Genomic DNA, 142,874 nt, shown 5'->3' with positions numbered 1-142,874 from the left:
TCAGACATGGCAGTTATTCGTTAAATGCTTAAAATCCTATTTCATGATCTTTAATTACACTGAATACTGCCTTGACCTATCTGAATGATTTTCATAGCATTATCTGTGAGTTATGTATTAGTGGACTGTTAGAATGGGTGTTTCAGAATATGAAAAATAAAGACAAAGTTGCTACACGCACCAGGACAGAGTCTGGCCATAATGAACAGCAGATGAAATGCAGAAAACCTAACACGTCTTGTCTGAGACATTCTGAAAGGTGTCCAGCCCACCTGGTTCCTCTGATGGATTCAACTGCCAGTATTTCCCTCTGTTTTTAGATTCACACAAATTTAACTTAAAAAAAAAAAAAATCAAAGAATTCCAGAGCCAAACCCTTCTGTGACAGTTTGCTGTGACAACGCAGAACACCCCTTCTACTCCTGCAAGCCATCCTGAGCACAGATGTTGAAGGCAAGCTGGCTCTAGTGACTGCAGAAGAGCTGGAGAGCATCCCAGCATCTCTCCTCCTAGGCATGTCCCTATGCTGAGAATGACATGTGCCTGTAATTCCCACGTGAGGCTCACTCTGATACAACACAGCCTTTGAATAATCCTCATCAGCAGTCCCTGCCTTGTCCTGTGCTAGCTGCAGCTCATTCAGGTCCTGCCTCTGGAGCTACAAATGTCAGCAGGCAGCTACCATAGCCTTTGCGTAGCAGTCGTCTCTGCACAGCAAGCTAGCGCTCCTCACTCTTGAGAGTGTGAGCAAACCAGCCCCGATTTCATGTTAAGGGAAGCTGCACAACTCTAAGGGTGAGCAGCCTATTATCTTTGTTTTAAAGCAATTGTGGCCATACAAAAAGTCTGTATCACCATTGCTGCCAATTTGAAATACAATTAAGACACATTGGACAGAGAAAATGACAAGGAAAGAAAAGTCCAACCAAAGAAATGTCAGGAAGCAAATAACTAAGCTAGCTTACAAATTTGTAACACACAGTCAGCTGAGCTTCAAATTACAAGAGTGGATGCAGACGAAAATTGCATTCGTTACTAAGGTTTTCTCTTAGCTTGTTCCCAGAAGGATATGACTCTGTCACATACTGGCAAAGTCAAAATTATTTTGGTATTTCTGTTGCCTCCTGGTTCTTTAACTCTGACCGCTAAGGAGTTTCTACACCAGATACTTTTATCCCCTAATATTTTTTCTCTAATCCCTACCATTTATGTTGAGAATAACTATGTATGAACCAATAAAGACAAGTCTGCCCAAGTTATTTTCTAACCCTGAAAATTGCAAATGAAATGGTGGTTAAAATAAGATACACTCCTACCCTTCAGATAGTCAACATTCCCAGCATTTCTATCCTAAGCAGAGCAAAAGCCATGATAGCATATCTCAGCAGCTTTAGGAAAATAAGTCATATAGACTGGGCCCAAACCTTAACATTCCTTGAGCTGGAGTTTTTACATTGTGCTGTCCTTTGTGTGGTCATCTGCAGTTCTTCCAGATAGTGCTAAATGGATGTATAGGAATTCACATCAGAAGAATCTAGCCCTGCATTATTATATTGTATACACCTTTACCTGCAAGAGGATTTACCTGCAAGATTTTAAAGCTGAGAATGAAGTGTATCTCTGTATTCCCTCCTATCTGATTAGATGCATCTTCCTCATTTCTCCAGGGACAGAGCTTGTATTACTAAGTTGCAGGGGTGCCTATCCTGGCATTTAAAAAGGAACCTTAAAGCACTAGGGTTCTCTTTAATAGGCACAGTATAGACTGCAAACTGCCTATAGACTTCAAATAGTTGTAAGATTTAGTGTCTTTTACAACACCTGTTATTTCTTCCTCCTGCTCTGTCTTAGGGGAAAGCATGTTCAGGCCAGCCAGCCTCGACTGTGTCCTTTCTCTGGTCTTATTGCCCTCATTCTTCCTGAGTTAAATTTTGTGTTCTCCTTTGATTCCAATTTGACCACAAGATTCATCCAGACAGATGCAAGAAAGACAAAAACAGATCATTTTGCATACCAGATGAACTCTCTGGCATGCTATCTAGTCAGTCCAAACATTACTCCCCACTCAAAACTGTTCAAAGTATTGGACAGATATAACAGGTCTGTATGATGTACAATGCTTTCCTATAGTCCAATGGAAAAACTAAACTCCCATTTACATGGTTTATTAGGAAAAGAGGATAAAAAAGGATTATTATCAAATTTCTGCTAACACAACTATATTAACAAATTAACAAATTAACAAATAAATCTTAACTCATAAATCTTGCCCAAGGGTGGGCCAAAGTAAAGAGACACTTGTTTCATGGGATAGGCCACGTGTTGCTGTTTGCTTTTCGGCCTGGAAGTCTCCACAGTGCCTTGTACACACACAACTTCACCGAATCATCATGCTGAGGAACTGAGATTTTGGCCTTACACTGGCTTGATGCACAAGAAGTCGCTGAGGTGAAAAACTGTTGCACGTATGGGGTTGTCTCTACGGCATTATAGTAGAGAAGATTCAAGTTCAACTCAGTGCCAGCTACTTGTTTCCCTTATCAAAAAATAAGACGACACAGACCTTAGGCATCTTCTCTTGCTGCTTCCTCAGCCTTTCAAAAATCACCTCTCTCTCTTTCAGCTGACAGCCTAAGTCATGCTTTAGTATTTATCAAACCTTAAGTAAAATATTCATTTGCTATAGCAGAGGCAATGGAGTTACATGCTCCAGCCTTCATAATTTTTAAGCCATTGGTAAAACTCCTATTGAAATACAGGTTCTAGATCAGGTCTATAGAAAGAAGTCACAAGCAGGCTGAATGATGGCCCTTCCCCAGTCCACGTCTCTTCTGTGTCTTTATCCTTTCCTTAAGGAACAAATCAGCACTTGCATAGCCTTCCCCAAAAATCAGTCACAGCTTTTAAAGCCAGGAGGAATATTTAAAAAATCTGACCTAAAGCCCAGTATAAACCACAAATGTTTATTCAGGTTCTTCAGTCAGAAGCCCTGTTTGTGCTATAGCATGCCACTGGAACAATTTCCATCTTGAGCACAACGGTACATAGGCACTGTGGCACTCTGGGCTGCAACAACCACGGCCTCCTGCTGGTGGAGCAGGAGCCATGAAGCTCCAGACAGTCATTTAATAAATGCACAGGGAGAGGGCTTCTGGATGGCTCTTTTAGGCACAACCTGAGGATATCCAAGGATGCAGAAAAACTAAATGTGTTAGAATTGTCCCTTGCAGGTCACCCAGTAAAAATGGGCTATAGGCCCTTCCATTAGTGACAAAATCCAATGGTTCATTACTCATATTGTTAAAAAGTGTATCTTACTTCCAACCTGAATTTGCCTGCCTTTCAGCTCCTGGACTACATGAAAATTTCTGTGCCCTATTTTTTTTTTTAACTCTTAGCAATACCTTCTCCATTAAAGAAAAAGTTATGAAGTCATCAAATAGACTCTCAATTTTCTTTTAAGTGAACTAACTAAATAAAGTTTTCATCACTTACTAGACCACCTTTTCCAGTGTTCTAATTGCTCACCTAGCTTTTTCCTGAGTCTATTCTAAATTTTCAGCACCCTTTTTGAGGTGTAGAATCCCTTTATTCCCCATAACAATTCCCTATTGTCTCAAACAAGGATAGTATCACTTCTTTAGTCCCACTTTCTATCCGTGAGCAGACCAGCTCTGTTACCTACAACACCTCTTTGGGAATTTCAAACATGAAGTAAAATCAAAATGGCTTGTAGAAAGTGAATTAAAAAATGTCTGCCTGGAGTGCCCAAAGACCGTTTCTGCTCATTTTAAAGAAAGTCCAATATTTGAAATGGCTTAGATGACTTAAGATAAAAACAATTTCCCAAACAGTAACTTTTTGTTATAATCTCATGAAAATCAATGCAATCACGAAGAATTAATTTTAGTGCTGGGTGTCCCTGCCCCACTGTGATAGGTAACCTTCTCGCCACAGCCTGGAATCACAAGTCCAATTTTTGTTTTGCATTAGACTGTTGGTTCATATTTGGAGACAGCTTTTCTTGCCAGATATGGTTACAAGTGCAGTCCTCCAGCTTTCTGAGCACAAAGTGTACTGTTAGAAAAATGGCTCCAGTTTGTTTTTGTTTTGTTTTTTCAAGTTAAAAATGATTCATAGCAGAAGCATGATGTTACACTCCAGAAGAGTGCATGTAAGCTGCTGGCAGGTCATACTCAGCTCCCAGTTCCCTACTCAGTTCTGCCCAGCCTGAAAAACAGCTGCTCACAAGAGCTCTGATAGGACCGTGCATCTCCCTTCCCTTCCCTTCCCACCAAGATTAAAAAAATACTGTAAATAAATCCCTTTTTGTTTCAAGTTCCCTGCACTCCACCTCCTTTTCCCACATGTTTCTAAGCCTATTTTAAGAAGGCTTCCTGCAAATTGGGCTCAAAAAGTAACTTCGATCATCTTCAAGCCAGTATTTCTACTGGCATCCTTCAGCAATCTGTCTCTGACCTGTTAATACCATTCAGTAGCTCTATTGATGCTCTGGAAAAAAATACAAAATTTGTATTTGCTCCACATGTTTTCAGAGCCCCCAGATAAAGTGGAAAGAGCAGAGTCAAACACAAACCTTCACAACTTAGGCCAGTCAGGGCATCTCCCTGAGCTGCAGATATCCCCATTTGTAATATTAGTATAGATAATGCTGCCTCCTTGAAAATCTGGGATGGATGTGCAATAAAATAGCATGTAATCAGTTATGATAAATCCAACTTCTAGATTCCTCTGTGCTAGAAAAGACCAAGGCAATACAGCTCAGAAGACCATCCTGAAGAGAGCCACTCCCCTTCATCTGGCCTCTTAGAGAGGAGGTTTTGTGCCTAGGCCCCTGCATCTTTTCAGAAGAGTGTATAGTCAAATTGTGATATGTTCTTCCTTGCATGTAATTCACAAGTGTGCACATACTATATAGCCTTTGAAATAAGTAACTTACAGTAGGAGATAAAAGGGAAATCAGTCCATTGTGGCATAGTCTCATGGCATAAAATACAGGCACTACTGGCTACAGTATTTCAGAGATCAAACATGTTTGATACCCAAAATGTCCCAAGTGCACACTCAAAAGTATCTAGAGGTTTTATAGAGGAAGCCAAGAAATTCCAGAGGAATGCGACTTTTGAAGGGCAAGCTGCTAAGAGCTAATGGATTGAAATACTAGGTAACAACAGGGAATTTGCAGAGATAAGGTGACATGTTGTAATGCAGCTGAGAAGCTGCTCCAGCTACGAAGGACAGATTGGTAAAACTGCTGGGATGATGAGTTCCTAAATTAGGTGGTGAGATAAACTGAACTCACATGAGTGGATTGACTTGTTTAAATTATACACTTTGCTCTCCAGATTCTACAGCAATACCTTTCTGAAGTGGGGAGGAAAGCACTCATGCTGACACTATGCTTTCCACCTTCAAAGGGCTCCAGCAATTTTATCTAATTAAATCGTAGAGCCCTGGGGATGCAGTTAGCCTTGAACTAACCCAGAAGATTGTTCACACCCTGATATTCCCCCGGAGGGCCCATATAGCTTAAAACAGGTATTTTGTGGTTGTGTATCATATTAAAGCATCAGTTCAAATGGTTTATAGTAAATACCTAGTTGCATATAGTGTACAATTTGAGTATATGCATATGTATTTGTGCTACTTACCATATGTATGTAGTTGATACAAGCATGTCTTAGATGAGTAATTGATGGTCACACACCCCAGTAATATGCAGGCCCACTGAAATGACAATTAACAGTATTTTAAACTTCTACAAACTGTTTAGTGGCTATATAAATAAAATCTTCAAATGAGGTATAGCCCATTTCAGTCTTGTCATGACTGATTACTCCTTTTATAAGATTTAGTTCTAGCAATGACAGTAGCAAAAAGATACTTGTAAGCTGGCACTAATATTAATGGTACCTAGAGTGTCTGCAAAAAATATCTCCATTTAAATCATGCCACCTTTCACTGCAAGTTACTCTGTTATGGCACAGTGGGGATTTCACTAGTTGGTTTTTTTTTTTTTTTTTTAACTGGAAGAACCTTTTGCTTTCCTTGCTATGCTACGTGTATACAGGAGAAGCATGAGTAAATCCTTCCAGGATGAGACAGCTCAGGATCTGAAACAGAATATACACCTGTTTCTGATGGGAACTTCACTTATTTGGTAATTGCTGGAGTACTGCCCTTTCCCACTCAGAGTCAGTGACCAGCCCCAAGCACCCAGTAATCACAAGCTGAGCTTCAAAATTTTGGGAGCAATAAATCCTGCCCACCACCCCCAAAAGTGAGTTTCCTGCCTCCATATTTCAGCCTTTTATGTTTACACCCAAGATCCTCTGCAGGGCTGTGATGGTTAGAAATCTGTTTAAAATGAGAGCCCTGGTTCCTCATAAATCACTTGACTATGGATATGGAGGCATTAAGACAGTGTTGTTCGGAGAGACATGAGTTTTGCCATTAGTGAGCAATACTGCTCTCCCATATTCCTCCGAGTGTGTCTACAGATAGGGAGCAGTATCTCAAGACTCCTTTTGACAGATTCCAGTACCTGCCATCCTCCAGCTTTGATCTTGTCTCCTCTCCCCTTTCATTAAGGAATCTTCACATGCCTTAAGGAAACTGGATGGAGTTAACCTACTGAAAACACACTGCCTTCCCTGCCCTTCCCACTGCCAGCTGTTAAAAGTATAGTTTTGTTTTGCTGCATTTGTCTTACTCAAACCTCTGGTGCTTCTAGCCCTAGAAACAGCCTGTTGGCCTCCAGCAATCCTGAAAGGAGATACTGGCCCTTAAACACAATTCTTGAACTAACTGAGCAATCAACAAAACAGGCCAGAAAACGTGAGATTGCTGATTGTTTTGAACCTGCTGGCAAACCTGCATTAGTGCTTAGAGATTTGCTCAGCATCAGAAAAAACATAAAAGCCTCCCTAATTTGCACAGTGACCAAGAGATGCACTGTAAGCAACCAGGGTTTTTTTGTGGAGTTTAATGGACTGTTTCCATCTGGCTATTTCCCAGCATATTGCTCTGAGCTTCATACTTACTCGCAGATGCACGGCAGTATTTAGAACCATTTTCTGCATCAGTGAGTCATTGTCAGACTACTATCCATTAAAACCTCCACTGAGATACAAACAGCAGCCAAATGTCTGCACTGTAACTGAAGGTGTGACTACAGCACATGTGAGTACAATCAAGCTACTGCTAGCTACCTAGCTTGTGTGCCAGCAGCAGTAAAGCTCTGGACTTCAGCACGGGCTATACTAAACCCCAAGGAGCTCGGGAACTGATATGGTAGCCAAAGTGCATGCAGATACATTACTGGTATCAGTGAGGTTAAAGCCAGAATGGGAGAATCTCTACACATTATGGTTTGGGGGATATGCAGCCTCTGTGCATATTAGAAGTGTGTAAATTAGCAGCATTTCACCTCACATTAAGGCACGAGGCTGAATCATATGAAAAATATGAGGCTTTCTCACATGAAGGCCTAGATTCAAAAGGATTCAAAACTTTGTTTTAGCTAAATGTGGATAGCCAAAAATGAAGTATTTATGTGAACCACACAGAACATATCAGCCTTGAGGGAAACAACAGCAAAGAAGAGACTGTGACCTTTTTTTGGTGTACTCCCTGATGCTTGCTTCTTGGGACTGGGTCAGCAACGTCCCAAGAACTGGAACTCGCTGTATTCTAGTGCATCTGGTTCTTGTCCCAGCAAGTCTGGAGAGGCGCAAAAAGGAAAAATGGCTGGTCTGAAAGTGTTAACAGAGCTCCTCTGAAAATCAAGGAAGTTCAGTTCAAGTTTCAACCAGCAGCTTGTGGTTTGGCACAAAACAGACTTTCCTAGTTCAGTGGGATGTAAACACTCTGCATGATCATTGCTCTTCTTTAGGAGACGTTTGGCCACCTGCTTGAGCATTCATCCTTGCTCCTAACTTATTAAAAGTGCAATGGGATTTGGTAAGGAGTGGCAGTAAACAGCATTTTGTTCTGTTTTAGACAGCTTTGAAATCTTTTCTCTGTATCCCAGGAGAAAGGGGAAAGGCGAACAGCAGGTTTTCACACATGTTGTTGATGCTCTGCCCGTGAGCCTCACCCCATTTTACCTCAGGGTATCCCTGCCTGCTCCGCCCCGAGCCGACCTCCCACCCCACCCACAGCACATCCAGCAGGACCCGAGACCCCTCCCCTCACGGCCTCCCAGACCGATCCCCTCACGGCCTTCCAGAACATTCCCCCACCTCCCAGACTGAGCCCCTCACGGCCTTCCAGAACAATTCCCTGCCTTCCAGAATGATCCCCTCACAGCCTTCCAGAAAAATCCCCCGCCTTCCAGACTGAGCCCCTCACAGCCTTCCACAACGATCCCCTCACAGCCTTCCAGAATGATCCCCTGCCTTCCACAACGATCCCCTCACGGCCTCCCGCACCGACCCCCTCTCGGCCCCTGAAGCAGCCGCCGCCCCGCCCCGCGCTCCCCCCGCTGCCCGGGGCCGCACCCAGAGGCGGCCGGGGGGGGGGGGGGGGCTGCTGCGCGGCGGCGCCCCGGCACCTCCACGCGGGGCCGCTTCCTCCCTCGAGGGCGCGGCGGGAAGGACGGCGCGGGGAGGGGAGGAGAGGAGAGGAGAGGTGAGGGCAGCGGGCTGGCACGTTGCCCCAGCGCGGCCCCGCGGCGCGGCGCCCGTATCGCCGCAGGAGGCGCTGCGGAGCGGGCGGCGGTGCGGGCGCGGCCCTGGCGCGCGGCAGCTCCCGCCTCCGCGCCGTCGTGCCGCTGAGGCGCCGGGACGGGCGCGCTGCTGCCGCGCGTTGCCCCCCTTCCTTTCGCGTTACGTGCTCTCCGTCATGGCCTCCCGCGTCCTTCGAGCTGGTGAGGGCTGTCCGCCCCCGCCCGAGCCCGCGGGCAAGATGCGGTGTTTGGCGCCTTCTTGCGTTTGGGTGGTTCCCGCTGTATTTCGGGGTATACCGGCCTCGGGGGCTGCTGTTCCCGCAGGGAAGGCGCTCCCTACTGCCCTCCCTTTTTGCGGTTTTCTCCTCATTAGCGTTAACACATGTATACAGTTATATTAGCATTTGAAGCCTCCTTGTATCACAAATCAATGACAGGTGCTTATGACTAAATCCCTTAAAACACTCAGCGTGAGACCGCAGCTACCTTCCGGGCCCTGCCTCGCCGTCTGCACACGCGCTGACTTAACGCGGGAGTTCCGTGGTGGTGGTCAGCACCGCAGGCCCGTTTGGAGCTCCCGGGCTAGCGAATACGCTGGGAAGCAGCATCTGCTGGAGCTGTGCAGGTGACGCTTGCACGGTCTGTGTCTTTGGATATAAGTGAGTCCGAAACCATGGTGGAATATGGATTGGCAATAGTTTTATAGTAAAGAAACCAATTTCTTTTAAATAGTTCCTTTGCCATAAAAATTGAAGATCTTACTGCATTGTACTGAAGTATTTATAAAGCTAACACATTTGTATAGATATACTTAAAATATACCTACAGGAAAGTAAATTGAGAAATGCAGTTTTTCAGCTTAAAAAACCTGAAGGGACTTCATTTTTCTGAAGTTTTGATACATTTGTAAATGTCCTTTGACTTAAATGGTTCCCCACAGTAGAAAGACAGGGACAATCTGATGTGAATATACTTGGCTTTAGGCTTCAAACTCCAGTCTGTGCTCCCTCATGCCAGGTTTAATTTCTTTTCCTCCTTCCTTCAGACGGTTGAGACTTACAAAGACTGGACACATACAGAACTGCCTGGAAATTAGTACTTTCTCCAAGGAGCATGTTAAAAAGGTAAGGATGAGCTTTTGCTGGATCAAGACTAATTCCTCGGAGTGGCCCAGACTTCCTTTCCTCTTAAACGCAGGCCTTCTCAAAGCAGCAAATGCCTGAGTTTAGAAACTAATCCACTTTCCAAATGACATACACTTGATAATCTGCGAGTTTCCTTAGGATAAGATTGGAGTAAGTAGTATCCTGATCTCAGTAACCCAGTGCTGGCTGACTGGTAGGTCATGTCCTTTTACTTAGAGGAGAAGTAGAGAAATACTGCCTCTGCAAGCCTCAGATATAGGCTAGGGATTTAAAAATATATATAAACCCTTCATAAACAGTCGTTTTTTGGTGAATACTGATTTTGTAGTGCTGGAAAATAGTGAATTATTAATGGCATGTAAAATAATAAAATGGTGTTGAGAACAGACCAAACGTAACATAGAATCCAAGTGACTTTAATATGTAATGTAGAATATGGTAACTAAAATATAATACATAAAGCATATATACATCAGATATGACTTATATGAAAAATAGTTAACAAAATATGTTAAACATAGCATATAAATGCATGTATCTTAATTACATAAATCATATGTATTGAAAATTTTGTTAATCTGCTACTCAGATTTTTAAACAGTACATGCTTCAGATTTCCTCCCCATTCTTGAACTCAGTAAGTTTGCAAGAGCCCTCTTTTTAGGGGCATATACATGCACACTGTGCATGTAGATGCTCCCCTCCAAAAGTACCACTGGTCTGTATCTCTTTTATTAAGTGGAAATTGGAATATGTAACATTTTTCTCTTTCAAATATCCTTCAGTTTAACTGCAGCTTTACTGTGCTTCCTGTGCATTTGCTGCAAAGCATGGACATTTACAATATCTTGCCACCAAACACTCTGACCTACTCAGAACAATGAAGCACTGTATGTGAAGCAAGATATTACTCTGGTACTTTTTGCTAAGTTCATATCATTCATATTTGAGTGGAATGCCCAAAGCCCATTTTAATACTCTGCTCTTAGAAGGAACACTTACCTGACAGTGTATATATGTCTGATATTTCTGCCTACATTTTTTCCTGCCATTTTTATTAGTATTGGATTAATTACTCTCCAGTTATGTAAGGTGGTGAGTGTTCTCTCCATTTGCAGCAGCCAGCAGAGTTTTATTAAGTGTACTCAGGTACCTGATGCTTCATACTTGAAGTTTCAATCTATACGCTGGGAGTTCCCAAAACACCTCCGAGATTCCAGTGAATTCTACGTTAAAATAAGGAATGTGAGGGCATGATGTCTTTAGCAGACAATAGCTTTTTAAAAATAATCCTTTTTTGAACATTTTTGTGTTCACATTGTAGTGAACCATGAGAGGGGAAAATTTGTTTTTCGAGGTTGTCCTTAGCACATAAGGTGTTGTTCTTTAATTATTATTCTGATCTTATATGTGCACACAGCTTGTCACTGCTTCCATTCTTGTAAAAGCAGGACAAGAAATATATGATCCGTTTCATAGAAACTGATCTGAAATATCATAGCCACAAAAATCTGTGCAGAGGTTTTCATCATTTATCTTAATTTTCTGTATACATATTATCCATTTAAAAATTTAAAAGCTATCTAACACCAAAGGGAAGTGATAATATGTTAGGCTGAAAGCAAGCCATAGGAACTTGTTCTCACAGCTACACACCACATATGAAATGAGCTTTCACTTTAGATGGGTTAATTTCGCCAGCCCAGCTTCCTTTCCTAACTGAGGAAATACTGCTTGTGAAATATAATAAGTTTAAAGATCCTCCCCTGAACCAGTTTGCAGCCAGGCCTGGTAAGCACCTGGTTCATTTTGGTTTTGAGAAGGTAGGTTTTCCTTTAGTTGTTCAAATGAAGAATGATTCAGCCCTGAAGATTTTTGAGCTTCCCCCAACATTGCACTGGCATTCATGTAACTCCACAGGGAGAACTAGAATAGACTACCCACAGGCATTTTTTTCGTGGTGTGTAATACAGATCCCCAGTTGTTCCTTTGGCAGCATGGGTTGAACCCAGGACCTCTGAATCTCAGAGCACACTTACTGCTAGAACTAAATGCGACCACAAGCTCAAACGCTGCAGGTGGCTCATAAATCTGTCTCTTCCCCCAGACAGCAGAGTGTGCATGTGAAACTGTGCAATATGTATGTCAATGCAGGTCCTACATAAGAGGAGTAAAAGTTCAATTTCCCTGTCTGCCCTGGTTCCCTGTGACTTGTATCACAAGGGCACCGCTGGCCCAGCAGGGACAGTGCTGCTGAGCACAGCTTTAAGGTCGGTGAGGAGAGCAGGAGAAAAAGCCCTGCAGAGGGGAAGCTATTTGCACTGGGCATGAAGGGCAGAGAAAGATCTGGGTACTTTTAATGTAAGCAGTGGCAGGAACTGGGTAGATCTGACAGACAAATAGGACTTACAGGGAGAAGAGCAACAGAAAGGGAAAGAAGACACCAATTAAAAAGATAAGTAATGTTAGACAAATCATTTGTTGCTCTGTGCCTCTATGAGACAGCAAAAGCAACACTGTCTGCTTTGTAAAGCAGCTTGAGAGTTGTAGGGGAACTGTACAATGTAGGAGCAAAGTGACTTTTCTCCTTCTGTTGCCTTCCTTCTTCTCCATGCTGTTGATTTCTCAGTCTGAAATCCAGAGAAGAGATGAGCAGTGTGCTACTGGGCCAAGAAATTCTGCCTCTGTGCTCTCTTGAGGCTCTGTGCCTCAGCTGCTGTTACTACAAAGAGAGCTGGTGAGGGAAGATGGCGAAGAGGCTAAGTGTAGTAATTCCAAAGGGAAGGGGATCACTCGTGTGAGGAACAACTTGTTTTTATACAGCCCCTTTTTGTTACTGGAATGTAAAGCCCTATATTTAGTATTATTTTATTAGCCCAAATATGACGTGACTCTTAGCGTTTTAGGAAAGCATGCCTGTATGATGAACTGTTTGGAATTTCAAGCTTTCATATTCTGAATGGCAATTCTGAGCAGTCTTCAGAGGCTTATTTTTGTGCCATGGAAGAAGGCCCTGGGCATCCCTAATCTGTAGTCTAGGGAGATACTTACTTACTCTGGTAAATTGAATATATTCTGAAAGATGCCTTGTTTTGGCAGTCTTGGAGCATTGGAGAGAGAACGTCTCTTATGGGTAATTGTAGAGTAATACTGAGAAAGTGCATACAATATCTAGTGCGTGTGATTTCATTTTACAGCATCCCAGTCTTGACGCATTATGCTTTCTTTCAATAACTCCAGATTCTGCAAAATGTAGACATCAGTCAAATAGTCTGGTTATATATTCTTACCGTTCTGAATTATTTAAGGTAGAAATCATCTAAGTTTAGACATCAAAAAGTTAGGCATCTAATGTAAGGTTTTTGTCTAGGAGCCTTCCATTGTCAATAGAGAGAGTGGAGTATTTTCATGAGGTGATTCATCACCTTCTGCAGTTATTTGTCTTCTTCTATTGACTATGGGCAAGGTGTGGACAGTTACCTAGATGGCTAAAGCCAAATAAGATTAATTCCTCGCCCCTACCCCAGTGAATTTTAGGCATAAGTGGGAACTAAGGGTGCCCTCTTCTGTATCTAGGTGTGTACTCCCTGTGGAGTCAGGAAGGAATTATTTTTCCTTGCTTCATTCCCCAGCCTTGTAGGTCCTTCTTCCACTTTGCCCTGAGACAGCATGTGTTAAATACTGTCTGAGGCAGGATACAAGATCAGGAGATTGTTATGATCTCTTCAAACCTACTAAGGCCAGATGGGACCATGTGATGATTTGGTTCCACCTGCAGAGTACAGGATTTTGATTTACCTCCAGAGTTTTAAACAGTCAAATTGTGTATGAAAATAATGACTGTTCTGTTAAACTGACTCTAAGCGCTCCTTTATAAAAAATGAAAATTGGATTAACAGTGTATTCTACCGGGCATTTTGAGACTGGTTTCTAAATTAGAAAATAAGATCTATATAAGATTAAGTACAGCCACTGTCTGGGATAAAAGCAACATGTTTTCTCTCCTTTAAAACAGAATCAAATAACTTATCTTTTTGAAAGTAATTTTCAAGCACACCTCTTTGTCCTATTCACCATTTCTGCTACATGATAAATACATGTCTTTGGACAATATAGGGCATATTATATTATGCTTCCTCATATTTTTATTTGCATATTTACAAAATTCTTTTCCCCAGGCAGTAAATCTTGCCATACTAATGCAATCTGTACTCTAGAATCTTGTTGCTTTAAGATGATTAAACAGTTGCAATAAAATATATAAAGCATTTCTGTAAAATCCAAGAAAAATTAATACAATTGAAAAGAATTTTACCTCCTCATAATGACTGTCCAAGTGAGTGCTCATTCTGCACATACCTGTGTTTTAAAAATACAGTAGCATTTTCAGCTGTCAGGTGGCACAATATGACAGAAATATGCTATCTCTTTTTGTTAAAACTTCTTGTCATGGCACAACTTTCTTCAAAATCTTATTGAAGTTAAAAAAAAATAAATAAAAGAATGTTAGTTACGGCCAATCTGCAAACAGGGTTTCAAGAGTGTGAAGTTGTCATGAACTCTTAACTCTATTAGTCAGTTAGACAGACTAGCATGATTTTTCACTGTGGCAGGGTCTCTAGAGGGAAATCCTTGAGTCTGGCATCGATGTGACATCATGACGGGATGTCATGCTGTATAACATATGAGGTGGCAGCATCCATATCTACAAGTGGATTCTTCAGTGTTGCACCTGCAATATAAGCAGAAACATCCTAAGTGTTCACACATCTATTTCCATTTTTTATTCAACAATATATTGTTGAAAGAATGAGTGAAGGAAAATAGCTAATGACAGGAATAAAAACAGGCTACTTCCAGAGAGCAGCTGGGGCCAAATTAGCGATGTCATAAGAGTTTCCGATTTTGTTGATTCAAAATGCCAATAGTGTTTCAGTCACAGAATACTGTAGTGCTCAGCCCTTTCTGTGACTCTAGTAAACCTGTAACACTAAAATTGAGCAAATAGGTACAGGTGGATCCACCTGTTTCTCTCTACAATTATTCATGTGTCACCTTGCAGGAGGCCAGGGCAGGCCTGGCAGAGTCCTTTGCCAGGGCTCTCCGAAGTGGCTTGCTTTGTGGGTTGGAAACCACTGATTTATAGAAGCTCAGGATTAGATTTTGAATCAGGTGATAGAAGAAAGAATATGCCCACTCTTCATACAGACATCTCTCGTGAAGGAACAGCCGTAGGTATTCCTGAAAAATAATACCAAATTAGCCAGCCTGGACCTCTCTGGTGTATTGAGACTTAACAGCTTGTTTGAGTGTGAGCTCTTGTAGCTGTCATTCAGAGTATGGCTATTTCTGCACTCTGATTCCTTCCTGCCAGCTGCTAATATCTCCCTGTTGCAAGAAGGGGGCAACAGAAAGGTGAGTGGGCAGGCAGAGGAGTGCAGTCTGCCTGATGAACGGAGGGGTGCAGTGTAGGGAGTTGCTGCGAGGGGACTCGTTCACCAGAGTCACCGCTATACCAGCAGGATCTCGTTCTTAGCATGTTCTCAGTGCAAGCTCTTAAGTAAAAACTACCTTTATTTATATTTCAGCTCATATAAACAGAAGACACTTCCTTACTCCCTCAAGGCTGAAGTGGTTATTCTTACTCAGCGACTCGTGCTTACGGTCCACTGTACACAACCAGCCTGCCTTATTTCTCAGGCAGCAGCATAAGCGGCTAAGGTGTGCCCCTGTTCAGAGTGGCCAGGAATAGCTACGTTCCTGACTGCTCTCCTGACCCAGGCATGCTTCCCAAGCAGGGAGGAGGCCTTAATCCTTCGAGAAGCCCTAACACAAATACCACTGCAGCATTTGAGCAGCCAGCACAGGAATTTGTGATTTTCATAAGCTTACTGCGGTTTATTATTCTTAATCTGGAGACTGTTTTTCCATGCACTCGAAGTGAGCAATGAACCAATTTGCCCCATGTAGCACTGTGCAGTACAGCCTGGAAACTGTCAGGGTGTTGCCAGTTCATTAATGTGTGACACAGGATTCCCTCACGGGAGGCAAATCAGCAGGACTGCCAGGGGAGCTCTGACACCTAGTGGCTGATCTTTCATTTTTCAAACCCTAAATACGAAATCTTGCTGTGTCTCTGGAACAGTAGCCTCAGGCAGCAAGTCCTTGCTCCAATATTTTTGCATGATAGATGTGTTTCCGTGGCTGGGCTTTGTATTTCAAGATTGATGAAGGCAGGTCGACTGCAGTGAGGAGTTTATCAGGTAGACTCACAACTTCAGGCATTCCTACGGTTGTTGCTCACAAGTACAGTTTCTTTGCCATGCCCCAGCCATCCAGGATGCTTGCTAATGATGAGAGCTTTGGAACATGAAAATCCCCACATTACCTGAATGCTGGCAGTGCCCCAAAAACTGAAGAGGTTAGCATGTGCCTGGAAAACTGATCTGAAAAGCTGCTAAGTGTGAGGGCATTCCAGCTGTTTGGATTGCTGTGTTTTTTTCTATTGTGTCCTGTCTTCAGAGGCGCATGTCTGTCATCCTGTAAAGTAGAGTGGTTTGCAGATCTCTGAAGCCTCATCTGCTGTGAAAAATCTCACCAAAGTCCTGTTGCCTCTGTGAGATAAGTGTCATTTCTGTTTTACAGTGAGGTAAACAACAGACTCAGGGTGGTGAAGTACTTATTCAAAGTATTAACAGGTCCATGTCGGAGTTAGTAACAGGATGCAGTTCTCGATGTGTGTTCCCTGCTCTGAGCCCTAGGGCATGCGTCTTTCTCCTTGACAGCCCAGAAGACAAGGACAGGAGAAGATATAAAGCCTCTGGTAGCAATTGTGAGAAATGTCCACCGTGCAGATCTCACTTGGTGATCCGCATTGTTATGAACTCAAAATGCAGCTTGTGATCACTGAAAAATCCTAAAACACTTGTGAGCATCTTGGCCTTGAAAAGACTACAGAAAGGATTTTGATAGTTAGGCACACCCAGTGTTCGTGTCCTGTTTGCAGTGTATCACCTGGCGTAGGCTGGCTTGTTCGCTATTAGGGACTCAGAAAGTTTAAGCCAGAAGGACGTTAATGATTACGTTACTTAAGCAGTTAACTCATTTCGTGAAGCAGTGTGTGGTCAGCTGGTGAGCACCAGGTGGCACAGCAGAGCAGGAATACCAGGCGGGTGAATGGAGCGGGTTGCAGCAGGGCAGGAGATCTGGTGCTGGCCTTTCAGGTCCAAACAGCGTGCCTGGCGGTGCAGGAGAGGTGTCCAGTCTGTAATTTCTGAGGTCACTCATCATCATCGTTACAGATTGGTTCAGTTCCCTGGCAGAGTGTTTTACTTTTTAATATTTCCTAGGCAGCTTATTTCATTTGCAGATTCCCTAGAATTTGCGAGTGAGTGTCATCTCAGCCTTTACTGACATTAATTAGTTCCTTCTATTAATTCTCCCTTTGTGATTCAGTTTTGGTGATATCTCAGCTTTACCTGACAACTAAAACTGTGAGATAGTCTCAGTGATGTCCAAACTCTCAGTTCCTTTCTTGTACAAGCACATTTGAAGATCTGTTGTTTGTGATGTGACTTTTTCTTCTATCAGTTGAATTTCTAAGCCTCTCTGTACATGCTTTGAATTTTGTGATAATTTTTCTTTTTGAACCTTATTCTTTTTGAATCTTACCTTACGTTTTCTACATGTTATCTAAGAAATATAACATTTGTGATCGTTTGTTCACTGCAGCAGAATACTGGCCCTTTAAGGCCCAAAGGGATGCTGTGCAAGATCGGTTCCTCATGTGCCTAAGGCAATTTGTTTAAAAATATTTGATGTAGCCTTTGCTAGGGAGAAGAGTGTCTTGGGAGCTGTTAATGTCAGGGACAAGCTAAAACGTAGAAAACTCAGGCCACTGATCCTTTAAGGGCCTGGGATGAAGAATCCTGTAGCAAGGCAATATAAGGTCTCTCCTTATCTTGTCCGGGACAAAGGTATGTCTGTGTTACAGCCTCGAATTCAGGGTCATTACATGAGTGAACCGTGTATCCTGACAAAGATTGGGCTAATGTGCACTCCCAAGCTAGCCGAAGAGGCTGCTGATTGCAGTTGAAGGGGAACAGGAGAGGGAGATTTAAATCGTGGAAGCCAGGACTGGAAAACTAATGACAGCACCAGTAAAGAGATTAATAACGACCTTAACCCCATCCCCCTAAAAAAGCTGATGAACTTAATTTAAATAGACGTTGGGAAAGGGAAATTGAGGCAGGCTTTTTGCAGGAGTTGTTTCTACCGTGACAGAGTGCCTCGAAGCCTTCTTTGTCTACCCTGGTCATTTGAATTGCTATAACCTTGATGCCAAGGTTGTTTAATAGCTCTGCTTTAGCATTATCAGGCAGAGCTAATTGCACCAGCTGGTTATGTAGATTAGAAGTTAGCTGGGAATTTCTTGCCAGAATTATTTTCAGATAGGGAATACACTGCTTTTCAGAAGTTTAGATTTTCTTTGGGAAAATTCAGTTCTACTGGAAAAAAAATCCTTCCAGGAAAACAGGAAAAATGACTCCCTGCATAGAGGCCTTGCCAGTTAAGAGTGCAGAACTGGTTGTAACGAGCAGGCACAAAAGAAATGGACAGTCTATCTCAATGATCTGCAGTGGACTTATTCAGAAGCTCTCTTTCTGTGAAAAATAATGTATTAAAAAATTGTAATCACAAATTAGCAGATTTAAAAAATATATATACTTTGCAGGAAGGGTTTTCATTTCCCACTGAGCCACCTCAGTTTCTCAGGGCATGTATCATTTCTGTATAGTGCTATGAGCAACTGTGCACACTAACAAAAAAGTACTATGATTTCTATTCAGAAGCACATTTTGTACAAAACTTTTAGTATTACTGGCAATACTAGGTTGGATTTCAGTCCTGCTAAAGACTGACCACTCACAAGGAAAGGGTTTGCAGCTATGTCAGTGCCCCATGAGTTAAGAGGAACTCTGCATAAGGCCTTAGGGATCTTCATCGTGTAAATCAGTCCTTCATGTAATATTTTCACTCTGAACACTATATATTTTTGCTTGCTTGCAGACCTCAAATTTTCAACCTGAGTCGGAATCAGCTTTGGACAGAAAAGAAGTACAGTCCAGGCACTACTTCCTGTCCTTCTCCAGCATTTATATGCCACTCCAGAGGTACTCAGAAACCAAAGCACTGTTTTATAGGTAGAACAGAAGTTCCCTCATTGCTCAAGGACCAGGACTGTACTACATATTTTGCCACCGTGCAGTTATGCACAGATCAGCATGCTGAGGTTTGACCTGACAAACAGCAATGTTGCCGGAAGCCACCTGTATAAAAACGCATACTTTTCATTCCCAGGGAAACAAGAAGCTATACTCTAAAAACTGTTTTTGCTGCTATAAGCTACATCTGCGCTGGAAATGCTGTGCCAGTGTAATAGTATAATACATAGTATCTATGCTGACAAAGCACTCCCAGGGTGGACCTACCCTAACCTACTAACCCCTTCTTTCCCCAAGCTACACAGGAAAAAAAACCACAGAAATTAAAAACAGACAGAGCCTCTTCAACTATTTCTTGTAGGAGTGACGTAGTCATGTAGTAGTAATGTAGGCTGGTTGCTCTGCTGGGGATCAGCTCAGTGTGTGTCCGTCTCCATGATTCAGTGACAAACTGCAAATGTTAGGCAGCTGCTTTTCCCTGCCTTCTTTAGCTGCATCACATGTACTTCACCTGAGACCAGTATTTTTCACTACCTTCATGACTATATTCCTTCTCTGAGTTTTTTTCAGCAGATCCATCCTAACAAATTTCACCATGGAAGATGAGTTAGTGAAAGTATTTCATGAGCATGTGTACAAATGGGATTACAATATCATAATATAGCTGATATACTGTATAGACATTTTTCGTCTTTTTTCTTTCTTTTTAATCATAAATGACTTAAATGGCATCCTTTCAAAACTTACCCCTGGGAGAGATAGTGTCTGAGCCTGTGATTTTCTATTGTACTTTCATAGGTAGCCAACTGTCCCCATAAGTCAAAATATCTTATCACCACATGCTTAGTGCATGTGATTACATGGGCAGGGTCAGGCTGTCTGTATTTGTGCCTGTAATCTCTGGTTCCAAACAAAGTTTGCAGATCTGCTGCCAGGTTTGCAGCTCATTTCCATCCTCATTGTCTGCTTCACAGCTCACGTTCAACCTCTCAGTCAAGGTCACAGTCTAGAAATCAATTTTCAGTGCTTCCATCACGCTTTCCTCAACCTGATTTCTTTCCTTATCTCTCTTTATGAAAGAGCTGCTTGCACAGACCTGTCTGATGCATGAGACAAATTCTCATGTGCAAAATCTTTGCCAAATAGGAGGCCTAGAATAAAATGGTCTGTAAATAATCTCTTCCCCTAGCTATTATAAGCCTTTCAGCTTATTTATACTGGATACTTGCTTGAATCTTGTCAATGCTGCATTTTGCTGCTGTTGGTAATAAAGGCAGTAGTCTCCCAAATTCTCCTGTTTTTCAAGAAGATATCTTCTACAGGCAGCTAGCGCGGTTAGAGTTGCATCTGGCTCATTGATTGCTAAGTGCAAGCTGGCTGTGTCTGCAGGGCACAGTCAGCTTGGATCACACTGAATCTTGCATCATCTTTGTGTTGCACTCTGTGATGTTTACTGACTTGCTAACAAGACCCTAGCAATCATTTGTAGGTGCCAAACTGGTTTAAGTCTGTTTGCAGTTAACTTTCCTGAGCCAGCTCCTTTCCTTCTGCTGGGTATAGCCCGCTATCCTGCCAGTCATTGCAGTGCTATCTTCAATTCAAATTCTCTCTCTGGCCTCACATCCAGGCTGTATCTACGTTGGATCTATTTTGTGGATAAAATCCTTTTATTCATATGACTAAACTTTTATTTCGTGCTCTGTACATTATACTTCCCATGTACCAAAATTTTCCTTTCTTCTGGCCTTCATAAGCACAGTCTTGCCTGTTCATATCCACTCAGGATGTTGTCACAAAGATGGGATTCTTCTATTTGGCTATGCTCACCTGGATGTCCGGCACTTTGCATACTTTCTCTGTCTTCTCTTACTCTGTAACATCCAACATTAGCTTTGTTCTTCCTTCCAAGGCTTGTCAGAGCCAATCGCTGTCCTGTCAATCCTAGACTGCCTAGGTGTTGATTCCTGTTTATGAATAGCCAGCAATGCCGGTCCACGTCGCCTCATTGTTACGTTTCCCAAGTAGTAATTTAATGTTTTCTTCTATGTGGCTTGCTGTGTTTGGAAGTCCTTCCTTAAAAGTATGGCAGCACTTGATGCTTCAGTTTCTAATGGACTGACAGGTGTTATCTCATTGTTTCCTTGTACTCTATCATCTGTCTGTACCGTCTGTGGGTGTTTGGTTTATATTATCATTTCTAGATTGTAAGCTCTTTGAGGCACACACCCAAAAGTTGATCTTCATTTATATCGCACTTAACATCAGGGCAGAGGGGGAATAAAGGGCAAAAAATTGGACATCTGGGTCTGGAGTATGCAGGCATGGCTGTAATACATATGTGGTCTTTACTCTTTGAATTTGCAAAACTAAACTTGAAATTGAATCTTTTCCTATCCAGCTTTGCAGGCTAATTTGTTTTGTTGGCAAGGGAAATATTTTCTTCAGTTGACCTTCCCATGCCTTGTAACTGTGTTTTTAACCACAGTTCACACATTTGACCTCATAACAGACAGCCTAAGCATTAAAAATGTATGAGGCACTAGTATGAGGGGCAAGTGAATGGCTGCATTAGCACTAAAGCTGTGGTGGGCTTGAATTATTGATAGAAAGGGTGATTTTTACTTTCCTTTTAGCTATTGAATAATAAATTAAAAGCTGCACTGTAAGATTATTTTCATTACTCACAGAAATGACTTGTTCAGTTAAAGAGAGTGAGGAGAACAAATGAAAACTGCCCTGGGGTGGCAAATAAATTAGACTTAAAAATTTTAGGCTCTAGAGTATTTACTCATTTTGGACATATCTTCCAATAAATGTTTAGATTTAACATAAGTAATATGGAGTGGTTTGTATAATTTAGGAGATATGAATATACTTTGTTTTCTCTGAATTTAACTGTGATGCTGTCAATGCATTTTAGCAATGGAGAACAACTGGTGTGTGTTTGGTTAGCTGGTGCCCATGCTAACCTAAATAACACGTTATTTAATGAAAATTACCAGACTGACTAATTCCTGCATATCCAGTCTTTTTAACTGTAATGTTATTGAATCTTTCAGTCTTCTCATGTGTGGTGTGCCACACTGAGATGTCGCCATCTGTGTAGCCCTAAAGAAGTATAAAGTTTGTTTGGTTTTGCTTTTCCTATTTAGTTTGATTGCAGTAAAAATAACCTCTATGTAAATGTTTCCAGGGATTAATAATCTGCTTTGCTTTCCACACTGCCTTTGGCCATCAGATCTCCTGGCTGGTTATTAGTGCACCCAGCAAGGATCCTGTAGCAGCGTGCTGTTGATCATCAGTAGCATTCTTACTGAAGGTATTAGATGGTCACAGTTGCCCTAAATTTTGAATAGATTGAGTTACTTTTGCATTTTCGCTTGTGCTGCTGTCCTGCAGGGCTGGATGATGTTGACTTTGAACTGCACAGCTCCCTTTCAGTCAGCTTTGAACTTTTTTCAGCACAGACTTAGCAAGTATCTGTAGGCTGACTAGGCAGCTTTCTACTTATATCCCTTTAGCAACAATTTGGAAAAGAGAAAGACAGTGAGCTTCCTTCAACTGCAATTATTCCATATGCGCGTTACAGCCACTATGGAAAGGTGGGACTTCCAAAATAGTACATTTCTTCCATTCTTCTGTTGGTATTTTCTTAGTAAAAGAACCCAAAGTAACACAGTTGTCAGTATTGCTTCATCTAAGCATCTCAAACTTATGTTTTAATCACATTAGCTATTGATCTAGAACCCACTCAAATCCCTAGAAATATCTCCGTGGATTCGCATCAGTCTTTATAATGTCTGTTGGTGGGAGACTTTCCATTTAATACAGCAAATCAGGATGGGATTTATGCAGAATGTTACCCCTTAGCAACCACACAGAGTGAGCAATACCAGTGCACTTCTCAACACAGCCTTCCTGTGTGACTCAGCCTTCAGCTATCCAGCTTCTATCGCTGTGCATGTTCAGGTCAAGAGTTCTCACAGAGATGGCAGGATTTGGTAAATTTTGTGATGCTGACATCTGTCTCTGCTGATAAGAGGAAAAAACAGCTAGTGTGAGTTCGCTTTGAGTAGGTTGCTGAGTGACTATGCAAGGGTAAAATAGAAATATGTACCACTGACCTACTTAGTGCTGAAGTCTCCATGTTCCATTATTGATGAGTTGATCTACTTAATGTCATCCTTGTTGTATGCAGTTAGTTCAGTGGCAGGGTGATTTCAGCTATTCTTTCACTTGCAGACTAATGTAGTTAGAATATCCCTGTTTTACAGTCTGATATTCCCACCCAGTGGACTACATGCAGCTGAAATATATATGCTAGGTCAAAATTTTGGATATGATTTTAAGATCTGAATTTAGGCACACAAGATTATAAATTTTAGCCTGAATGATTTATTTAGGACTATAAGGAAAAGCTCTGGTGATGCTGGAGTCTTGTGCTTTGAGCTCCCAGTTTAGAACTGGTCAAGATGGGGAATTGTTTGTTTTTTTTAAGACAGTCTCTGCAGAATTCTGAAGTATTGGCATTATCTTTTTGGGTTTTTTATGTTATTAGACCAGCACTAGCAATGGACCATGCTTTTCTGTGTTAAAGAAACTCAATTACCTCTGACCAGCTAAAAAAGCAGGCTGTGATCCCAATAGAATTAAGATTAAAATTTCATTTTTGTGTGTGTGTTTTAAACAGATCTGTTTTCAAAACTTACTTTTGGATTCAGTACATGTCACGCTGATAATGAGAGATGTGAATATAGAGTTATATCTTGCCTAGTATAAATGACTCAGTTCACGTTGCTGAAGGAGATGATTTTAATTTTGGAAGCAAACTTTTTTTTAACTGTCAGGACTGGGAGTGTGATAAATGGAATTGTCGGCTATGCTTTGTGCGAATGGAGGGTGGAGGGGGAGGAGGGGAAGAGGAAGACTTCCTGTGCTATGTTTAACAGTTTATGATGTAAAAACAGCAATTGGTCTTGACTCTAATTTAAAGTTCTTTAAGTATGATGACCTTGTTATTTAGAAATTGACTGTATGGCTCTATGAGTTTAGATTAATAGTCCCTCTTAGAAAAACAGGAAGACAAAACAGTGACTTGGGTTAGGACACCTCTTGGTAAACACTTCAGGGTAGGCAAAGGGCAAATGCCTGAATTATTTTCTTTGGGTTTCTTACCTTCTAGGTTCCTGCCAAGCTGACTAGCTTGCATTGCCATTTATGGGAAACAAGAGGTCACAAGGGCTATGAACTATGATTTTATGTTGAGAGATGAGGAAATTCTGCTGAAGGGAAGTGAGTGTCCCATACAAACTCCTTTAGAGTGCTAAAGGAGTTGCGCCATCCTTGGCATCTCTTACAGATGAACACCTCCCCATTAAGTTAGATATACTGCAGACTTTTCCTATTTTAACTTACTTCTTTTCAGACATTATGCTTCTTTCCTAATGCTAGATATTAAACACACCAGCTGCCTGTGAAGACTGACTTTCTGTTAACAGCTATTCCCAAAAGCCTGGAAGGGTGAGCCACAGATGTTGAATCCAGGCAGATCTGCTTGGATAACCGTGGTGAGCACACATGATCCTACCAGTATTGCTGGGCCTGCTCTAGAAGGAGGCTCAACCCAGAGGCAAATGAAAAGATAAAAGCACAAGTGCGGCTAAGTTTTCTGCAGTAACATGCAAGCTGTGCCCAGCACTGCACTGCATGGAGAAGAGAGCAGTTCCGTGTGATCTCTCCATTCCTCCATTTGAGTCACTGACGCAGGCTGCTCTCTTATTTCCAGTCCTATAGAATTGTTCTGCCAACCGGGGATGGACCAATATGAATGTGTGACTCCGAAATGTTGCCAAATTTTGATAATGTCATGAATGCTGCTCACTTTTAGCTCAGACAGCTCGATACCACTGATTGCAAGAGAGTGAAAGGTACAAGAGTATTTGGATTGTTCTTCACTTGTCCTGTTTTTATTTTCTTCCATAAGCATTCTCTCCTGGTCACTACTGGGAAGAAGATAAATGGGGCTTTCATCTGATCCAATGTGGGTGTTCTGCGTAGTCACATAAATACAAGTTTTGAATGTCTAATATATTATAAAAGTATTCATCCTAAAAATCTGTCTGTCTAACATAACTGTCTGTCTATCATAACTGTCTCTCTCTCTCTTCCTGACTCACTCAGGAGAATAGACTTCCTCAGGAAGACTCTTGAATTACAGAAGGTGTGAGTTGAGCTTTGTGAAATACTGCTAAGAAATTCCAGAATCTTGTAGTTTCTGTTAGAGCATTTGTTACAAATTGAGTCTAAGCCTTTATTCTTTGCTCATCTATAATTTTTTTTGAAATAAGCCTCATTGATATCCCAGTTGAGCTGAGTACAGTTTTTTCAAATTTGCGATTTTGTTAAAAACACAAAAGTTTTGTGAGTGTTTTCAGTTAGCTCTCAGGGCATAGATGGCCACAATGGCTTCCAGAACGCAGTAAAGGCAATCATTCACTGCTTTGTGCTCTTAGGTATTTATGCTTGTGGAAATGTGGTTATGAAATAATACCAAGTTATAAATTAATGGAGGATTCAGAGTTGCATCTTCGGAAGTATTTGACAACCGTGCGCAAAACAGAAAAGAATCAGTCCCACCCGTGATCCCTTCCCATCTTAAGAGTTTGTGTTTGAAGAAAGGCCTGAACCTTTCAAGCAAAATCAGGTCTATTGCTAGCTTTTCCCTAACATGGAACATTTCTTCAGCATTGTTCAGGGAGGAGGGAGTTTAGTCCTTTGCTAGTAATAACCTTAAGTGTGGAAACCTCTTTGAAGAGAAATCAAACAACAGTCACAGGAAAGTGGAAGTGAGTTTTCTTGAAGAAGCAGATGTAGCACCGCTGCCTATCAGTTCAGCCACTTGAGAAATCTCTTATACTCAGCTGTAGTAGGGGAAATTACTGGTTTTGTCAGCTAGCAGAAGGGAAATTTGAAAGCACATCTGAAAAGAGTGGAGAAATGTTCTAATAACGAGATGTTACATATTAGCTTCCCGATACTGTAATACTGAAACTGGACAGGTAGAACAGTGAAGAAAGAAATTGATGTTATAGTAATGAACCTTTCTGATTTTTGGACTAATACCCATATTTATATTCTGAGTAAGATGGATTTTCCAGGCATATTTGTCCCCAAAAAAGGATGAAAAATACTTTGTGTAAATTTATAACTTTGCAGAATTTTCTTCAATTGATTATGCTGCTTTGGATATTTTTGTTACAGTAGACTTAAGCCCATATTATATAGTACTAGGAAACTATTTCCTGTAAAATGTGAGGAGTCTCCTGTCTGAAAGCATAGTAAAGCAGTGTTTCCAACTAGAATGCCATTTGCATCATTGAAACTTGATAATAGTCAGGTGCTTAATCAACTGAAGGATTTTCTTCCTGTGCGCTAAAGAAAGCTGCCTCTATGGTAGGATTTTTTTTTCATTATGAAATGTGTTCATATGAGAGTATTATTCATAGTTCTATTGTGTCCACTTCAAATTTTTATGCCTCTATTTAATTATAACACTAGGTGGGTTGTTGAGTGATAGGATGAGTGATAAATTGCCGTGAGAAGTTTACTGATTTTATACCCTGTGGATGATTGCTATGTGACATTCTTATTAGATAACAAAATACTTTTTTACAGATTTCCTAAGCCTATTCAATTAAAGGAGGATTGAGACTGTATCACATGCCTGCAAATCAGGTTAAGGGCTAGATGTTCTCTGTGCTTTGAGGCAAAGAGACATATAGTTAAGAGAAGTGGAGATGCACCAAGGGCAGCAGAAGAGGGAAAAGAAAAGAAGCCTTTCTGGAAGTCTTGCAGTCCAAAGAGCATACAAGGAAAGACAGAGGGAGGTGGATAAGGAACTGTTCTATCTAGAACCTCTTTCCTGGGGGCAGCACGTAAAGTTGATACTGCTTCTAGCAATGTTGTCTTCAAGTCTGCATCTCTTTCCCTCTTGCAAAAGAGAATCAGTGCTAAGAAAGGTGAAAGAGGCAGTAGGAGCAGGGCAGCACCACGAAACTGTGAAGAACTTGGGTGTGATGCCTGGAAGTAAGGAAATTTGGCACCACATTCTGATGGAGAGTGCTCAGGGTCTAAGATTGCCAGAAGGCAATTTTCTTGAAAAAGATTGTTTTTGCTGAGCTGGTTTTTTTGCAGAGCGGTGGGGAAACCAGTCTTAAACATGTTCAGGAATCCTTTATTTCTCTCTCTGAACCATAGTTTGGTGGCACAGGATTACAAACACACTCATCTATTCTAAATTCTTCTCTCCACTTAAGATAACTTTTCTGTAGCATTTTTCAAAAGCTTCATGAATAATTGAAAAGAAACTAGTAAGAGAAGGTCAGTGGTAATTTACTAAGCCAGTAATTCTTGTAACTCAACATTAGGAGGTGGCAGTTAATTTCTAACAATACTACCCCTGTTGTCTGAGTCCTTCTAGGCAAAGAACCAGAATACATTTCCAAACTAATTGGAAGCTACATGAAGCATTCATTCTTTTAATACATGTAGCATCCCATCTGAAATCACAGTGGCTAACGGTGCATTTATTAATAGAACCAGCCTCAAAGACTTAACAGTTCAACTGAGTCGAGCAATGTGATTCTTGAACCAAAGCCTGTGCCCCCTCTCTCCCACAGACATGCTAGCATGAAAAAGCTGTATGATGGCTGGACTGTGCAGCAGACTGTGGAAAGGGAATGCAGAAGGATGGTACGTGGCCTATGCACTGTCAGGAGCCGTGCTTTTCAGCAGATCACTGCAATGGAGTCAGAAGTGGATTTGAAATTGCAGTTACTGCTCCATGATCTGTGGGCTGTTATTCAGATTGTGGATTAAGCAGACTGTGCACGCAGGGCTAGCTAAGGTGCACCATGATGTGAATGTGCAGAGCCGTGCTGCATCTGCTGCTGCGCGCAGTCTTGTGGGCTCTCCCAGCTTCGCCTGGCTTGCTTAGCTCCTACAGCAGGCCAGGCCAGGTGCAAGCAGTTCCATGCAACAAACGTTTGGTCCAGCTGCGCTGCCTCCCAAGAGCCCATATTATCTATGCTTTTTCATTATCCTGGTCTTCTCAGCCCAAATAACAGAGCCCAGATAACAGAGAGCTGTCAGCACCTGAAGAAACCTGTGCCTCCTAGGGACATAGAAGCAGCTGTTGTGTTGACTAGGGAGAACCTCCTAGGGGCTCTTTGCACATGGCCTGTATGTCCAGGGCGTATGCAGGAAAGCATTATGTGACTCTGAGAAGTGCAACAAAAGAAATGCACAGAGAATTGCTAAGTTGTGCTGCTGAGTTTATTGCCAACATTTTACTTACAGGTTTCCAAGATGTCCGTAAAGCACAACAATTTGGGTTGCTGTTTTTAGGACTATACAAGTTACAGCATCCCTTTAACTTCCTTCAGTTGCAGTAACTATAGCTCAGTGCAGGAAGTCTGGCCACCACCTCCATTTTGGAACTCAACCGAGGACTTCTTAAATTGCCAAAAGGTCCATCTGGTATATAACATTCATCCTGCTCAGACCAAGTGGCACTGGCTTACAGGGGATCATGTACCTCCCTTTGCTGATTCCTCATTGCTGGCTTGCTTGTTTCTTAGTTCAGGTAAAGAAAAACCCAGCCATTCTCTTAGGCTTATCTCCTGCCGCTGTCCCCCAGGCCTTTTCTGGGCAGCAGTAGCAAAATAAGTACTTTTAGAGTGCAGTCCTCCAGGAGACTGGTTGTACCTTTCAAGAAGGTATCTCTAGAGTTCAAAATATATAACCAGGGTAAATGTCATGATTTATTATTTGTTTTTGACTTTCAGCATAAAGATCTGAATGTTTGCTAGGTGAAAAATCATAATTACGGTCTACATTCAGCCAGGTGATTTACAATCATTTCATTTGAATTTCCTAGTTTCCCATTACTTTTGGTAGAATGTCAAGAATAACATCAGCTAAAAAAATGGAGAAACTGGTTGTTACTCTGTTTTTTTGCCGGTAGTGTCTGACAGCGTGGGCACCTTGGAAATTCCATCGTCTACCTGAACAGAAGCCAGGCTGTAACTGAGGTCACTCTGCTGCTCAGCATTAGGCCAGTAATAGAGTTACTATCCAGTACAATTTATAGACTTCTCCATTCTTCCTTTAGCAAATGAAGGAAGGCAGAATGCTTCCTGACTTACGCCACATTTCAGCACAGGGGGATCCTGCCCTGCTGATGGGAGGCGATAAGAACACAGCTCGGTGCAGCGTGCTTCAGTCAGTACCTCAATTACTGGGCACTGCTCTATGTTTCCAAAGACAGTGACTAATAGGAGAGCGATGGGGATTGGTGAAATCGATTTCTGAGGAAATATTGCAGGTTCAAAGCGCAGTATCCTGTCAGTTTAAATCAATCAAAGTCCCTAATGATGTTCACTGGTTGTTAGGCTGAAAATGAACTACAGGATTTGGCCCTGCAAAAGTACAACTTCCCTAAAACATAACTAAGGCAGAGAGAGGAGCAGCAGAATGGGAGAGACATTAAGGTAGACATTGGTAACTGTAAGGACTACAACCAGGCTAGAATGAGGAAGGTGTTAACAGAAGGTGATTAGAATGGTGGAACCTCCCTTTTCTGATCATTAAATGTAGATTTTTTTGGAGGGTTCAGAAATACACTGCAGAGCAGCATTTCACAACTTGGGGTTCGGGGATTACTACTGGTAGCTAAAACATTAAAGCATGGCTAGTAAAACATTTAAGAAAACGAAAGCATTCGTTTTCCCAAGAAAATGAACAAAATGTAGGAAAATAGAAGTAATGAATGAACAGTGAATATTTAGACAAACTTTTATTACATTAAATAAGAGTTATGTGGTCCCTGTACTTCTTTTCAGAAGCTGCTTCATCCTTGGAATTTTATTTTTATATTTGAAAGACTAAATGGCCCTTCAATTAAGAAGTTTGAGAAACACCACAGTAGAGACTAGTCTTACTTGGGAAATTGTGCCAGCATTTTGTTTCTGTCATTTGATGGCTATTTGATTGAACTTCTGTGGTTCCTGGACATTAGAATTTCTCTATACCCTGGTGGGAACACTGTCTTTATCTTTTATAATACAAGAAGCGTAAGCTTCAGAGGTCTGGGGTGCAGTAGACAGAATTTGCATTCCCCAGTGTAATCATTAATGCAGTAGACAGCAGGGTTGACCTCTAGAGTCCTTCTCTCTGTGATTATTTTATTACTGCCAACTCTTTTGCTTAATCTGAACCTCTAGCTTGTTTTTAGCCTGTGTTCCCACCAAAGGATACTGTACAAACTTCTTCTAAGGGGCACAAGCCTATGTATAATATCATTAGGAAGTTTAAAAGTCATTTTGTTTGACAATCAAAATGGGTTCGTATAATTTGGGATGCTTTACCAGGGCTTGAAAGACATTTATCTAGAACTTTTGGAGGGGGAAGGAGGAGCCAAGGAGCATACTGGGACATCTACATTTCTAAAATTTCTTCTGAGCTTCAAGATCATAGTACTAAAATCCAATCTTGAGGTCTGTATATGGATGCATTTGGGGCTAGAAAAACTGGGAATGCCGAACAAGTACTTCTGCAATGCATATACTGCCCTTTTTTCCTGCTGTATATGGGAAGAATGGTTGCATATTAACTTTATTTTTACATTTTTATATCACTTTTTCTTCCTTTTCAGTGTCTGTACATATGTATCTCTATATGCATAAAATCTTGTAACATAAAGCTTTCATGTTTCTATCATTCTCATATAGCACTCAATCTGCAATAAATGTAATTTTTAAATGAACCTCATCCATTCCTAATTTGTGTTTCAAGGATATCACTCAATCATAGAGTCTAGCTGTCATCCACTTCAATAAACGCCGAAGGGAAAACTAGCATATCTTTCTCTAACAGGAAAATGAGACTTTATTAGTTTTGTCACATGGTTTCTTAAGTCAAACAGCTTTTGGATTCTGAAAAAAAACTAAGTGCACTTTTAAATTTGTAAGTTCAATTCATTAGGTGTTCTGAATTTTACAGATTATAACTAAAGAGCACTTTGGAGAGCTGAGATGATTGAAGCACTATCTTGTTAATGACTGAAGCTTGAAGAAATCTCTCAAAAACCCTTAAATTGCAACCTGGCTGTTTCCTTTTTTTGCTATCTTAGTTGCTTAGCAAGCTACTTCTAAATACCTAATCACTCTTGCAAACTAACCTAACCAGCCTTGCCCTGATCAGATACAAATCCATGTAAAAACATTCCCTTGTTACTCAGGAAGCTGTAAATTTGGGGGGGTTGCAAGATGCGTTTTGTAGGTGGTTAGACCACTGTCTTAATTATAAATGGGTTTCAGGGAGTTGGTTGCTATAGCAACAGGCTACTTAGTGTTTTTTCCAGCACAAAGCCCAACTTGCCTGAACGTCCAAGGGAAAACAGAATGGTTAAGGAAGGGAAATTCGGCTTGCATCTGTCTGAGCACCACAAATTGCAGCATCCTCTATTTCAAGGAAGCAGACCAGAGAGCGGCTCCTTTTCCTCAATGTTTTTCCTGCCATTCAGAACCCCCCTTTGATGTTTGTGTAAAATACATCCATCCCTTATTGCAGAAATGCAACTGCACCAAGGTTAATTAAGGATGACACCCACTGAAACATTTCCTAGAAGAACAGTTGAAAGCAGAGGGCAAAACTGCTCTTAGCAAGCTGGAATTGTGAAAATTGTGATGCAGTGCTTTGTCTGGAGTGTTTCCAGCTGTAAATGAGGCTCCCTCTCTCCTTTCTGAAGTCAGGTAGAATTTGTTTTGCCATCGATTTCCCTGCAAACATCTCCCTGGTTGTGGATCACAGCCCAGAAACCACCTTGGCTTGATTTTTTCCCCTTTGTTGGCTGTGAGATGGAAAAACACAAGGTGGGGGAGGGGAACAAAAAAAATCCTTAATCCTGCCTAACCTTCGTCTCTTGTTCCCCACTCCTTGTCTCCTTTGGTCACCACCTGCACCTCTGCTGATGTGACCAAAGCAAGAAGCGAAGGCTCAGTCCTGCAGTTGCTGGGGGTGTTAGGTGGGTTCACCTGGCTCTCGTGGGCACGGCGCAGCGGGTGCTGGGCCAGCCGGTCTGTTCTAGCGTGCTGAGCACTGGCGTTTCGTTTTGTGCATCGTCTTTTGCAGCGAGCTGCAGACAGGGATTCTGCAGAGGCTGCACGTCTCCTCTGCAGGCTCAAGCAGGGAGGGGGAGAGGAGCGCGGGTGCCGGTGTGGCCTGGATGGAGCAAAGGGCCTGGGCTAAATCATGGCTTTGCTTCCTTGGTGTGCAATTGCTTTCCCAGCTCTTTCCCACCCCTTCCGGCTCAGCCAGCCATGTGGGGACCTTCTGAGACTGCAGGGGGGGATGCATCTGCCCGAAGAGGGGTTGTCAGGCTCTTGGGGTTGGGAAGAATTGTCTGGGAGGGATAAAAAGCTTGGGCGGGGGGGAGACGTTGAGCTGTGAGGAGGTTTCAGCTCAGCAGATGTGGAGAAGAGGAGGTGGTTTTGAAGTAGATTGGGTTGACCAGGTGGGAGCAGAAGGAGTGTACAGAATGTGAGAGGGAAGAGTTGAGCCTGTTCAGGGCAAGTTGGTAGGCAGCTGGTCATGAAGGGAAAAGGGCTAGATTTGGAAAGGAAAAAATTGCAGTTAGAGAAGAGTGGTAAAGACGTGACAGGCCGATAAAATCTGTGTTCTCCCAGCTTGCACTCTGTTGTGAAGGGGGGATTGGTCTTATTCTGAGATAAGGACAAAGAGGACCTTCCCTTTTCTTGCATCTCCATTAGTCTTCCCAGTATCTTGATCGGCTACTCCAGTTTCTCCCTTGATGATATAATCACCTTTAAGGAGAGGAGAGCTGATTGTGGGAAGAGAACAACTTGCTGGCTGCAGTCTCATGGTATCACTCATGCAGTTGTCATCACTGGCTGCAACCATCATTAAAGATCCTGCCACAAGATCTTTAAGCTTTACCCAAAGCTGCATGCAGAGAGGCCTAGATTTAATGCCTTACTCCATAACAAGGTTCTCTAACATACAGTGCTTCTTTGCTTACTGTCCTAGGCTGCATTGCTGTCCAAGAACTGGGAAAATCTTTCTCACCCTTAAATGTTGTAAATGAGATGCAGTCCCCATGAATTTGAACGGAATAAGGAGAGACTTGCCACTTCAGATGTATACAGTCTCGCCTTTCTTGAAGAACTGACAAGGAGAATTGCTTAAAAAGGAACAGCCTCCCAAGAGACCTGAGGGGGAACAGCGCTCGTTTTGGTTACTTACTTAAGAGCGCCCCGTGTCTGAGAAATGCAGTTCATTGTGCAGGCTCCCTGTGCTACCGTTCATCAGCATTGACTCGTGATGGCAGTGGTGCTTTCTGCCTTTCATTGTGACAGTCAAATTTTTTTGCTCCTACTTTAGTCAGATTTAAAATTTATTTTTTTCAAGAAAAATGCCTAAGTGGGCACCAAGTGGCATCTAGTGGCACCAAGGATTCCTGTGCTTTTTATCTCCCTGGACCAAAACCACCAGTCTTACTAATTTGTGGAGGTGTTGTTTATTGAGCAACATTGTGCAGAGGTCCTGGCCTCACACACCGAAGCATGGCCTCTGCCCTAAGTGTACAGTCACAGCAGTGTTCATAACCTCTCAGGTGTCACCAGGCCACAAAAGGGCCATTGCCTGTTTCAGGAACAAATGGACGTCAGAAAAGGAGGAACTTAAATATTTTGGAGGATATAAAAATCAAAATTGACACAGACAGTACAACAGACATCAGATTTTAAGAGGCACCTGAAAGAAACCCACTGAAACAATGCATAACACAAATCAGATGTTGCCCTGTGACTTTGAAGTTTATATGTATAATTGAGTTTAGAAAAGGCTTTGACAAACTAGGGAGCGCTAAACCCAGATGCCCAGAAGGAGCCACTGCCTAGCTCAGAGAGTGCTGGTTGCCAGAAGCTGGGAGGTTATTTCAGGTTTGGAAATTCTGTATTTGCCCTGTTTCTTGCACTCCTTTCCCAAGCACCTACTACTGCCCCCTGGCAGAGGCAGGATGCAAAGCTGTTTGGAGGACCCTAGTTCTACCCCTCTCCACGTGTTCTTAAAGAAAGAAGGGATCAGGGGTTTTGCATTTAAGATCCAAGAAGCTGAGGCTACCAGGCTCTTCCTCCTACTCATTTGTGACTAGCTGGCTGGTGAATATATACAGCAGCAGATTCGTCCAGAGCATTCTCACAGAATCAGAGGGCTGACGATCTGCTTTGCATTCAGTGTTTCCATGACTGGATTCAAGATGGGGCTAGATCCTCTCTTGTCTGAATGAAGAGGCCTGCTCTTGTAGGTAGATACCAGCCTCTCACTTTCCCCTCCTTCCCACCCCTACGTCTTCCTGTGCATCACAGCAAAGCAGAAGGGCAGCAGGTTTTCTTCAGAATTGTAGTGACTGCTTCATCCTTTTAGTAAAACAAATAGGGCAATATTTGGACCCATCCCATGCAGATGTTACAAGGTAATTATTTTCTATAGCCAAACCTGACCTGAAATTTTGCAGTTAAATGTCAGGCAAGGCACTAAGCCCCTGAACAAGCAGTCGATTTGTTTGCATTCTGCCTTGGCTTCTTCCCATTTCTCACACAGAGGCACAGTGTTTCGTATGTCCTGTCCCTTAGCCCACACTGCTGCCTACAGAAACTGTTTTGCTCCCTTTCTTTTTTCTCTTCCATTACCATCCCCATGAAGATCTCAAATTTGAGGCTGAAGGAGCCTGGGAGCCAAACTCAGCTCTCTGTGTTAAATCTGGGAATCAGTCCCCTGGCTTCAAATTTATGCTGGTGCAGTGAAGATCAGAATTTAGCTTTGTTGTCAACAGGGGAAAAATAGAGTCCCTATAAGACTGTATCCATGGAAACTATCCTACTGCAATAGCGGGTAGAGCAGCAAATCTCTCTCTTCAGTTTTAAAATGAAACACATTTAACAACATTATAGTGCATCTGCCATTTCAGAGATCATCTGTGCTGATAACTGTGTCGAAAAAACATTCTCTAGCAAATAAGCTGGCAAGAACATTTCCTCCTCCTTTTGAATCAGAATTCTGATTTTGGGTAGAGTAAGGATTGATGACAAAGTCCCTTGAAGACAGTACGTTGAGACAGAGCCAAGTCCACAAGCAACAGTGTTTAATGAAGGAGAAAATTGTTTAATTTAGCATTTAGCCCAAGTATCTGGGCACCCAGTGACTAACACTCAAATGTATTAGCAGAGGCAGCGGCTTGTCACCTCTGTCTCCCCGCTCTTTGGTTACGTGATACCATATGTGACAAGCAGTATCTTTGTACTTTGGGGTGCATTTGTCTGAACAGGAGCACATGTGTGCGTGTGTGTGCGCATGCATGTGGTGGTCTGTCAGATGAGATTTCAGAATCTGGTTCAGTGCAAGACCATCTGGGCAGCTCACATTATAAAGATGCATGGTGCAGAGCTAGAGGCATTTCCAGGGTAGCACATGTGCTGGCTGTCACTGCATTTTATTGTTTTTTACATTTCATTATGTAAGACTTGGTAGAGGACCTCTTTCCTATGCCATAGAGAGAACTTGGAATATATGGATTGATTGCTCTGGGATTTGAATATGTTACTATACTCTTTCCCTGTTGAGTGCATTTCAGAGGGATTCTGTCTTTATTTTTTCACCTATTGCAAACGTCTCTGTGGCCATTCAGAGAAATAGTACCACACTTTATCAGACAATTGCCTGTATTCAGATGAGGCTCCGTTCTACCATGCCTTTGTGTTCAACCCAGATACTGCAGTGTCTGCCTTTCCTGTGCCTTGTAGACAGAGAAATATCTGTTTGAAAGAAGTGCAACTGCATTTGAGCCAGAGGGGATAAAGGTGACCTGGGGGGAATAGAAAAGCATTACAAAAATTGGCTAGACTACAAGTAGGTCTTCTATTGGTGTGGCTCAGAAACACATCCCCATGTCATTTTGTGGTGTCTGGGCTGTATTTTATCTTCTTTTGAATCTCAGTTCCTTTATAACAGCAATGACGTGTGCCATACTGTCTTCTTCCATCTACAGCTGCCCTACATATTATGGCAATCCCTCTGATACAGTTATCTATTCTTTTCTGACCTGAGGGCAAGCTTATCGCAATGCGCTGTTTTTAGTGCTATCACTGAAACACATCCAAAAGCTTCAACTGGTACATAATGTGGCTGCTTAAAATTTGAATGAAATGAGCTATTGGGAGAACACATCTGGTTTTTGTTATCCTACCATGTGTACCAGTTTACTGGAAGGTGCAGTTCAAACCACATTAAGTGGTAGAAATGTCTCAGTGGTCTGAAAGTGTGGTTTGCAGGCAGTGCTTTGATCTACTTGTGTCCCGTTGTGATGAAGTGCATCGTTGTCTACCTATTCTGTCAATTCCAGTGATTTATTAGTGAGGAAGAGACACCCCAAAACACTGCAGCTGGACAATGTTGCCTTGGTCAGGCTGAAGATTTTCCTGCTGGAAAACCTCCAGTGGAAAAGCAGAGACTTCTGGAACTTGCTTTCTGTGGTCCATGAATATACAGCTCTGGGAGTCCTCACCATATTCAGGGGAAGGACAGCATTCATTTCCTAACTCCTGGCCTTTTTGTACTGAAGAATGAAAATTAAGTCTTTTGACCACGAACCACATAACCCTTTTATATCCCCACGTAAGGATGCTGTTTACCGTAGGGGTCATTTACCCTTGCAGTTCGAATTCCTGGTGAGCTCAAATATGAAACATTTTCAGATTTCCCTTTAAAACACAAAGGAAGGGAGAAATGGAAGAGGAGCTGGGACTGGCACTTCTTGCGGCATCAAAATTAGGGATCTGAGTCCAGCAGGGTGGAGAAGCCAAGGAGAACAGGCGTTGCTCAGGGGAACCCTGTATGCCAGTAGGAGCAGGGGGATGGATTTGTTTGTTCCTGTGGTACTGGGACATGTGAAGATGGAGTGACAGTTCCTGGAAATTTTAATGGCTTTTGCCATCAGCTTTTTCTCTGCCATCATGATAAATGGCAAGAAAGTTCACCTTTGCTTTCCCAGCCCCTTGCAGGTCAGGCCTGGGAGTCCATGGGAGGAGCAGGGCTGCACTGGATCTGCCTGCGCAGCGCTTGTGCCGTGGGGCAAAGCAGGGAGCCGATCTCTTGCACGGTCACTTCTCTCCCAGCTCCTGAGCATGACCTTTTAAACCAGTGATCCTTGGAGCATTCTTCGTGGTAAGCTCTTGGGGTTTGCACAATCATGTCCAGTGTAGGAGTGCTTCTCCATGGGGTCTGTCTCCATGGTGTTCAGGGGTGCTACCATGTTTGTATGTTGCCTCTCTTTCACCACCACCCCCATGACTGAGGGAAGATCCTGAGTCACTTTCCAAAAAAATTAAAATTTCCAGCAAACCTGTAAGCCATCTGTTAGTGTGGGCAGGCAAGAAGATACCGGGTAGGAAAACTTAGCCACATGGCAGTGTTTGTATCTGTCACCACAGCAATTTCTTAAATCCATGTTAAATGCCATTTTAATTATTGTGTAAATTCATTTTCTGTAAAGAGCTTTGTTACCTCACAAATACGCAAATTCCATCTAAATTTAAAAATACCTTTCATTTACCATGTTAGAGATACACCTATCACAGATCAGCAGATCCCTTTTGGAAAGAATTTAAATTAGCTTCTCTTTGGGACTCAGGTGGTAGCACATGAACTGTGTCACGTTGCCGACACTGCAGGTTTCGGTGTTGACAAGTGGTGGCGTATAGCAGCTGCCATTTGACACGAGGCACTAGAAAATGCCCCGAGTCCAGTAATGTCTGCTTGCAGCATGTCTTGTACAGCGTGAAGATACAGTCTGTTACCGCTTCTGACAATCGCAGCAGCTATGGCTCTGCTCTCTGTTTCCGTCAGAAAGCCAGTAAGTCCTCTGTAAAACTAGCATCTTTTTGTGCATTCCTAGCATGTGAAGGCAAGCACATTTTGAGCAGTACCCGGTGGATTAATATTCACAACAAGCTAGAAATATCAGGCCAATGCACAAACTGATCTCCTGTTCTAACCCCAAAAAGCTGCGTCTGGCTCTGATTTCTTACATATACTAGCTGTGACTGCAAATCTTTCCTTGCCTGCTCTGAATTTTTAATTTCAGAAATAATCTCATAGAGGCAAGTAGTTCTAAAGGCTACGGTGTGCTTGAATGGCAGGCTCTGACCAAAATGGTGATAGCTCTGCTGGGATGGGGAGCCAGGCAGTACCAGCAGCAGAGAGAGTCTTGCAGTTGCTAAGATTTTTTAAGCATTATTAAGGTGATGGTAGTCGTCTCTCCCTGGGGTTGCATTCAGAATGCACAAAAAGAGAGTTTAAGTCTGAATGTGACATAAGAAAGTGGCTCGCCTAGCCAGCATGGCAGGCACCACTGTTTGCATCAAAATCAAGCTGGAGAAAAACATACTGAAGAAAACACTTCTTTTAGTAGAGGAAGATCTAGTTCACTGTTGAACAGGTTATAGCTAGATAATGTATTAGTAAAGGGTATCAAAGACTGACTGTCTCTGGTCCTTAACTTCTCAGAGATTTCTCAAAAATATCCTACCCATTCATTGGGAGACTTTTTAGTGGGGAAGAGCATTTTCATTCAGAGGTAAATAGTAAAGTAGAGGTAAAATAACAAACAGGTAAATAGTAAGGTTGAATCTCCCAAGACTTGAGAATATAAGGATGTTTTGGGCTCATATAGAAAGAAACACTGTCCATCTTAGGTTGTGCTACTTGCGAAGCCCCTGGCGACGACCAGCAAGCAGTCGCGCTGGCGTGAGCAGCGAGAGCTAGAGGAGAGCGGTGTTGCCTGGCCGCCTCCGTTCAGTGGTGAGCTGTTCCCTAGCTCTCGAGTCCCCTGGCCCTTGCTGCACCTTCCCCTCCATCTTCCCCAGCCTCCAAAGGCGCCTTCGCAGAGAGCCGGGGCAGAGTCCCGCTAATCTCTTCAGTTAGCCAGGCCATATAATAGAGAATCTATGTAAGTTTTGTCCTTGTAGGACATGTATAGATAGTGTCCGCTCTGGTACACTTTCGGTACGCTTAGCGAGCAGCAGCAGCGTGGCGGTGGGGGCTTTCCCTCGTGCTTGCGGGCGCACCGTATGCAGGCGCCTGCAAGACGTGTTTGGCTCTGCAGGTTACGGCTTAGCGTTGTGATGCCCGGCGTTCTCACGTGACCCCACGCGTCGCAGCGCGCGCATCAGGACTCAGTGCAGAGCTCTGCCTAACGTCCCCGATCGCTGCCGAGGGGGAGCGAGGCACGGTTTTTAAAGCCGTCATTATGCGGCAAGCGCATTTGCTAACTTGCTTGTGAGGAGTGTGAGGCCGAGCGATTTCTGCAGTCGGTGGCCAGGCAGCCCTATCTGCCGTCTTGTTTGAAACACGGCAGAGCCAGCAGTGGGAGTATGGAAAAGATTCCCCACTTCAACTGGAGTCAAAACGGCTGCATCTGGGCAGAAGATCAGGCTTCAACCTTTGCGTGAGACTCACAGGACTCGGGGAATACAGTGCCTGCAATATTTGGCCCTTGGTTTGGGGAACAGTGTAATTTAAATTCTAATTACTCTTACCTGCCACTTTAAAGCAGATGTTAAGAGCAATGAAACTGGAAAACACTGAGAAGCCCTTAGTATTTAGCAGCATATGCTGCCATAGGCCTCACTCCGCTAGAAGGGAGCAGATGTCGTTTTGTTTGTTTCCCGTTTATTCTCGGCCTTCCCGTGCGCACTCACCTTCCCAACGCCAGCCTGTTCCTGGTGGTTCCTCCCGGCCACCGCTGCGTCCGGGGCTGCTGCCTCCGGGCGAGGGGACAGAGCGCTCCCTCCCGCCAGGCCTCTGCAGGGCGCCTCTGCGTAGCTCCCCGCCCCGGGGCTGCCTTGCTCGGCCGCCTCGGGCTGCGGCGGTTTAGCCAGGGAGATGCTGGTGCTGTATGAAGCTTGTGAAAAGTTAGCCGGTATGTCTGAACAGACAGAATTGAACAGAGGTAAAAACGTTGGCCTGTTAAGAGCTGTAGTAGAGGCAGAATCACTTGGACTGAGATCAAGTGTGAAGTCTTTTAGATAGGAGAGGGCTTGATTGTTTAGCTGGGCATATTCAAAATTTATCTTGCTTCTAGTGACCTCATCTAGGATTCTTGCTCTACTTTTCTGATCTTCAGAGCAAATTTGCTCCCCATTTTGCTTCAAGTGATACATACTGCTGGCTCTGAGACTTGTTTCATAATTATATTGGTTTGTGCAAGGGAGACTGGAGTAGTCTGACTTTTGGGCAATGCAGTTGCATTCGTTTTGCAGCAACAACTTGTTTTGGTACTGTGACATCTTACAAATGATATTTTTCATTTCATTTCCAATGCATTTGTCTTCCAGGTGCTTGTTTTCATAGCTGATTTTTAAGGATGCCACTTGGGTTACACAGCGCTCTAAGAGCTGCACTATGTTAGTGCTGCCCTCCCTTGGAGTGGGGCTGATGTAGCTCCGAAAGTGTCTCAGAGTAAGAGGCTGCAATGGTTTGTCACAGGATATAGACAGGGAATGATACACTGGTTTATTTCTGTCCTCCCTGTCCAGGGGATCCGGGGGGGAGGTCGCAGCAGTCTTGTAGGAATAACATGATTCTACTTCGTGGTTATCATTCAGTAGAGGGTTTTCAGAGCTCTGGAAGTCAGTCTCCATGTTCAAACTTTCTGTCGATGTTGTCTTTTCTCTGGGGGTCTCACATCCTTTTGAAACTGTTATCTTCTCATTCTCAACTGATGATGTCTGCAGATTATCTCTGTTGGCCTGTGATTGTGGTGTGTAACCTGATGCTCTGGTGGCTTCTACAGTCCCAGACATTGCCGATGAATCCTCATGGTGATTCCCTTCCCTTTCTTGGATATCCAAATTAGAAGTGTTAGGGCAAGACTCTAGGCTGTAGTCTCTTTCAGCAGCGTTTACTGAAGAGACCTGGGTTGCCTCTTTGCTTTCATCCAAAGACACCTGTAGGTTACATGTCTTAGGTTCTCTCGTGCTTTGTGTCTCCTGCTGAGCTTCTGCGCTTGCTTTCTGGTCTGAACTGGGGTTGGGAGAGTTTACTGTATCATCAGGCTTTTCTGGCTGTGACTGAGAACTGTGAAGAGAGTCTGGGGAGGAAACAAGCCCTGAGTGTTTTCGCAGCCAGTTTATTATCCCCATAGTCAGTGAAAGCTCAGTATCACAGAGTTTTAGCAAACATTCTTTGCCTTTCCATGTGCTGTGGAAAAAACCCTGGCTGATAATGTCTACAGCTGGTTGGGAAGCCATGTTTTCCTCAGCTCCAACATGAAAGCTGTAAATGGACAGAGGGATTTCAATAGCTTGTTCTGAAACACTTTCAGATGTGCACACGTCATCATCTAGGACTGGGTTTATTTTCTCTTCGTTTGGGTCATAGAAGAGCTCATAAAGAGCATCCCCACTGTAGCTGTCTCTTGGAAATTTACTGGGGATGCCAGGGGTCTGAGCTTCCTTCATTTCATCATCTTGTCCAGGAGAGAATGAATCATAGTAGCCTTCATCACTTGTGGATGTGGATTCCTGGTTGTCGCTTTTCGGTGTTCCTGTTTCTATGGAGCTTTCTTTGGAATTGTCACCGTCTTTATCAGGTGACACTTGGGGGTCTGGCACAGATGTAGCAGCCTGGATTTTAGCCTTTTCCACATCAGGACTGGGTATCTTCAGTAACTTCTTATCAAATAGAGCACTCTGATGTAACCTCACTGACTTGTTGATGCTGTCCCAAAACTTTGCAAATTCAACTGTCTCATTCTGGCCAGGAGAGGCCAGCTGCTCCACACCCCCTTGGAAAGAGCCCATGATGGGGCTCTCTTTGTGCTTGGTTCGTCTCACCAGAACTTCTTTGCTGTTCTCCATCTCCAGGTGAGCAGAGCTCTCATCAGCAAAGATTTCCCCACAGCCAGTGAGGGAGTCAAAGCTCTTTAGCGACGCAACATCTTCACACAGAGTGTTGCAGCAGTCATAGGAAGAGTCGGACTGCAGCTCGCTGTCCGAGCAGTCTTGTGACAAGCAGTCAGCTGCAAATGTTTCTCCAGTTTTGAAAAGATACTTTGCAAGGCGCCCAGACAGCTCACTCTTGCAGCCTGGAGAGGGCAGATTCTTGTCCTTCTCAGCCAAGAATGTGAGACTGTCTGGTTTATTCTTTTTTATATGAAATATATCTCTGAGCCCTTTCTTAGATCTCTTGAGGGAAATCCTCTTCCTAGGAATGGTTTTTGCAACAGCTGGTACAAAAGGCATCTGTGGTACAAAGTTCCTGTAATCTATCATCTGCTGACTGCTGCACGCAGACTGGCTGGGACTGACCACGCACTCCTTCTTACTGCTGGAACTGGACACCCCTGAAAAGCTGATGCTATTGACAAGTCGCCCCCTTCCCTTTCCAAAGAAACCTTCTTCACAAGCTCTGTTGCTGGAGCTGCACTGCTCTGTTTTGTCTGCCTCAGTAACACAGTCATGGGTTTTACTCTTCCTTACAAGTTTGTAGGAAGAGCCAGATGTTTTTTCCAAGCTGTTTTCACCAGCCCCATTCCTTGCTGCTTTGCTAGAAAATCTGTAGTTCTTGTGTGTGGCCAAACATGCTTGCTGGACTTCAACTTCACTCTGGTTTCCCTCTGGAATTGTCTTTTTGTCTTTTCCTATATCATCTTTGTTTACAGGAATCGTATGCACTGGTGGTGCTTTCTCATGTTGCACACTGGATTTTATGAAGGTTTTACCTCTCTTGAGCTCCATTCTGATTCCTCACATCTGTTTCTGTAAAGAAAACAGAAGAACAAAAATATGACTTAGGTTGGTGGCTAGCAGTGAGTGTTCAGCTAGCAATCTCTGAAAGGACTCAGCTGGAATAGGTGTTTGTTTGCCCTACTGCTATGTCACTATTAGTGTATATATACTTTGAAAACCATTGGAGAACAGAGGGGCAGATATTAGCATTATACAATTGTTTTTATTTCTTGCCAGAAATGTCCATCACTGAGTCATGGTGTTGCTTGAGAAACAGATCAAATGCAACAGAAGGACATTTGCAAAGGCTGGAAAACCCAGCAAGGAGAACATAGCAGGCAATATGGGTTGGTAGCTGGGAGTCTGAGAACATCTTGTTGTTTAGAGAGGAGGGGTGTTTGGATTTGAGATTGCAACTGTGGGATGGCCTTTAACAAGACAGAGTTGCTGTTCCAACAGTAGAAGTGGCATCAGTGAAAAGCAAAGGCAAAGGACTTTAACATGCCTCAGAGAGGCAACAGTCCGTAAGTCTCTTCCTTTGGGGAGGATGAAGAGTTCAAGATGGGAAATCTCCTGAGAAAAGGGTATCAAAATTTTGATGCATAATGCTTATTTTATGTTAAAATAATCTCTACCTATGAATAGAAAATTCATCAACCTTGGTACTTCCCTGGGAAGCGTGCTGAAACTGAATTACTATTTTTGCTTCCTCCTGCGCATAATGTATACTTTTCTGCAGTACTACTTTTATTATAAAAAGTCAAAACTACCACTTTGAAAATCACTGGTAATTATAACAGAAGTGTCATTTTGGATTTGCAAAGACCAGTGTAGTACACTGAGGCGCTGGCACAGAGAATCTTCATTGTGCATTGATTACCTCGTTTCTAAATATACTGTGTTACCTGTGCCACTGCCAATTTTGCTCTATGCCTATATGATTTAGTATTGAATCTGTTTTATGTTTTCATACATTTAATTACTCAATACTTTTTTTAGCCATGACACTTTCAATTTTCCAGCAATTATTTCGTAGACACACAACATCTGATTCTTTCCTGCCTTATGTCAGCTTGAATCACGAGTACATCAATGGAGTTATATAAAGATAAGTGAGGGATGAACCAGGCACTTCCTGAAAGCCGTTAGAGAAAGCCAATTCTTGCTGGATGGGAGGCAGGGTTAAAACTCCAGGTCCTGTCCTTGAAAGAATGTGCTCAGTTCTTTCTTAAATGAAACCTCAGTTTGTGATTTATCTTGTTTTGCATTGTTTAGACGTAACTAAAACCTCCTAGAGCCATTGACCTCTGAAACACACACGAGCAATGCAGTGCTGTATCTAACATTCTTTGACGAACCATGTGTCACAACGCTGACAGAATGAAAAACTACCAATACTCCCAAGAAGGATCTGAGAGAGATCTCAGATCGGATCCTTGGACCCAGACCTGCACCCAGTACAAAATCAGCAAGGATGATTTTAAATTCAGCACCAAGCCTGGCCTTCGTATACCCTTAGAATACAACTTTCTGTCTATAGCCTCCAGAGCCTTTCTGATTGCCAGGGCTTGCTGGAAACAGCAATATCCTGAGCAACACCCCACAAGAAGATAAGGGTCTGTGTACCCGGGGTTCTCTCACTCACAGCACTTCTCCAGCGGGCAGATCGGCGACAGCCTGTTTCTCATCACTAAAATGGCAGGTGATTAGCAATGTTTACCGCTCAGTGTAGCTCAATCAGAAACGACAGAAAACTTAAGGGTAAAGTGTGAATATTCTAGGTTAAGAGTACGGATGCTATGGAAAACATGGTGGGTGGTGATAGATGAGGGGTCTATCAATATGACTGTGGCGCTGGCACGTTTACTTGCATTGAGGCATAGTATTGCATATTGATAGTATTGCAGATCATCCTTAATGAAAGCCAGTAAACATTTTACTACACTGTCAGATATCTGGAGTTCACCGATGCTGCAGGAAACCTGTTTTGCATATTTAGAAATAGGTCACTGGGACATGATTACATTCCTTTACTGAAAAGCACGGTGTGATTTAGGAGAAGTTTACTGTGCAGAACTCCAACAGAGCCAGGAAAATGGTCAGAAACAGCTGACACAAGATTTTATACCAACTGTTAATATCCCCCAAATTAAGTGTCTGACATCTTAGTCCCTTGCAGTTGTAGAAGTAGGTGCTGAGTCCCTGTAGGAAGTCCTGCTGCTGAGAAGCTCCCTACCGGGCTGTGACAGAGCAAATGCTAATGTTATAACAATGCTATGCCTAGAAAAGCTCTTCGAAGTCCTACAGCTGTTTCTGCCCGTCCTGAGTATTAAGCAAGGATCATTTTTGTAGGAAATGGTATATTTGGGATGAAATAAACATTTTTCTGTTGCTGCCTAAGGAAGCTTTTTAGGGGTGGATTTGTTTTTTTTATCAAGCATGAAACTTAATACAGCTAAGAATTCAGGACTTCAGTAGTTAATTTTTAGGAAAAAGAAAACTTTGGTCTGAATCGTATCTCCTTGATAAGGAAAACAATGGACTGCCAGTTTGAGAACTGGATCTAGAAACTGCAAGGCATGGTTTTATTTCCTTTTTAATTTTTCTTTCCCTTTTATATGTTAGACAGACAGATTTAACATGAAAGCCCAAATGCCCTGAATAACATAAGTAATGAGAATACATATAGTGTAGTAATGGAAGACATACTGATGGTTGCCTCTGCTACCAGTCATCCTGATAGGGCCATCCTTTGCCCTCAAGTTAAATCAGTTTTAAGACACAAAGGCAAACACTTTTTAGTTTTTTACATCTGTACTGTTGCTTTTCAGTTTCCTCTAATGAGGAAAAAATTAAGTCAGTTTTTTTTAAAAAAAAGATCTACTTTGCATATAACCATCATCTTCATATTCTAATTCTTTAACCTCTTTAATCCCTTTTTCTATTTTTTTTAATTTTCCCCCAGGATTCATGCCAGACTAGCTAGTATGTTGTTCATTCTGTCAACCTACTTACCTTGTTTGAACACTGGGACAACTTTGGGAATCTTTCGCATTATTCCACGCTCTATTAAATTTGACCACCAAGAGAGGGATGGTCTCCTCAGACAACTCTTTTATGGCTCTTAAGAGCAAGTCACCAGAGACTGCAGATTTATTAAAATATTCATCCCAGATGCTGTTTTGCAACTACTATGCTTTCCTCTTCATCTTCATATGATATGCATCTTTCCAAATATAGAACAGAAATGTTTACTGAATGCAGCTCTCTTTTTATATCTGTTAATACATTTACCATTGCTGGTTGTAATAGGCTATACCATGATACCATTTTTTTCTCTTCTGTCTTCAGGGACATAGGTTGTATCACTAATCTCAGAAGGGTATCAGAGATGTTAGATTCAGATTAAAGTACTGTAAGGGAAAGTTACAGCGCATCCCTCCAGTGGCTATGTAAAGCTAACCAAAATTCTGTGAAAAATGATTCTGGGAGTTCATAAAATGGTACGTCTTCTCTGGGATTTCTTGACCTGTGCACTCAGCTACACTATTGTCTGTCTCTGCTCCTTTTTAATTATTTTCCTCTTGGATTTAACTTGGAATATATCTCCTCTCCCACAGGGATAAAGGGTATATGAGGGACTGATTTCCACTTTTGCAAAGGAAATATATTTTGAAATTAAAATTCACTCCGAAGAACAGGAACTTCTAGAAACTGGCAGGCAGTCTCTAAGGGTGGCTTGTTCTGTTTTCAACAAGCTCCAGATTTATTCTCATTTTTGTTGCTTGATTTCCTTTTTGGCAACAATAAGATTATTTATGGAACCACATTTAGATAGAGAACATCCCTGAATCATGTCCTGGGCTACAATTTAATTGTAATTTACCATGATTCTAAATGCAGAAGTCTTGAGAATCTCCATGTACAGTGAAGTGCATTTTTGTCAGACTTGATCATAATTGCAGCTCACTCTTAGACTTTTATAAGCTTCAAATCAGGCAATTAGATCTGGCTTATAGTATAGTGGAAATAAGATTTTGGCATAGATTTGGATAATACTGCTCATAAAGTGCAGAGGTACTTCATGGTCAAATATACACCATCTGTGCATGGTGTCTGACAGCATTCTCACAAACACAGAAGGGTTTTACTGTGTCTGTGTTTAAGTAAAAGGAAATTAAAGTTCAGAATAGGAAGGTGAGCATATGCCTGTGAGCTGAAGAGACTCGGTTTTAGGACAGTCAAAGCAATTGCTTAAAGTCCTGGGTTATGAGGACCTGAACTAAATTGAGTTAACTAAGTGTTCTGGTTAATAAGAGCCATATTCAGATGTCCTAAATTCTACCTAAGTCCACATCAACAGACAAGGAGGCCACAGAAGAGTGTGGTGGAGCTGGACTGGATATTCGGTAGGACACAGGAGGAAGATGGGTGGAGGCAAAAGTGAAGCTCTCTAAATATTGCCACCAACATGTGGGTCAGTGAAGAGAGGGAGGCACACTTGCCTCTGTCCACAGCCCCCAAAGTCTTCTGCCAGGCTGGGATTTGGGAGTTTTTGTAGGATTTTCCTTTTCTGGAAGAATGGAAGAAGATTTCCTTTGACTTCTGGGGCTAGCGTCAAAGTCATTTAGCTTATCTCACAGTGGAAAAGGTTTGGTTAGGTCGTCTTCTAAGAAAAGATAAAATATACTTTACTTTAATCTGCCATTAGCTAAAATGCCAGTCCTCTTGGGTGTAACTCTAGGAAGATCAACCCACTGAGAAATTAGGAGTATCTGCTTCAGTGATGTTGCAGAGAGAGAAAAAATGGGATTGCAAAGAGGAAATTTAGATTGAACTCTCTGGCTTTTGCAACTTTGGCTCAGAATTGCTTTTGCTTAAGTAGAGAAAAATGTACTATAAATATGGTTCAGTTATTCCAAAATCTTATCAGCTGTCTGCTTTGGACTACTCCTACTTGCTTTTTTATGTGTAATTTATGTATAATTGTCTCTCTGTTGGAGATTAGAGATAAGAAAATTCAGCATATAGCAGTTGTTTTGTAGAGGAGATAGGAGTGCTCTTTCCACTTATTTACATTTAGTTCATTCTTAAAAAATGGCATGTTGTGAAGGTTGTGCCTTACTCTCTTGCTAAGCAGAATTCTGCGTACCACTTGGAGTCTAATTTTGCCTCCCTCCTTTTGCTTGTATTAAATAAGAGCTGACAAACCTTGTGTACTGCGTTCGTTTTTGATATTTAAAAAAGAAGGAAAGAACTCTATTTCCACAGCTTCTATGTTTTAAGATACAATTTCGGAATGAGTCCCAAATCCCTTTTTCAGAAGTGGCTTCATAGCAATAGGGCTTAAGATCCTGTGTATCAAAGTTACCTCTGAAAATTTTACCCCTGCTCTTCAAACGGGAATGGTAGCATAATTAAATTTCCTGAAAACATTTATCTGGTTTGTGCGTTTGGATGTGTATTGTGTTTAAAATGGATATACTTTAAAATGAAATATATTTGAAAATATTTCATGAAGGAATTGTACAACGGGAAAGGGAAAAGAGCTGAGCACTCCCGGATGCCTTCCAGGGCTCCCTTCCTGTGGCTAGTTAACCTTGGTAGGATTTTTGCTGGGCACCAGTCTCAAGTCCTAAAACACATAAACAAACAAGCATGAGGAGCTGAGAAACATGGCTACTTTTAAAATCAGTGGATGATACTAATTTTTAATGCTGTGGATCTAATCAATTAGCACCGCATAAGAAAGAGTTTTTTCTCCCAGTAAAGAAGGGGATATTTTTGGAATAAGGCTATTTATTTACTTTCACAAATCTTGACTCTCTAACTCAGGAGATAAAGTTAATAATGGAAATGCTTACGAATAGTGATATATATATAACATATATTCTCTTCTGTTAGTTGCATTTTTAATTGTAAATCAGCTTCCTTGCTAGAGGGTGATGATATCCTGCCTGCATTTATTGTGATACTGTTCCTTGTAAGCAAATGAATGTAGAAGTTCTTACAGTGGTTTCTTACAGAAACCAAAGAGGATTTTAAAGCAGTGCTCATCTTCTCGTGTAAACTGCTTACTCTGCTAGTATCTCATCTCCATTAGGAAACAAAAAACCCAGGGTGGAAACGATGGAAGATGTAATCAGGGACAGTCATGATTCACACAACACAAGAATGTTTATTTTTAAATAAACCTGTGTGACACACAAGCCTGCACTGAGATCATGCCTCTTGTTTGGAGTACTACCCTCATTATCATCAGTGGCAGTATCTTATCATTCCCCTTAATCACTTGTCTCTCTTGGGTAACCCAGGATGCCTAATTATTTGCATATACATTTAGGTCAGGCAATGGCTTTCTCGCTAAGAACCAGGAAAAAGCACATTGGCTTGCTTTTCTTAAATCTTAATTCCACTGAGCACACAGAGTAAAATCTTACGCTCCCCAGCAGAATACTAGAAGGATGTGTGGTTAAATGCTTAACCTTATTAGCAGTGTGCTATAGGAAAGTCTGAACCTTCAGTTAAGCCCTACCAACTGTTCGGTAAAGGTAAGGCATTTTCATAGTAAAATTAACCGCGTTTCTATTTCCAGCACCCAGTTGCGGTGCGTACCGACAGGAGGGATCGCCCAGGGAAGAGCAGCACCCGCTGCTCCGCCAGCCCGGAGCGGGGCATGCGGCAGGGACGCAAGGAGGGTGAGTCCATGACAAAAGGTGGCTCCTTCTCTGACAAAACCTCAGCACCCCTCGCTCGGTTTTCTTCTATACCTGAGGCTGAGAGAAATGTAACTGCTCAAAATATTCTTATTGCACCTTGTGAAAGAGCAGTGGAAACTCCTGCACAGGGAGTTATTGAATCATTAGTCTATTGCCAGGGGAAGGCAGCTGAGCAGAAATTTCTGCTGTGTACCTGAAAGGGAAACAGTGCATTTATTACTTGCCGTGGCCAGCAGCCTGTTGTACCAGACAGCAAAGTGTTAACCTTGCCAGCTTTGGCCATTTTCAGTAATATATTGCTTTAAAAGGAAATTGAATGTGCATTTTTACAAACGCAGGTACACACTGGTGAGATATATGGAAAAAATAAATAAAAAACGATCCTTCAAAAATGAGCAGTCATCCTAAAGTAATAATAGTCCCTTGTAGTCCCGATGAGTGCCAGAGCAAAGGAAATGCCATAGCACCAAAGCAAACAATAAGGCAAATCACAAAAATCCTACTCACCATGTTTCATCACTGGGCAGAAATCCTCCCTCCTAGCCTTGCTACTGAGGCTGGTCTTTATCCAGAGGCTCCTGTGATGCTTTTCAGATTCGGAGGGGCTGGACCACTGCTGCTCTCCACTGTTATTCTCCACCCCCTGTCTTTCCCTCCTCCTCCTTCCTTCATCCCCACCCCCTCATTCCTCCTGCTTGTAGCTTTTTCGTACCCTACATAGATTCTAGGCTTCCACATGTAGCTTGATTTAGGAAAGATGCTTATTTCAGCCATCTGCTTGGTATCATGGAAATGCCTCCATTTCTAAAGGGAAAGAAGCCCAGAAGGTAAGCTCGGGAGTCCTGAGCCAGCATTTGGGTTACTCTCTATGTGACAGCTTATTAAATAGGGAGGAGCGCATCCAATATATTTGCATTTCTCACCCGGGTTTTTGTTTCTGACTAGGATTCAGGAAACCAGTCCTAGCAGATATTTCTAGGTTAGTGAGATGTTTCACTGTGCAATATATTCAGGTTATTGAACTGTGCCACCCTTTGAAGAAGTAGTTGGTAATGCTTTTGTTAATGCTGATCTAAGAGGGGATCTCATGTGGTAGCAAACTGGCTGTAAGGGGAGAGAGTGAATATTTCTGCTGCCCAAAGCTAGAGTGCCTGGTGTTCGTCTCATACTGCCCTCACCAAACATGATTTATTGATTTCTCCGTACAGTCAGTCTAAGTTCTGCTTCAGTATGCAGTGAAGTCAAAATCTGAGGCTATGCCATCGTTCCTTGTTATGGAGATGAGTTTATAATCATCACAAACACCGGAGCTGTAAGCACATGAAAGCGTAGTGCTGGCGTCGCTGCCCCAGCCCTTTCCTCGGGAAGGGGGTCTAGCCTGGTGGTGTCTCGACGGTCCCTCCCCACTAGCTCTCCTCTGAGTCTTCTGCTTTGCTCTTTCAGTTCCCCTGCATTCTCCTTCCTGGCTGTTGAAACACCTCTGTTCAGGGCACCGTAGGGAGCCTCTTAAAAGCAAAAGTGTATGTTATAAAGCAGTGGGTTAATCCACTGCAGTAGCTCTCCTGTGAGCTGCATTTTTAGGGCTGCACTCTAGGATACTGCAGTACTCTGTGTACTCACCGGTATACCTGTGGGCAGTTTACCTTTCTGATGGGGGGCTAACATCACTAGTGCTTGAAGGTAGTAATCGGGCAGGTGTCAGACAACTGACTGCGGCAGAGCGAGTTCAGACAGGCCCAATCTGGCCCAAACAGGTATTTAAAAGTCCTCCAGCTCTGTGAGAACCAAAGATGAGTGTTCCCTCACAACTAGAAAGGGTGCATCAGTCAGAGAGCTGATCTGTGCTACCCTCCGATGACAGCAGAAAGGGAACAAAAGCCTTAACCTGCTACAAGGGTCTCATCATCCCTTTCTCAAGTGGGCCTTAGCTGAACCTTGGAGATGGGAAGGGAAGGATCTTAAACTTTGTGCTGTCCAAGCTTCGAAAGCTAAAAAGTCAGCCAGTTAAGCTTAAAAGGAGGCACAACAGAGAGCTTCTACTCTGAATACCAGCCATTAAAGCCAGAGGCATTAAGCCTTGTTGGCAGAGACTGGAAAGTTAAATCTTGGAAAACCCCCAGGGTTCGGCCCAACCTGAACCAAGTTAGAAAGCCCTTGTGTGACTCCACTGAAAGACTGGTGGGAGAAAGGACCAAGCTATGGGTAAATCCTAGTAGCTCTGGCAAGCAGCTTAAGAGCAATCATGAAAGGAGCTACATTACTTAGAAATGGATTTGATGTTTTTGATTCTGCATAAAATATTTGTATTAAGTATAGGAAGAAGCCTTTCTTCATGATGGGTAAATGAGGCTACCAAGTTTTGTGGTGGTAAATCCTTGCTCTGCAGCGATAGTGGCTTTGGGAGCCTCCACTTACTGTGCTGTGTTTTGGAAAGAGGGAACCTTTTAAAACTTTAAAGTCCTCTTTATTCAAAGTAACATTAATGCTTATTAGAAATGCTGATAGACACGAGAGTCAATCAGAGGTCACTTTTTGTGCTGATTCAAGGCTGATGGCTGGTGTTGGTAATGTCTCAGCAAATCCAGGGTTTTAGGGTTTTGACCTGAAAATTATGCATGCTCACAATTTCTGAGCTGAGCTTCTGAAGTCCGGAGTGTAGGCCTGAAAGGTGAAAGTACATCAAAAGAGATGTACCCAAATATACCATGCGGAGAAGGAAACAGACAATAGCGAGCACTTAAAAGAGCAGTTAAAACCTACTTCATATGCAATTCAAGCTGAATAAGACAAGTCTTCTCAAAGATGTGGGGAGAATCTGGCCAGAGAGGAGCTCTTTGCTCTAGCAGTGTTTTAGGTAGTTCCTATATCTCCAATGTCCAGGACAGTGTAACTCTGCTCCTCAGTGGCTGGGATAGCTCTTGTATAGATGTCCCTGCTTCTTCTAAATGGCTCCTTTACTGGAGAGTTAGAGGAGGTCACTCTCAGACATCGATGAGATACCCAGACGTCATGACTCAGATAAAGCCTCTCCTATGATGAGAGATCTCCAGGTTTTAGGGGGTTTACGTTTTCCATGTGGACAAACATCTCCTTCTTTAGGGCCTTTTATTTCCCTTCATCAAGGGAACTGCAAACCATCAAGATTACGACTCACTGAAGGCTCAAATGATGCTTAGCACTTTTTAGCAATAACGTATTTTTTAATTAAGGTATGTACATTGTTTTTTTAGACATAATGCTATTGCACACTTAATAGACTTTAGTATGTGCTGGGAAACCAGAAAATTCATGTGACTCGCTTTATTGAGATACTCACTTTATTGCAGTGGTCTGGAACCGAACCCGCAGTATCCCCGAGGTGTGCCTGTACAGTGAAGAGCAGCTGAGTCATAGTAGCTTTTACGTGTTGCAATAGAGCCCCTTTTCCTTCCTAAATTTCACTCAGTACTTTGCTTTATTTGTCTGTGTATGAATACCTGTGTATAAATCTCATCAGCCTTTGCTGATTCAATCAACTTCAGCCCGTCCAGAATTGTTCTGGATATTGGGGGCAGACAAGGGAAGGGGAAGCAGAAAACTGTAAATGAAGGGCATGGATAGGACAAGGTGGGCCCTTAAGAGAAGAGGGTCTAAAGAGCGTGCAGTCCCTGACATGGCAAAGAAAGGGCAGCAGGAGTCCTTGGTATCCAATGGGAATGAACTGGGGAAAGGAAGAGAAAAATCCACATAAAGGATGGTATGGAAAGACAGGAAGGCCCTAAATCAGCCAGGGAGTTTTTGGATGAAGCAGGCCCAGCCTGCCAAAACTTGGAAGCTTGCATCTCCCTAGAGTGGGTAGCAAGTGTTTTGTATCAAACTATTGAGAACAACTATTAGCATGAGCTACTCACACACAAAAAAAGCTGCACTATTTTAAAATCTCCTCTGCATGGAAGGATATAGCTGGCTCTTTAATCCTGTAGAGACTCAGGACAAAACTGTTTGCTGAGATAATTCTTGTTCTTTCCGAGGAATTACCTACAGAATGAATTTGACCCAAGCTATTTTCTGCCAGTGAACCAATGGAGAGTCTAACAGTCCCTAATCCAGTTGAGTTTTCTGCTAACATCAGCTTAAACTGAATTATTCATGCATTCTTATCAGTATATCATGGTTTTGCATGTCGTAGAGATTTGGTAATGCGATATGGAGTCTTTTCTCTCCAGATCGCTATCAGAAGACTGCCCTAGGTTGAAGTGAACAATCTTTGCTACTTATCTGACTGCTGCCCAGAGCTTGCATTAAGTTAATTGCTACTCTCCTTTCAGTTACTTGGTGAGCTAGTGTCTGCTACAAAATTTACGATTAAAAATTGTTAATAATGTCAGTGCTTAGCAAATTAAATAGAAGCACTTCTATCCACAGCTTTCTGTAAGAATATTCTACCTCAACATCCCGTGTCCCTGTGTCTTCCCTGTGAGGCACTATTGTTCCCATATTGCTGCCAAGGGGATGAGGCGGAGAAGGAAGGGTTGCAAGAGCCCCTCTCAGCACTGGTATAAAAAGCACTGGTATAAATGGAAGAGAGGTTTTTGAGGAAAAAAGAAAATTGTGAGGACATTTCTCTAGCTGCTTATCTTAAAATAGTGGCTGCCATTAAGCTTTCCACTTTAAGCAAAAGACTATCAGATAATAAATGCTCACTTACAAAATCAGTGGGTGAAAATGAGCTGCATTTTATACTATAAAGAACTACTCCAGAACAGAATTGTTTCACCAATCCCAAGTCCGTACAGTACAAAGGTAATACACTGGAGGGACATGACACCTCAGGGACACATCTACAGAAATGCTTGGATACAAAGATTCAAGGCATATGTTTAGAAGTTTTTCCATTCCAGATGTGCCTGTGTAGCACAGACATCCATCCAGACAAGGCAAGAATAGCTCTAGTTACACTACAATTATTAGTATATAAATGGGCATATATTCCTATACAGTGGCAGCGTGTAAGGGTGATGGAAAGAGGAGTTTATGGATTTGTTTATTTGCATCTACTCTCTGAAACCAGAGCAGATAATGCTCTTGAATAAATTTTACTCTTTTGGCCACAAGCCCTGCAAAAGGTAGTAAATGCGTTGTTTATCTGAAATGTTGCCACCACTGTAGGTTAAACAGCATTTACAATTCATTCTTTATATAAAACTTACTTTAATGTTGTGCTGTGTCCACCCCATCTTTAGAAAGCAATGCAGCCTCAGTGGTATCACTAGTTTTGTTGAACTGCTGCTGTCGTTAACAGATGCCCCCGTCTCAAAGGCAAAGCGATCATTCAGTGTAAAGCCTAGGGGACAGCAAAATGCACTGCTCCACAGACATCCCAGTACAACCTGTGAGCAAAGTTTTCTCTGCTTCCACTGTACACAATGCTAATGTGATGACTTGAGAGAAGGTTATAGGAATTTTTTAATGACCGTTTCATGTGATTTGGTTTTCCTGCTTAATTTTGTATTGCCCTTTGCCTGGTTACATACAATTAAGTGCTCTGAAGGCCTTGCTAAAACTCAAGCAGGAAACAGATACAGATGAGGTAGCCTTAGATATACAGCTTCAAATAACAGAGATGAGGCCATCAGTGGGGGAGAAACTATTTCAGTGGCTCTAATAGGATAGTCTTTCAAACACTAAAGCTGGGATCAAAGCAGGGCTAAAACCGAAAAGACCCAGATAAGGGAGAAGTGAGTAATTAGATAAGGGCTACTGAGGGTGACAGCAAAAACCTAGCAGACTCAGATGTACATGCACAGACAGGGGGATGGATACTAATGCTGTGAGCAGGACAGGCTGCTTCCACCACTTTTGTCTTTCACTGTATGCTTTTATTTTGTGAAAAATTGTGTGTTGCACAGAGATGCTGGCTTAGTCACAGTGCAGATACACACTTGTCAAAGGATCTTGCAGAGGAGTCCCGCTTGGTGGTATGGGGGCCATCAGCCAAATCACAAATTCTGTTCTGGGAAAAGAAAGCCCTGGGCTGAATGCGTAGTTGGTGAGACCTCAAGCAAAACAGCACTGCAGCCAGCCTGGTAACTGTGACAGATAGACCCTCTGCTTTTCATAAAATCCCACTTGTCTGCCAGTCTGTCTTTAAAAACAAGCAAACAAAAGGAAGATGGATGAAAATGAAGCCTTTGAAATCACCAGCAGTGGTTTACTCCATCAAAAATATATTCTGAAAACAAATCTGTGTGTTGGATTTGTATTGGAGGTGGCAATTAACATGTCTCAGCCAAATTTGATTGTAAACCGGCAAGTTATATCTCTTAGAAGAGACTAAAACACTGGCTTTTGAATGCAGCTTGCTAGCAGACCTAGAGATAATGTTTGGCGGTGTTTGTTTCTTTTGTTTTCCCACCTGCTGTGTGTTAAGTGGTGGTGGATAACAGTGGAAGCTTGCAGCCCACTGCTGCTTAATCTGCCATGGTAGCTGGAAGGTGAAACTTCTGACCGTGGTCCTTGAAGGCATTAAATGATGTTTGTGTTAGAAGTGTTGCGTTAAAGGTAAGACTTATATCATAGTGAGATATGATTGTTAATATATTTTTGCAATTACTGCAAATAAAGCAGTAAAACTGAAAGAAGGAAGCTTCTGAAGAGGTGCTTCACTAACGTATCACGAGTATCGACAATGCCAAGATCACCCTTTGGGTTGAGCTACACTGATTACCAGGAGGTTTTAGAATACAGCAGTCCGTGTAAAGTGAGGTGATTTGTTGAGCACTATTCTCTTTATCCTTTATCTTTTCCTTTCATCGCTTTGGCTGTTACCATAGCTCTGGAACAAAACCATCTCTCCCAGCTGTTCGGTTTTCGACAGAGGGGTTATTAAGGTTTCTAAGCCAGCTGCTTGGCAGTACTCGAGCATATTAAACTGTTACATATTTATCTTACAAATGTACAGTAGCCATTTTCCAACTGGGAGCAGAGTGTCAGTGCAAGCCAGGACGGTGTGGTACCTGGGAGACAGGAAAAATGTGTGCGAGGAGAGCAAGCTGGGAGGTGAGCTCGCTGGGGCGGGTGCTGTGTTCTTCGTTCCTGGGGGTTGAGAGGGGCGGCAGACCTGTGAAACGGGATGCGTTCATTTAGGAAGAGCAATTCAAAAATGATTCTTGAACTTTAAATACAGAGATGGCAATTTCTCGCCCTGCAGAGACACTGCTGCAACCTGCACTTCTGAAAAGGACTGGTGATGTTTGAACACCTCTGTTTCTAGGTACCTAGTTTGAAATACCTTAAGAGGAGTCCAAAGCTTTTTAAAAATCAGACACCTTAAGGTGCTTCAGAACCCTTTACATGGTGAGTTTTTACTGTGAAGAAAAGCAACAGGACACTGGAAAGTTTACGGAGCTTGAGTGAGGAGGAGTATGGGGCGTATGAAGGGAGGGGTGCTGCTGACTGCATCGTCATAGCTGCATAGGAAGTAATTTGGAGCCCAGCAGCGTTTCCAAGAGCCGTGTCTCTTCCGACCTGACATAGCTGGGAGTGGTGTCCCAGAATGGACAGAAGCCAGCCACAAAGTGAGTTACCTTCTTCCTCAGCTCATTAAAAGGATTGTCCAGTCAAGAATAAAGCCTGCACTGACACGTAGCTCTGTGCGCTGCCGCAGCAGTGGTGTGTGAATGGCACAGGGACGGGGACCTTCATTTCCTCACTTGTTGCTTCAGCCCGCAGGTGTGCCTACAAGAGCTGTTGCTGCCTCTCCTAGCACCGTGCAGGGCACGGGGTCTGTGATGGACACCTGCAACTCGGTCCGGGGTGCTCTACTGCAGGGTGCAGCTGGAGGCAGGCAGATTCCTCTGCCCTGCCACTGCTTCCTGCTCTGTGTTTGCCCTATGCCAGCATGGATCAAACTCAGGGGAGCCTGCTCCAGGCGTGGCCCCAGTAATTAGAAATTACCTAAAACAACAAGGAGCTGAGATACCCTAGTTAATGGAAGAAAACTAAGTAACACACAGAGAAACCTGGCAGCTCTGTATGGACCAGGTTTGGATCCATTAGCAGAGTGACTTCAGCAGGCTGAGCTGATAAACGTGCTGCCCACAGGTTCAGGGGTCTCCGCGCTGCCGTGCTCGTGCTTTGGGTTCCAGTATGGTGACACGGAGACCCCGGAGCTGGCGCCGAAGCGGTGGCTGTCTCCCTGCAGCCAGGCTGGCTCTGGGAGCAGCCACTCGCGCCACTGCACAGCACTTGACCCTTCAAAGTGCCGTACCCGAAGAGCTTTGGTGTCTCTCCATCAATGACAAGGGGGTTTCCTCACTTCATAGGCTGCTCATGGATAAGCAAGAGGTCACTGGCAGTTGAAACATCTGCCGAAGAGGAAGAGTTAGGAAGAGGCTAACTCTGTGGTCCTCTTCCCACAAGTGCTGCTGCCGGCCAGCCGTGGCTGTGGCCGTGGTGAGGGGAGGAGCGGGGCAGCCGGTGGGCAGGAACCGCCTGCTCTCAGCAGCAGCTCCCGGATAAATGGATGCGCACAGCGCTCCCAGATTCTTTTGTAGTACTGTTGTTATTTTCCCTGTCCCGTAGAGATCTTTCTTCACCACCTAAACGTGTATTTGAAGTTGTGACTATTTTGGTTACTCTGCTGGATGTGTGCTGCTGTTTCCACCTGAAGTGTCCCAACTTATTTCTGATTATTTCAGTGATAGCCTGTCACCTCACTTCAGTATTCAAGGCTCTGGACGGAGGGGATCAGGAATGTATATTTTCTTTTCATAATTCTCATCTTTGGCTATTCACAGGGAGGATGAAAGCCTTCCACGGAGATGATATGCCTGTCAGACTGTGGCTGTCATCAGCTCTTTCAGTAAGGAGAAGGAGACCAAATTCACCGCTGAAGCAAATAGGCTTAACACCACCGCATTTTAGCACCCCAGCAATAGATTATCTCGTGCAGCAAAAGCAGTTGGGTCCCTCGTGCTGCACCGCCTGGGACGGCACAGGGGTCCCCGCTGCTGCAGCACCCCCGTACAGAGCTGCGGGTAACTGGCTCAGGGACAGCCGGGCTGAGAGGTGGCATGGCCAGGACGGGGCCGGGGAGGGCAGCACAGCACTGCTTCTGCAGCCGGGGCCTCCGCAGCGTGCGTGAGCTGCCAGCGTTGCTGCTGCAGCCTGAGGGCTGCACGTGGGCCACGGAGCAGCGCAGGTCCCTCTGCCTTCTCCCTGGCTCGTGGGCACTGCATATACTGCGCCTCCTACAATGGACAAGGGGAAGAAAAGTGCAGTCAAGGGAACCAGGAAGAATAGCTCTGGTTTAATGAGCATTCGCAATCTTTCTAGACAAAAAAATGTTCAGGAAAATGTGAGGATTTATTGCTCCCATTAATTCTTTGGGAGTTTTTTTTCTTTTGCGGGTGGAATTTGCCATGATTTGTATTAATATATCGAGTATTGTGCTTAGAAGAGATATGTTGGTTGGTTAGAGAACAGTCCAAACTACACTTTAGGCACTGCATATTCTTCTTTCATATATTTAATATAACTGGGTTTTCACTTCCTTCTTGTTAAACAAAAAATAAATGTCCAAAATCAGTTTTCATGGAATGAAATAATTGGTAGTCCCCAGTGTAATTTTTTTAATAAGCAAATATATAATAATACTGTAACTTTTTTTTAGTTTGATTTTCCATGTCATTAAATTTATGAGATTATATTGTCTTTGCCTGCCTTCTTGTCCCTGCCTTTGAATAGCTTTTACACCTGTCAGCCCAGTTCATCTAAACTCAAGATAGTGATAAAGCTCTCAGAAAAGATTTACCTTCTTTAAGTTTCGTGAAACCGGGTGGCAAGTTAGCGGAGAGAGACCATGTCTGTCTGTCCACTGAGAAAAAGGCCAGAAAACAAGCTCGCTTTTATTAGAAACCCAAAAAAGCGGCATTGCAGGCAAGTAGACATCTTGGATACCAAAAGTAGTTAATCAACGCCAGGATACAAGGTCCCATGAAAGTAGGCTTTGTAAAGTGCTTGAATAATTTACTTTATATATCAGCTGTTTATGTGTATCAGTGGAAAAAAACCCTCTGTTAAGCAGCAATTTTTTATAAGATTTAATGCAGTAGTAAGTTAACCATTGGCAAATGATAGAAATCTAAGTGTGAGGGATTTTTTGATGCTTTTAGAAATCGTAGGTGTATTTCAGATTTGTGATTGATAGGATTTATAGGTAGCCGCAGAACCCACCCCTCACTGTGCTCACTGCGTAGACGGGTAGCTGGAGAGATGTCTCTGAATCGCTCTGAAGTGACTCCAGTGTCTTCTGGATTATCATCACAGTCATTTAACCAGAAAATCTTGTTGACAACATGTGATATTTCTGTGAAAAATACAGAGGGTCGGCTAGCACAGCTATCCGAGGTATTCAGTCAAATATGAGAGGTACAGATTGTTACATATCTACTAATGCCTTTCTGTACCATCCCAGTATGCTGGTAGTGTATTTTTTCAGATTTGTGGTTAATAGGGTCGTTTACTGAGCCTTTTTTGAAGCCCTTCACTATGGAACATACCTTCAAAGAATTTGTATTAATGAGAACACAAAGTGAAACTGTTTGGTGTTTTTTTCCGAGGAAAGCTTCCTGAAGTCATTAGTCAAAGGAAATTAATTTTTAAAAATACTCATTTTTTGTAAAGGATCCTGCAGTGAGACAGGCTTGATTTCTCGTTCTAACGGTTGCTCCTGTAGATGCTGTAGCATCTCAGCAGGGGAGCTTTCCAGCTGGAAAGAAAAGCTCATAAAATGTATTTCTGAGATGTTAACAGGCAAAAATGCCTTTGTTCAGACCGTGTTGCAAAATACTGTGGTAGTTTGGACTGTTTGTTGCAAATAAAGAGACTTTCCACTAGATGGCCTTCCATATCAAACATTGAGTATAGACTGTAAACCCGGAAACAACAGTTTCTTGGCTTTGAATTGCACTTGAAGCTTTGTCTCTAAAGAGATCCAAGCTTTCTGTCCCACAGGTAGGCCAGACACTTAACCTTCACTAAGCCTTTTCCAGTCCTGAAACTGGGCAGCCCTAGACTGAGTGTAAACCATTGCTGAAGCCGGGTGTAATTTAGGTTGGGGTAAGGAGGGGGTTGGGACTAGACTTATGGGCTAGAGACTGCAGTAAAAGGATGGGATGGAAGAATTTTGTGTCCTGCCTCAGTGCAGTGCACATTGCCCAGGGCAGAGCTGAGGGCTGTTGCTGTCCTCTCCATCACTGCTGCTGATAATGGTATCTGACTTGGGAACGTCTGTACTAGAACAAAAGCAAAAATCTTCTTCGCATTGCATGAAATGACCCGTGCACTCTGCTGCAAAATATGAACTAGGCTCGATACAATTTGAAGTAATGAGTTGTTTGGGAGGAAGAAGGGCAAACAATGCTGCTGGGTACAGATGTTGGTAGTAAGTAAACAAAGCTGTCACTAATGAGGTATGTGTAGGGGACCAACACCAAGCAATACACTGAGGGATTAAAAATTTGAGATTTCAGGTAATCATGACTATCACAGAAAAACAAAATGAGAAGACATATTTTAGAATGTACTTTAGGGAGTAGACAAGAATTGGTGCATTGGTTGGGAAGGAAACGCAGCAGGTTATCGGCAACAGCTGTGGGCCCTGGCGAGTTCTCTTTGTCTCACTGTGCTGGCTTCGAGGGACTGGAGTCGGTTTTCCTGGCTGAGAAGCATGTGCTGCTAAATGGTATTATGATAACATAATGAGAAATCAGAGCGGTTAAGTCTTGACAAGACATCCAGCTCCAGTTAATTAAAATAGAGAAGCCACCCCTTGGTGCCAAGGGAAATAGTAAAAGCACAGATGGGGAGATCTGATCGCTTACTGAGGATTAGTGTGGTTAGTGCAGAGGTCTTGAAAGGACAAAGGGATGATGCAGAGAAACAGAAGCCGAGAAGAGATGTGGGCATGTGGATTGCCGATTAGACAACTTTAGAAGAGTCACTCCTGTGTGGATCTGTGAAAGAAAAGGCAGGCTTTAGGGTGTACACAATTTCTTTGTAATTATGGGAGTAGAGTCTGCGAAAAGGGGGTGCCCGTAGAAGTTCATGGTTTGCCTTGATAAGTGACCCTAGTAACTATGTTCATACTGTAGTAGAGCCAGGCCCAGGCCAGGCCCAGAGACAAAAGGTTATCCGGACCCAAGCCACTTGCAGTCTAAGCCAGGTTGGTCCATCCTTTCCCTTGCTACAAGGCAGATGCTGGCTGGAGGCTCATCCCAACACACTGTGTACGTCGGAGTTGCCTGTTGCAGCCCTCCTGGGATCCAACCTGCCTGCTCTGGCATGGAGGGGGAGAGTGCGCTTAGCACAGGGAGAGGCCTTAGTGGCTTTTCCACGCTGCTCACAGTAGCCCCAATCCCCTCGTGTCCAGTCCCCACTAAAGGTCATAGCGCAAAAATATAAGTGGAGGCATCCTCTATGCTCTGTTTGGCTTAAGAGCCCAGAGCACATTGAACTAAACAATCATCACCTCTTACCTGTACATCCTCTTCTCTAGGCTTAATTTGTGTGGGGGATTCAGAGGCTTGGTACACAGACTTACTGCATTTGCTGCTGGAGATGCAGGAGGCCTGGGCTGATCAGCTCCTAAGCCTGGGACTGTACCTAAGAGCCATCCCCTGCCTGGAAAAATCGCAAAAGCTCAGGGCAGGCATGGTGTTTCCCTGAAAAGAGGAAAGGGATTGTTGGAGGCACAGTAAGGAAGTTCCAGAGCAGATGAAAATGGAGAAAACTTTCTAGATTAGGAGGAGTCCTTAGAAAAATAAATAAGGTGCAACGAGTGGAGGCACAACGTGGGTCTTCCCACTCTTGCAGACAAGATGCTGCCTAACCTCTGGTCAGCTCTTGGTTAGAGATCTTCTTGCACCTAAACAAAGAAAACAAGCTGCTTGCTCCTAGGCTCCCATATTATCTGAAAACAAATACAATAATTTACTTAGTAGTACAGAGCTGGGTTTGCTGGGCCTCTTGCTGGAAATCAGTCCTGATTATGCACAAATTACCAGAGAAGCTCGTCGGAAAGAGAACTGAATGCATTTAGAGCATGCTAAAAACAGAAGGGAGAGTGTGCAGGGTGAGTAGGAGGAACTGATCCTCCTCCAGTTCATTTACAAAAACAAATCCATTTTAGTAATTCTCTACCCCTGTAGACACCCTGTGAGACTCCAAGGACCCTATCGTGAGTCTGGCAAAGACAGAGCTTAGCGCCTGCAGGCTGCTCTTACACAGGTTGAAAAGGCTTGCCTTAGTGGGGGAAAGTCACCAAGCCGAGCTTTATTGGTGGCTGATTACTCGAGGGATATCTTTCTATTTTGGGAACAGGAAGGGCGGGCCTGGGAATTTGCCAATAAACAGCCCAGGGGTGTAACCGCAAGGGCCTTTACTTTCCTCTGGTGTATTCTTATACACAGGCTTTCTCGCTTCAAGGCTGAGCTCACTGCATCTCTAATGTTTCTAGCAAAGTGTCGAGATGAGTTTCGCTTGGTGTGAAACCGAACATAGCCCACGCGATGGCTAACTCCTGTGTCAGTCCAAGCAAACAGCCGCTGTTCAAGAGCATTGGGGTTATGCGAAAGGCCCGTACTGCTGGTGGTGTAGCTCTGGGGCTGCCGGAGCAGAGGGGTTCCCCTTGCACTGACTCCTCACTTTATCAGACTGCCAGCAGCAGAGAAACAGCCTCAGACGTGCGTTTGCTTTGACTAAAATTGGGGCTTCGTGATGCACACCAAAAACCAGCTCACAGAGGGCATTTTAAGGAGGTGGTTCACAAATGCACAGTGTAGGGAACTTTAAGGACAGACATCTGAGGATGAAAAGCGGCTTTGAAATGGTAGTGAAAATAGGATGCACAGTCTCCAACAGCAGGCAGGAGAAGAAAGTAAGTGGGAAGACAGTCTCAGAAAGCTCAGAAATTTATGCCAAAGAGATTGGCACAGTACTTGGCAGAAGATGAGCCGACTCAAGCACGAAGCAGCTGAGGTTGTATCCTGAGGGACAGCGCACAGTTCACAGCTGTTGTTCTAGTGCAGTAGCTGGCCCTGGTGTAACAGTGCTGGTTTGAGCGCAGCTCGGGGAATATTTTAAGGTGAGAGAATATCGTGGGGAGCAAAGTGTTTGAAAGAGGAAAGGAGTGATGGGGCAGGCACTATTGGCGTGAGCCCTTCATGATGTGACCGCCCAGTAGTGGTGGTGCCTCCAGGAGAGGAGCTGCAGGGGAGGCACTGAACTGCACAGAGGTGCATGCCACGGAGCTGCATCAGAGCAGTCGTCAAAGCACTTTAGTGGGGTCTGTGGCAGGTCTGATCCAGTTCAGCTCACAGCTCATTAAAATGGTACACCTTCGGATCTGGGTTGCTATTTCATTTATGAATGAATTCATGGTCTCATTATGAATTCATTATTTCCTTCCTGTGTGTGTCTTCTTCCAGCCTCTATGACCTGTAACAGTTTTGTGTGTCTTTATAGTCCTCTTAGTCACTATGCCTTTTGCTGGGCTGGCACTGAAATGTTTTCTTTGGAGCAAGAAACCGCTGCTTCATGGCAGGAAAAGGCAGCTCAGTTAAAGCGACCTAGGTATTCCTGGGAACATGTTGAGAGAGGGTTAGAAAAAATGTTTGTTTTCTTGTTGCCCTCAATAGCTGTAAATATCAACACCTCCCACAGGGTGGGCATTCGCCTGTGGATAGCTTAGCTATAGCTGAGCTACCAGAAGGCAGCTTGGAGCTGGCTTCCATGCTGGTAGGTAGCAATGGTTATGAAAGCATGGAGAGAATGAAAAGGGAATAAGGTATATTGGCACTGAACCAAGACTCGGGAGATGAAATTTTAATTTCTGGTTCAGCCACTCCTTTTTGGTGTGATTTGGGTTAAAGTACTGAAAATGCATCCAGGCCTCAGTTCTTCAGGTACCATTGTACCTTTGTTCACATTATACCTCTAGGTGCCGCTGAGGACAACAGCGAAGGAAAAGAGAGGATGTGTCATCTCTCATGCTCCTCATACATACCCTCTAATGAGCTGGAACTTGGACTTGGAGAAGAAAAAATCAAAGTAAAAATGAACTGGACTGTGTTTAGGGAAGCTCTGAGCTTCCTGGCCGTGTTCAGCAATGTTCTCTCTGTGCCTCAGTCTCCACCTGTCGTGAGCTGCAACTCTGCCAGTTTGGCAAGAAGTTATGGGCATGGCAGGGGAGACGTGTCCTCCACCTTGTGCCTGTGGAGGTCACCAGGAGACGTAGATTTGCATGGACTCACATAACCCAAACACTGGCAGTTTTGCCCAAACAATCCTATCCTTCCTTTGCAAGCCTGGAGCATTTGTGTTCCAATAAGCCTGCTTCCTCCCCAACGTTGCTTTCCTGCCATGAAGTTGAATCTGCTGTGTGAGAGGACAGCGTATTGTCATGGAAATGAGTGGGAGCCGTACAAAGCCACTGTTAGCAGGACAAGGCAGTGTGAGGCCTCATGTGGAGAAAATCTAATTTTTAAGCACCTGTGCTGGATAAGTAACAAAGGAGCTGCCGGGAAGGGACAGCAGAGCTTGTGAACAGCACTGTGTATGCGACCCTGCAGTAAATCCCCGGCTTGCCTAATAAGAGGCTGTGGCTCTTCTTCCACACATGCTGGCAGTTAATCTCTCCGCCATATGGTGGTTGTGCCTGACACCTGCTCCAGCAGCGTGAGATAAGGTCAGCATCGCCCTGTGGGCACAGGTATTTCAGAGCATCGATGTTGCTTCAGAGCCTTTGCCATGCAGAAACCGCTGCCGTTCCTAGGTGCAGTGCTGGGAGCTGGAAAGGAGCATCCTGCTGCTCCTTCCTCCCCAGGATGGTGCTGTGCCTTGTGTTCACCCGTGCTGTGCACAGATTGCACTCGTTCGTTCACAGTCTGTTGTCAAAAGGCATGAACAGGAAAAGAAAACAATGTATTTTCTTTTTCACTGCTTTTTTCCTTTCTTTTCTTTGTTTCTACTCCAGTTCTACCATGTTTCTTTCCATATTGCTTCCCATCTTTTTGCTTCCTGCTTGTACAGCACAGGCAAATGCTTCCCCATCATGAGAGAGGAGCTGGGCACATTGTACAGCCTGGGCCCTGTGGCCACAGCCACCGTCTCTGTCTGAATCCGGAGCTGAACCTGGCTTTCCTGACCCACAGCTGGGGACCTCCTGTCTGCTGAATCACCAGTACAGCCCCTCTCTGTCTGCTGGTGTACTCCAGCCTGTCTTTTCAACCCTTCTTTCCTCCTATCTCTCTTAGGGTATTTCATTCATTTGACGCTCTGTGGTCTCTGCCCACCTGTTTCCCTCCTTGTCAAATCATCATTTTTCAAGGAAATACTATACCAAACTTCTCCTGCATCTCCTGGCTTGTTACATGAGATGAAATGTGTCAGGATAGGGACGCAGCCAGACAGCTTTTGCTTTTGCCTGGCTGTAACAGTCCTCTGCAGTCAATGTTGTAGATCATCACTGTGGTGGGTGAGACAGAGCAGAAACAGAAGTTTTTAGGTGCCAGCCACAACCAGAATGAAAGGCAGCCTGAAATGGAAAGATGCAGTTAAAAGGCTGGTGGATGTATGTTGCTCCCTGCTTGGAGCAGCTTTCTCTCAGGAGAAGGCACTTTCTACCTGGTTCAGAGCAGGAGCCGGGCCAGGAATTCAGGTGTGTATTGCTCGTTCTGCTCATGACTCCCTGTGATCTTGAACAAGCTTTTAACCTCATCTGATGGCTGATAAGTCCTCAGATAAGAGTGAAATAGTAACGTTCTTCACCCAGGGCCTTGGATTTATGCAGGTAACTCCTATCAGCAGCCATGTTGCATAGTTTTTGAAATTCTTTTAGAAATATTTGAAAGATGAAGGTTCCTCCATAAAATTGAGCAGCTTTAGAAAAGAAGACTGATATTTAAAAAATAGGCCTTATTTAGTAAGCCATTTCTGCCATTTCACAGATGCATTATGAAAAGTAGGTGGGGGAGTTCATTAAATCCAAGAAATAGTCTAGGACAGCTTCTGTTGGTGGCTTGTAAACCTGTAAATGACCACGTAAACTAGCAGTTGTTGCCATAAATCCCTGGTGGTATCTGCAGCCTGTCACATGAAAACATGTTAGTAGATGAACCATGCTGATCCTTTCAGCAAAGAAGAGGCAGAGGGACAGGGGAGGAAAACCTGTCTTGCTTTGCGCTGGCAAGCTCAGGAAATGAAAATGGATGAGTTCTCCTAGGTGCAGCTCAGAGCAGGGAGCACCAGGCAGTGACCTGTGGGAAAGTAGTGCTATCTGGGACTTAGAGACAGTTCTTTTCCTCAGGTTGTGTTACTTCTCCAACCTTTTATTATTAATACTATTATTTTACTGAAATATTTCTGAAAGATTCCAAAATTCTGTTCTTCTGACATCCAGCTTAATCCTGAATATTGCATCTTCAGGGCAAATTTGTTACAAAATTTATCTTGGTTTTGTGATAACCATGGCCTGATAGTATTTGGAATTAGAAAAAATGATTCAGGGATCTAATGCCGAGTCACCCCAGTCCCTCAATACATCCTCTCTTTTGTTTGTGAGCCTCATCAAAATGTCTTCAAATCAGGACTTTTAATCCCTCTTTTCTTCTTTTGTTCCAGGTTTCATTTGACTTTTAAAATCATTGTAACCTGAGCTTAGTTTTCACACCCATTTCTTTGCTCCCTTAGTTTTAGTAATTGCTATGCCTGGTCTGTGAACTTTGCACAGTTATAAGAGCAAAGCATATACCATTGTGGTTTTAACAAGCAAGACACTGAAAAGCTTTCAGTAATTCTGGAGCCACGTGGAGACAGATAGCTGAGGGATGGAGATGCCTGATAGTGAGGCTAGGACTGTAAAGCTGTGCTTCTCAGCCTGGGAGTCCTGACCCTGTAGAGGGCTGCAGAAAAGTTTGTAGGGGATATTAAAGGATTAGGAAAAGGATGCCTTTGAATTGACTTTCTGTTGATTAAAAGGACAAGAAAAAGAGAAAACTCAATCAGAAAAACAATACAGTTAAAACTGTTCTGATGACTTGTTTTTCATTGACAGCAGCTCATTTCCTCCAGGCAGAGGTGAGAATATGGATACCTGCGGCGAGTAATTATAGCTGGTTCTCACTGCCCTGCCGGGAGGAGCTGACCTGCTCGTGGGCACTCAGCTATTCACCGCAACGAGAGCTTCACCAGCAAGTGGGGTGCCTTCTGGACCTAGATAAGCACAGACAGGGGCATCCGTGGAAGGAAGTTGAAGAAACTGCAATAGCACATGAATACTGCTGAGATCAAAGTTCTGTTGCTAAACCTGGCTGAAAACAGCATTCCAGTGAAAACACTGATTTGTTGGACCCAAGTGGCTCATCCAAAACACCTCTGTTCAAGGAGCTGTGGCAGGCTCCAAGGCAGCATTCCTGCGCTGCTCTCCCAGGGCTCTTGGCCAAGCAGATCAGCGTCAGCATCTCCAGCTCTGGGGCCGACCCAAAGCGCACTGTTATTTTCTAGGCCAGGAGCTGGTGTCTCTGCAGTGGGGGATGCTGGAGCAGGCGGCCACGTCACATACACCATGTCGTGCTGAGAGACACCCAGGGAACCTCACGGAGGCGAACGTGAACATGCTGTCTAGCCACATAGTTCCTCTGCGTATCACCTCACAACACAGTCTCTTGGGCAGAAGGGCTTGGGAAATCACAGCATTTTTCTGTTTGGCTTCCCTTTCTTGTATGGTGCTTCCCAGACAAAGTTATGGCAGCAGCGTGCTTGTTTACCTTTTGTACACGGATCGGTTGGACTGAACTCTTCTTGAAGTGGGAGGCTTCCCTGTGTGCGTAAGAGTCAAAGTCCATAGCAGCTACTGTAAGACATGGATAATATTCCTGACCTTTTCTGTTCAATTTGGCAACATCCGTTTACGGTTTTAACAGACTATAATGTCGTGTGCAGTCTCTGATGCTTGGCTTATGGTTGTTCGGTGTAGCTGAATGCATGCTTTCTTAGATCTCGCAGACTCAACAGACAAGATAGCTGAGCTTTCAGTGGGATGTTTTGGTCGAAGCAGAAATAAGTAAAGTAATTAACAGCGTATGACTCAGTTGGAAAATCAATGCAGTCTATAAAATAAGAGCCAGAAGAGGGGTTGCTAATACAATAGGTCTGAATCAGCAAGATATGTAAAAAGTGCATCCACCTAACATAAATTTACCAGAGAGCACTGAACAGAAGAAATCAATATCTAGAGCATTAACGGCAGATTTACAGGAAATTGCAGGAGAATCATTCAGGTTGGCACCGCAAAATATTGAACACTGAGACGCAATGGCAAGGCAGCTATTCCAGTTCAATATCCTCAGAAGTAGTCTTCAGAGCTGCCATCTCTTTGGCCAGTAGTCTGGGTGCAGAAACAACTCTTAAGCTCAAGAAAATTAAAGGAAACAATTATGTGTTCTCCAGAGCCACCTGTTCTGGCTGTACATCATTGTGTCAAGACACCAATTTTTTAAAGTTTTAAATCCAGCAGAACGATACTAAAAGGTCATAGGACTCCTGTGGAAGGCTGAGGGGAGTGGCTTTGAGTGGACTTGTCCAGGTCTGATGGGTTTAAACCTGTCTTCAGATAATTTGTTGTTTCCCAGTTTTGTAAAAGGAAAGCCTGCTTGCACTCCTAAGGCTCTTACAATAGCGCACTTAAAGCTGAACAAGGTCATGCCTTAGGACTTACTCTGCCATCCTTAGCTGTTGGGGGGTGATTAACTGAGCAGAGGATAAGCAAAGCTGTGAGCTTGCAGTGCCTCATGGACTCTGTGATACTCTTTGCATTCAGGCTAAATGAAAGAGTGGGGAACTACCTCGCATTTGCCGTGAGGGTCTCTGAGCTCAGAGTTACTCTGCAGCCAGCTATTGCAGAATAATTGGCAAGCTCATACCTTGGCTTACCCTTCAGATTATTTACCTCCTCACACTTGTAGGGCAGCAGAAGTGTATTTTTAAAAGGTAGTAAAGAATTATCATTCTTTCAGTAAAAAATTGTGCATAACACAGCCATATCAGAGCTAAAGCTCTCTGCAGAATACTGCTTTAATAGGTTGCCCTTTAGTAATTGCCCTGTGTGATGACTATGGAGAACAGGGTAGGTGGTTGAGTTGAAAGGTGGCCAGAATTACCAGTTTTGCTCTGTACTTTTCAATAGTGAGGATGTTGGTGTTTGTTACTCTCCCAGCTATAACTGGGACTTCTGGCCCGTGATACCTAGCTCTTTTACCCAAGATGAAGGGATAGCTCTACCATAAGGATGTTGTTTTCAGACATCAGGAGAAAAGTAACTAGGCTGAAAAAACAAGAACTATTTGTTAACAGAAGAACTGAAAGCCCTTCAGACATTGTTTTTTTACCAGGATAATATTTTTGTAAAAGTGCAGTGCTGTATAACATCACTCTGTGAAATATTTGGCTGCATTAGACAATCTTACAAATGCTGGTTGCATCTATGTACAGCAGCTTGTCTTATATTTGTATTTATTTTTCCATCAGCCTAAAGTGTGCAGCTGAGATGACAATGAGCTCTTTTGTTTGTTCACATTTATTTCTAACCAGCTGGTGGAAAATACAGTTGTGATTTTACACAGAAACAAGAAAATCTGCCTATTAATTTGACATCCTAGGAATGCCGAAAGCAGGGAGGCAGCATACGCTTACAGAGGTTTGAAATTATAGTTGGAGGCTATTCACACTTGCTTGAAATTTCATTGCTTCCTATCCATTTTGCAATATTAACATAAATTCTACAGTTTGGCTGCTTGAATGCTGCTGTCTACTTAATAAGACATTAACTGTGTTGTGTGACTTGTTGATAGATGAAGGACATGATCCTGAAGCCAAATATATAATTGCACCAATGTTGTTCACACACTTTTCAGTGGGTGCAGAATTGAGCAAGCAAAAATAATCATCTTCCATTTTTCCTACCCAGGCACCATAGCAACTGAAATGCTGCTCTTAAAATCATTGGTTTTCCTCCTACCCCTTTGTTCCATATGGTGCAGCCCGTCAAACTGTCTTAACATACAACGTGGATGCCAGCTATCAGTGTGCTAGGGAAATGAAAGGTTTGCACCAGGTTTGATGACTGATGGTGGGTTTCGTAAGCTGTCTGCTTCGTTACTTGGCATGCCCTGAGACAGCATGTCCATTGCTCAGCACGTCTTTCTGCGAGGTGAGGCTGTGCCCTGTCTCCTATGGATAGTCCCACGCTGAACTGCTGTACGCTGCCAAAGTGTTCAAGCATGCTGGTGGTGTTGGGAAAGCAACGACTACAATCATGCCATGTTAAGCAGGGAGCTGCCTTCCCACTTCTCTTGTAACATCAGTAATAGAATCCATATTCCTTGAGAGGAGGAGGAAAATCATACTTGAAACAATAGTTAAAAATCTGTGCTGGTGAATGTAGGAGGTCCTTGTAGACTTGTGAAGACTGCTAAAAGGCTTGTCTGAACTTCAGACATCTTTATTCTTAGACATGTAAATAAGTAATATAATTTGAAAGTAGCTGGGCAGTCAGCAGATTTCACTGACTATTTATTTTGACCATTTTATTAGATCTTTGGTTTGTGCACCCACCATTTTTCAAATATCGCCTGTGATCCTTTGGCATTTACCGTCACATAAAATGTTTCAGGATGCCCATGCACCATGGATGTACCAGGTGAGAAGAGCACGTAGAGCTGAGGGTTGACAAAGCTACATACCCTGCCGGTCCCTTGTCTTTGCTACCTATGCTCTGTGTAAACAGCACAATCATGTGATGTGGTAGCAGCGTTGTGCTTCACACAGAGGTAAGCAACTGCGGGAAGCGCGTGACAGCGAGGAATCAGGCAATGAAATGAAACAGTGCTGCTATGGTCAAAAAGCACCTTAAGCCACAGTGGCCCCTTACAGGGACACCCCTTTAGATGATGGTCCTGGTTCCTTCCTCCTTGACCTGCTGCACTCTCCTGGGCACTTGGGAGAGCAAAAGTGTGCACTGACACAGCAATAGCATCTGCAGAGCAGTGCACGCGTTAGTCATTCCTCTGAGATGCAAAACATGAGTTGCAAAAGGGAAGCACAGTTAAATTTCTCTATCCATATGAACATATGGATCCCAGGCAGCCTGGTGGCTGCTCCTGCGTAGTTGCTCTGACAGATGACATGGGAGAAGCAGGGAGGAGGAGGAGTTTTTCTGTCGATCTTGAGGCCCAGTGACCCTTTCTCCTCTCCCCTTCCAGTCAGATTCCTTTGATTCTCCCAGGAATGTGGCAGCCCAGAGAAGTAAATTCCCCCCTTGTTCTTTTAGCTGCTTTGAAAAGATAACCTGAGACTGTCTTCTGTGATTGCTTCCTGACAATATGCAGCCCCTCTTTACTCACCTCTGGCATTCAGGCCAGTTAATATTAGAGTGGTGTAGGCCATACTCTTGTTTAGAGCATACTACGTCTCCTTCTCCTCAAATGCATGCCAGCAGGCCTGGTGAGTAATTCATAGTAGCTTGGAATAAGCACCCAGTCTTTTCCAGATTTCCCATCATGCAGCCAAGAGCTATTCTTCACCCTTCTCTATGTCCTTCTCAGATCTGCCTCACTGCCTGCAAGCTACCAGTCTGCTCAGGATGAGGTATAGCCAGGCCTCCCCGTGCTCCATGGCACCAAACGGATGAAGCAAGTTGATGACCCAGTGTATCAATCCACAGCTTGATCCTGCTCTGTGGTGGGAGATACCCTTTTACCTTGTGTGTGTAGAGCACAGGGGAATCCAGACCCTCAGCCTCAACAGGAATCCTGCCTCAACACAGATCAATAAGCATACCACCTCTTCAGGTAGTGCATTTAGGGACAGATTCCCCAGTCTCCTAAAAGTGGGACCTTGTAATATGGTATTAAAAGGGGAGAGCTCTAAGGTGCCATTGTCTGATCTAAGCACAGGTTTGTCTGGTCCTCACCAAAAGGTAAGAGGCAAGACAAACAAGCATCTTAACAAATTCAGTCTTACTTTTTTTCCAGAGTAGTTCCTTGGCCCAAACCACAGCTTGGTCTTTTATAGTCAAACACAGAAGCTTTTTTATGACTGCTCGGTAGCCACTAGAATCCTTTCTATATAACGTACAATACAGACACATAAATATCTTCCTTTCAGTGTTCTTCACAACAGTCTCAGATCTGTCGCCCACTGTTTGCATCATGCAAGATGATGTACAATGCGTCAATACAGGCTTTCTGATTAAGACTGAAGCACTATTAGCCAATGTTGAGCCTATGAATAAATTTAATTTTTATTCTGGTCAGGCCACTCCTGGAAGAACATGAAGAGTTCCTTTTCTCCCCTCCAGATGCTTCACACTCTCTCATTGCAACCCTAGGTCTGATACTGAGATCTGGACAGTAAGAGCAGAGCAGTGCTGTGCCAGCCAGCAAACCAAGAATTGGTCTCCAAATGGACATTGGAAATGCCCAGTCTGCTGTAGGGTATGCTGGCACATTATAGTGCATGTCACTCAGCCCAGACAATTTAGATCGACTGCGAGTCTGTGATAACTGAGAATTCAGTATTTGTGTATCATGCATTAAAAAAGGCAGGGGAAGGCTTATCATCTATAAATAAGTGATTTAATTCACTGGAGCGAAAATGTTTAACGTCTATAAATAAGATCATTTATTTCACTGGAGCCATTGTGATACAATTTTACAACAGGATTGAGAGCCATTTTTATTGATCACTTCAAATCAATTGTGTTGTTGCATAAAAATAATACAAAATATTATCACATTTATGACTCTCCTACATCAGTACACTTGGAATGTTGCTCTTTATCACTTCACATCTGTTTAATCAAGCTAATATTCCATCTGCCTCTTCGGTGCGATAATGTAGTGAGAACAAACTCAAATTACTAATAATGACCAACCCATTCATCTCCTGATCAAAGAGCTAGCTGTGGGATTTAGATTTTTTTTAAAGCACACAAAGATTCATTCTCTTTTCTAAACATTAGATTTTGCAGAAAGAAAAGAAAATCTCCGCTATATGCAAACGCATTTTTTGGCACCACAGAATTTGCTTACAGGTTTCAACTTTGTCCTTCAGAAGAGCTGGCAGAATTGGCTACAGAAATTACTTTGCCTCCACAGGCTTATTGCATCCTCTGCTTCATCTGCCGTTCTAAGGACTCGGAGTAGAAGACCTCGATTTCTTCAAGTCATGCAGTCAGCCCAAAATTCTAAAGAAATGAACTTCTCTGTCTGTGCTTTTGTAAAGAGACTGAATACAACTGCATACTTCCACAGGGAAAAAGAGTCCAACAGTTCCTCACCTTTGGATGAAGCTTTCTTGTACTATTTGCAGGAGTGGACTCTCAGCCCATCGTACACAAACATGAAGGTGTTTTTAATCCCTCCACTTGTTTGCTTCGTGGCAGGTGTCCTCATCATTCCTTCCATCTTGTTTGTGATTTTCTCTAGGTTTAGCATCCGTCAGGAAACAAGGTACATGCTGCTGGGAAATGCTTTGCTCTGTGACCTGATATACATTTTGTTCTACACCCTGTCTGCTGTTTTTAATGCAGCAAATCTAAAGCTCCCAAAGGAAGCTTGTATCCTCCTGTTATTTTTGCTGGCACTGGCTTACTGTGGAGGTTTGTTCACAGCTGCTGCGATGGTCTTGGACACATACATAGCTATTTCCTTTCCTTTGCGCTACATTGCTATTTTGCCTGCTTCACGAACGAAAAAAGTGATTGTATTACTATGGATCTGTTCTGGGGCTTTCCCTGCAACTTTCTTCTTGTTGCTATGGAGCACTCAAAACTTTGTGCCCTGTGTCCTGGAAATGTGCTCCATTCCAGTGATACTGATATTAACGCTGAATGGGACCGATGCTACGAAACTCTGTTACTGGCTTGCTGCCTCTGTTATCTTTCTCTGTCTGTTTTTAATGCTCTGTTGCTATGCTATTCTGTATTTTAAAACAAGAAAATCAGGGATATGGGAGAGCATCTCCTCTAGAGCCAGTGTGACATTCTTAATGCATCACACTGTGTTGTTCTTCTACTTCTCTCCACTCTTGGCACTTATTGTAGAATCATTCTTGTACATTAACTCTGTCATTGGACTACAGATAGGAATCTGGGTCTCCCTGGCAATCTGCAATGTCCTGATGATTCTGCCTAAAATTTTGTTCCCTTTTCTGTATGGGCTCCGGTACAGAGAGATCTCAGCCTCTCTCAAATCCATGGTCAGAAGAAAGCGTCTTTGCCTGGTGTCACCTGGTCCATCACCATCCTGAGGCAACCAGAGCACAGCAACAGCGGAGGAGTTGTCCTTACCTTGTTAGCCTGGCACAAACCACTCGACTTCTTTTTCCAAGCATGAGGAGGTAGGGGTTGGTCACTCTGCCTCCTTGGTGCCAGGAGGTCACAGATCTTTCACCACATCACAGTTTGGGATCACGGTGAACACTGCTCTGGGCGAAGTTCTGAGCCTTCTTCTGATGTGGGAGGGCAGTATCTTTTGGAGGAGATACTGAATCAGGGCCATTTCTACCCGTCTATCGTAGATGCCTCTCTGGAACATAGAAAATGAAAAATAGATGGTGCTAAGCAAAGGAGGTAACCACGGGTGCCTCGGTCAGCATCGCCTACAGCAGAGAGGTCCTTAGCCGAAGGTGCTGTCGCTGTGGGCAGAGTGACTCATTCTTTCGCTCATGGTGTGTTCTGGCAAGGTCGGCAGCCGGTGCCCTGTTCCGAAAAACACCCTGTGGAACTTGCCGCCGAAAGCGGCACCCAGCGAAGCGCTGCGCCTCGCCTCGTGTGCCCTGTGCTAGCCTCTCATCGGCCCTATGGATTCTGCCTGACAACCTGCAAAACGCAGAGCTTTTATAAAGTCTCAGTCTGAGGGGAAATCACCTTCGATCAGCGTCCGTCAGGGAGCCCAGCGCGCGGTGCCGGCAGGGTGTAGCAGAGGTGGGCTGCTTGGCAAGGGAAAAGGAGCCGGGAGGCGCAGGGGGCGGCCGGGCCGGGCCCTTTCCGGCGGGACGCAGTCCCTCCGTGCCTGCGACGAGCGAGCAGAGCCGGGCGGCTGCGGGGAGCTGGGCTCGGCCCCGAGGCCCCGTTCCCCGGCGGGGCCGTCGCGACGCGGCTGGGCCGAGGCTGAGTCCGGCGGTCGGAGCAGCGGGGCAGGACCGGCAAGGTGTGAGGCCGGGGCAGGCGTACCCGCGGTGTGGCCTGCACCAGAGCCAGGGCTTAAATGCCGCTGCTGAGCCCCGGGGGGCTTCTGCTGAGCCCCGCTGCTCCCCCCCAGCAGCCTGAGCCTGGGGCGCCGCGGCAGAGCTGGCCCCGAGCAGCCACCGCCAGCCCCGGGAAGGTCGGGAGGAGAGGCTGCAGAGCCTGCGGTGCGCTCAGGGTGGGAAAGACGGTCTCTTGTAAGAGTCTCTGCCTTTCAGATTTTCCTGATCAGCTGCCTACCTATAAAATGTAAGTGAGAGGTTTTTCTGTGCTTTAAAGAAACCAGATTTTCATTAAACATAAACGGCAGCGTGGGAAATTTGAGCTGCAGTGCTATACCTCAGACTTGAGAAAAGAGCTTTTGTATTTCTGAAGATAATATTTTTAGAATTTGTTGGGTTTTATATAAAAGTATAGAGTTGGGCTTTTTTTTAAAAAAAGAAAAGACTCTAGAAAATGGCCCTTGATTTCACTCTGTGCGATATGTCGCTTGTGCGCAGACTCTCTCCACCTTTGTTTGCTTAAAGCAATACACAGAAGGTGCTGCGTGTGTTTTTAGGGGTATTTCACACTCGTCTGAAGAATTCCACTAAGTGCAAGCCAGGAGGAGATGAGTGTCTGGTTGCACGGCATGGTTTTCAGCAGTGAAGCTAGTTTTAGAGGTTCCTGCTTGTCTCTCTCTCTCCTCATTCCCAAACTGTTTTTGCTCTCCACAGCCTGCAGTTTTCTGCTCTCTCCAGTTTGCTGATACAGCTGTTTGTGGGACTGCAGGCTAAAAATATCCATCCAAAGACAAGTAGTATTGTTTTCGTTTTAACCCAGATTATCCCAGTGATCTGTTTTATAGCATGTTCTGCAAACAGCAGTCTCAGCACAACTGAGGGGGTGACAAATCACATTTCAGAGGTGGGAATGACCCACTGCGGGGACATCTTAGAAGCTTTGCCTCTAAAGGGAAACTTCTTATGTAAAAACACTGCTAAGCTAAAATTGTTTGAAGTGAATAAACCATATTATTGAATATTTGCTTTAACCATGGTTCTGTGCTTCCCCTATTTTGACCATAATGAACATAAAATTCCTGAGTAATTGCTTTCTTTTCCAGAACAAACATACCTTCTCAGTCTTCTTCAATAAAAAATTAGGACCTAAGAAATGCTTTTTACTGGCTGCTTTTATTTTATTTTTCCAAGGAGAACATACCATAGAAATTTGTCACACTAACTACATCTGTATAATGACTTTAGCTTTAGAAGTGGTTGGTCTTCCATAACAGTAGTAAGGACGGGGCAAATATCTGTAGAGTAGATCAGATGCCTTCTGCTGAATTCCCTTAACATGCAGTAGGACCAAGATCAGTAGCGATACTGGCAACTCCCAAGGCCTCCTGTATCCTGGGCCAAGGCTTTGTGCCTCTGCCCATTGGCAGAGAGGCTGATAATTTACAGGATGTTTTGTCCATGGAGGATTCTTTCAAGCCTTATTACCTGAAGTTTACCTATTTTGTAAATTCGTGCTAAGTAGTAAAGATAACTGTGCAACTGCCATGAAGTAGGGCAGTTTTTTACATGGCCATAGATGAGTTTGAATAGCTACAGGTTAATACTGTTTGATCTTCCTACTAACTGCTGTCAATTATCCTGTTAATATCCAGGACAGATTCAGATAAGATTACATCATCAGTTCTGTAACTCTTTCTTACATACACACACATCCCCTGGATATACTTAGAGACGACTAGAAGTTTGGTGAGATAAAGAAGGACACTGAAAGAAGGAGAAAGTGAATTGATGATTGTGGCAAATCTTTGTGTGTCTGTAATCTGTCTCCTGTGATATCATATGGACCATGCTAAACAAAACATCGGCTTGTGGAAATGACTTTCTAAGAAAGATGGATAAAATCTTCTGCATGTTCTTGAAATTGTTCCCTAAAATGAGTGTTTGCATAAAAAAGAGTGGATTATTTTTAATTTGGAAATTAGTTAAATTGAACTGAATTCTAAAAAGGTCATCCACATGGAGGTTTGATGGTACTTTATTAATCCACTTAAAGGTGGATTGGTATTAGGTGAGTGAGATTTTCTTAAGTGACTGTATGGACAAGTCCTTAACACGGACTATTACTGTGCAAAAAGCAGTATGGTACAGCATGTGTGGGAGAAACATGCCATCCACCTGAATCCCTTACCTTCTGGGACTTTCTTCACTAATTTATCTCTATAGGACCAAAGGAGTCACCTGGGCAACATCACAAGCACTAGGTTCACGTATTTCTTTTCATAAATGTTTTGAGTTTTATCCTAAAAATACTTAGGCTTTTTTATTTGCCAGAACCTCACAGTCGTAGTGATGAGGAACCATTTTCTAAGGACATCTCCAGATAAGCTCTGAAACTCAAACTGAGACTATTTACCACAGCCCAGCCTTCGACCTCACCGAGGTCACCTAAGTGCACTTCTTGGGTGTCACAGTGCCTGCCCAGCATCTTAGCGTCAACTGAAATGGAGAGCAGTTGACATTAACATGTGATGTGTCAGCTGGGGGCAGTAATCCTTTAATGGATTGCCACAGCATGAATCATTAAAGGTATCCTTATTTCTAGCCTAAATATAATCACGGTCAGTTTTTCCTCCTCTTTTCTTGTGCCACTGTTGTTATTTAGCTTAACGCTGCTCCCATTCCTCCCTCAGCTGGATTTACAGTGCAGCTGACTGCTGTGTGCGATCTGCAGACTGCAGGGAGTCAGACCTTCGTTCCTAGGAGCTGGGGCTGTGCCACGCAGCCCTCAGAAAAGAAAGAAATCTCTAGTTAGAGCCGTGCCTCAAAGCAGATCAGTTTCAGTGTTGTGGGCTATGAAGAATCTCCTGGCAGGTAAACAAGCATACAGATCTGGATTTCAATTTCACTACATTTGCTACAATTTGAGTAATTATTCAGCGAAACTAATTAACCTCCTGCAGTTCTGGTAATTAATAATACATTTCTACTCCTGCTCCATCCGTTTTCTTTGTTATTGTCTAAGGGAAGCTTAATGTAGTTATAGGTCAGAAGGAAGCTGGCGTTTGCCTGGTTGCACTCGAGGGAGCCCTGAGAAGCACGGCGCTGCGTTGTAAGAGCAGGAGCATCACCGGCACCAGGGCACTGCGGCCCGAGACGGGTCGTGTAGCTGCTGCAGGGGGTACTCTGCTCTTTGCTTCCTGTGCTCGAGTCACTGTTTCTGTACTCCGTGATACCGTGTGTCCTTTACACAGAAACGGTGATTGTGGCCATTCTCTGTGGCCGGTGGGTATGTATAACAAACAAGAGAGAAACCCTTACGAGGAAAAGAAAATTGCAGGGTTCCTTGAACCTTGATTTCTGCTGTCTCCAGTCTCCACCCCCATCTCACGGCTGGTAACTGAGGGCACAGTGCTGCCAGTTCTTTCAGTTTTATCACAGCCCTCGTGATTTTTGGCGTCTTCATAAAATCACTGATCCTGAATGTTTTTCTTTTTCAGCGTGTTTCTAGTGCTTAGGATTGCAACATGAATCTGAAAGGTACAAAGAGCAGGGAGGCAAAGGAAAACAACTCTTCATGAACCGCTGTTAAAATGTCGGTATTTCTGAGTGAATTCTGTGTTTCGGAGTGGGAAAGGAGCTAAGCTGTGGTTCTGTGTTCTCATGTTTGTCGATGAGGGCTGGCCAGTGCTGGCCCGAGACCTGCAGGTGTCTCTGGGGAAGCGCCACAGATGAGACATCTCTACAGAGAGGCCTTTTGCCTGCAAATCTCACTGCAGCCATCTGCCTTCACACTTCACTGAAGGCACGTTTTAAAACGGTCATGCTGTTGTCCACTTCCTTGCAGCAGTTTTTTTGTTAAGACGTAGGAAGCTTCCCTTAAGGTGTGCAGCCATATTATGAAGTGCAGATAATGTAGAATCTGTCACTGTAAATACAATTTATGTTGTATTATAAGCTGTAGTTTTTGCTTGCTGAACAAAGCTTTGTGGGTTTTTAAACTAGAAAATATATTCACTTCTGCACTAGTGACAAGGACCTTCTCAGTGTCATATGCGGGTATAGACAGACTGCTGTAAAGCCATAACAAGCCTCCCATTCCCTGCTTCAGAGCGAGCAGGATGGGTCCCTAAAACTGAGTCGTGGTTGGAAGAGACCATACAGCAAACTCCAGCAAGAGGTGCTCCAGGACCTCACATCAAAGCGTCCTTCCAGTGTGTTCACCAAAATTTTAGCGCAGCAATAAAATACGGGAAGGAATAAAGAAACATCTGGCTTTATTCTTTAGTATACAAGTCAGTTTTCCCAGCAATACTAAGAAGAAAGTGCTGGGAAAGCGAGTAGATTCGGCCCATCCTTTTCAGAGAGCAGCTCATAAATGCTAAGTAGGGTTCTGGGCCAAGTACTGAAATCACTAAGTGCATCTAAGCAAGGACTACATGAACTCAAGGGCTTTCTGCCCTAGCAACCTCCGTCATTGCTCTGGGTTGGAACGATCTCGGCTGCAGGGGGAGGTTGCGCTTGTTGTCTCTGCTAAATAGAGTTAAGAATTAATTTGTATTTGGAAGTTTGTTTGGAGGATTTTTTCCAGCTCAGTAGACTGATTTTTCTCAAGTGAAAAAAATACTGATTTTGCTACTGCCATGGCATGAAAGAAATCTGCAACCAACTCCTAACCTGAGGGCTACTGCTTTTTGCAGTGATTCCCAGTAGGAAGAACTGGTCAACTTCGGCAGCTGCTATCACTGGTTTGGGTAACAGGCTTTATTAACAAGGAAGTGCAGCTCCTCAAGGGGGAAGGAAGACCACCCTCTTCATCTGCCTCCTCCTTCCCTACAGACCAGCCAGTGCTGCTAGCCGAGCCAGAGCTAGTGACTGCTCGTCATCGCTGCCCTCTGAGAACTGAGCAGGATGGGACAATCTGGGCCCCTTGGGAGAACTGCTGTACCCTGGAGAAGGACAGCAGCAGCAGAGGAGAAGGAGAGCTGAGGAGAAAAGAGGCTGGAAAAGGAGGGACTGCAGGATGGATTAGAATAAGAAAATGTGGGGATGGACTTGAATAACAGCGGTTCAAGGGATGGGTTAAATTGTTTGAGGAGGAGGCAGGGTTTCTAGCAGACTTTCTGAGGGAAGGACATGGTGGAGACTGCTTTAAGGGCATGTGCCTGCCACAGGGCCTGCTTGTGTCCTGCTCAGCCCTGCCTGGAGCCGCTGGGGCCCTGCCATGCTGCTGAGCACGCTGCAATTACTGTGTTGAACTTCAGGAGCCCAGGACTTTTTCCCAGACCGACATGAGAGAAATATTATTTTTAATACTGTATAAGGCAAAAGGAGACATTACAAAAAGGGGGAGAGGCTGGGGAGGAGGCAGCGCTCTCTGCTTGGATAGATTTGTTTTGCGCTGTGTTTTCTGTCTTTGATTTAATGGTGAGTTGGCTCTTTCCAGCAACTAGGCAGGGGAGGAGGGAGCAGAGTATGTTCCCAGCCTTTGGCCAAGAGTATCCCGAGGCGTCCCAGGCATGACCTCTTCAGTGTTTATTTTTCTTTCTGTACAACTGACCCAGATGCTGGGACTGGAGACTCAGGCCCTGCTGGCCTGTGGTACCTTTGCCTCTTCTGGCACAGCATGTGGCTGTCCCAGGAATCAGACCTGGGTACAATACCTAGAACTGTTTTTCTTTCGAGCAGATTGTTCTGTCCATCTGCATTCCAGGAAACCAAAACCCGTGAGAAAAAGCCTGGGACAGCACTGCCACCCAGTGGGGAGGAAGGCAGAGACTCGAGCAGTCCAGAGGCCTCGTACTCCAGTTATATACTGGAGCAAAGGAAAAGAGACAGCAACAGGGAGAAGAAAAAGGCCTTTCAGCCAGAACAGTAAACCAACGCAGAATACAGCAAAAGGGAAAATAGGTTTTGCTCTCCTTTATTAGAAAACAGCTACAATGACTGTCCAGTGGAACGAGATTAGCGTTTGTCCGCATCCGCAGCCTGTGCAGTCTCTCTCTCAGGAACAACAGCAAGGTTTGCAAACTGGGATGGACTTTCTGGTCACACACACAAAGTGTTTTAAAACAAACAAAACAGTTCTAACTTTAGCTAATGTGCCAACTATTGGGAAAAAAGCACAGCTTTGGAGGAAACATTGTTGCATTTCATCAAAGTTACAAATTTTTCATTCCAAAAAAGCATCTTCTCTGTGTCACTAGTAGGTGCTGCAAATCCAACTAATCACAATAAATAGGCGAGCAAACTTCAGGGCCAGGCTGAGCCCGGTAAAGCATGTTGCAGGGCAGATGTAGTTGGGAAGTGAATTTCACACATCACATTTCCTTGTCTGTTTGGAGGTGTTGCACTGGCAAGAGTAAGCTACAGCTGGTCCATTTGTTCTTCTGTAGAGGGAAGGGATTAAGATAATTTAAGGATATACTGTACAGAGGGAATGCAAGGGCTGAGCATATATACAGATATTCCGCAGAGGACCCTCATGGCAGTATTTCCATCCATTGCTACCTGCCTCTAAAAAATGTCATCATTGCAGTCCATGCCACGGGGCACTGAGGTATTGTATTTCATCGCCATTCTTCTGCAGTCAGACAGAAACTGCCCCAGGCACAATCCTGCGGATGTGTGTGTACGACTTCCTGAGGGTAACGCTCCCATGGTGAGACACCCCCCGAGGCAGGACGCACTCTTCTGTCAGCTTCTGAGTTTCAGGGTCCCAGCACAGCACTGTCGCAATAACTTCGTTCTTTTCATCTCGGCCCCCGGTGATAAACAGCTTGTTGTTGCATGGGGAAATCCCGCAGCTGGCTCTCTCATGGGTGAACTGAGTCACGAGGCACCAGGTATCTTCATGGGGGCTGTATGAGTAGAGTGCTTTCATTGCCCCACCTGCAGACGAAGCAAATATCAGTTTGCACTGGCTGTTCCTATAAGAGATTTTAGCCATTTCAAGGAGGCTCCATTCCTGACATTTTTAAGAATGATTTGTGCCCCAAAGCTGAGCGAAAACAAGGTCACAGGACACTTTATTGTTTTGAAAGTCAGATCCACAGAAAGCCACTTATCGTTCATAAGGCTGGGAAGTTTAAGGCCAGAACAAACTGCTGTGATCATGCAGTGTGACTACAGTGCACCCAGCAATGAACCTGTCTCCTACCTGCTGGTTAAGCTAAGGACACAACTTTAGAAGAATACAATCTTTTTTAAAAGAGCTCAGATCATGAAGAAGTAGATTTGGAAAGCTGTCACTATTAAAAACGCGTGTTTGATTTCTACACTGATTCCTTTACCTTCAGTGTCCACCTGCCCATTAAACCCTCTTCTGCCTGGATCTGCCTGTTAAGTCTCCTTCCTCACTTAGGGGTTTGTCAAACTGACATCTTAATCTTCTTAGGGTAAGCTAAGCAGACAGTGATCTTCAATTTCTCCATGTTTCCCAAATCTGCAGTCATTCTTGAAACTTTCTTTGTGCACCCTTTCTAGTTTTTCAAGATCCTTTTTTTGGAAAATGATCAATACCTCAGTACCCTGGAAAGGCTCTGGAAATACATTTTCTCCCTAGAGTACCAATACCTAAATGATTCCTGTTCTGAAATTTGGAGGGACTGGGTGTATCTTCTACAGCAGCTGTACAGAGTAGGGCCAGGGAAACGTAAAAGCCATGGTCTTACTGATGTGTTGCAATGCCTGGCATTCTACCTCTTGGCAAAGTGAGCATTTATCTATTTTAGTTATAATAAATGTAATTTTTGACTAGTCCAGAACTTAATGGATGATCAAGCCACTAGGAGTCACTTAAACAAACAAGTCAATTAGAGCAGGCAAAATCACCCATGTTGCTAGTTGCAGTGATTCAGCTGGGAGTTGGTAATCCATCAGTCTGGGTAATTTGATTGCTTTGGGTGCAGTAACCATATGGTCTTGCATGGGGCTGGTTTCCAACCAAAATGAACTAGGTTTGTTTCTCAGGTAGGGAAACCATAGGTTTACTTGTGGACATTCCTGTCTGAAAGATGCTGAATGAATGTCCCCGGAGTATCATGTCAAATCTTATCTGGGAGTTGTGTCAGCTAACCCATAAGTCATGCCTTCTCTTTCTATCTCTCATTCTGTACAAAGAGGCTGAAGTCAATCCCTGTGCTGAGGAGCAGCACAAGGTATGTATATCCACACGTGAGGTACCTGCATACACACACACACACATAACTCTCACCGCAGAAGGCCATTTACCGCTTGGTGATATCCTGGCTCTATGCCAGCCCTCAGCACCCTGTTGATTATTCTGCAAGTGAGAAACTTTCTGCACCTAGGCTGGGAGAGGAAGAGGGAACTTCTCTGTGCTCCTGTTTTTGAAATAAATGTCCCTCTTCCCACTCTTTTCTTTCTCCCAGCATCATCTGGAGATGTGCTTGCAGGCTCCCTCCTCCTTCTCCAGCTCAGCTCACCAGTGTTAACCTTCTGTTCTTGCATCTTTGGTTCTTGTTCTGGCAATTGACTGAATTAGCCCAAGCATGATCTAGTGGAGAGGTTTGGGTCTGTGGGTATCTCTGGCTTTGCTCCCATGAACTGCTCCTGGTACTTATATCCCTACATAAACTCTGTATGCAGTGGGCTGCCTAATGCCCCTGGAGAGGGGAGAGGACGTGAAGTAGACCTGAGTTCATGCCCTTGCTCTACGTACTCACCTTTGGATGGCTCTCAGTTGTCTTTGGGCCTTGGAAGGCACCTATCATGCTAACAGGGACTTAGATCTTGACTTGGTGACTCTCCACTAGTTTGTGAATGTGCTGGATTCCCCTCCCTCATTAGGCTCAGTGGGATGAGGCATCTAACCGTTTGACTATGCTCCATGAGGTCTGTGGGTAAAACCGAACACAGAGACACAAGCCCTGCTATGGCTAGACAAGAAGGAGCATTAATGCTTCACCTACCCACAACATAAATGTGGTCACGGAAACTTGCGGCATTGATGCATTTGGCCTCCACTGGCATGGCAGCTTTCAGGCTCCACGCGTTGGTAGCAGGGTCGTAACACTGCGTCTTGTCTGTCGCCAGCTTCCCGTTGGGTCCTCCCCCAATCACGTAGAGTTTCTTCTTGTAGCTCGCTGCTGCAAAGGAGCTTACGTTGACCATGAGAGGAGCAGCCTGTGCAACCATAAAAAATCATTAGTAACCACCGAGAGGTTGTTTTGTTTTCAGGTGGTCAAGATTCATGCCTATGGGGTGGGAGCCTGCTGAATTTTAAGTCAGATGTCCCTGTTAAGACGATCAGTAGGGTCCCCAAGATGAGACATCTAGGGGTTAGGGAGAAGTGTGTTTCAGCTTTTTTCTTAAGATTGTGAAGCCCTTAATAAAAATACACTGTGCTGTCATTACAATTACATTTCAACAATTCAAAAGCTAGGAAATGCCAGAAATGCCCCAAATCTCCATTTTTTACTTATGTACATTGAAAAACACAAGAAACTTGTTCCTTCTGATCTTTCTGCCTGCAGCTATGAGTGTTAGATTCTTCTGCATTCCTTAGTATTATCTAAAAACTAGGGTCTGATTCTGCCATTGTGTTGCCTAACTGGTTAATCCCGTTGATTTCACAGATTATTGGCTTTTTAATAGTCTCACTATTTGAAGCATGTTAGTAGAACTGTCTTTTTTTCCATCCTGGTTACCTTGAGACCTGCACTTTCAACCTAAATATATAACTCATAGCATATATAATTCACAGGTTGATTTATACCTTATATATTAGAGTAGCAGTTTCCGCCTATGTTGTGGTTCACAGTAAAAACTGTGTTTTTACTCAGTGGTTTATGGGCTGCTGACTAGAGGTCTTTAAAAGCTAGCTGAGAAACTCAGGCATAAGATGTCTCCCATAATTTGGCAGGAGATCCTGGGATTTTTACTTTCTGCAGGATCCACATCTTGAGAGAAAAAAACACTTAGGGTGTTTGCAAATCAGAAATACTTTAAAAACACTATATTATATCCTGTCTCATGAAATTTCATGAATTAATGCTCTAACATTTTCTGATTAAAATAGTTCAAACAAGTGAAATGTTATATAATACAGTATTTTACCTCTGACCAGCAGTTATGAAAGGGATCGTATGCTTCCATGCTGTTGATTCTCTGCAGGCCATCAAAACCTCCAATGACATATACTTTGCCGCCCAACACAGCCATTTTGTGCCTCCATCGCCCAATATTTAGATATTCAATTTGTATCCATTTGTTGATGGAGGCGTTATACTTCCAGACATCATGCTGTGTTTCTTTGCCACCTGTAGTGTACATGACACATGTAAATATGATAGCATAGCTTGTATTTGCTCAGAATCTCCAGTATGTTTAAATTTGAATAAGTCTCCCTCAGAGCAGAAGAGAAATCATTCGTCTGTGCTATTAGCTTCTTGATTACCTACCGCAGTGGGCTGGCCCTGTTACAGAAGAAGACAGTTTCTGCATTTAGTTGGCTTCCTATAGTGTTCTGTGTTGGAAAGAGAAGGAAACTCTGAACAATTTTTACAGGCCAAATCTTCAATAAACCTAAATCACTGTTCCACACTTTACCAGACCACAGCTTTTTCTTTGGCACTTGCATTTTAATACTCAGTAAACAGTCAACCACACACGGCATGGTGATTTGCAGGAGATTTTTGTGAACCACTGGGGCTTTGCAGAACGCTGGGAATTGACCAATAAATAAAGACAATTTAAGTAAGATAGTCAAGGATGCTGCAGTCCATAGTGCCAAATCCCTTGAAGAAAGATCTGTACAGGGGAAGTCCTATTAAAAATAGGCAAGACAATTCACACAGGGTAGATCCAGTCAGCCAGCCGAGTGAATTACACAGTAAAAATAGAAGGCAGGTCTCTGAACTCCTATTAATTATAGACCTGCACTGACAGGTTAGAAGTTTTGCTATTCAACCTTGGGACCATATGGCTAGAATCTCATTTTTATATCTCCATAGTCTCTTTCTCTCCCAACTTGGAATTGCTTTATATTAATATGTGCATTTTGGAGATTAAATTGGACCCTGTGAGTTCATTCTAGACCTGATTTGCAAACAAATCTTTACTCACTCAAAAGTGGAGAGCAGTGTTTTAACCAATACTTGTATTTGCGTGTAATTTTTGGTGTAACTGGAATACACACTGAACTAGTTAAGCATGAAACCCAATGCACAGACTGAGTAGCTTACTCTATCGTCTGTGATCTGATTAAACAATCCCTTCACTGGTGAATATACTGAAAAGAGAATTCATATCGCATTGAGAAAGTGTCTGCCTTCATTGGTATTCTGTACTGCAGCCAGATCAGTGCAAACTGATGGCGCTCATCTCTGGGCCAAATAGCAGATTGAATGGAAGATAATTAGCATGCTAGAAAGAGTCGTTTGTAATGCTTTTGTCTAAGTATTCTTCACATGTATGTGTTGCATTTTATTTGCACTCAAATAGCTGAAGTGGCTGAAGGGCCTGAATGCAGCATTCCTGTTTACAATGGGGCTGAGAGACTGCAGGTGTTCCCCTTACTCTCCTTGGAAATATCCCATTAACATTAGCTTGTTCTTTCCTGTGCAGGATGAAAGCTTTTTTTGGAGTCTGAGCAGGACCAGGCGGGTGGATTATCCTCACACTGGCAGACGGGAGAGCTTTTGGAGTGAAATGGAGGTTTATTTTGTTTCTGTTCTATTTCTAGACCACAGTTCTTTCTAATTTGAGGAAAATTTGTAAATAATAACAGTAACAGAACGGTGAGTGATAATTTGTGTCATTTATAGTTACACATGAAGTGTTTCAGTCCATACCATCAAAGCATTTAAAATGTTTGGGGAAATGGTGATCTAAAGTAGTAATACACCTATGTAATAGGACTTGCTCATTGTTTGGGTGCTAAAGGAGCGAGGAAGACTCTGAACTGCAATAAGACGCTGAGGGAAATGAGCATGTGGGAAAGGGAGAGGCTGAAGAAGGGAGGTCAAGTTAGGAAAGATACATGTCAAGATAGAAAGGAACCAAGTCACAGAAGCTAAAAGAAACAAAACAGAGTAGAAGAACATGCCGGAAGGGGCAGGAATGGGCCACCAATAACTTGGGGAGCCGGGAGGAAGCTGCTAATGATTTTGGTCCATTTAGCCCTTTATTTGGGGGGAAAGGGTGAAAAGCAGATAGGAGGAAGGCATGGAGGATTGGAGGGACGGAGTCACAGGTCTGAAATGCTGTGGGGGAGGAAGAAAGGGGGTGTGTTAGACTGGCAGCAAGATGAAAGCCAGCTTATGCTCACCATAGTAGGGGTGTACTCCAGTAGCCTGGAGGTAGCCTGCATAGGGCATTAAAGGAGGGGAGAAGAGACACTGGAAAAGACGTCAGGAGTAAGAGGAAGCAAAAAGATGTCAGGAGTAAGAGGAAGCAAAAAGTCTGTGACCTTGAGGAAGAGGAGAGGGTAAGAGATTAAAAGCAGATGGAAAAGACACCTCTCGACTCAGGGGTGTGAAGGTGCGAGGAATGTTCCCTAGTCAGGATGTTTGACTTAGCTTCCTCCCTATAACCTTTAATGGAGGGTCAGCCTCCAGAGAAACAAGAAACACCCAAGGTATTTAAGTAAAGGCAATGGACCAGTATTCATATCTAAGCAGAGCATTTTCACTTTAGCCTTCACTTCTCCTTCCCCACGTCCTTTCTACTCTCCTGTTTTGAGCACGCATAGAATTTGGTGGATGACTTGCAGGCAGAGGTCTCCTACCCATGGAGGCACTGCTCTGTGTCTTGGTCTGGTAATGTGGCAGTAATTACAATGTGCTGTCGCTTTTCCTCTGGAAAGCAGAATGAGATCACCAGATTTTTGACAGACCATCAAAACCGGCTGTCAAACTGTAATGACTAACTAACTTGAGTTTAACCTTTTTGACTGTCAAAGTGAAAACGTTACAGCTCCAGGATCAAACCCCCACATGGAGCTCAGCTATATTTATGTGGGAAATTACATTTACTTCCTGGAGCTCTCAGGATGAGAGCCTGCAGAAGGTATGTTCACACCCATGCTGTGTGTCTGCACTTGGGTCTCGTGTGGCTCTGCCAGTTAGTATTGCCTTTAGCAAGTGGGCACTTTTAGCGTCCTATCTGATGCACTGCTGAAGTGCTCCTGAAAATGCAGTTTTCAGGTAGCAGCAAAACAGCAGTGTCAGTTCCCTGCAGATTTGTCAGATTCTGACAGATCCTTGCTTGTGCATGTGGAGCTGCGAACGACATTATTACAGAAAGATGCTGGAGCAATTATTCTTCATTTTATGTTTGCTAAACAATTCATGGGGGCCTTTCCATGATCATGGTCACCGAGTGCATAGGGTGCTGCATGCTAGTAGCTTTGCATATAGATTAATAGTTGTTTGAAAAGGAATCTCTGGCTAGAGCCAGGCAGTGTCCTCATACCCAGCACTTCTCTTGAGCCTGTTCAAACCCAAAGCCTGTACCTGTAGTACTAAATTCTTCTAAAGCTGCCTTGACTATGATCTTGATAAAAGCTGGACTATTTGTGAGAATTTTCTGTTCCCCTTTTCCACTACCAATGTCTTATTCCTTACCTGATATGTAGACTTCATTTTTTAGCGTAATGCATGCAAACTCCACCCATTTCTTATTCTCGTTCTCTGTCTCCTGTTCTGTGATCGGTAATTTTGCTACTTCCAGGCGGCTTCGCCTCAAAGGATCCAGGCAAGTCACTTCTGCTACAAACTTCTCATCTTTTGTACAGCCCCCTATGATCATAAACACCTCAGACTGGAACTCGTGCATCCTGGGCTTGGTTCGCTCTGTAATAATCTAAATGCAAGCAAGACAGAGTGAGTACTCAGGGTACTTAGACCTGCAGTTACAGAAAGGTCTGGTGACCTATTTTCTGATTAGCTGTTTTGTAAATCTCAGCTGGCCTACAGTCAGCTGAATGAATTATCAAATGCTAAGTTGAAAGCCTGGAAAGCATCCTAGAAGCACTGCAGCAGAGATTGCTGTATCCTCGCTTCAGCAGGATTTCTCCAACACTGGACTCGTTCGCTTTTGCTTACCCACAAGGATCCTTTCACATCCCAGCCTCTTGGAAACTCCCAGGGTGGCACCACACCATTAAGGTGAGCATTCGTGACAAGGCTGGGTGCACGTGAGGCAGCTGAAGGGGGCAGGTTTCATTTGCACTGACAGAACCAGGGGAAGGTAGGAGGGCCACGAGGTTTGTGTGTGTCCTGGGGAGCTTGGAGGGAGCAAGACTGCAGTCAGTGCTAAGAGAAAATAAGCAGTCTCTCATTTATTTGTGCTGAAGAGAATTGTTAAAGCGTCAAAGCAGTAGTAATTCTCTATTGTGGGAGTTTTGTTTGTTTGTTTCTTTGTTTATAAGTTCTAATTTTAAGGCAAAACTAATAGGTTACTTAAAACCAGCACCAGACTCTGAAATATGGCTAGTTTTCATTTACTGCCTCTTGGCTTAGTTCATTGACCAGATCTTTGTCTTGGGGACACTGGAAAAAGTCATTTCCTGGGTAAATATTCACCAGGAGCAAAGAATACACAGCAGGTGCTGGGAGATGTCTGTTTTGCTTGGAGTAAATATTTGCAAGCAAGTAAAAATTATTGCTAATATAGAGTGCATTAGTGTCCCAAGGTATGCTGGCTCTACGCTGAAGGACAGGAAGGATAACCCTCTTTATCCCCCCACTTATTCACACTGGAAGAAATGCAGTGCAAAAAGTAAGGGGAGCACTGGGGATCCAGGAATTTTTTTCTCTAGTTCTCCGTGTCACAGGGCGTTTGTCAATTTGCAGCCCCTCACAGTCCACTGGGGGAGATGTGCACCCTTCTACGTCTTACATCTGGTGAGAATGAGATTGCATTTGGTACCTTCTGCACCCCTCAGGGAAGCAGCCCATGGACACACAAGGTCTATGGAGTACAGATTAAATGCTATTGCAGCAGGTAGCTTGCTTACAGATTTAAACTTTTTGTAGTGTATTTCTATGAATGGGCATAAATTGCCTATATTAAAAAGGGTTATTTATGCAGACGTTAAAAAATCTTCTATTTTTCATATGTTTAGTGAATTATTAAGTAACATCTGTCTGGAAACTTGCCGGAATTTAGAATTCTGTTTTTAACCCGTCTGTCACCATTGCCAGGCATTAGCACTGGGCCGGACAGCTCGAAGGGCTGCCTCTGGCGTTCTGCCCCTTGAAAGCTTGGCGGATTGCATGTTTGAGCCCAAGCAACACTCCCTTCCTCGAGCCCGCACACCCCCAGCAGCACTGCGTCTGCAGCCAGGCCCTGATGCCAAAGAGCAACGCCAGTCTCCAGGCACACGGGGCAAGGCTGCATCAGTGAGTTACCACCAGACAGGCCAGCGCTGCCCCAGGCCGTGGTGGCCTGTCCTACGCAGTTCATCGGCACAAAGAGCCCTTGGCCTTCTACCCTTCCCATGACTCACGTTCACTGTTAGCAATGGACCCACAACCTGTTCCCGATGGCCTTCTGCCTTCCTCTGACTCTATCAGACCGTAGACTCTCTCAGACACGTTTCCTCACACACTCACATAACCTTGCTCCTGTTCATTGTGAAATCTGACCTCTGGTTGCTCTCCCCTCTATCCCAGCTTTCAGGACAGAGATGTGACTGCTACCTAACTTTCCAAAGAGGATGGGCAATTAGGGAACTGGAGATACACCACAGCCTACCTTGAGCAAGCAAGATAGGACTTGACGGATGTCAGGACGAAGCTGTCTCTTTGGGTGCTGGGACCTGTGTAAATGAGGAAGATAGACAGACCTCTTCTCTGAGAAGAGACTGCCTTCTTCACAGCAAGTTCTCCCTTTTCTGAAAGATTTCCCCCCATAAGTAGCAGATGGAGATGCTAAATCTTCAGATTTGATAGAGTGTCATTACAGATCATGGCAGGGTTTAGTGTGGTAATTATTCTTCCTTTCTTGAGCTCAAAATATTAACTAAGAGGATGAGGGGTCAGGAGTAGTACCATTTGCTTTGCCTTTCTACTAGGGAAGTCATCTGACATCTTTGTTTAGCTGCTCAAGTGTGTGTGCGAAGGTTCGTGCTTAGATGTTCATAAATAGGAAGCTGTATGCTTTGATATTAAAACAAACTTCCTGGAAGCTTTTTAAATCATCAGGATAACTGATAAAGCCCACCTTGTTTTTCAGTAGCACCAGTTAGTGAAACTTAAGCGTGAATACCTCTTTTTCTGCCTTACAGTTCCACTCCTCCCCGTGGGATTTTTGAGCAGAAATATGCCATATTTAGAAGGAGCAGCATCACCACTGTTCTCCTGTTTACCAAATACTTTCTTTTTTTACTCACCTCATTGCCTGACAGATGGTACATTCTTGCTTCCTGGAGCAAAGGGAAGACATCTGGACACTGTCTAATGAGTTGATCAGCTTCAACAGTCTCTACGAAATACCAAGGGTCCAAGAGAGGCAGCCGGACATTCTCCAGCACATATGGCAGGAGAGGAAGCCTTTCTGACTCCTTGTAACGTACCCAATTCATTACAGTTTCAAACACCTGTGCCTCTTCGGTGACGTAGAGGTCATCGCTCTTCAGTGTGCTGCAGAGAACGTCGGCTGGGAGCTCCAGGAACTCCTCGAAGTTCAGGACCTGGGTGAAGTTCTGGATAATGTAGTTTTGCACTTGTTGTTTCAGGCTGTGCAGGGAGTGAGCATCAGCCAGCCTCAGGATGCCAACGCAGTTCTCCGGCTGGAGGGCTTCAGTGAGAAAACTGGCACAAGCATCTACCATGCGCAGGAACTGTGGACACAAAAAGCATGTAAGCACAGAGCAGTTACTTGTGTGACTAAATCAGAGAAGAGTTTAGGAGTTCTGGGGGTGGGTCCCGATGAGCTGTGCGCAGCACAGCAGGGAGCTGGGAGAGACAAAAAGTCACCATATGAGGACAGGTTTTTCCCAGACTCTGCAGTTTCTCCAGAATGAAAATTCCCTTCTCCCACTGCTTTCTCTCCTTCTGCATCCCTCTTGCTCCTTTCCTCCCTTGAAGAACTCAGAAAACCTGAGACTGTCATCAATCTGAATTGTTTCCAGCCACCTCCCAAAAGTAAGGGGGGTTTTGCCATTCGTCTTCCCTCCTGGAGAACACAAAGAGGTAGCAACCATGGAGTTACAAAGCGCAGACAAGGCTGGCAGGTCAGCTCGGATCAAACAGAAGGGAGTCTAGTTTTGGAGTATAAGTGGCTTCAAACACTGTCCGTGTTCATGCTCCCACCATCCAAACTCTGAGTGTGTCTGAGGCCTGGCAACGGCAGTGGAGAACGAGATGCTGAGGTGTGGGAGCTCTGCCTCCCCAGAGCGTGGGGGCATGCCATGACGTGCTGGGGGACACAGCAGGATAGGACCAGCCATCAGCAAATGTCTGAGTTGCCTGACAGCACGTGTCTGGCTAGTGTTTATGCGTGTTGAGGGGGGCCTTGGGAGGTTTTAGTGACCTTGGTTTTCTTTGTAATTACCATTGAGTCAAAAAAACATAGACATGCCTTTTTCACAGACAGAGTCCTCTTAAAGAACTTGTTATGTCTGTGTCCAGTAGGGCATCACAACTACTGTCATTAACTTCCTTTGCACAGTTATTCCCAGCTGAGGTCCCAAATGTGCTGATCCCCTGGACCACAGGGGTCTGTGGGGCTTTTGCCACCAACTACGATGTGAGCAAGATTGGTTGCTGGGTGATTATTCAAGAATAAGAAGACAGTTCTGGGCAGAACTGTTAGGTTATAATGCTTTATCCTGGGCTTGCCTTAACACCTGTGATTTCAGGGCATCAGTATTTCATGCTGGTTTTGTCACTGAGTGGTGCAAATAGTGACATACAGAACAGATGGGTCAGAAGTGACGCTGTGAATTTCCGTCCGTGCTTTTTGGGTCTCTTTTGCATCCGATGTCAGGAAGACAGCCATTTTAACTTGCTCTATCCCAAAGGGGAAAGTTGCACAACAGTAATTTAGGGGCAAAGGGGAAGTGAAACACAGAAAAACCATTTTTAAAAGCTATAGTATTTAGATTTGTTTCAGTAATTAGGGTAGAATCTTCTAGACAGAGCCGTGTCACGTTGACCCATGCAGACTATTTACCAGAGCTGAGCGATCACAGACTTTGGGTACAGACTACCTGGTTCCTGTTTTACATTTAAATGTGGTCAAAAGTTTAGAGAAATGCAACTGACTGGTGAACAAGGGTGCACGAGGGCTCAGAATAAGTTGCTACTGTTTGTGATCTAAATATGTCAGCGGTGGCTGTGGCACCGCTGCAGAGCTCTGCGGCCCCTGCTCTCAGTGCCTGGCGTGCCAGCCTTGCCGTTTCTTTCCCGGCAAGCCCTCGGCTAGTGCTTTGAACTCATCAGTGCATTTACCTGAGGATCTGAAAGCACTTTGCCAACACCAGGTAGTCCTCAGACCTGAGGCAGGTTAAGCATTAGCCCTTTCAAAGCTGGCATTAGCCCTTTCGAAGTTGGCATTAGCCTTTTAAAAGTTGACAGCAATTAGATGCAAAAAAACAAAGAAGGGATTTGTCAAGATCACTCATCAAGTCATTCGCAAGCCTGGGAGCAGACCCCAGAGCTGCTTGCGCACCAGCCTGAAGTGTAACCACCATACAGTGCTCTATTTATACATGGCTTGTTAAGAGCAATACTCACGAGATGACAATAGAGGCTTTTCTCCCAGAAGGTGCACGCTGATTTTAACAACCGTGCAGGCACCGCTGATCACGCTGCGTAGCTGCGTTTACGGACATACAGTTGCTGAACTGTGAGGTGTGGGTGTGAGAAACAGTCCCGTGGCAAGAGCTTAACCAAAGAGGTCTGACAGCTCAGTAGCTAGTCAAGGCAGGACTTCCCCAGCCCTGCTGCTCCCCCTCTCCAGGGTGTTCTGTCTCCCCATCACCTCCTTCATCTAGAGGCAAAACTGCTAAAACACTGCATTGATGCTGCCTTGCTGGGGATGCTCCAGTCAATCTTGTGAGAGCAGGTGACTCAGGAGGTGACTTCCAGAAGGAAGACAACCCTGAGCCTAAGATTCATCTGCTCTGATTTTTCTTGAAGACCTCTAAATTTTCTTCTTTCTGTTCGGTGGGCCTCCCTCCTCATGCCACCCTAGGCATTTGAAAAGCCCTGTTTGCTGGGAACAGTTTCCTCAGTAGTTGAGTCCTTCTTCTGCTAACACCCCTTTGAATCCACGATCTGACTTGCTAGAGATTCCCGCAAGCTTGCTTGGCCTCCACTTGGCCTTCTCTCCAAATAATAAAACCTTATTCTCCTTATTTAAGTCCTTGCTTGTCCCCGCTTTGACCCAAGCTGTCTAGTGTAATTGGTGCCAGCAGCACTGCCTCTGGACTATAACTCCCAGAAACGGTGGGAAAAGCTGGCTGAAAGGGCTCACGTTCATCATCCTTCTCTCTGTTCAGCACACCTGGGGGTCAGATCCTGCACCCTGCAACCCTGCAGCTGCTCAGCTCTTGGCCAAGCGCTCTGCTTCTGCTGCAGGGGTGACATGTCCCGGCTCAGCAGGAACGCCTGCGTCCCAAGGGAGCCTCCAAGGCAAATCTGAGAGATTGAGAAGCGGCACGGTCAAAAATGGTTGCTAGTTGGATAAGAAGTTCTGTTTGGAATTTTGTTTTCTCATGTCATTAATTGAAAAGGAAAGAAATTCTCAAAAGTGTTATGATAAATTGAGCATTAATCTTTTCAGTTGTTAATATATTGAAATTAAATATTTGACTTTTTCAAATATTTATATTTGTTCATCAACATAAATAGTAGAAGCAAGCTGGCAGAATGTTCATAGTTACTAAATCTTTTTTTTTATGTAAAACGCCTTTTCAGTCAAAAACCTCAACATGTATAATGTGGAGCTTTAAGGCCTTATAAATCTTGACACTATCCAAGACAGTTGCAGTAAGGCTCAGGATCATCGCTTTTAGTAGGACATTCCTAGTTTTCTAGGTTTTTGCAGTTTACTGCTCTTGCTCACGGCACCCTCATGGTTTTATCATTACTCTTACAGTGTTTGATAGTTTTCTTAAAGCACCAGCTCTGGGAATCAAATTTAATCTTAATTTTCATGAAAAATAGGGAAGAGAGAGGAAAAAACATAAGTTTATCCTCTTGATGGGTTCAGGGAAAAGCCTGAGGAATGATCCTAAGGGAAAAAAGATTCAGAAGAAAATAAAAAGAACACAGAAATGTATCCTAAAAATGAAACCAACAGTAACCTTTTTGAGTTACTGCTACCAGTTGCAGTATTGGTATGGTGAAAACTTCAGTAATCCACTGCACTCTGGCCCATGGCAACCTTTAAAACTACACTCCTGTTTGTGCTGGTTACTGAGTTACCCGAGGGAGCACTTTGTGAGAACTCTCCCTTTTCTCCTCGGAGCAGGTACCAACTCCTGTTACCCCAAAGGCCACGGGTTTGTTTCAGAACAACGCGCCCTCCGTTTGTAAGATTCAAGAATCGTAAGTTCAGAATGAACCATGATGATTATGGGGTCAAGTGTTTCTTACCTTCCTTAACAAAACGACCAGGCATACCTATACCCATTGGTAGTTGGCAGGTTTTTCTGGTTGCAACTTCTAAGCAATTTGCAGCTTGGTACCAGGGACTGCAATTTGGTAGACTTCACGGATGATTTACAGGCCACGTGAATACCTCATGGACCACAGGCTGAGTAACACTGCACAGGTCTGACTTCCTCCATGTCCCAGGTCATGACTAAAACGCTCTACGTTAAGAGCCCTACAAAGGAGGCATTCACAGATGCCAACCTGGGCCTGGTGAGGCTCCCCGTCTAGGCAACGGCCAGGGAGAGACTAAGCTGGCCTCCTGCTCTGGATGCCCATCAGTCCCTGCCTGCTGACCGGCCTTCGCAGGCTCACGCCAGCCTCGGGGCACTGCCCTGCAACACAGCCCTGCTGCCTGCCCGCCAGCACCCATCAGCAGCCCTTGGAGGCAGAGCCGGACTATTTGCCCGTTTGTACAGCACCTAGCACAGTAGCGTTCCAGTCCACGACTGGGACTGCCAGTCTTTACCACAGTGTAAGTAAATATGAAGCAAAATATCTCTGGAGCCCGTGAAATCAGAGAAGTGTGCAGTGCTTTACCCAGGGTACGGCACGGTGTTGCCGGAGCACCATGCCTGGAACAGTGCATTTGAATTATCTGTACCTGAAAGAGGCTGGCGGCTTCCAAGACTTTCTGTACGTTTTGCTTTGTGATCAGCATCTTGCTGGTGTAGGTATAGTCCAAGAGTATGTTCATGGTTTCTGCATCAACTCCTTTGAGTATGATCTTCTCTTCATATTTCTCTCTTAAATCATTGCAGAACATGGCCCTGCGCAGAGAGACATTCAGCTGTTACTGCATCCCAGCCAGGATGAGGCACTCTGAAAACATTTGCTTATATGGATTTCAACACAGAATACTCCAATTGCTTCATATTTTATGCAATTAGCCCTGCAGCACAGTAACAAGGAAAATCCTTTTGGTGCTTTCGTACCTCTTTACCCATGAGTTTGATAAGGCGTATGCACATGCTTGGCACCCCAGAGCCAGGCCTGGCGGTAGAGCCGGAGCTCCATGCTGCAAGCAGCACCTGAGAGCTCCCCTGGGAGCGGCTGTGTCTGCGCTGGTGCCGCACAGCAGCTGTGTCCGCACCTCGGTCTCACCTCTTGGCCTCTTACAGACTCCCTCGTGTTTCTTCTACAGGCACAGCCCATTTGACCCAAACCTCCAACCCGCTGCCGTTCCCCATACTTCTTTAACCCATAGCCACGAGCACGCGCGTGTACTTCATACCCCTTGGCAAAGTAAATACCCTGGTGCTTCAGAGCTGCAGAATGCTGCTCCGTCTGAGCCCCGAGGGCCAGACCAGAGCCACATGTCTGAGAGCCTCACCTCTACGTTTCCCAACGTCTTTGACCCCGTTAATACCAGGGATGGGCCAGGAGGGAATGTCTTATGTATTTGCTTCTACATAAGAGGCAGGCTTTTCCTTTGGTAAGTTTGGGGAGCTTGTGGTGGGATCATAGAGTTGGTATGTCTTAGCTAAAGCATTATTTGGATAATCATGAATTGGAACTGCTGTTAGCCAGAAAGTCCAATGTTTTGTTGCATGGCGATACCACCTTTCCTTTGGTGAATAATACTGCATTTGAAAGGTGTCAGCCACATGTGCCTTTGGCACAAGTCAAATATTTCATGAGGGATATAAATCATAAATTTCCCTAAGAACCATTTAAATCTACTTTGCATCCTGATAGCTGCAAGACAAGCACATGCATTTTTCTTCATTGGCATTTTCAATCCATCATTTTAAGCTTTACTTCCAATGCTTTTGATTTTATTTAAGAGGTGAATTTACTGTTGATCAATCCAGTCTTGTTCAGTGCATTCAGACAGTGAGATTTCATCTCATTTGGAATCTGGCTCAACAAATTAGAAGCATGTGAGTCCACTTGTAACTGCATTGGTGAAAAACATGTGCACATCTACAGTGTAATTAGGAGTGCTCTTTACCCTGCATGCCAAGCCCTTCTTTATTAGTCATGTACAATGTTGGCAGGACAGTGTAACATGGGAAGTGTCTAGAGGTCCTAAGTCTTAGACCATCTTTTTCTTGTGAAAATGATGCCGGTTTTATGGCAAGATAACTACTCAGCATCAGCTGTCTTATTGATACATCTTAATGGAGCAAAGATGTTAACAGTTTTTAGTGCAAAGTAGTTAGGCAGGATGAACAGCAAATGGACTGAAGATACCAGCTGCTCATTGCTCTAAGAGCTACCTGCTCCTTGTCTCAGCAGAGATTTTATAGCAAGAGAGAGCTTGTATTAGTTATCTCGGTGTATAAAACTGTCTTTTGGATAAAGAGACCTAACCTTTGAGCAGAAAATTTGGGCAGAAAGGTTACTTGTCAGAAAAGCTGTCCAGCCAAAATTCTCATTTTCCCTTCACTCATCTCAGCTCATTACAGGTTTTTGATCCACTGCTCTGCTCCATGCTCCAATTTCTGCTCCTGTTGAAATCAGTGTATCTGAAGGCGTTTGAAAGGCATTCAGGCAAAACAGTGCCTTTTTGGTGAGTACAGGAGCGGGATCCTCCTTAGCTTCTCTGCTTCCTGGTGGTGCTGAGTGTTGGGACTAAACCCGGGGCGTGGAGGCAGGTAGCCACCTGAAAACAGCAGCAGCCAGTACCCACTTCTCCAAGGGAATGGGGGTTCAGTGGGGAGAGAGGGGTTTGTACAAAACGGCCGTTTCAATTGGGCGGAATTGGTGGGCGCCAAGTCCACGTGCTTAATCTGACTGAAAATCGGGCCGTTGTAGGGCGCAGGTGTTGTCTGCCCTTGTTCCTTTTATCTCTTAGACTGGTGACTGCAGTCTTGTATACAACCTTTCCTGTCGGGAAGGCAACGCTCTCACTTCCGCCCCCCAAAGCTGGAGCGTGTGGTAGAGGTCAGCGGAGTCGTGCAGTGTTACACCATTGCGAGGCGGCTCAGAAGCCAGCCGCGGGATCTTGTCCAAGTGCTTTCACCTTTCTGTCTCCTCCTAATCTGTGAAGCTGGGTCAGAGCTGCCATCCACTCCGGATCTCGGAGGGTACAGGGATTCATGTGACACGGCTGCGGTCTGCCAAAATCATGTGTCTAAAGCACCGTGCTGACCCCACGATACTCCCCCCTAGAGAGTGGCAGGGGTGAAGGGGGGAAAGTGCTATCCGGGAGAGCTGGCAGCTCCTGTAGTGGCCTTGCTTGTGGTCAGATGGAGTGGGCCTTTGCTCCCACCGTGCGTGCAGACCACCACTGCAACTCGGGACTGATCAGGCTGAACTTCTCTCCCAGGGATTAAAGTGCTGCCTCTGTACCTCTGGGTTTGCCTGTACTTACCCAGAGGGGTGTGTGATTATTCTCCTTGTGACTCTAAATCCTTCAAGGGAGGCTACTAATTTCACTGTCCCTGTTTTTTCTCTGGTATCAGTCCCTGCGTGATTCTCAACTCAGCCATTGAACCAACATTTAAGAAGCGCACATCTGAAGTGAGGAGCCCAGGGCCAAATCTACATGCCTAAAAATGAGCAAATTTCCCCCCAAAATGGAGAAATCTCAATAAAATAAATGGGAGGCTGCAGTTTGTGCAGCGCTTTTTAAACATCAACCCACAATGAAATGCCTGTGTTTGGAAACACTCAAACACCGGCGCTGGAGTTTGAGGATGCTCTGGCAAATGTTGCTGCAACCTCTCCCAGCCCCGTTCTCCCACACCAAACTGCTGCTCCAGTTTGGTCGACTTGTATTTCCCTTTTCTGCTTTGTCACCTGCACGCAGGTGAAGTGGAGAGTTCATTCTTGTTCATTCTGGTTTGTGTATGGATGCGGGACATGTTAGAAATGTTAGTTTATCTACTCTAAGGCAGTGCTGAAGGAAGGACTAGAAGTTACTAACTTTGCGTCGTCTTGTTCAAGTCCTTGCTGATTGCTGATGGTACGGCACCCCGCGTTCAGGAAAGGGGTTGTGTAACGTGCTGCTGCAGGGGCCTGAAGCCCGTGACTCACAGGGTCCCCGGTGCACAGGGCTCGGAGGCTCTCTAACGGCATGGTAAACGCTCCCAGGAAGGGCGTGATGTACGAATCTCTTCTTTCTTTGGGCCCATGCAGCTCCCAGTGAATTGTGGCAAGACGAAACGAGTGAGTAGCAGAACTAGTGAAGTTCATTTCCCTGCAGACTTGCGTCCTCCTTTCCCCCGTCACTGCAACCTCAGCTTCCCCTCCCCGAGCCCTCCGGTCTCTCTCGTTATTCCTCACACACACGTGCTTTGCGGTCCCTCCTCCAGGACGCTTGCCGCTGTGCTGGGCCGCCCATGTTTGGGTGTTTGGGCAAGCAAGGACAGCATGTGCGCTGACCGGTTCAAATCTGTGGGAGCTTCACAACTGTGAGATTTCTGCCCCTCTGCCAAGCTTGACTGAATCTAACCCAAAGAGGCATGAGAACAGGCACTGACAGACAGGCAAACAGTGTGGTACAATAAATCTCAATTCCTTGGGAAACCAGGCCAGGCACAAACACCCAGGGGAGCAGTCCCTACGTACAAGTGTAATCCCATGAGGTGAGATGACATCCCGCCAGATATCCCCCCTCCTTCAACGGGACAGGCTGTAGCCAAGGTCTCAGTGGAAAACTGGCTGACAGTAGTTAGCAGAAAACTGTTTTGCCTGTTTTAAACTGTTGATTGTCTGATTGCAGCACCTTCTATTAATCCTCCTGAGAGTGCAAAAGATATTTTTACTGGGATTTTTCAAAGTAATATTATGGTCATTCTTATTTTAATTTGCACATCTTTTGTCTTTTCTGCACTTGATGCTGAAAAGAATCATTCATGCATCTCTACTTGCAGTTGCATATATTCACATACATGATCTCTGTAGTCTATTGGTAGAAATAATACCTATTTCCATTTATTCACAGGTACAATCTCTGTTATGAAATAATAATAGCAGAACTGCTTCAAGGCACTGCCAGCAAAGCTTACTAGACTCCATTAAAATGAACTTTCTGCTTGTGTCACAAGTGGTCACAGGTTCTTTTTTCTCATGTTTCCTCTGTAGCTATTCAGTCATCTGACCACTTTGGCAGTTAAAAGGAAAGAAAAAAATTCCCAGCCATGCAAATTTGATTGTCTCAATGATAACGGAAAATCTGTGTTAAAACTGATACTGAGTTTTTCTGTATGTCTCAAATTTGTTGTTGCTGGCCAGTGGTCTCAGGTAGACAATCTACCATAGTACTGAAAGAATGAAAAATTCAAGGGGACCAGAAAGAGAAGGAGAAATGGTAACATTTCTTTCAAGCAGATATTTCCCATTGCGGTTGATTTTCATCAGCCCTAGGAAAGATGGGAAGTTCCTTTTCTTTCCTCCTCAACAGTTTTATGCAATACACATTCTACCACAGAATGATAATGGGAAAAATGAGCAAGTCCCCCAGGCCCACTCATATCTCAATAAAACTACTCCATGATCTGAGTGGATCTTCCTCTTTGCCTTGTCCCAAAGACATCATACAAGGGACTAGAGTTCCAAACATTTGGTTAAAATGCTATTTTCCCATCCCCTTGTCTGCCCGCCGTTCTCCTTTTCTTTGCCTGCCTCTAGCGGATTTGCCGAGTGCCGGTATCAGACCTCCGTGAAATCCACAGCTTGGCACCTGCCTTATTTATGTCTCTGACTGTAAGAAAGGAGCTGGAAGGTGTCAGGAATGCCAGACTCACTGCAAGTCTGCGGTGTTCACCACCCAGTTTACGCTCCCGGGTGATCTGCAGTTCCAGCCTAAAAAGCAAAGTAAGTTTCCTGGTTTTGTTTCTTGACTGCCTTACCTGAAATAATTGCTTGCTGCCGCCAGGACCACTCGGTGACAGGAGAACTCCCTACTTTCCACGCACAGGATGACGTCCGTAAGGGAATTTTCTAGCCGAAGGTTCTCCAGGCCATTCTGGAGCACCAGGGAGAGTCCCGTATCGTCAAACTTGACCTTTTCACCGCTCGAGACTTCCACCAGGTCCCCCATTTTCCGTGAACACTCATTGTCCACAGAGAGTTCGGGCTCCTCAGAGCTTTTCTCCAGCGTGTCCCCCATTTTCTGGCCAGCAGCGTCTCATTCTGTTGGTGCTTCGATCTAAAAAGAGTCCCCGAGCCTCAGCCGAGTCACACTGCAGAAGTCAGGCGGATTTCCTGTCCAGAGCTCTCCGCTTATCTATAGCTGTCACACACATATAACAGGAAGCCTTGCACTTTCTCATCCTGTTAACACAAACAAAGACTGTTTTTTTTCGGTGAATTTCAGGCAGTATCAACGTGTTTAGAAAGGACTTAAGATGCCTCTGTATGTGAGAAGATTACAAGTGACAGGGAAGGCCTGCCTCCCACCCTCAAACCAGTCCGGCGCTCTTATCCAGATCTGCTTGTTGTAGCGATAGGTGCTCCATATGGCTCTCAGGCCACTTCTGGCAGGCAGGGCTGCGAAGGGGACGAGGGTCTGATGTCAGATTTCTTTTTCCAGGTATGCAGTTATTAATCACTGAGCTGGTCCTTTTTTTTTTTTTTCATAGCAGTATGCTCACATATCGAGAAAGCCCTCCAGGTGGCTGTTCCTATTCCTCGTGACCTGGTAGGTGATATGCATTGGACAGCTTTTACTTTAAGGCTAAATTGGTGCAACTCTCTCCAGGAGATGCAGCAGTACCAAAGAGCCTTGGATGATGGTATTCAGGCCCCTGCCACATGCAGCGGTGTCTCTCATGGGTGCGTGCAGACAGCGTGCGTGCCGCCAACTCTGGCTACGAGTGGCAGCTAAAGGAAAGCGCCTCGGGAGCAGGGTGTGCGGGCTCATCCCTGGGACACCGTCCCCGCTTGAGCCGTGGCTGTGTGGAGCTCGCAGTCCCCAAGATGAGCCTGGATGGCGGGGTGGCCGCTCTGATGTGTGTCTGGGGATGCCGCAGGGGAGCGCTGAGGGTCACCCTCCGATATGTCAGTACACGGAGCACAGGGCTGAAGTTCTCACTTTTGCATCTCCTTCACCTAGCTGAGAAGCTGACCCATAAACACAAGCTGACTGACACAGTAAGCTGCACAGCCTGTTGAAAGTAAGAGGGTAAATTCCTGGGCTGGCCTGGGAAACTCTCCCACTGGGGGTTTGGAAAATCTCCCGTCTGAGAGAAACAGAGGGCTAATTTCTAACAGACCATGCCTTTGTGATACTTATTTCTAGGAATCCTGGTTTGGCCCATCCTCAGGTTTCTGTTGTGTGTTTGGTTTCCTCTTTTGCCCTCTAGTTTGTACAGCTGAACACAGGGAGCTAAGGGAGGCTTGGCTTCGAAGAAGGACGTGAAAGCAGTGTTTGGAGAGGGCCAGATTCAGAGGGTTTTGTGCAGGACAGGAGGATCAAGAGGAAGGAAAGCAAGAAATCTCCCTCCTGCTTTCCCCTACCTGCCTGTCATGGTTTTCTCTTCATTTTCTGTAGTCTATGCAGAGCTTTGGCTTTTTCCTTCCCCAGTTGATGTAAATGTGTTCCTTCTGCCTTTTGGGCTAACTTTTGGTAATGAATGCCTCCTTTCTCAGGCCAGTCCCATCTTTCCACCAAGTACTGCTCCAGGAATACCATCAGAAAACAAACACGAGCCCTCAAGAATATCAGGTGTGGTTTTGAAATCACAATATTTTAACCCTAATTTGGGTTAGATTCTCTTTGTTCATCCTCATGACTGTTGACCTTAGGGAATTCATCTTATCAGGCTTTTCTCCAATGGTGGGAAGCTTCATATTTTCTTTATCTATTTAAGTGAAAGCTGAGATTCAGCAGTGATCACTTGATTCCACTTGCTGAAGCTTTAAACAAAGCACTAGAAGTTGCAAACATTGAAGTAAGATTGTATTGGCTGTGAGCGCTGGGAACGGAAACCCTGCAGTAACTAGGTCGGTTGATAGCTGTGGTATCGTCAGCGTGCTACCCATTAATCGCACTGTAGAAAGGACTGTAGCAGCTTAAGCAAGTGTTGACTAGTACTAGCACTGATCACTATCTTCAGTCTGTCTTCTTCTGTGCCATTGCCAACCCACATGGTGTGTTTTTAACCCTTAAAATTCAATTTTTTTCTGTCAATCACCTCCACTCATTTCTTACCTTCTTTTGTCAGCCTTTTTGTAGTGCTGTCTAGTATCTGTAGAACCCTTGCTCAGGGATTAATCCCCAAATGTAGTAGCCAGTTGCATTATTTGGACAAGCACCAGGGCAGCGCTGAGGGGAATGTTGTTTTGTATGGATGTAAGGGAACACAACGTCAGGGAGCTGTTTATCCGCGCTGCTCCATCGCCAAGACTGCAGCAGCAACATGTTCTTTAATCCTGGGGCAAATCCAGGTTGTTACTTTTTGGAAGCAGCTTCCAAAAACATCCTTCTTTTTGCCCTTTAGAAACATCTTCTGGCTGCACTTCTGTTTTCATTAAGTTAAATACCTGCTAGCTAAATGAACCAGTTAATCTGGTGAGAGCTGAAGGCTTGTCTGTTCATGAGGTGTTTGTCTATGGTCTTTAGCTTACACATATAGAAATGGCCTGTGTCAGTTCTGCACCAGCTTGAGACAACTGGTCAGAATTACTGGCTGGATATTGAACATTCACCACTTTGCTTTTGCATGGTAAGTTTGCAGAGCAATGTAACATCAGCGACTACTGCTTGTATTTCTGTATCTCTGTTTCGTACAAGTTTGGCCAGTTGAGACTGGACATTGCTTTGCATCCTGCCTGATGGCCCCTTACCTATGGACCCTCTGTTGCCCATTGATCATGCTCCCTGCTTAAATGTTGATCTGAGGATTTTAAGAGGAGGGCCAGAAGGAGTCACCCACCAGCAATGGATCGAGAGCAAGGAGCTGAGGCACTCTTACAACAACAGCAGAGATATAGAAACAGATTTCTGACAATTCTTCTTACTTGTTTTGCTTCCCACAACCCCTGTGCTGGAGCTGACAGAGCCCTTATGAATCTGTCAAGCCTGAGAGGGACCAGAAGAGAAACATGGGAAGACACAACTGTAGAGCTCATGGCAGCCTCAAATAAGGGAGGCCAGATGAGGACTGACAGGAGTTTTTCTGGACTGAGAAAGAACACACTGAGCCAGCCTAGCATCCCACTGGGATCTGGAAATTTCCTACTCTAGGTAATGAGCAGGTTGCTGAACTTGCAGATGGCAATGGCCCCATGTTTCTGAGCTGGAAGGGAGCTCTCCTGTGAGTGGCCTGTCACTGCAGAGCTCTCCCAAGGTGCAGCCTTGGTCTTCATCTTCTTCCTCTTCTTCCAGACCACACGTTTCAGGAGTCTCCAAAACAGCATTGCTGCAGGGGTGGGTGATCCATGACCAGGTGGCTGGTGTTGGCTGCTCCACCTTTTTCTTCCTCCTGGTGCTGCCAAAATCACCACCAGAGCTGCCTAGGAACAAGCAGGTAACTTGCAAAACTGAAGCCACCCAGCAGCCTATTAACAGCTACATCTTTAAATTTCAACCTATTTCCTGATGGCTGTGGGAGGGAGCAGTCTTCCATTGGAGGCAGCCTGTGGGAAGGCTAGCCCCGACAGGAGGAGGATACGATAGCAGAAGAGGAATCTCAGAAAGCTTGTGAGTTCTACCCAGAGTCCCAGCCCTGCAGTCGCTTCCACTGCACAACCTGCTAAATACTGCAGAAAAAAACTTAGAGTGCAGAGGACCCTGCTGGGAGACACACAACTGTTGAGAATACCAGCTGCTTAACACGAAGACAGTTCCTGCGTGTCGAAGCAGAGATCGGGACTCCAGCTGGACACAGATATCAGGGCTCATCTAACCAGGAGCTATTTTCTAGCACAGCACAAAGTAAGATCACTGAGGCCTGAGATAATCTTGTCAGCCCTGGAAAGTTGCTAGATTCTTTGTCTGTGTTTTCAGTACATTGAGCTAATGTTTACTACCTTAAAATATCATGTCCTCAATTTAGCTATGGGGAAACAAATGTGATTTTATTTATTTATTTTTTTTTTGAATATACATCCAAAGTCTGTGGGCCTGATTTCCTATAAATGGCAAGCTGGCATATTTGATTCATCACACTTGTACTCCTTCCTCTGAGCCGAAGTCACCTTCCACTTTAAAACCCACTCCGTGAGCCTTTTCATACTCCTCCCTCTGGGCAACTGTGGTTATTCAAAGTTAGCAAACAACCACGATTTTTTTCAGCTGGAGACTAGCCTGTCCCATCCCCTCACTCTTGAAGAGCACCACCTATTTCAAGAGCAGTGTTACTCTGTGAGTGCTGCATTTATTATCTTTCCAAATTTTGCTCTTGGACCATTTTTGCTAGTATTTTAGGTGGCTGGAATGTTTCTGGAATAATTGCTGTACTCCGTTTAGTTTTTCTTAGGGGTATTGGAGTAGTCAAGGCACTGTGCTAAGTATCCCGATGAGTGACTCCAAACTGTGCTTTCACTTTATGTGCGGGAGAGATCCCAGCTCACCAAGCTGTGTGAATGCCAGATCATTTGGGCTGAGGAGCCAAAGGCTGGTTGTTACCCTAATCCCATTACTCCCGTGTGTGTCACTGGCTACAGATGTCAGCAAGCCCTAACCCTGATGTCTCGACGGGCCAGCTGAGCTTGAGAAATCTTTGATCCCCTGCTCATAGGCCTTTGAAGAAGCGGTGGTAAAAGACTACTATTTAAGTAAAATGTTTATTCTATTTGAAGAAGCTGAATTGCGGTCTGGGGGTGCAGTATGGTCACTCCCAAAGCTGCTGGCAGAACAAGCTGAGACATGACTTCACTCTGTCCTTGTCCTTGTAGGCCAAGATGAGATGTAGCCAAACAAAGCTGGAAGGATTGAAGACTAGCGATGGGGCTGAAGGTAAGACTCGTACAAAATGCAGTAGCGCGGTATGTGGTAGCTGGTGAGTGCTGTAACCAGCCTCCCCCCCACAGAATAGTCTTTTCCTTTTTCCTGGAAGGAGGATGTTCTCTCCTCTACATCTTACATTACTACGGCTTTTTAAAGGGAACACATAAGTGCTTCCCCTTTCCCCCCTCAAGATATTCAGTCTTTGAAAAGCAGCAGTTATTTCCATTCCCTATTGTATGTTTATCTACTTGGACCTGCAAACAGGGAAAGAAATGCGATTCTTAAAAGTTAGTTTCTTTCTAAAAAAAAGAGGCCCATTTTCTTTTAAATTAGTCCTGAATGCTTTCTTAAAGATTTTGCCAGTGTTACTCACAAAAAGGCTTTCTAATCAACATCAGACTCCCTCCTGCTTTAGTTTATGTAACTATTTGCTTGGGTCATTTGTCTAGTGCTAGCTGCTATGCCACCCATTTGAATTTAAAAGCGTCTTCTCTGTATTACTGGTTCATGGCCATTTATGCACAAATAATTCTCCCTCTAAGTAAATTATACCTTTGATCTCCATAAGTGGACGCAAGGAACTGGGGCCTGTGCTGGACAAAGTAGAGGCCTGTTGTCCTCAGTGATATTTTGATCTTGTCTTCCTTGTGCTCCTCCATCTTCTGCTGCAGCCAGGCTCCAGCGTCCAGTGCACCAAGGTAAGAAACGCGGCCCCCATTACTCAGGCGCTTGTTTCGCAGCTTGATGAAACGTGACCACCAAAGATGCTGTTGTAATGAAGGAGAGCCGTTCTGCGTAGCAAGAGCTGGGAAGCGTGGTAAATTGCCATTTATAGTGAATTATATGAAGGAGCGTGCTTGATGTTAATGAGCAGTAGGGACGCTGGTCGGACTGAAACTGCAGTTCTTGAGTCTATTCATAGAATATGCTAAGTGGCCCTGGGAAATGCTGACAGTGTGATTCCAAACCATGGGAAATAAAGCTAATTTCAGATTTTATTGAAGTCTAAAGAAATGCTGACTTTTATTTTTCATTAAGGCTTGTCGATCTCAGCCAGTTCTGAGTACACATACCTAACTGATGAGTTCACACTCCAAGTGAAGCTACAGAGCTGCAGCTGAGTTCTGCTTCAGTTTTGGACTGCCTGGAGCGTAGAAATGCTGGCCCCAGAGTCAGTGTGGTCCTTTAGGTTCGTAGAGATGGATTTTTGCTAGTTTGTAATGCAGATTTCCTTCTCATGTTCTAAAAATGCAGTACCCTACGTGCTATGTAGGCACAGAAGAGAGCAACTTGGCCTCCACACCACTTTGCTGACTAGCCTCGGGCTTCTTTGTTGCCTTCTCTGCAGGGCTAAGTCTATCAGATTTGAAACCCACATGGACCCAAAGCAGAAGGAAATGATTCAAGTGAAGCCTAATCTAAATGCTGAAGCCAAATGAGTTTTTTTTGCCACAGATCCTAACAGGGAAAGGGAGCAGGAGTCTTTACATAAGGGAGTCACACATTTTGTATGATGCTCACAACAACTCCCAAAATAAGAGTAATGTCTTTAGAAACTTCTGTTTGACTCTCAGTATAAAGTAGCTCCTGCTGCTGGCTGACATGGGGTCACTTTCTATTCTGTCTTGTTATCTGGAAAATAAAGACACCATTGCTAAATATTATTACTCTTGGAAGTGAGTGTTTTTCACTGGAAAACTGAATCTTGAGTAATTCATTCTTGGGTTTCCTTTTCTGACATAATGAAGGGCAGAATCAATTGGCTCCCTGGTGACCGACCGCTGAACGTTCAGACCTTGCTCTCTCTGGGGGGAAAAAAAGCAAACTAGAGGAAACAGCAATTTACATATTTTCAATAAATAAATGTAGAACTTTTGGTCAAAGTGCAGTTTGACTTAATACGCCCACACACACGTGCTCCCCTATACAAAGTCAGTACACAATTCTGTCTTAATTTCCATTACATTTTTTCCTCCAGTGGTATTTTGTTTAGTGCACGGCTATGGTTTAAATTTTCAGTTTGATGGTGAGAAGAATGGTGAATGTCTGATGAACTTAAATTTTAGTTTAAAAATTTTTGATTATACTGCCAGCTAATTCTGCAGCATTGCTATAGCAGCCGAAGTTTCAGCAAGTTTTAAAATACTGTTAAAAAAAATGGAGCTTTTGCAATTTTTCAGCAGGGTGTCTTAATTGTCTCTTTTGCAAGAAATCCAAATTTGCATGAAACTAGTCTTTAGACAGCAGTGTTAGTCAGCTTTCAATACAATTCCTACGTTATTAGTAACCGTAACTCTATATGGTGTGAACCACGGAGCTCAGGAGTGTGTAAGTGCTGCACTTCACAGCTTCCAGCTATCTGCAGCCTGTGGAGGAATTAAGCTGGTAGATTGCTGGTAAGTAGCTGGGCAGGTAGAAGAATATAATCTGATCAGAGGATATGCTGTAGAAATGTAGATTTTGCTGAGTCTTACCAGGAGTAACAAATCGTTATTGCGTCATAGGTAACTGAATTGTGAATGATCTAAAGTTAGAAACCGTGTAGGTGAGTTGTTAATATCTTTATTGCGTGAAGTGCAATGATTTAAAAAATAAAAAGTGCTGAAAAAGTTGTAGCATTTCTTGATGAGGAAAGGAAATTATTTGAGACTGCTTTAACTGCCTGCATACTGTATTTGAAGGTGCTACACTGTTAGGAGCATGGATATTTGCCAGTTTGTTTTTTATAATAAGAGTAATCTTAGCTTAACAGAACCATAACTTTCCGTCTACAGATATAGCAGATTCGTAGCTGCTATGGACAGAAAAGAACATTGCAATTTTATAGACCAACCCCTTCTTCCCCCATGTGAAGTAGGCCAGGGTTTCATGCTCGGTAAGAGTATATGTCGCGGGCCCTGCTTTCCCTGCTCGCCAGGTGCTAGCTGGCAGCCCGGAAAGGCTGGGACCCAGCGCTGACCGTGCCGCGCCGCCTCCGAGCTGGGCTACCCCTGGGGCAGGAGCGTGTGTGGAAAGCTCGGCGGCTGCGGGGAGCGTTGGGCTCCCACCAGCTCGCAGGCTCGGGTTCGCTTGCGGGCTTGACGTACCCCGTGAGTCGAAAGCGCCGCGGCTGCGGACCTCGGCGGCTGGCAGGAGCTACGAGCCTCGTGGATGCTGCTGAAGCTCCTCGGCAGCCGTCAGATCGGGGCCTGTGCAATAAATCAGGGAAGCTGTCGGGAATGTAGGGCATTGGGACAGCTGCGCGGGGCCCGGGAAGCAGCTCGGGAATGCTGCGACGCTTTGAACTTGGAAACCCTGGCGGATGCTTGTGCTGGCTGGTACCAGGGCCAGGAGGTGGAGCCCAGCGGGCCAGCTATGTTTAGTGCTGCTGATCCTCGGGAGCGAGCCGAGGTTCGAAGATTAGCGGGTATGGCATTTGAGGACGAGGGGACCAGACCATTCTAGACTTGTGAAAACAGGTAACTTTCTTAAAAGTTTGTCACTTATTATTTTGCTTATGCTTTAGAAATAATAGTTTAGCTCTTCTCCCAATCTACACTGATTTAAAAAAAAAAAAAAAAACAGTGTCATTTTCCCAATTAAAAAGAGAATGGAGAGTTTTCATATTCTAGAAGAATTTCCATTTCCATGATAACCTACTGCCAGTGAGAGACAGAAAAGCTTCAGAATTTCACACTCCCCTCAGTGTGCCTCGGTGTTAGAAAAAAGATAGGTATTCTTAGGTTTGTTTTATTATTCCTTTAGAAAAAATATATAAATAACAAAAATATAACAATTATCTAAAAAAATTAGATGTGTATTTGCCTTTTTATTGCTTCCTGTCTACAATAATGACCTGTTCCTCATTTCACTTCCCCTCCCCTTTTAAAACTACAAAAGATTGTCTCCTGTATAAAAAATGTTAATAAAAAAGGCTAAGAGGGTGTATCATACCATATGTAGTAATTTTACATCTTCCACTTTTTCCTCAAGATTCACTTCCATGTTGATGTATTTTAGAAATCATCCAGCTAGCAGTGACATGCCAAAACAATGTGTTCATTATCAGAAGTCCACTAACTACCCAATCTTATTTTTACAGCCATTTCTGTTTAATGATACTGCTTATGAATAGATGGGTAGGGAAGGGTTAGGATCAAAGAGTCAATCACAGATTTCGCAATGTTTTCCATGGCAAAACAACATGTGTTGAGTTAGCTACTCCACAGGAGTCTGCAAACTTTCATTAAGTGTGATTTTCCTGGGATTACTTTAGCTACCGATTTGTTTTCTTTCTTCATATGACAAAGCTTTGCCCAGGACGAGTGCTCTGAAGTGTCTTTAGTCTGGGATAGCATTTTGAAGGGAGCTGAGAGCTTTGCTTGAAGAAGTACACAACTCTTGTCCTTAGGAGTATTTCAGATCTGGAAATAGTCATTTTAGGCCTCAGAGCGAGTGCTCCAACACTTGTTTACCAAGGAGCGGGTGATCAGGGTGTTGTTCTGGGCTAGGATTTTGTGAGCTGGCTCTTACAGACGAGCTGTTCCAAAGCAACTGGATCTGCACGGCTGCTGTTGCCACATCCCTCTCCATCAGTTCATGCCCAAAGCAGCCACCTCTTTCCAACGAGGCACGTGCATTCAGGCTGGGAATACCAGACTGCTTAGTCCCACTGGTGGTTTCTGTATATTCCAGGGCTTTTTTCTGTGCCGCTCTGCTAGTGCAGGAAACCTGGGATTTGAGGACAAATTTGCCGGTTGTCCTTCTTCTGGCATCCCATGATTTCTCTATTTTTTTGAAAGCCAGTACCGTTTTCCAAGGCTTGTTAGTCAGCTTGGAGAGAAACCACTGCACACCACAGCGCCTATGATGGATGACGGAGGGGAAGCAGCTGTATGTGTATTAGAAAGCAGGTGCCATGCCATTGAGCATATCTGGCAACAAGGAGAAGAGGAAGAAATCGCGGAGCTCGTGGTGAATTAACTCTTCCTGAATTAACTTGATGTGCTGAAGCCTTGCTGATGACCAAAGTGAAGGGGTAGCTGCAATTGTAAGATGATAAAGGTCACATTCCTAGAGATTTACCCAAACGTCACCCCAAAGGCACAGCAGCAGCTGGCCAGTGTGAGAGGAGCTCTGCAGCATGCAGGGTGGCTGGTTCTTGCACGTGAAAGCTTGCTACCCCACAGCTGCTATTAGGTACCCACTGACCAGGTTGTAAATTTAGGATATTATCCTTGACTGGTTGCCAGACAGGTGTGTACAGAACCAGAAGTAGCTGGTGGCATGGATCTGCAAGCGTGGAGGGCCCTGGTAGCTTTGTAAGTCTGAAATCCCAAATCTGGGACAGAGGCATGCATGGGACACATATCAGTTCAAAATATGTTTTTGTGAAACCTATCTTACCTTCTGCTTTGGCAGATAAAGCTTTTCATGGTTGCTTGGATTGGTGAAAGGATCTGTTAAACTTGTGAAATGCCTGAAGGTCCCAAAGATGAAGAGGTGCAGTGCTCCTGCCTATTACCTGGTCCTGGCATTGGCGGGTTTGAGGAGAAAGCTATTAGCTGTGGCTGAAGGGCGAAGCTGGAGTCCTGTAGTACAGTGTTCTGCTAAGGTGTGGCATAAAGGAAAGGCCTGTGGTGTAGCAATTTGTGAAAAAATACAATTGCCCTTAATGTGAGCATGAGGGGCTGTGGTTGTGCTTGTGGTTATGGGGCCGTGTGGGAACATGGCGATAACACTACATCAGCTCAGGGAACTGTTTTTGCAGGTATCTGTCTCACTCGTGCTAGGTTAGCGATTGTATCTGTCATCTGCTGTTCTGCAAGAGCAACTCCCTTCAAGTCTGCTCCAGTGTGGCTAACAAGAGCTGAAACAACTTTTATGCCTTTGACTCTTATTTCTCCCTGAAGAAAAGCACCAAACACCGGTAGATTCTGTCCCATCTCACATGGTTAGGCAGTGTTTTCATGGTGTCTTGATGCTGTAGGGGCTGTAGAAAAAGAAATAGGTCAGTGTACCTGGCAGCAGTGACTCAATGTCCATTCTTCTCAGCTTTGGAATTCCACTGCCAGGGTCTTCTTCCAGCCTTGGATAATGGGAGATGGGAGGTTACTTGGTGGAAAAATTATATAGTTTTTTTCTGCATAGGAGCATTATTCTAAGGAATCTTGTTTTAACCTGAGTTTATTACAGTGGTGAATGGCTATTGGGATGAGCAGGAATAGTGGGGATTTGCATGAGCTAGGAACCTGGCCTGGCTGAGAGAGGACGGGAGTTGACAGGGACATATGCAATACTAATTGCAGGGCCAAATTAATAAGCACATCTTATTGATGCCAGGTGGCTTTTGTGCTTCAACAAAGTATGTACTCTTCTGTAATCCCCTCGTCCCCTCTGCTGAGCAGCAGCGAGCGCTGCGCATGCAAGTGGTGGGACTGCACCGTGGCCAACGGGGCACGCAGCCCTGGCGCTCGGCTGTAGAGATGGAGGCGTGCAGGGACGAGCGCAGCATTTGGCTGCAGAGGATGTCCCATTTCGTCCCTTGTGACAGGGCCTGCCCTCGTCCTGCCACCTCACTGCTGCAGACACACACAGTGAAGCATCACTGGCCAGGGCGAAGGCTAAGGACATGCAGTGCCAGAGGAGAGGAAGATCTGCAGAGTAGTCAGCCAGAGGGCAGTGAAAATGGAAAAGATGAGTAAGTGGTGTCTGGGGAGATGGAGCACAGGCTTGCCAGGGCCCTTAGCTATTCACGTGCCGGGGCAACAATCTGGGCTACAGTTGCCATTTCCTGGTGCAGTTGCCATTTTTAACAGGTGGTGGGAGGAGGAGAGGCTGCAAATGGGTGGCCTTGGAAGAGTTCCTTCCAGCCAGGATGCTTTTATCCACTGTTTATCTACAACAGTTGAATGCAAGTCAATGTCACCCACAGCACACACAGCACCCACTGGGCTTTCTGCAGGGTGATGGTGAGAGTCTGCTCAAAGTCAAGGAAAGGATTTTAGCAAGTTCTGTTGTGTTCTCTGTACTTTTCTTAGAGGTCTTTTATCACATGAAGAGATTTCATGGTACTTTCTTCCCGATCTAAATCCAACCTCTTCCTCCTTTAATGCTGTTTCCATACACCTCTTCTTTTTCACTTAAAACACCTTAGTCAGTGCTTTTTGCCAGCACACTCAAAATTTAAATCCCTCAATAGTTACTGAACTCACTCTTGTCCTCTTCCTTATGAATTGCTATTATTGTCACCTTTCCTTTTGCTCAGTACTGACTATTGTTTGTAACTTTGCTGAATGACTTATTTCATTATCTTTACATTTTGTGCCTACTTGCATCAATATCTACTGTATTGATGCTGTCACTTCCCAGCACCTCTTTCTTTTTGAAGCTTTCTCTCCACTAAAACTTCTACTAATGTGAAAATCTGTTCTCTCTCCTTGTGCTGAAAAGTATTTGTTTCATATTTTTCATTTATTGTACAGCTCTTCAAAATGCTCCTTCTGTTGCTCATTCATTATCGGTTATTAGCCTGCACTTGTCCTGCATCTTCACCTCAAATGTCTCACTTCTTTCTTTTATCTGTGGTAACAATCCCCATGTTACAGTGAGGCTTTTTGATGTTCGCTTAGCAGGTTGTCTCTGTTGCTCTCCGTTCTGTGTGATCAGTGATCAGTGCAAGGGACTCAGCTCTTAGACTTTCACCTCCTTCTGTATTCTTGTTCAGCGCCCTACACTTGTCGCTCAATTGCTGCAGCTCACCTTCCTTCATCTGTTTCTTCCTTTAGCTCAGAACCCTTCCTCAGACTGTTTAGGATGGGTATCCATTAGCAGTAAATTACTATTAAAAGATACCATGGATTTCCTTTGATTTTTTTTATTTTGTTATCTGTGAGTATTGTTACTTGAAAACCATCGGGTTTTGCTTAATTCTAGAACCTGATATGGAGTTTAGGGGCTCTCCACAGCAGAGAAAAATTCTTGGGACCATACTGGCACACAACTTCTCAAAATAGTTACATCTTTATTTGGAGGAAATGCCACTGACCCATTTAGGTGGCACGCTGCATTGTTGAGCTGTGTGTGAAAAGTGCCTGACGCTGGTGGTATTCAAATTCAGCACCACCAGAAAAACACGAACATCAGTGGATGTGTGCAAAAATTTCAAGTAGGCCTCTAATTTTAGGTTTTAAGCTTTCCAATGCCCTGCTGAAGATGCCTTCAAAATCTCCAAAGTCACTGACCTCTTCAGAAAATATTGGCCAAAATGCTCTGTGAATAATTTACATTGTTAAAAAATACTAACAAAGCTTTATAGAAATGAGTAATCATTAATAATTGGCTTCAGCTTCTTAGGAAACACGCAACTGCTTATTTTGAGAGAGATGCTCAGCACAGCTTGAGAAATAACAAGCAATCCCCCTGCTAGCACAGGAATGAAGACAATAGGACGTAATAGCAACCCAAGGATCCTTAATTCCAGACATCCTCAGTGACGTTTGCTTTCAGAACTGTAAGTGCCTGGATGTGACTGTATACATACATGTGCGTATTATGAAACAATTGCTCAATGAATATTTTTAATTAATATTTTCTTTTTAAATGCCCTATTTACCCTCTTCACACAAGGTATTTCTGCCATGTGTTGTTTTGATTGAAGTAAATGTACTCCCTTAAGATAGCTCCTTCATGGCAGTTCATAGATATCTTTACCCTCTTCTAATTTTTTCCCTCCCACTGCTCATTCCTTTATTCCCTCTTACATTTTCTAAAGTGAACTATACAGAGTTGTATCAACCCCAAGAGTTAAAAATCAAAGGACTGGGGCAGACAAGAGGATATATTAGATAAAAGATTTATTTTAAGCAAAACATTTTTCTTAGATCATATACATTTTATACCTAATGTTTTTGCAACAAGTAACACTTCAGGTTATTAGTATTTTTATCTTCAGCTGATGAAATGAGTTATTGCAATGCAACTGTACTATATGAAGTAAGCTGGCAGTTGATTTTCTGTTTGCTGCTTATGTTGTTTGGGGTCCTTCTTGCTTTTCCAGACATAAAATGAAATATTGACAGAACAATCTCACAATTAAATCTGTGAAGCAGTTTTGAGTTTTGGCTCGGCGCGAAATAGGTTTAAGCTTTCAGTTGTTTAAGATCTTAATGAAAACAATTTATGTGCACAACCAAAACTGACATTTTTCAGTCTATTTTTAGAAAGGTTGCCTTTTATCAGTAATTCTAACTCTGTTTTGCAAAGCTGCAATTTGCCTGACCCTTGGGCAAAAGTGGAGCTTATCTAGCCTATGAAAATCTGGAACTGGTTTCTTCCTGGATCAGTCCTGGAGACCTGAGCACATGCCGCTCTTCCTACAGTTTTCGTGAAGGAAGCCTGGCACCTGCTGAAGAGAGCACAAGGCTCCGTACGCCGCCCTGTGCGGGCATGCAGAGGCAGCAGGAGGAACAGCCAGGGCCATGCGGAGGTCAGGAGCTCAACGGTAGTGCAGGTTCTCTGAAAGGTAAAGATATATTATGCTTATGATTGATATCTGACATTTAGGAGAGGGATGTAGCTGGCTGCTAAGAGAAGAATTCATGTTCCTCCTTTTTCCTATAGCAATAAGGGGCAAGAGGGAGATGTGCCATCTTTTTGTCACCATCCACAGCTCTCCCACTCTGCTATCATGGCATCCTTTGATTTGCGTGAAAAACTTTCACCTCCCTCTCCCTCTCTGTCTCTCGCCCCTACCTCTTACCACGGGTTTCTTCAGCTTGGAAGTAAATGATTTGTTCTTGTTACCCTTTCATTATTTCTTCCGTTGCTGTAGTGCTTAGGATCCCTACACGTGCACCAGGGCCCAGCTGGACTAAGCGGTACGTACATAAAGGAGTTGGAGGAAGGAAACCTGTGCTCACGAGCCGCAAGAGAGCGGTGATGTGCCCTGGCCACGCTGCCCAGGCTGTGGGGCTGGAGACCAGGCCAGCGCTGCGCGGCAGGGTGCGCGCCCGCTGCTCGGCGCAGACACGGCCCCACGGAGCTCTGCCCAAGGGTGCCCGGGGATGCTGATGCGTCTCCTCCCTGCCTCTGCGGAGGGAGAGGCAGTCCGGCCGGCCTGGTAGCGCACGGACAGGTTAACCCTGGTGGACTCCATTACCGGCCTCTGCGTGTCCGCATAGTTGTTGTTGCCGTCGTGCCTGCGCTGGTGTCAGGGCGGCCGGCGCTCAGGCATGCTGCCTGACCTGGAGGCTCCTGCTGCTTCAGTCGGGCCTTCTAGGAAGGGGAGCGCAGCCAGTTTAGCTGTCTACATCAGCTCCGTGGTATTGCACAAGGCTTCATTTAGTACAGGGTAATGACCTTAATTTAAGCATGCATATCCCTGCCCTTGCCTCGCTGCTCTGCATTATGGCTATGCAAGTTTGCTTGTGCTAAAGGGCAGAGCAAAAATAAATTTCCATACTCCCGGGCATGTTCCATCGGCCTGTGTTGGCGCATGGGCTTGTGTCCAAATAGTTTGGATATGAAGTGAGTTTTGGGCTCCAGGACAGACTCAGGCCTGCTCTTGAAATTGCACTGAGATGACACCAGGGTCCTGCTTTTATATTTGTGGTTGACTGGCTGCCGCTGCTGTGATGTGCAGCTGTGACAGCAGTGTTCTTCTCTTACTGCCTTAAAACAGACCTTGCTTTTCTCTAGCTGGCAGGAAAAATACTAAATTTTGCGTTACAGTTGAGCAGGAACTAGTGAAAAGCTTTGTGTATTGGAAAGCCCAGTATTAATTAGGTGAGGCTGTAACTGAAGTAGATAAAGATGCTCTTTTGACTGCTTGTGTGTGTGTTCAGGCATATTCTGTATTTTGGTCATATAGACCGAAAAGTTAACAGGGATACTGCTGTTTTCCCCAGTCCCCGTAACGGGTCTTGTCGAGGGTTACGGGTCAGGTGCCCCCGAGCTTGCCCGTGGGTTTTCTGGCACAAAGGAGCAGCAGCGTAAAAGGTGCCGTCTGAATGCAGTGTGTCCTGCCAAATCGCAAAATTTGGCACGCTCGGTATGAGGGTTTTGTCAGGAATGCCGGGTTTTGTCCTTTTCATTATTGGCCGCCGGTGCCGCTGCCGGTGCCGGTGAGGTGCCGGTGCCGGTGCCGGCCGTTGGCGGCGGGGCGGGGCGGTGACGTGCCGGACTACAGCTCCCAGGGCCGCGCGGGGCCGCGCCGCCGTGACGTCATGTGTTTTGGCTGCGGCGGTCACATGCCCCGCCGGCCCCTTTGTTTTGAGTGGCGCTGGCAGCGCGGCCGGGGAGCCGCGGCGGAGAGGACGGGACGGGACCCTCCGGGCGCCGGCACCCGCGGGACTGCGCGGCGCGGCCTGCTCCCGCCTGTGAGTGCGGGCCGGGGGGCGCGGGGCTGCCCGGCGGGGAGGGCGCGGGGCCCCGCTGCGCCGCGGCGCTGGCTGCAGGGCGGAGGCGGGACGCGGTACCGGCCGGTACCGTTAACTGCGGGGCGCGGGGAGCTTCCCTCACACACACACCGGCGGGTGGCGGCCGCCGCGGCGCTGACAGCGCCGGGGAAGAGCCGTTAGGACCGTTGGCCCCACGGGAGCTGCCAGCTGCCCCGCGCCCCCGGTGCGGGGCCCGGTGAGCGCGCGCGGGGCCCGGCCGGGGCCTCCCGGAGCCCCCGGCCGTTTCGTAACTCGGCCCTTGCCTCGGCATCCCCCTCCTCGCCTCCCGCGGCGCTGCGGGGGGGGGGGGGCGCGCGGGCGCCCCCCGCGGCCGGGAATTGGGCCGGCTGGGGGTGGGGGGCGGGGCCGGGGCGGCGGGGGCCGCCCGCGGATTGGGCCCGGCGCGGGCCGGGGGGGAGCCTGTCGCTAAGGCGGCTCGGGGTGAAGGTGAGCTGGAGGGCGCGCGCGTGCCGGGAGGCGGCGAGCTCGCGCATGCGCGCTGCGCCCCGGGCGCGCGGGCGCGCGGCCGTTGGTGTGTGGGGGGGGGTGTCTCCCGGCGACCGTTGGCTTTGAGAGAGGAGCGGCGGCCTCCCCCGAGCCCCGGCGGAGCGGAGCGGAGCCGGCCCGGCCGCCGGCGCCTCCGCGCGGCCCCCGCCTCGCCGCTGCCCGGGGTGGGACGTGACCCCTGGGTGCTGGGCGGGCAGGCGGCCGCGCTTCTCGGCGGGTTTGGGAGTAGCCTGCGTGCGGCTTGCTTTTGGTACTGCTTAAAAATCTGCACCCAGGCTTAAAATCCTTGTGCTTTCTGGTTTTAATTATTTACAGCGCAGGCGCTTCCAAAGTGCCTGGGTTTGGCACGGTGGGATTTGCAAACGCCTGGAGAACGCAATATGTTTTGTGTATTTCATAATGTTTATTGTAGATAAATTCCTCGAGATAAGTCATAAAGCCAAATCTACAGCTAGACAGCTGCTATTTTGTAATAGTATAGATATCTCAAGTGCAAAGAGTAAACAAACGATGAACATGTTGCTTCAGCCCAGGAGTTTTGCCATGTGGCCTGAAACCTCGATTTCTCACCTAGGCCAAACTCCTCCTGACCTCAGGTGGGGAAACTCGGCACGCCAGGGCTGTGTAAAGTACAGTCCTCTGCAGTATCAGCTTTACATTGGCCTTTTTTTTCTTTTTCCATCCCCCCCCCCTTTAAATGACACTTCATTGCTTTATATAGCATAGAGTGGGTAGCAACACCTTTGGAATGTTTGGGGATAAAAATTGTGCTTGTATGCAGTTAGCCCCTGGGGCGCAAGGTATAAATAGGATCCCGCTGACAATACCTGGTGAAGTAGCATGCCAACTGCAGGAAACACGATGTATGCAAAATCTATATTTAAATACATTAGGGCTGTGATGCAGTGAGACAAAAGACTCAGATTTCATCTGACTCCATTCTTGGCTCAGGTCACTGTAAACAGGAAAGTCAATAGTGCAAGTAAAGGACATTTATCAGCTTTAAATTTCCTGGCTTTTGTTCATGTTTGTTTTGTATGTTTCATGTTTCCTTGTTTATATAGGATCCTTTTTAACAAAGACATTTTCAGACATATACATTTGGGTGTTAACCCAATCTTAACATCATTAGCTATCCCAAATTTCCATTCCTTCAGGTAAGAATAATCCCATTTGTCTGTAATATCAGGAATGTATCCTGGATGCTGTTACACTTGTTGACTACTTTGATTTTTTGTTTGTTTCAAATTTGTGAGCAGTTGACTGAAACCTGGAAGTCTTTGAAACACATATATGGGACATACGTAATGACTGGGGGTGTTTTGGTAGGATATTTTAAGAAAGTTTGTTCCTCGTATATTAATGCTAATATGCTCTAACTTTTTTTTTTTTTTTTGTGGGTCTGTGCCCTTCTAGGTCACCTTTTCACTCATATTACAAAATATTACATGTTTTATAGATGTTTCTCTTTGCTGCCTGATTTTTGGACTTAATGAGTTTCATATCCAAATCCAGTTCCTGTTTTTGCTGGGGGATTTTTGATGCTACTGAGAGAAGCTGTTTATGTGTGCCCTTACCTTAATTGTTACAGAATCTTGACATTAAGAAATATTTTTTGGGGGGGAGGGGTGTTCCCCCCCAAGTAATGGTATTTTACATTAATATTAAATATTTCTGCAGTGTGGCTAACTTTTTCTCATGTCAATGAGCTTGTTCATTTTGTTGTTTGCTGATTCTTAGTCATCTTAAAGACTTCAGTCATCTAAAGGCATTCAAAACCTAATTTCTACTGTAAAACAGGAAGAACTAGAAAAAGTACTTTAGAACCAACAACTTTTTGGTCTTTTTTTATATTGCAGAGAAAGAAAAAGAAATGCTCTGTTTTGGAGGGGGGGTTGGTTTTTTTGACAGAGGGAAATCTTATGGGGCTTTTTTTTTTCCCCTCCTGTCATCTTCTAAAAGGAAAAACAAGAACACATGCTGTGGTTTTAGCTAATGTGTTGGAGTAGGTAACAAACTGGGAGTTTATTGACTCTGATTTTTTGTTGTAACCAACATCTGAGGTAAGTAATGTTTGGTCATGTTACCTGAAATCACAAGCAAAATAACTGTAACTCAGGTCTGGTTAATTCTAGTCATTAGGCTTCAAGTGAAAACACCTTTTTTTTTCTTTCTTTTTTTTTTTTTTTTTGTGTCACCTTGGAGGCCCTGTTATGAATGTTGTACCGGGTGATAGTAAACATGACACGTCTGCGGTCCTTGTCGAGGGACGTCCTTACAAGCTCCCAGCAGCCAAACCCAGCCACACAGGCGACGTGCCGTGCCGGGAGCGCGTTGGGCTGTGGCAGGCCGGTGCTGTGCCGCCAGCGCGGTTCCTGCCCTTCCCCAGGGCAGCTGCGAGCTTGCAGCTTGCCTGCCTCGCTGCCTGGTGCAGCCCGGCACGGAGGGCATGGGCTCGGGGAGGGGGGGGGACACACCTCTGCTGGCAGCAGCGCAGCCTCAGCTGCTTGCCACGGCACCTGGGAGGAGGCCTGAGGACAGGGCTCGGGCACACCTGATGGCTCGCTGTTAGGGAGGGCCTTGTCTCCAGCCCTGGCTGCAGCCCTACCAAAAATAACTAGTCATTGCTAGAGTTGCAGATGAAAGGAGAGGGGAAAGTAGTTGAGGATATTGCAGTCTCGTCTGTATTCACTGCACTCCTCCATCCTCCACTGCAATGTAAAGTACCTATCTTCAGGAAGAACGGTTTACTGATAAAAGGTGTCAGGGCAAACGTCTTATAGACCTCGCTTACGGGCCTCTAAGTTAGGGCTCTCAATTATTTCTGTGCAACTTCTTGTGCAGACAAGCCCATAGAGAGTATAGACTTTAAAGAAAAACAAGAACCTGACCTTCCAGTGAGCTTAGGTTAGGGGTGTGTGTGTGCAGATAACATTCGTGCAGGAGCTCTGTCTGTGTTTGTAAAGCATTTTTAGAACTTGTTGACTGAAAGTGTGATGTCTGTCTTTTACGGTTTAGTGAATGATGAGAAAGATTGAATCTTCAAGCTTTTTATTACATAGTCACAGGGTTTTTTGGCCTGTCACACTATATGCCAGTGTCCTGTTTCTGATTTCAGGCTAGCTTTGCTTTGGAAAAGCTCTGATTTAAATCCGTGACACCACAATCCAACCTTTAGAGTTTGTTTTTCACAGTTACATTTCCCTTTCCTACTGCTGATGTAAGCTTCGTTTCTGCCCACTTTCTCATGCCAGATAGCATGGAATTAATTGCAGATGAAGTTCAATATAAGGGTTAGGCTGTTAGCAAGAGAACTGGAGATCCTAGTTTTGGGGGGATGGTTTTTGTTTTTACCTGGCCAAGGTCATTACAGGATAACATGGTTGCAAAATACCTTGGATGGTATAGCAGCTATATATTAGACTACCTAATGCTGCCCTGTTACCTAGTATTATTGCCCTGAAGCAGTCAGTTAAGTCCATTGCAACTGTGTTTTTCAGGCAACAAAAAGACAGCTGATGCCATTTTAATTCAAATTAAAATGAAATATTTTGTAGGCTAAATGAGCCACACTAAAAAAACTGTCTTGTAAATATGTGTGTACAAGTTTATATAAATGATATGGAAAATGATAGTTTTAAAACATTTTTCTCAGTGAGTAAATGTACAGTGTACGTTCTTTTCTCACTCTTTAAGATGGTGCCTTTTAAAGGTGCTGTGTAAAAAGGCTGTTTAAAAAAAGCCTGGTTTATTGTGTTCTATATTAAGCCATGATGTAGCCAGTCTTCAGTTGGGTAATAGCGGCTCTAAAGATGCTAGTGTGTCAGGAAGTGAAATTGCTGTTTGAAACTAACGTTTACTGACTATGTAAGTGGGGAATGAGAGAAAATGAATATAATCTCTTGGAAGCTTAAAAAAAATCATTTCCACAAGTTTTAAAATAAATCAGTACACATCCTCCTGAACATGCAAGCCAAAAAAAAAAGAAAAAGAAAAAAGGAAAAACAAAAAACATGCGTTTAGAACTATATCTGTGTTAGACGTGTGGGCATTTTGTCCAGCCTTTTGCTGGTATGGTAGTGTTGCCTCGGTATATTTTGGTGGATGTTCATCTAGGTTATTTTCAAGTTAAGGAGTAACAAAACGCACTATTGCTGCTAGGAGGGATGATCGTATTATGTGTAATAGGCAGTATCTGCAAAATCAGCTGTGTTTTATTCACCCACAAACTTTAATTTTGGCATTTGCTAGCATTTAACTACTTGATTTTTTGCAACCTTAGTACTCTAATAATGTGTGTGTGTTGGAGGAGGGAAGGTTGAACACTATCTATTTGAAATTGGAAAGCCTTTGGGCAAAAAACTTGCTAATAATTTTTTGCTAGTAGTACTTTGGAAGACGGAAAATATTCTTTCCCTTGGTAAGCTGTCCTTGATCCTTACTTTCAGATGCACTAGTCTTCATGCAAACAAGTGTAACCTTTCTTCAGCCTGTTCTCATGTTTATTCCTGTAGCTTCTTCATCACACTCTAACATATCATTTAAACATACTTATTCCAAATGTTTTTGTGGATTAGCAGTCTACATTCATTTTTAATTGAATCTTAGATTATTAGTGAACTAATTTCAGATGCTAAGAATGAACAGGTAAAACCTCTGTTTTTTGTGGTCAAGGTTGTTCACTGAAGTAACTAAATGTTATTAAATGCTAGTATTGTAAGACTTTATTATGATGGACTTTATAATGAAAATGAAGGAGTGATTTCTTCTACCTCAACTATATTTCTATTCTGAAAATTCCAGTCTTTTTTTCCTTTTTAATTGCTGCTATTATAGTAGTACTTGAAGGCTCCAGCTGAAATGAGGATTACACTGAAAAATGAGAAAAGCTCAAGCTCTGGATTTTTATCCAGGGAAGCCCTTGACTTATGTCAGTTGGATGATTTGCTGGTGTTGGGGTCTTGGTTTATCTATCTTTGATGTATTATATGTTTAATATGTAAAATGTAATGCTCTACTGCCCTGCACAAGGCAATTTATCTGTTGTCCGGTAACACGGTGTTGCCTCTGGTCAAGGTCAAAAGCTTTACTGATTTTTAGAGTGACCAAACAAGTGTGCTGTCTAATTCTCATTATGGAAAGAAGGACATACCAGCCTGAATACTGAAATGTTTTAATTTTTCTGACCGTAGCACTGCGAAGGAGGCACTCGGCAAACTTTTCTCAATGACTCTATAGCCAACCGATGTAACAATGGTACTAATCTTGGGACGCAGACTGAATAGAGAGGATAGCGGGATACGAGATTCCCCGGCAACCAAGCGGAAAGTTTTTGAAATGGACCCAAAATCGTTATCAGGCCCTGAGTTTTTTGACTTCTCCTCGGGATCATCCCATGCTGAAAGCATTCTCCAGATCTTCAATGAATTTCGAGACAGCCGGTTGTTTACCGATGTCATTATCTGTGTGGAAGGAAGAGAGTTTCCCTGCCATCGAGCGGTGCTCTCTGCCTGCAGCAGCTACTTCAGAGCTATGTTTTGCAACGATCATAGAGAAAGCAGAGAGATGTTAGTGGAGATCAATGGTATTTTTGCTGAAGCTATGGATTGCTTTTTACAGTATGTGTACACTGGCAAGGTGAAAATCACTACCGAGAATGTGCAGTATCTCTTTGAAACATCAAGTCTCTTTCAGATTAGTGTTTTGCGTGATGCCTGTGCCAAGTTCCTGGAAGAACAGCTGGATCCGTGCAATTGCCTGGGAATCCAGCGTTTTGCAGATACACACTCGCTCAAGACGCTGTTCACCAAGTGCAGGAATTTTGCGCTGCAGACGTTTGAGGATGTGTCCCAGCATGAAGAATTTCTCGAGCTGGGGAAAGATGAGCTTATTGATTACATTTGCAGTGACGAACTGGTGATCAGTAAGGAAGAGATGGTGTTTGAAGCCGTCATGCGCTGGGTGTACCGGGCAGTTGAGCTGAGAAGACCAGTGTTGCACGAACTTCTGACACACGTCAGGCTGCCGCTGTTGCACCCCAACTACTTTGTGCAGACGGTGGAAGTGGACCAGCTGATTCAGAATTCCCCAGAGTGTTACCAGCTGCTGCACGAAGCCAGGCGGTACCATATCCTTGGAAATGAGATGATGTCTCCCAGAACTAGGCCACGCAGGTGAGGAACTCTTTTTTATTTCTGTGGTAGAAGGACATGGTTTGATGTACACATGCCCAGAAAAATATCTTTTGAAAATTATTATTTTACATTATGGAGCACTCCAGTTATATTTCTGTACTCTTCCCCCCAACAGCTCAAGCCCGTATGTGTCTAGAAAATGTAGATAGGTCAGGTTTTTGCACAGGTCGCTTTACTGGTATGAGATATATGAGACTGCTCATGTAAATGGAATTTTTTTACCTTGCAAGTAAAATATTTTCTAAATGTTAATGCTTGCTACATGAATCTTAAGTTATTTTACACAACTGCAGCATTTTAAAAACAATTTATTATGCCACAAGAAGTAACCCATTCCATTTCACAACCTCTTTTCTTTTTTATAACAAAATCATGCAAGTATACAAAGCATTATAAAGAATAGGGATGATGTTATTTATTCAGGACACTCACTTGTTACATCACAAGCTGCTTTACAGATCTACTGTGTAGAATTGCGATAGACTAACACCAAAACAACATATTCTTAAAGTGACTAAATCTTGCATTTTTAAAGAATTATGGAACAGTTCTTGAAATACTTTATGCTTATACCATGACATTGTAATAATCCACAATTACTACTTCTTAATAATGCTTTATGCAAATAGGAATGGTGCCTGGAAGTTGCAGGAGGAAAATGAGGAAAAGTCTATTAGCGTCACTTATGGGCAATGTTGGTTATGGTAATTTTCTTTCTGAAAAATATTTTCCCAATAAAAGCCTTATTTCCACATGATAGTTCATTGTTAATTGACTCAACCTATTTTAAACGGCAGTTTAGAAATCATGTGTTATATTAAAGTGATGCAATGATCTGGTCTGGACAAACGGTTAGAGCGTGTTACAAGTTATTCCTTTTTGTTTATTCTTAGTCATATCTGGTTGCTGTATAGTGATGGTGCAGGGAACATTCATTTTTTGGCATGTGTAACAAGCTTTCTTATAGGGGAAGATACACTTGGCAAGCCTTTGCCCCCTCAGTGGCTTTCCAGTCTTTAATCTTGCTGTCTAGTCTGTGAGAGAAGAAACTTTAACTCCTTGCCGCCCTGCTGCCAGATTTGCAAACCCATGTGCTGCCACGCGGGACCTTGGGAAACGCCTGGTCCGTGGCAGTTTGGAAACGGGGCAGTGGTAGTTTCTGAAGCATTTCGTACCCCAAGCCTGGGCCTGAGGGGGGATCGTGGCGGTCTGCGGATTCAGACCAAAGCCCTCATCGGTTTGTGAGTGTGCATGTGCGTGAAAGGAGGTAGGTTTCTGTGCTATTTCAGGCGGGTTCAGTTTATTACTTGATCTGATAAACCAAATACGCTTACACCTAACAGTTCTGTCAAAGTACGTGCTATATGTATGTACTTGAGAAACTCTATAGCCTCGCTGTAGCACTTCAGCCAAGAGCTACTTTATAAATAAAGTAACTTGGTGGGGTTTTTTATGTTTGGGTTTTGGTGGGGTTTTTTGTTGGCTTTTACTGCTGAACTTAAACTGCACTGTGAATTTGAGTAGGCAGCAACAAGAGAAGTAATTTATAGAGAGAAGAACTGGCTGGCCTCCCAGCAGGCATTTTTTCCCCTTTTCTATATTACACTCACGGAATAGTTCCCAGTCATTTGTTTCTGTTGCCTATTTGCTTGCGTTGCCTGTAGCAAAAAGAGATCATGTTTTTAAACAATTACCAGATTCCCCCGTGTTTTCACCACACCTTTTCTGGTCATTTCTTGAGGGGGTTGGGAGGAGAGGCCATCTGAGAGCTCTTTCCCTTTTCTTTCTTGCTTTTTTCCCCAGCTTCTTTTTTTATATAAAATGTTTCTAAAAAGAAAGGAAAGCTGCAGGGTCAGGAATTCCCAAACTTTTTTTCTTTTTAACTGAATCTTCGGGAAGTGAATTGTGATTCCTTGTATGGGTATGTATGCATCTACTGATAAAGTAGGTTCAAATCGTTTTTTTAAAAGAACGGTGTGGACTGCAATCTCACATTGGTTTTTTTTTAAAGCCAGTTAAGGGTTACATGAACTAAACAAAGTTTAAAATGTGGGCTAACAGCTGCCTGCTTGCTCTTTGTGTCGTGTCCCGCCAGGCATCACTGACAAATGCAGGCAGCCTTTGAAAGGTCTCTTTAGTTGTGTACTTGCAGTGACACAGTGACATCTTGAGGTCGTCTCTCACATTCCTCTTAAGCCTCTCGGCCTCTACTGGTTGTGTTGCATAGCAGATCTCCAAGCCAAGATCAAGCAGTGGGCAATAACAAATCTCCATATGCAAAACAAAACAGACAATACTTTATGCTTTGAATATCTTTAAATATTCATATTGTTGTGAGTTCCTTCGTCATACAATTCCTTTAAAAATGTCTGATCAAAACGTACTAGTGCCCACTTTAATTGGTTATTAGTTACTATATTTATAAATATGAACACATCCTTTCTAGCTGCTCTTAAAAAAGCTTTTATGTGGTTCCTTATTTTTTCCCCCGAAGGAGATGACTTTTTTGATTCCCTTTACATTTCTGTCTTATCACATTTGCTACACAAAAGTGAGTTAACAGAAGAAAAGTAATGCTTTACCAGAATTCTCAAATCCTCCTAATTTGTCTCCTGAGGTTAAAATCTTTGAGTGGAATCTCTTTGAACGATTGAAGGGAGTCCTGTCCAGCTGACGCTGTGCTGTTGCAGTTGCTATGTCGTCTTTCTGTGCGGGTGGCTAGAGGACTGCATGCTTTCTTGTATTAAGTAAGCCAGAACCCCTTGAAAACCCGCTTTTTGGAATATACTGGATTATATAATTGTCTGTCAGCTGATTTATTTGTTTATTTTTCTCCCTTCCTTCCTGTTTTGGCACCTCTTCATGAGGAGAGGTTCTCTCCTGAAGTCTCTGGCATTTGTTTTAGCTCACCTCTAGCACTATTCTCGCAGTATTTCTTCTGAGGGCTACAAGAATGACTTTTTGTACCATTGGTTGAGATCAGAGCTTCTCTGAGAATCCCAGCTTCTTCTAATCTTCATTTACATCTGTCTTTTTTTTTTTTTTCTGGAATTAGCTTTTGCCTATAAGTTCTTTGTGTATTCTATGCATTTTTATTTTTTTAACTGATGTAACCTCTATCATTTGCAAAAAATCTTTCAGAACTAACCTCAAAACCTCTACAATGCAAGACTTTCAAGAAAATGCAGCAGAGAAAATATTTCTGAAGAAAGGATATGGCTATCTAGATACTGAAATTTTTGTCCCTCTGTGCATTTTAAATACTGCATGAAATTGTTACTTCCTTTGAAGAGCAAAACTTCTCATTGCAGTTCATGAAGAGACCTTTCCAACCAAAGACTGCGGTTTATTTGTTTTTAAAAGGTTAACAAGCCTATACAGTAGGCTTTTCAGTGAGTGGAGGCCTTGGTTCTAATTTTGAAAAGTAATCAACAGACAAACCTCTTTTGTATATATGTTTAGTTGACGTAGTCGGGCTTGCCTGTAAGGGAAGCCAGGAGCTGAGTATCTCGCTGTTAAGGAAACCCTTTTCTGAGCAGTGCTTTGCTGGTGCAGAGGGTCCCTCCCCTTACCCTTCGAGAGGTTCTTTCCAAAGTTGTTCCTCAGAAAAGCAGGTAATGTAGTATCAGTAAATTCACCAGCATCTGAGCAGTTGAAGTGTTTCTTCTGACTAGTTGAGGTATGTGGATGTATTTCCTCAGATACATATCTTCATTATATTATTTCATAGTGCATTATCATTTATCATTGCCACCTTAAGTATTTTGAGTAGAAAGGTGTACTTAATTTACAGCATGTGGTGACAAGTAGATAGAATGACTGTTTAGGTTTTTTTTTCTTGATGCTTCAAAATGGGGAAAATGTCATCAACATTTGTTAATATGTCTATAAATTAATATGTTAGGAAGTCTGGGGACAGATCATGCAACTCTTATTTCAAATGTAGTCACAAGGCAATGCAGTTTTTTTTTTCTAGAGAAGACTACAGAAATCAGCAGTGATAAATGAAATCTCTGTTCATATGGGGATCAAAGTTAAAGCACAACATGACAAAAAGTTTTTCTAAAACTAAAGTCAATCTGCATTCATTTTTAGTTGATTAGTAGAGAGCAATCCTTGAAATAGTCATACCAGTACAAATTTACTTAATTTAGAAAAGCCCTGAAAAGGGAGGATTTTGGCAAATGCTTATAAGAAATTATGAATTTGAGTGAAGGAATAGGATTCAGACGTAATTTGATTTATATGTAGAAGACGATTGTTTGATTCTCGACATTCTTATGTTGAATAAAATATAATGTGATTTGCTGTTCTTATATAAACAGTATGTGTCATGCAGAGGTATCTGGTTTTCTTATGAATTCAAGCAGAAGGAGAACAAGAGTATTGAACGGAATTTAAAGGCTTAATTCTGTATACTGACTGTTTAATATTTCACACTGAATTTTAGGTTTTGTTTCAGGTTTGAATTTTTATTGCAGCATTCCTTAATGTTTCCTTCTGTCACTGTGCTTCTTTTTCACTTTTTTTGATGCATTGTTTTTTAGCTGTGTATTAGCTTTAAGATTTCTTTTTTTTTTTTAATTTTCCTTTGGTGACTCTGTGCCTTCAGCTTTTTTCAGGAAATCACCTACAGTGTTTTGAAGTATTCTACGTTTTTGAAATACTTATATGATGTACAGTATTATAATAAATTCTCTAGGATTGAGCAGGAAAACAGTGATTTCAGTATGAAGGATTGATTATTGAAGTTCTGCACCAGATTTGCACATCTAATTGTTTCAGGCCTTGCTTCAACTTTTTATGATATCTCTACATACCCAGTTAAAGGAAAAATATTATTAAAGAGTAAGGGTTTATTGTATTTTTAAATGTTTGATTTTTACAGAGAACATTGTGCAATGTGACTCCACCATTTACATAGAAAACCTACTGGTGTGGTAACCTGCTCTATGACGAAACACCTGGAAACACTGAAAAACTGGAACTGCTTAAGTGGTGGTGTTTTTTGGTTTTTGTTTTTTTCCGTAGAAGTTAATCTTGCATTAAATAGTAAATTTTCTGATTTCATAGTATTTTTGAAAACAATGTTGTTCGGCCTCCCTCCATGTATTAGTAAATAACTTCTGTATCTTAGTTTTCTGTTTTCGCTTTTTTAGATCAACTGGTTATTCTGAGGTGATAGTTGTTGTTGGAGGCTGTGAACGAGTTGGCGGGTTTAATTTGCCATATACTGAGTGCTACGATCCTGTAACAGGAGAGTGGAAGTCACTGGCTAAACTTCCAGAGTTTACCAAGTCTGAATATGCAGTGTGTGCTCTACGGAATGATATTCTTGTTTCAGGTGAATAATCCTAAGAAATTTAAGACTCTGTTTTCTTTGCTTTTTAAAGTAGTATGATAGATCTTCACACTCTGAACTTCCAGAAGCTCTGCTGAAAGTCACTTGCTGATGTAAATGGCGAACACAAACCCTGGACCAATCTTTTGGGGGCCTCAGGTGTTTTCTGGGATTTTTGTTTTTAATCAACAATGATCTTTTATTTATTTATTCTTACAGTTAAGGCCAAATATATCAATTGTATTTAAGGAGATGAGGATATGCTCCTCCAGGCTGCTTAAGCAAGCTTTTTTAAAATGCAGTAGTGGCCTGTTTGCAGTAACATTTGGAAAAGCAATAGTTGGAAAAATTACAAGCAAAAAAATCACAAGCAATATTTTCCCAGCAGCATTAGTTTTCTCTGCTACAAAAGGTGGTGTCTGCTGGTAAAAACAGCAGTTGCCTAGGCACAGTGCAGCACTGGCATGTTGCTGGTGCCTAGTTTCTAGTGTATGGCTGCCTGGATTCCAAAGGGAAAACAGTTAAAGCTCCTTTTCAGCATAGGAATGTCAAAGAGAAACAAACCCCTTTTGCCTTTCGCCACCTGAGTTGGGGATCTGTTTACACCAGCCTTTTCCAGTGGAATAAGCAATAGCTGTCAGTTTTTATACACCTCTCATTCAGTGTCTTAGCAAGGGTAAATTATATAGTTCAGTGCCAACAGCTGATGAACTGAATACTGAGCCACATATGTATGTTTAACCATGGAAACTATCTTCTCATATTTTGTTCTACCTTTATCATTTCAACAACAAGTAAAATTAAGAGGGAAATGTATGCACAGACCAAATAGAGGGCAACAGCTCATGTTAGGGATGTGCCTCATAAGACCCAAACGGTTAAGATTTCTGTTCAGGTGTCTCATCCAGGCAGTGACACTCAAGAAAATCTGAAGACCGTGGGCAAAAGCCATTGAAATACATTCCAGTCTCAAGAATTAATTTAATGCAGTATCAGCATGTTAGTGTGAAAGACTGACATGAGTAAAATAACTTACCCTATGTATTTGTCTGACATTCACTGAATTTGATTTTTAAGTCTAACATATAAATAAAGATAGATCTTTTATCACCTAAAAAGGACATATTATTTTCATTGTCCCCTGTAGAGGAGCATGTTAATTGTCAGCCTTTCTTGTTAAATAATAAATTTATTCAAAGATAAATCAGCATATTTTTGTTTTTAAAGGTGGAAGAATCAATAGCCGAGATGTGTGGATTTATAACTCTCAGCTTAACATTTGGATCAGAGTTGCCTCCTTAAATAAAGGCAGATGGCGTCACAAAATGGCTGTTCTTCTTGGTAAAGTAAGAGAAGTATATTTATAATTTATTTTAGCTTATATGGTCCCCAAATATAAGAATATAGAAAACAGATGGAAATATTTAGTGTTACTTTGATGTGTTACCCTATCAAATTATATTTAAAAAAAATATTTTTAAAGAATATTGGAAACAAATAATTATGCTCTTAATCAGTCAGACACTATCCATAGACATGAAAATCATCTTACCCCTCATTTATTTCATTGTGAATTTTTTGCCATTGAAGTGTCCAGCTTGAAGAAGCAATTTTTTTCGAAGCAAAGAAGCATCAGAATTTGCCTGTGCTTCAAAAGAGCTGAGGATGGCTTCGTATTATGTGCGCAATTACTTCTGAAAGCAAACTTTAGTTACAAGTCAGTCTTCATTTAGTGCAGTTACTAACACAAACTGCTACTGCTCCGAGTGGCATCTTCATGCTCTTTTACTTAATGTTTTATACTGAAAATATCAACCAAATACATTACTGTAAGGAAAATGTGAGTTTTTTTGTTACATTTCGAAGGCCTATTTATGTATAATATAAAACCAATAGTTGGGATCAATAGCCCACAGCAATTCCGTTAATGAAAGTTAGTGAAGATGTGTGGTGGTGTTCCTGGAGTGAATAACTTCTTGGAGATGAGAGCTGTGGTTGGAGCAAAGAGGAAGGTAGACACAGAAATGATAGAGCTCTGCTTCTTGAATTTGAGAGAAGCAACAGGAAAGAAAAAAAGGGTTACAGACGGATATGGAGGAAGAAATATCATTTTTGTAAGCAAGCAGGGAAAGTAGTAAAATGCAGAAGAGCGAAGGTAAATTCTGATGGACTTCTGTTGCTACTGAATGTAATTGTAAGAACCAGTGCACACAGTCTTACACACCCCATTCACATAGGGAATTTCTATTTCTGTATTAAACAGACATCTGAAAGATGGTATTATATGGTTTTCATTCCACATATGACTGACTGGAAACTCTCTTGAGAATCTTTACCTATTATTTTTAGGTCGTCATCTTCTTCTAGACAAAAACTTTGGGGGAAAGTATGCCTTCAAAAACCTAGCAAATTAGGATTTCTGCAGCTTTAAATTAATTTCTTATAGACATGTAATGCTACTTTAAATATGGAACAGTGATAGTTTTCACCACTTTGCATAGGTGTATGTTGTTGGAGGATATGATGGTCAAAGCCGACTCAGCAGCGTAGAGTGTTATGATTCATTTTCCAATCGATGGACGGAGGTGGCTCCCCTTAAAGAAGCCGTGAGCTCTCCAGCAGTCACCAGCTGCGTTGGCAAACTGTTTGTGATCGGTGGTGGTCCCGATGACAACACGTGTTCTGACAAGGTCAGTTTACTCTTTGCTTCCATTTTCTACACATGGGTAATGCTGGTTTAAAAACAGATCATACAGAGACCTGTTTCAACTGGCTTGCTGACTGGAGTACTGGATTGTTATAATATAAAACATAGAGTAGAAAACACTAATTCATTAATAGGCTGTTACTTCTGTTTAGTCTCCGTGGTGGATATTTTCACTAACTTCATGTGTTAAATGAGCTATCTGAACACTTGAATGCAAGTGTTAGGAAAACAATGTTGAATATGGTGGGGGGGGGAGGTTGTGTGGGGGTGTGTGTGTGTGAAAGCATCATTGATATATGGACCTATATTTATATTGACTTCATTTTCTTGGTGAGATATTGCCTGCAAGGTACTGCTTCTTTGACTCTACTTGTATAACCCATGTGGGTATGCCAGGTAGTAATTTTGATTTAGGCTTTTAATCTTATACATGTATCTGTTTTCAGGTTCAGTCTTACGATCCTGATACTAATTCTTGGTTACTCCGTGCAACTATCCCCATTGCAAAAAGGTGTATTACAGCTGTGTCTTTAAACAATCTGATCTATGTTGCTGGTGGGCTTACCAAAGCAATATACTGCTATGATCCAGTTGAGGACTACTGGATGCACGTACAGAATACATTCAGCAGACAGGTAATAAACACTAAAAGGCGTGTAAACTTCTAAAAGGTATTTTTAATGTGAATATCTTGGTATGAAATGACTAAGGACTTGTTTAACCCTGTTAAAATTGCATCTCTGGTTGCATTCTTGCTTTATTTATTTATTTTTTTCCTCCATCTATACAATTCAGTCTTACAGAAAAGGAAGTTTCTAAACCAGTAGCTTTTCAGCTGAGTGTCACTGCATTAGCCAGGCCAGTCTTTCGGTTTGAGAGTAGTTACTACTGAATAACAGTATAACAGTTTAATGGATAACATTTTATATATCTACAAATGGATCTCTGTCAAGTTCTGTTAGATGTTTTAACTTAGACTGAAGACAGTAATTGCTTTATAGTTGATTAAAGCCTTTCAACACAACAGAAAATAAAGGGCTTTTTTGTGGTGTGGGGGGGAAAAAAAGGCACTGTGTGGTGCAGAAAGTATCTGACTTAAAGCAGTGAGAGCAGTATCACTTCAGAAGAGCCCCCTGAGCAAAATTTAAATACATGTCCCCTCTGTAGTACAGTTCACATATATAGCAGTTAATTTCCCCTCTGTTTTTAAAACTTCTGCCAATTACATACTGTAGTGTACCTACCTTGACAGAGGCTTGTTCTTTTTTTCCTGTCCTTCCCTCTCTTCCTCTCACTGATTTCTGCTCTGTGATTTCCATTTGATTATTTTTCTATGCTGACTTTTGAGGACTAGCTTCCTTTGCTTCAACACATAGCATTGTCTTTTCTTAAGCACTCTTTTCTTAGAAGGTTTCTTTCTTTTTCTTTTTTCCCTGTTTCCCTCTCTTTGTTATCTGTTGCTGCTCTTCTAAGGTGCTTCTCTGTGTTCCCACTTTTTGCATTAATATCATCTACTGTGTCTCCCTTTTGAAAGCCTTTGTTCTCTCCCCCCTTTCCTTATCTCGGATGTTTCAATCATCTGTAAGTACTGTATTCATGGCATATAGCTCAGACAGAGAATACAGCTGAAGACTTGGACCTGAAATAGCCCTTTGTGCTGGATGGTGCTGCTGCTTTCCCCAGCTGTTCTGTTTTTTTGCATTGGTCCTTTTGGAAGTGAAAAGTGTAGACCAGCCTGTTTACAAATGGTAGTCACAATGCTGTCCTCCTGCATTGTGGTAGACATTCAGGAATTGGAGGGTTTGTTTTTTAAATAACCATGTATTCCTTTGTATATTTTGAAACAGGAGAATTGTGGCATGTCTGTGTGTAATGGAAAAATATATATCCTTGGTGGACGACGAGAAAATGGTGAAGCCACAGACACTATCCTTTGTTATGACCCTGCGACAGGCATTATCACAGGAGTAGCAGCCATGCCCAGGCCAGTATCGTATCATGGCTGTGTGACAATTCATAGGTATAACGAAAAAGGCTTTAAACTGTAAAACAAACAAAACAACAAAAAGGAGGTGGCATGAATGAATCCAGTGGTCTGCTGCGAGACAGGTTTTTAAAGATTCCTAAAATGGGAACATGTTCTTTCCCTAGCAGTCAAATGAAAACTGTATCCTGTGCCTTCAAAAAAAAAAAGGGGGGGGGGGTTAACTTAATTTACAAGACAAGTCTACAAATCTATCCAGTAACCTCACTTTAACTGTATATGCTGTGTGCTCTGATATGAGTGCAGTAATAGTACTTTGTGCTAGTATTCAGAAAGCTTTGCCCTCTGTGTGATTAGTAATTAAAAGCTTGGAAGTTTTGTGGAGAAAGTGCCTTCACAAGCATTTGTGCCTGTATCCTAAGAAGTGATGTCTACAAGATGTTTCAGGTTCCGCTAATTGAAAAGATACATAGGCAAGTAAATTTCAAAGAATTATCTAGGATAATTACCTAGGATTAAAAAAAGCTTATATAACTATAATTTATATGCGCAGCATTCTTACAAGCAGATTACTTGGCTTAACCAAGTAGATTTTATTTCGGATCATGCATGGTTTGGGATTAAAAAAAATAAATTCAGCTACATAGGAAAAATATTAGAATCTTTGAGGAATGTTTTTCTTGGAAGGAGAACAGTGACATCTTGATTGTTTTCTGTGCTACTGCAACATACTGCAGTGACAACTGTGTACCTTAACGCTATGAACCTTATTCATAGTGTTGCTAAATGCTTATCAGAAGTACAAGGCTACATGACATGGAAAACTAGTGACCACTGGAGTGTAGGCACACATCTGTGATGCAGATCTTGAATCCCAGTTCTTAACATCTTGAACAATACAGCTGAAGTCTGAAAGTTCCTGGTTTCACTCTTTGCTCATTGAGGAGTATCTCTAAATTCATCAAGGAATTAAGGACAACTAACTCTGTTCTTTTGCTTCTCTAAATCACATTATAAATTATGTGATAATGGAGGTAGGGACTCAGATTGCACCCCACAGCTCACAAATTGGTCTTTCAACTAACTCATCTGCAGAAATCCAGAGTATCCATTAAGTATTTTTTGGCCTTTCTTCAAACAATCAGTTACAGCAGTTCAGCTGTTCTGCAGTATAACCTACTTGGCCGTAGATGAGGAGGCTCCTGAAAAGTCCTTCATGTAACCAGAAAAATAGCTGTGGACCTGTCCATGTAGCCATATGAAGTAACTGCCCTGTAGCATATTTTGGCTAATTTTGGAGCCCAGGGTTTTGGTGACCTTTGAAGCCCATGAGGCTCCTGTATTTTGACCTAGTTGACCTTTGTTTGTTTGTTTGTTTTCCCCCCAGTGAAGATGCTTTTAAATTCTCCTCAGTACTAGGTTGTCTTAGTCTCAGTAGACAGTTGTATGGCTGAGGCACAATTTCATGAAAACTGAAATAGCACTTGAGAGCTGGAAAATGAATAGGGTTGTCTATGTACCAAGTTCCTGCTAATCACTAGAAACATGAGGAACTCCTTTTCAAAGGAATCTGAGGACAGCAGCCAGTAGGGAAGTTGGTCAGTGCCAGGGCAGAAAAAAGCCTAAGGCCCCTGCAGAGACAGCCCTGCCCCCCAGGTGCTGGTCTCTGTGCTCCCTCAGGAGGGTGAAAACAAGCACTGTCTCTGGAACATTGTTTTTTCCACTGGACTCTTCTTAACCATCTGTTTTCCCAGAGTACTTTGTGAGATGGAAATTCTGACCCTCAGTGAAACTATGCCAAATTTGGAGTCATCATTTTCAGTAATATGCAATCATGTCTTTTTAAAGAGCCCTGGGAGCTGCACTTTGTGATGCATTAACTTGTAACCTCAGGAAAATAATACACAAATTTCAGTTTCTGGCTAAATACCAAACACTGGTTGTATATGTTAAGAATATTGATAATATACAAATCTCTGCATATCAGTGATGTAATTGGCAAATCAGTTCCTGAGCATGTACATTCATATTGCCCAAAATAGAAAATCATTCAGTAATGTAAGCCAAATGAATCAGATGAATTAATCCTTTTCTAAGTTTCTTGTGTCTGCTCACCAAGCGTTACTTTGAAAAGGTAATTTCAGTACCTGTGAATAAGGTCCGTTGATAGCAATGGTAATTGCACAGTAACTGATACTATATGCTAACACTGTTTATAACTTGTCCCATCATTGTAAATGAAAATGTAAAAATGATAGGAGCACTCCACTAGAGATACAATTTGAAAAGTTTCTCCTTTCCTCTTACTTCCTTCCTATTTGTATTAAGACTTGTAACATTGATCGTCATGCTAAGCTGCTCTTAAACAATGTCATTTATGTTTAGGTATCCTTTATTTGTGTTTATAGTACTGCAATACTCTGTAAATAACAAGATACTGCTTTTTATGGTTTTGAAGATTCAGTTTATAGTTTAGTCATCTTTTCTTAACAATTTATGTACTTTATTACTGTTATCTATTATTTTTGAAAATAGTTGTTTAATGAACCACTAAATGCAAAAATGTAGATGTAGAAGAAAACTTCTGCTTGCAGTTCTTCAGAACCTGTACTCAATGCTGAACAGTTAAGTGTGTGGAGTATTGCTAAAACAGCAGTTACTCGTGCAATGATTTTGTTAAAACAACAGTCAGGGTTTTTGTGTGTGTGTTTTTTTGTTTTTTTTTGACTCTAAATGATTTGCACTTATGACCTGCTCTGTTTAAACAATATTTTCAGATGTACTAGAAGAGAACAATTCAACTTTGTTTTAATGAAAGCATACCATTTTTCTAGAAGGATATATTTAGGAAGTCACATTCTTAAGTTACCTGTTCTCCAGTGCGTTTCACTTAAGTATAGATGGATTCAAAGATTAAAACTTGCACTGTCATGCAGCTTTACCTGATTGCTGTTTATGTGCTTGGACAGCAAGTTGGGGTTGTTTTTGTTTTGTTTTCCCCCCCTCTGGTCTCATTCTGGGACAGAACATTTTGAATGTCTTCCACTATAATCAAAAAATTTCCACCATGAATAGTAACAGGTTTGACAGCTGTAAAGTAGTGATCATCTGCTCAAAGATAACTTCTGTCTAACAATGCTTGGGAAAAGGTGTCAAGTCTCCAATGTCAGACCAAAAAAAAAAAACCAAAACCCTGCTAAGAGTTCTCTAATACTTCACTAAACAGTTATCTTTGAAGTATTTTTACTATTAAAGAAGTAAAAGTAAACGTCTTTTCTCCCTTTTCATGTCCTCTCTTCCCTGCTGAAATTTCCTAAGATCTGTCTTTCCATTCTTCTGCAATATGATATTAACAGAAAGGAAATGTGATGCTGCTTTGTAGCTTGCTTTCATGAAGCTTCTGTGTGGATAACTGAGTACTGCATTATAGTGCAGCCTCTGGCCTTTTGCTTTTAGATGCACCATGTATCCCTTTATTTCTCAGCCATCAGGCATGTAACATTACCTGGTAATCGTTTACTTTACCTCTAAGTTCCCTTCCTGTTAGTGCCTAAAGGGGCATAATTTGTGGAATCTCCCATTTGTACCATCAGACAGTTAACTTTGCAGTGCGGGCATGGCGTGTTTCGGATTCAGCACTGAGCTTCCCCTCCAGCACCGCGAGTCCAGGAAGCTTTGGTCGCCTGTGCTTGTGGGTTACCTGTCTTTGAGAGCAAGGGGCTCTTCCTCAGAATAGCTGAGTTCACCACGTTATCTTAAATGATTACTCAGTTTATCCTATTTTTGTTTTTATTCGAGTTGCAAGGACAAAACGAGAAGCAGTCCCCCTTCTCGGGATTTCAGGTTTCCCTCCTGCTCAGGGCAGGGTGGTGTGCTGGAGCTCTGGTAGGCCAGAGAGGAACCCCGGGGGGGGGAGAAACAGCAGGGGCAGACCCAGTGCATTTGGAGCTTGTGTGTTTTGCTAGGCTTGCTGAAAAACAGGACTTTTTGGATGCTCCTACAGTTTGCAATTCCAGACACTGAAACTCGGTTGGTAAAAAATATTTCACATTTGTCAACTCCCTGTCTTCAATCTGAGAGATGAAGATGCGTATGTTGTCAAAGCCTTCCAGGGGCAATGTTCAGGAAAAGCAAACATTCACTTTTCCTAATTGCCCAACTGGACAAGCGTATCTGGTCTTCTCTGCCACTGAAGATGGCAAAAGCCCCTTCAAGCAGGTTAAGAATATCGCTAGACTTGAATGTTTTCCTCTGAATGTAGACTCTCACGCACACAAGACAGCACACATTAAATGGTGTGCCTGATTAAAAAATCTGAGTAATACATACTGAAAAGGAGTCTACAAAGTGATTGAGATTTTTTAGCAGAAATTTGTTACCTGGTTGGGGACTAGACAGTGATTTTTTTTAACATGTACAGCAAACAAGTTTCCTTAATGTTTTATTATTTCAGATAGCATTAATAAAAATCCATCTTGCTGTCAGTTTATCAAGAATGTGTCAGTGCTGCGAGCATTACCCCGAAACAGTAGGCAGCCTCTTACCAACCCCACACCAGATGTGCGATCACAACATAAGTTCTCCATGCACAGACCTTGTGTCAGCTGGCTTTTGTAACAAATTTTATACATAAATTCATGTTACTCAAAGTATATATCCTTGATAGTGTTACTGTCTAAAAGCTCTATTTACAGGAACATATCCTTTCTTTCTACTGTAGTGCTCCAGTCTACATTCATGTTTGTGCGCACATCTGTGTGTGTGAATAATTTTGTGATCATTTTACGGTAATTCTGTTAAAAATGAAACATATAAAAGCCCCTACGTACAGCATATTATTGATCATGTAATTACAATGTACTTTGTATTAGTTCCAAAGAAAATAATGTGTTAATTTTGAAAATATCTGTGCCTTGAATTCACTTACATTTTTATCTATTGTGAAAATGAGTGTGGGTTGCTCCTTCTGGTTTGTTACCTTTATTAGGATCAGTCTTACTGTCCAGACTGCTAATGTCTTTTAAAGAGAAGTAAATCTTGCCGTTCATTAACTAAAAGAACAGTTAAACGTTTTATTCAGAATATGTCTAAAATACTTCAATTTTTACAATGTTATGGCAGATTTAATGTGGGAAAAATCAATATTTGGTTTTTCCTATTTTCCATTTTCAGCACTCCCTCAGTGACAAAGGAGTTTGTCTTTGACTTCCTGTCCTTCGTAGGTAGTTTCTTGTTTTAGTCAATAACTTTTGCTGTATTTCAGAACATTCTGACTTGTCTGTCCTAAACATAGTTTGAAATAAATAATATGAAGCAATAATATGGTGTAGCATGGCAATAAGCAAAATCAAGAGACCTGAATAGAATGTACTATTATTAATTTCATTTGTGTAAATGCTGGACCTGTGGGGCTGTTCTCCTTTCGGTGTACCTGTAGCAAGTTGGAGTCAGATTAATAGGAGCTACTTGGCCATGGAAAGAGAGGTTACCTACTTAACTATTACTCATATGATATTTTCTTTTCACCTGGAATATGTGTTGATTTTTCTTTTTGCTGAGGAAAACAGCAGCTCATTGTATTTCTTGCCAGTTCCTTTATTTACTGAAATGTAAAAAGCTTAGCTCCACCAAGAGCTAATCTTGTCTTCAAGAACGGTCTGGTACAGCACAAATCGAATCTGAACAAAAGAGTGCAGACCACTTAGTGTGTGCCAGAGTCAATGTAATGTTATCTTGCACATAACATTAAGGTCTTCAGATTGTGCCGATAGTAGAAAAGTGATTTTGTAATGTAGCACAATTGCAATAACATTTACTTGTTATATTTAAATATATTTCTTGCATAATTCTTTGAAAGTTTTTTTTTTTAAATCCAATGTACCTAATAAACATTTGCCTTTTGAATAGTTTGCTGTGTTTTATTTAGGTTATGGGAAATTCTAGGGAGGGGTTTGATTATAAAAGGAGGAAGCTCTTTTCTATTCTTCCTAGGTCATATATTTGCTGGATTCTGCCCCTTTGCACCTTCGCAGTCTCAATATCCACCCATCGTTCTTCCGTCTTCCAGTCTGGATGCTTTTCCTGGCTCATCTTTCTGCCTTCATCATGGAACTTATTATTGACATGAATACAGGCAGCACAGGCAAGCTGGAGGCTGCGTGGAAAGGAAAGAGAAAGGAAACTGGAGAAATGACAAAGAAGAGGGGATGTAAAACAGGGGTTAGTTCTGGGAATTGGGATGTGGAAAGGATATGAACAGACTCAGAAGGCAAAAACAATATGTGAAATCAGGAGAAGGGACTAGATAATGGTAGGAAGGTGACCAGCGACACTACAGGTCAGAAAGAGATGTATAGGAAGTTTACCCTGCCCAAATTAGCTCTCCCTTGACTGTCTCAAGGTGCCCCTTGTCGAAGGGCTGGTACAGGCCTTGGACAGGGATGAGGTGGTGCTACTGCAGTTGAACTGACATGAAGAATGTGTTTGGTTTAATACCACATTTTTACAGATTACATTCATTTTTCAGTTGTTTTCTAGTGGAATACTAGCTTGTACTCCTGGCGCCCTCTTCCTTGTAAGATGGTCTGGATTTCAGACTCAGAACTTGTCCTTCACATAACCCTACATACGTCTTGCCTTCTTCCTAAAACCACTTATTTTTGGCATTGTGGCAGAGTCAAACAGAGTTTCCTACTGTGATTTTGCCCTGTAGCCCACTGAGTTCTAGCTCACATTACAAGTCCTTTCCCTGTTTGATGTATTTTGGATGTGGGTCCTGCATCTTTCAAAATTAAGCCTGAAGCACTGGGGCCTTGATACCCAATATACCCTGTGGCAGAGAGACATGGAGAAAAAAATACAAAGAAAGAAAATAGCTCTTTAGAAATGGTGGCAGGCACATTTTACATTTTAATGTAACATACTTAAATGGACATGCAGATATTGCTTCATCTGTGCACTGGCAGAGAGAGGCCTGATTTAGTCTTGAACTACAGAAAATTGATGTACTCCCACTAGCTTCAACAGTTTTGAACCTAGCCCCGCAGAGATGAGTGAGTCTAAATGTACTATTGAGGTATATAATGATTTTCTTGTAACAGGAAACATAAAACTTATCAAGCCAACAGTTTTACTGCAGTTTTGTAGTGTAACTAGGATCATTTACAACAATCAAGTGGCTCTTACAGTGGTGCCAAAAATAAGTTATGACCAGGTTCAATGCTTGCAAAATTCACCATTCCTGAAAGAAGTCATTTCACCTGAAAGGAAATCAAGACTACAATGCAATGAAAATACGTTGAGGGATGGGAGCCAGTCTGAAGATGCT

General features: G+C 43.5%; 4 protein-coding genes and 1 long non-coding RNA gene across 6 annotated transcripts; 3 read left to right on the top strand and 2 right to left on the bottom strand.

The window, feature by feature from the left end:
• Positions 1-10,248: 10,248 nt before the first annotated feature.
• AMER3 (APC membrane recruitment protein 3) lies at positions 10,249-42,931 on the bottom strand. The gene is made up of 2 exons (XM_013943003.2): positions 39,893-42,931; positions 10,249-14,566 (listed from the first exon to the last, which is right to left on the bottom strand). The coding sequence occupies exons 1-2, from the start codon at positions 42,929-42,931 to the stop codon at positions 14,555-14,557; spliced, it is 3,051 nt and encodes a 1,016-aa protein (XP_013798457.2). The 3' UTR covers positions 10,249-14,554.
• A 30,963-nt stretch (positions 42,932-73,894) lies between these two features.
• GPR148 (G protein-coupled receptor 148) lies at positions 73,895-74,990 on the top strand. The gene has a single exon (XM_013942988.2). The coding sequence runs from the start codon at positions 73,906-73,908 to the stop codon at positions 74,986-74,988; it is 1,083 nt and encodes a 360-aa protein (XP_013798442.2). The 5' UTR covers positions 73,895-73,905; the 3' UTR covers positions 74,989-74,990.
• A 243-nt stretch (positions 74,991-75,233) lies between these two features.
• On the bottom strand, positions 75,234-102,653 carry KLHL6 (kelch like family member 6). Of its 2 annotated transcripts, none has more exons than XM_067301486.1 (7): positions 102,356-102,653; positions 97,159-97,324; positions 92,285-92,734; positions 89,514-89,751; positions 86,005-86,207; positions 84,858-85,071; positions 75,234-75,266 (listed from the first exon to the last, which is right to left on the bottom strand). In XM_067301486.1, exons 1-7 carry the CDS (start codon positions 102,613-102,615, stop codon positions 75,250-75,252), a joined length of 1,548 nt encoding a protein of 515 aa, XP_067157587.1. In that variant the 5' UTR covers positions 102,616-102,653; the 3' UTR covers positions 75,234-75,249. The 2 variants fall into 2 exon arrangements, with proteins under 2 accessions (XP_067157587.1, XP_013798441.1); XM_013942987.2 differs by lacking the exon at positions 75,234-75,266 and adding an exon at positions 81,840-82,815.
• A 3,623-nt stretch (positions 102,654-106,276) lies between these two features.
• Positions 106,277-108,998, top strand: LOC106484737 (uncharacterized). The gene is made up of 3 exons (XR_001292619.2): positions 106,277-106,383; positions 107,346-107,406; positions 108,436-108,998. It is a non-coding gene; the product is annotated as an uncharacterized lncRNA (long non-coding RNA).
• Positions 108,999-118,684: 9,686 nt separating this feature from the next.
• KLHL24 (kelch like family member 24) lies at positions 118,685-141,453 on the top strand. The gene is made up of 7 exons (XM_067301973.1): positions 118,685-118,754; positions 124,514-125,494; positions 130,675-130,859; positions 132,084-132,202; positions 133,358-133,546; positions 134,010-134,198; positions 135,411-141,453. The coding sequence occupies exons 2-7, from the start codon at positions 124,575-124,577 to the stop codon at positions 135,609-135,611; spliced, it is 1,803 nt and encodes a 600-aa protein (XP_067158074.1). The 5' UTR covers positions 118,685-118,754; positions 124,514-124,574; the 3' UTR covers positions 135,612-141,453.
• The last annotated feature ends 1,421 nt before the right edge of the window (positions 141,454-142,874 follow it).

The sequence above is a fragment of the Apteryx mantelli genome, chromosome 9 (assembly GCF_036417845.1).
Source record: "Apteryx mantelli isolate bAptMan1 chromosome 9, bAptMan1.hap1, whole genome shotgun sequence".
Lineage (NCBI taxonomy): Eukaryota > Metazoa > Chordata > Aves > Apterygiformes > Apterygidae > Apteryx > Apteryx mantelli.
This window is presented reverse-complemented; position numbering and strand designations above follow the sequence as displayed.

What these genes read in the sequence shown, in the direction of transcription:
- AMER3 (XM_013943003.2), bottom strand. Translation starts at nt 42,931, where the DNA reads ATGGAGCTCAAGAGAGGTAAAACCTTCATAAAATCCAGTGTGCAACAT.
- GPR148 (XM_013942988.2), top strand. Translation starts at nt 73,906, where the DNA reads ATGCAGTCAGCCCAAAATTCTAAAGAAATGAACTTCTCTGTCTGTGCT.
- KLHL6 (XM_013942987.2), bottom strand. Translation starts at nt 102,615, where the DNA reads ATGGGGGACACGCTGGAGAAAAGCTCTGAGGAGCCCGAACTCTCTGTG. An exon ending in GCAGCAAGCAATTATTTCAG is followed by an intron (nt 97,325 to 102,355) that starts GTAAGGCAGTCA and finishes CTCTCTGCGCAG; the next exon opens with GGCCATGTTCTGCAATGATT. An exon ending in TTCATAACTGCTGGTCAGAG is followed by an intron (nt 85,072 to 86,004) that starts GTAAAATACTGT and finishes ATGGTTGCACAG; the next exon opens with GCTGCTCCTCTCATGGTCAA.
- KLHL24 (XM_067301973.1), top strand. Translation starts at nt 124,575, where the DNA reads ATGGTACTAATCTTGGGACGCAGACTGAATAGAGAGGATAGCGGGATA. An exon ending in CCCAGAACTAGGCCACGCAG is followed by an intron (nt 125,495 to 130,674) that starts GTGAGGAACTCT and finishes TCGCTTTTTTAG; the next exon opens with ATCAACTGGTTATTCTGAGG. An exon ending in ACAACACGTGTTCTGACAAG is followed by an intron (nt 133,547 to 134,009) that starts GTCAGTTTACTC and finishes ATCTGTTTTCAG; the next exon opens with GTTCAGTCTTACGATCCTGA.